General features: G+C 46.4%; 49 non-coding genes and 5 pseudogenes across 49 annotated transcripts; all 54 read right to left on the minus strand.

Annotated features, from left to right (window-relative positions):
* Positions 1 to 173, minus strand: LOC130334594 (U2 spliceosomal RNA; annotated as a pseudogene; the record flags this gene model as incomplete).
* A 5,038-nt stretch (positions 174 to 5,211) lies between these two features.
* LOC130334603 (U2 spliceosomal RNA) lies at positions 5,212 to 5,344 on the minus strand (annotated as a pseudogene).
* Positions 5,345 to 7,437: 2,093 nt separating this feature from the next.
* LOC130334547 (U2 spliceosomal RNA) lies at positions 7,438 to 7,628 on the minus strand. The gene has a single exon (XR_008876335.1). It is a non-coding gene; the product is annotated as a U2 spliceosomal RNA (small nuclear RNA).
* A 2,089-nt stretch (positions 7,629 to 9,717) lies between these two features.
* On the minus strand, positions 9,718 to 9,908 carry LOC130334560 (U2 spliceosomal RNA). Its single transcript, XR_008876346.1, has one exon. It is a non-coding gene; the product is annotated as a U2 spliceosomal RNA (small nuclear RNA).
* Positions 9,909 to 11,995: 2,087 nt separating this feature from the next.
* On the minus strand, positions 11,996 to 12,186 carry LOC130334572 (U2 spliceosomal RNA). The gene has a single exon (XR_008876357.1). It is a non-coding gene; the product is annotated as a U2 spliceosomal RNA (small nuclear RNA).
* Positions 12,187 to 14,275: 2,089 nt separating this feature from the next.
* LOC130334584 (U2 spliceosomal RNA) lies at positions 14,276 to 14,466 on the minus strand. Its single transcript, XR_008876368.1, has one exon. It is a non-coding gene; the product is annotated as a U2 spliceosomal RNA (small nuclear RNA).
* A 2,090-nt stretch (positions 14,467 to 16,556) lies between these two features.
* Positions 16,557 to 16,747, minus strand: LOC130334596 (U2 spliceosomal RNA). Its single transcript, XR_008876376.1, has one exon. It is a non-coding gene; the product is annotated as a U2 spliceosomal RNA (small nuclear RNA).
* A 2,089-nt stretch (positions 16,748 to 18,836) lies between these two features.
* LOC130334604 (U2 spliceosomal RNA) lies at positions 18,837 to 19,027 on the minus strand. The gene has a single exon (XR_008876377.1). It is a non-coding gene; the product is annotated as a U2 spliceosomal RNA (small nuclear RNA).
* A 2,089-nt stretch (positions 19,028 to 21,116) lies between these two features.
* On the minus strand, positions 21,117 to 21,299 carry LOC130334593 (U2 spliceosomal RNA). Its single transcript, XR_008876375.1, has one exon. It is a non-coding gene; the product is annotated as a U2 spliceosomal RNA (small nuclear RNA).
* Positions 21,300 to 21,993: 694 nt separating this feature from the next.
* Positions 21,994 to 22,153, minus strand: LOC130334595 (U2 spliceosomal RNA; annotated as a pseudogene).
* A 2,085-nt stretch (positions 22,154 to 24,238) lies between these two features.
* LOC130334605 (U2 spliceosomal RNA) lies at positions 24,239 to 24,429 on the minus strand. Its single transcript, XR_008876378.1, has one exon. It is a non-coding gene; the product is annotated as a U2 spliceosomal RNA (small nuclear RNA).
* A 2,098-nt stretch (positions 24,430 to 26,527) lies between these two features.
* On the minus strand, positions 26,528 to 26,718 carry LOC130334606 (U2 spliceosomal RNA). Its single transcript, XR_008876379.1, has one exon. It is a non-coding gene; the product is annotated as a U2 spliceosomal RNA (small nuclear RNA).
* A 2,084-nt stretch (positions 26,719 to 28,802) lies between these two features.
* On the minus strand, positions 28,803 to 28,993 carry LOC130334607 (U2 spliceosomal RNA). Its single transcript, XR_008876380.1, has one exon. It is a non-coding gene; the product is annotated as a U2 spliceosomal RNA (small nuclear RNA).
* A 2,087-nt stretch (positions 28,994 to 31,080) lies between these two features.
* On the minus strand, positions 31,081 to 31,271 carry LOC130334608 (U2 spliceosomal RNA). Its single transcript, XR_008876381.1, has one exon. It is a non-coding gene; the product is annotated as a U2 spliceosomal RNA (small nuclear RNA).
* A 2,091-nt stretch (positions 31,272 to 33,362) lies between these two features.
* On the minus strand, positions 33,363 to 33,553 carry LOC130334610 (U2 spliceosomal RNA). Its single transcript, XR_008876383.1, has one exon. It is a non-coding gene; the product is annotated as a U2 spliceosomal RNA (small nuclear RNA).
* A 2,089-nt stretch (positions 33,554 to 35,642) lies between these two features.
* On the minus strand, positions 35,643 to 35,833 carry LOC130334581 (U2 spliceosomal RNA). Its single transcript, XR_008876365.1, has one exon. It is a non-coding gene; the product is annotated as a U2 spliceosomal RNA (small nuclear RNA).
* A 2,096-nt stretch (positions 35,834 to 37,929) lies between these two features.
* On the minus strand, positions 37,930 to 38,120 carry LOC130334579 (U2 spliceosomal RNA). Its single transcript, XR_008876363.1, has one exon. It is a non-coding gene; the product is annotated as a U2 spliceosomal RNA (small nuclear RNA).
* Positions 38,121 to 40,218: 2,098 nt separating this feature from the next.
* LOC130334612 (U2 spliceosomal RNA) lies at positions 40,219 to 40,409 on the minus strand. The gene has a single exon (XR_008876384.1). It is a non-coding gene; the product is annotated as a U2 spliceosomal RNA (small nuclear RNA).
* Positions 40,410 to 42,505: 2,096 nt separating this feature from the next.
* Positions 42,506 to 42,696, minus strand: LOC130334613 (U2 spliceosomal RNA). Its single transcript, XR_008876385.1, has one exon. It is a non-coding gene; the product is annotated as a U2 spliceosomal RNA (small nuclear RNA).
* A 2,088-nt stretch (positions 42,697 to 44,784) lies between these two features.
* On the minus strand, positions 44,785 to 44,975 carry LOC130334575 (U2 spliceosomal RNA). Its single transcript, XR_008876360.1, has one exon. It is a non-coding gene; the product is annotated as a U2 spliceosomal RNA (small nuclear RNA).
* A 2,082-nt stretch (positions 44,976 to 47,057) lies between these two features.
* Positions 47,058 to 47,248, minus strand: LOC130334614 (U2 spliceosomal RNA). Its single transcript, XR_008876386.1, has one exon. It is a non-coding gene; the product is annotated as a U2 spliceosomal RNA (small nuclear RNA).
* A 2,093-nt stretch (positions 47,249 to 49,341) lies between these two features.
* LOC130334586 (U2 spliceosomal RNA) lies at positions 49,342 to 49,527 on the minus strand. Its single transcript, XR_008876370.1, has one exon. It is a non-coding gene; the product is annotated as a U2 spliceosomal RNA (small nuclear RNA).
* A 5,389-nt stretch (positions 49,528 to 54,916) lies between these two features.
* Positions 54,917 to 55,134, minus strand: LOC130334599 (U2 spliceosomal RNA; annotated as a pseudogene).
* A 2,087-nt stretch (positions 55,135 to 57,221) lies between these two features.
* On the minus strand, positions 57,222 to 57,412 carry LOC130334646 (U2 spliceosomal RNA). Its single transcript, XR_008876415.1, has one exon. It is a non-coding gene; the product is annotated as a U2 spliceosomal RNA (small nuclear RNA).
* A 2,086-nt stretch (positions 57,413 to 59,498) lies between these two features.
* LOC130334615 (U2 spliceosomal RNA) lies at positions 59,499 to 59,689 on the minus strand. The gene has a single exon (XR_008876387.1). It is a non-coding gene; the product is annotated as a U2 spliceosomal RNA (small nuclear RNA).
* A 2,084-nt stretch (positions 59,690 to 61,773) lies between these two features.
* On the minus strand, positions 61,774 to 61,964 carry LOC130334616 (U2 spliceosomal RNA). Its single transcript, XR_008876388.1, has one exon. It is a non-coding gene; the product is annotated as a U2 spliceosomal RNA (small nuclear RNA).
* A 2,082-nt stretch (positions 61,965 to 64,046) lies between these two features.
* Positions 64,047 to 64,237, minus strand: LOC130334609 (U2 spliceosomal RNA). The gene has a single exon (XR_008876382.1). It is a non-coding gene; the product is annotated as a U2 spliceosomal RNA (small nuclear RNA).
* Positions 64,238 to 66,327: 2,090 nt separating this feature from the next.
* On the minus strand, positions 66,328 to 66,518 carry LOC130334617 (U2 spliceosomal RNA). The gene has a single exon (XR_008876389.1). It is a non-coding gene; the product is annotated as a U2 spliceosomal RNA (small nuclear RNA).
* A 2,087-nt stretch (positions 66,519 to 68,605) lies between these two features.
* Positions 68,606 to 68,796, minus strand: LOC130334580 (U2 spliceosomal RNA). Its single transcript, XR_008876364.1, has one exon. It is a non-coding gene; the product is annotated as a U2 spliceosomal RNA (small nuclear RNA).
* A 2,082-nt stretch (positions 68,797 to 70,878) lies between these two features.
* On the minus strand, positions 70,879 to 71,069 carry LOC130334618 (U2 spliceosomal RNA). The gene has a single exon (XR_008876390.1). It is a non-coding gene; the product is annotated as a U2 spliceosomal RNA (small nuclear RNA).
* A 2,077-nt stretch (positions 71,070 to 73,146) lies between these two features.
* Positions 73,147 to 73,337, minus strand: LOC130334619 (U2 spliceosomal RNA). The gene has a single exon (XR_008876391.1). It is a non-coding gene; the product is annotated as a U2 spliceosomal RNA (small nuclear RNA).
* Positions 73,338 to 75,425: 2,088 nt separating this feature from the next.
* On the minus strand, positions 75,426 to 75,616 carry LOC130334620 (U2 spliceosomal RNA). The gene has a single exon (XR_008876392.1). It is a non-coding gene; the product is annotated as a U2 spliceosomal RNA (small nuclear RNA).
* A 2,080-nt stretch (positions 75,617 to 77,696) lies between these two features.
* LOC130334623 (U2 spliceosomal RNA) lies at positions 77,697 to 77,887 on the minus strand. Its single transcript, XR_008876394.1, has one exon. It is a non-coding gene; the product is annotated as a U2 spliceosomal RNA (small nuclear RNA).
* Positions 77,888 to 79,988: 2,101 nt separating this feature from the next.
* LOC130334624 (U2 spliceosomal RNA) lies at positions 79,989 to 80,179 on the minus strand. The gene has a single exon (XR_008876395.1). It is a non-coding gene; the product is annotated as a U2 spliceosomal RNA (small nuclear RNA).
* A 4,939-nt stretch (positions 80,180 to 85,118) lies between these two features.
* Positions 85,119 to 85,309, minus strand: LOC130334625 (U2 spliceosomal RNA). The gene has a single exon (XR_008876396.1). It is a non-coding gene; the product is annotated as a U2 spliceosomal RNA (small nuclear RNA).
* A 2,065-nt stretch (positions 85,310 to 87,374) lies between these two features.
* LOC130334626 (U2 spliceosomal RNA) lies at positions 87,375 to 87,565 on the minus strand. Its single transcript, XR_008876397.1, has one exon. It is a non-coding gene; the product is annotated as a U2 spliceosomal RNA (small nuclear RNA).
* A 2,095-nt stretch (positions 87,566 to 89,660) lies between these two features.
* Positions 89,661 to 89,851, minus strand: LOC130334627 (U2 spliceosomal RNA). The gene has a single exon (XR_008876398.1). It is a non-coding gene; the product is annotated as a U2 spliceosomal RNA (small nuclear RNA).
* Positions 89,852 to 91,940: 2,089 nt separating this feature from the next.
* On the minus strand, positions 91,941 to 92,131 carry LOC130334628 (U2 spliceosomal RNA). Its single transcript, XR_008876399.1, has one exon. It is a non-coding gene; the product is annotated as a U2 spliceosomal RNA (small nuclear RNA).
* A 2,095-nt stretch (positions 92,132 to 94,226) lies between these two features.
* LOC130334590 (U2 spliceosomal RNA) lies at positions 94,227 to 94,411 on the minus strand. The gene has a single exon (XR_008876372.1). It is a non-coding gene; the product is annotated as a U2 spliceosomal RNA (small nuclear RNA).
* Positions 94,412 to 95,858: 1,447 nt separating this feature from the next.
* On the minus strand, positions 95,859 to 95,969 carry LOC130334601 (U2 spliceosomal RNA; annotated as a pseudogene).
* A 7,686-nt stretch (positions 95,970 to 103,655) lies between these two features.
* Positions 103,656 to 103,846, minus strand: LOC130334629 (U2 spliceosomal RNA). The gene has a single exon (XR_008876400.1). It is a non-coding gene; the product is annotated as a U2 spliceosomal RNA (small nuclear RNA).
* Positions 103,847 to 105,923: 2,077 nt separating this feature from the next.
* On the minus strand, positions 105,924 to 106,114 carry LOC130334630 (U2 spliceosomal RNA). The gene has a single exon (XR_008876401.1). It is a non-coding gene; the product is annotated as a U2 spliceosomal RNA (small nuclear RNA).
* A 2,079-nt stretch (positions 106,115 to 108,193) lies between these two features.
* LOC130334631 (U2 spliceosomal RNA) lies at positions 108,194 to 108,384 on the minus strand. Its single transcript, XR_008876402.1, has one exon. It is a non-coding gene; the product is annotated as a U2 spliceosomal RNA (small nuclear RNA).
* Positions 108,385 to 110,465: 2,081 nt separating this feature from the next.
* LOC130334632 (U2 spliceosomal RNA) lies at positions 110,466 to 110,656 on the minus strand. The gene has a single exon (XR_008876403.1). It is a non-coding gene; the product is annotated as a U2 spliceosomal RNA (small nuclear RNA).
* Positions 110,657 to 112,745: 2,089 nt separating this feature from the next.
* LOC130334585 (U2 spliceosomal RNA) lies at positions 112,746 to 112,936 on the minus strand. The gene has a single exon (XR_008876369.1). It is a non-coding gene; the product is annotated as a U2 spliceosomal RNA (small nuclear RNA).
* Positions 112,937 to 115,018: 2,082 nt separating this feature from the next.
* Positions 115,019 to 115,209, minus strand: LOC130334635 (U2 spliceosomal RNA). Its single transcript, XR_008876405.1, has one exon. It is a non-coding gene; the product is annotated as a U2 spliceosomal RNA (small nuclear RNA).
* Positions 115,210 to 117,298: 2,089 nt separating this feature from the next.
* LOC130334636 (U2 spliceosomal RNA) lies at positions 117,299 to 117,489 on the minus strand. Its single transcript, XR_008876406.1, has one exon. It is a non-coding gene; the product is annotated as a U2 spliceosomal RNA (small nuclear RNA).
* A 2,089-nt stretch (positions 117,490 to 119,578) lies between these two features.
* Positions 119,579 to 119,769, minus strand: LOC130334637 (U2 spliceosomal RNA). The gene has a single exon (XR_008876407.1). It is a non-coding gene; the product is annotated as a U2 spliceosomal RNA (small nuclear RNA).
* Positions 119,770 to 127,500: 7,731 nt separating this feature from the next.
* Positions 127,501 to 127,691, minus strand: LOC130334638 (U2 spliceosomal RNA). The gene has a single exon (XR_008876408.1). It is a non-coding gene; the product is annotated as a U2 spliceosomal RNA (small nuclear RNA).
* A 2,090-nt stretch (positions 127,692 to 129,781) lies between these two features.
* Positions 129,782 to 129,972, minus strand: LOC130334639 (U2 spliceosomal RNA). Its single transcript, XR_008876409.1, has one exon. It is a non-coding gene; the product is annotated as a U2 spliceosomal RNA (small nuclear RNA).
* Positions 129,973 to 132,058: 2,086 nt separating this feature from the next.
* LOC130334640 (U2 spliceosomal RNA) lies at positions 132,059 to 132,249 on the minus strand. Its single transcript, XR_008876410.1, has one exon. It is a non-coding gene; the product is annotated as a U2 spliceosomal RNA (small nuclear RNA).
* Positions 132,250 to 134,319: 2,070 nt separating this feature from the next.
* LOC130334641 (U2 spliceosomal RNA) lies at positions 134,320 to 134,510 on the minus strand. The gene has a single exon (XR_008876411.1). It is a non-coding gene; the product is annotated as a U2 spliceosomal RNA (small nuclear RNA).
* Positions 134,511 to 136,615: 2,105 nt separating this feature from the next.
* LOC130334642 (U2 spliceosomal RNA) lies at positions 136,616 to 136,806 on the minus strand. The gene has a single exon (XR_008876412.1). It is a non-coding gene; the product is annotated as a U2 spliceosomal RNA (small nuclear RNA).
* A 2,104-nt stretch (positions 136,807 to 138,910) lies between these two features.
* On the minus strand, positions 138,911 to 139,101 carry LOC130334643 (U2 spliceosomal RNA). The gene has a single exon (XR_008876413.1). It is a non-coding gene; the product is annotated as a U2 spliceosomal RNA (small nuclear RNA).
* Positions 139,102 to 140,690: the final 1,589 nt, after the last annotated feature.

Here is a 140,690-nt window from a genome sequence, read left to right on the forward strand (position 1 = left end):
GAAGATACTGCCATATCGGGTCAATGCATAGGGCGACGGAAGCAAGCTTCGAAATCGGCCCCCGTTCTCAAAAATCCATTTAATATATGGTCCCCAGATAGGGGACGTATCAGATATTAAACTGATAAGAACAGATTTTTTTTTAACTTGACTACCCTTACGGGGCCAACTTTATTAAAAATTAAATAATGTTAACAAAGTTGTGCAAATATGCCAATAAATACAGTTACATATAAATAACATATTTACAACATATTAAAACATAAAATGGGCACTTGGTGGCTTTACAAGATAGAATTCCATTCTTTTAAAAACCATTTTCTAGATAAAAGTGGAAATCTCTTCTTGTCTAAAAGATAGTACTGGTACATTTCATAAAAACAGATAGATAAAATGTCCTTCACAGATAAAACCTCATGCTTGAACAATAAAATATTCCTGGCCTTCCACAGAGCTGCCTTCACACAGTTTATGATCTTCCATGCAATAGTCTCTTTAGTCCGTGTTGGGCATTCCAGGCAACCATAAAAAACCACTGCAATATTTAAGTCTTTTAGTCCAGTTATCCTTTTTGCCAGAGGGAGTATCTTTGTCCATATTTTCTGCGAGTAAAAACAAGTCCATATTAGATGGTGCACGGTCTCCTCTTGTCGGCATCCCTCCCTCGGGCAGGTTGCAGAGTTGGATAATCCTCTTCGGTGCTGGAATGCCCGGCATGGAAGACACTCGTGTGCGCAGCTCCAGGCCAGGTCCTTCTGTGAATTAAAAAGATAATTAATACTCAACATCTTCCAAATCTGTATACACTTCTGTTCGTTAAAATTTTTGATGGGAGTCACGGTACTGGTTTCTTTTATTTCCTTTAGTAGTTTTTTGCTATTGCACAGATCCTGAACACTTTTACCTTTAAAATTATATAAGTTTAAAATTTTTCCTAAAATCATGTATTGAGGGGGTAAATTCAAAGAATAAGGGCAACTTAAAACTGTAGAAAACCAGCCGTTCCTCCGCATAAAATAACCAGTATTAAAACGAACAAAATAAGACCAGTAGCTATCTTTAAAAACAGTAGTAAAACACATGCTAAAAAACTTTATTAAAAGGAAAGCTTTAAAATCTGGAAAATCCTTACCGCCCCTGGAGTTCGGTTTTATCACAATTTGTCTCTTTAATTTTTCGCTCTTAGAACTCCAAAAGAAAGTAAAACAAGCTTTTGTTATTTTCTTTAGAACCATTTCGGGGGGTGGGAAAACCAGACTTAAATACAATAAAATAGGTAAAAGCACCATTTTTGTAACTAAAACCTTCCCTTCCATTGTAAGTTCTCGCATGTTCCACATACATATTTTCTTATTTATTTTTTGAGCCACCAAGTCCCAGCTATTAAAACCATTATTAGACTCGTCAAAGGAGACACCTAAAATCTGCACCGACTCAGACACAGGGACGGGCACATCATACAAAGGCATTCCGCCTATGTTTAAAATGTTACTTTTGTTAAAATTGACTTTAAAACCGGAGGCACAATTAAAATATTGAATCTGTTTTAGCGTCTTCTGAAGCGATGGGGTGTCCCTGCAAAACACCGCAACATCGTCCATGTACCCCACTACCTTCGCCTCTAGTCCCCCTCCTCCTGGCAGGGGGACTCCATGGATCTGCTTATCCTTTCGTATTGTACATAAAAGAGGCTCTATTGCGCAAATGAAGAGTAGTGGGGACAAGGGACACCCCTGCTTCACTCCGGAATTTAAAATCACGCCCTGTGTCTTAAAACCATTTACTAAAATTTTACTAGTACAGTTATCATAAAAAGCTCTAAGAGACAATAAAAAGCCATCAGGTATACCCATTTTCTCTAAAACCTTAAAAAGATAAAAATGTGACACCCTGTCGAAAGCTTTTTCAAAATCTATGGATAAAACCGCCAGCTTTCCTTTTCTTAATTTGGTGTCGCTAATTACATCCTTTAAAAGGTTTAGGTTCTCCCATAAACTCCTCCCAGTCACCCCACAGACTTGGTTTGTATGAATTATTTTATGGATTACGTTCTTTAAGCGGTTAGCACACAGTTTCGCCATTATTTTATAGTCGCAGTTCAGAAGGGTGATTGGTCTCCAGTTTTTGAGTTCCGACCGGTCTCCCTTTTTGAATAGCAGGGAGACATCACCCTTCTTCCATGAGCCTGGGAGGATTTTAGACTTAAAGACTTCCGTAAAAAGGGAGAACAAATCTTCTTTTAAAATACCATAAAAAGTAACATAAAATTCAATGGGTATACCATCCGGCCCAGGCACTTTACCTGTTTTAAAACTCTTGACGGTCTCTAAAATCTCCTGCTCTGAAATATTCTGCAATAAAAAAGACTGTGAGACAGGATCTAAAAAATTGGTGATCTCCTTTAACGAGTCATTCATAAAACATTCATCAATGTGTTTTACATTAAAAAGATCCGCATAAAACTCTTGCACCTTTTTTAAAATACCCTGTACATCATTCACTCCTTCAATGTTTTCTATTAACCTTCTATTTTCATGTATTTTCTTAAAAAAATACCTGGAGCAGGTCTCGTTTTCCTCAAGATGCTGTATTCGAGACCTAAAGATAATTTCTTTTCCTTTCTGCTCCAGGCACTTAGTTATTTCTTTTTTAAGATCATGTACCTCCTTCTCCACCTCCATCCCATGTGCTCTGAATTTGTACAGGGTTTGCAGACGAGTATTTAGGATATTATAAAATTCACGTTTTTCTTTAGCTTTCCTAACCCCAACACGGATAAAAAATTCTTTTATTTTTAGTTTCATTTTTTCCCACCAGATACTGGTGGGAGTGTTGGGGTCTTTTACTCGTCTGCATTCCTTGTAAAAGGTGATAAAATCTGATAAAACCTGCGGATCTTCTAAAAGGGACACGTTTAACTTCCAGGCATTCCTACCAGTTCTCCTTTTAAAATCACTTTTAACTTTAAAATACAATAATTTATGGTCAGAAAAAACATTGGTAAAAAGATCACAGTTAAAAGGCAGTACTTGATAAGAACAAAAAATAAAATCTATCCTGGAGCTACAGCTTGCATTGCTCCAGGTAACACCGTCTTCCTCTGGTACGTTAAAATTACATTTTTTAAAAACATCAGTGAGATTAAAATCTAAAATCAAGTTTTTTAACATAAAAGACGTCTTATCATAGTTCCTACTCACTGCGTTCGAAAAACGGCGTTCTCCCCTTAAAATACAATTAAAATCACCTGATAAAACAAGAGGACTAGAATTGTTAATAAAAAGGGGTAAAATCTCCAACATTTTTATTCTTTCATTCTTATCAGGAGAACCATAAAAATTTAAAAACTGCCATTTAATACCATTAATAAAAGCGCTGACCAATAAAATTCTGCCTGGTAAAATTTCGTTAAAACTCTCAATTAAAACGTTCCCTTTAAAAAGTATGGCGACCCCTGCTGATCTGGACTCATTTGATCCAGACCAGACTGATGGACCGTGCACCCAATCATCTTCATATTCTTTATAATTTAATCTGTGCGGGATGCCACATTCCTGCAGGAAAAGGACGGAAGCAGCAAAAACCGACAAGTAATTAAATAGGGCAACCCTTCTTACTCTGGCGCTCACACTTCTCACGTTCAAGGACAGACCGGACAACTCAGCCATGGGAATGTACAAGAAAACGTCTTACACCTCTGATTCCCCCTCCGAAGCCTCATACCCCCCAAAATCTGACTCAACTGTACGCATAGAGGAAGCAGGAGAGGAGGCACCATCACTCAGCCGACCCCCCTCCTCCATCATGATTGAGGCATAGTTGTTCTCGGGCATCCTGGCAATCAGGGCTCCAGACTCATTGGGTTCTTCCACCTCTTGCCCCTCCATAGGGGTCGGGTGTTCACTTAGTTCCGTCTCTGGTACCTCAGAGACGGTCACCCCTGAAACCTCCTCCTGGCAGGGAGGAGGGGGGGTATCCCCTATGGGGACCTGTGGAGGAACGTCACTTGGGTTCCCTGCATCCGCAGGTACTTCCATCGGCTCCCCCTGGACCGCCTCCGAATAGAGTCTTCTGGAGCCCCTCCGCCTTTTAACCTTCACCTCTCCACCCGGATCATCGCTCTCAGGGGGACCCTGAGCCAGAGGTTGCTGAGGAGCGGATTCGGCCGCCGTCCGCTCCTCTCTTAACCCAGCATGCTCCTGGGGGCCAGTTTTTTCACCACTTGCACGTTTTTTGGCCATCCTCTGCTCTTTAGGGTCCCCTCCTTTTGCCTGAGGGGGGTCTTTCTCCTTCTCCATCTCACCGCTTACCTCTTGTGGGGGGGTAATCACTGGCTCTGCTTGCCTCGGCTGGTGTCCCGGTTGCTGTCCTTGCTGCCTCCAGGGTTGCCACTGCTGCTCCGTCCTATGTCTGTGGGGACAAGAGGAGAAAAGGTGACCGAATTGTTGACAGAAATTGCACCTCCCTCCTCTTGTGCATTTCTCTGTCTCGTGCTGTGTGCTACCACATTTTTTGCATGTACTTTCACAGTTTTCTTTTGTGTGTCCATATCTGTGACACTTCCTGCAGTAGCTTGGCATCCCCGCATAAAAGAGGTCGCCACACATATTATTTATTTTAAAACGAGCTGGTGGTAGTTGCATTCCCCCTGGCAATCTGTCATCTTTTTTGCATGTAACCTGAAATCTCCACTTAGATGTCCAGATGCCACAGCTGTTCATGATTTTTCCTCTGCACTCAACCTTACTAAAATAGACTTGTAAAAACAACTCAACATCGTGTAGGTTGGCGAAAGGGGAATACATCTTTACTACCACCAGCTTAATATCGTCTAGAACGTGCTCAATAATCCGGACACCCTGAAGCTTTTTGTCTTTACTCGCAGCAGCTCTGGTAACAAAATCTCTGTGGATGCCATTTTGTGTGAACGTCACATCAAAAATTTTACGCTTCGGGTAGTCCTGGATTGCCAATATCTCGCCCTTCTGTATTCCGAAAACTCCTCCGAGCACGTCCTCTACTACGAATTTCAAATCGTCCGCCCTTTTGGTATCATCCGTGAGAATGACTCTCACGGTGTTTTTGATCCTTGCGTATGCCGGCACAGAACCTGGATCCGGATCATCATCCATGGTTCTAACCTCTCTCCACCCGAAGGTCTTGAGAGGCGATCGCTACTCGTTACCCTGGGACTAGGCCCTCTCCCCAATAGCAACAAGTGGGTGAAGCCCAGGCAATAAACCTGGGCGATCCCACAAGGCCGAGGAGAGGGGTACCCGAGTACCTTCTGACCAGATCTCCTGTATTACTACACTTGATCTTAGCCAAAAGGCCGAGAAGCGATAACCGTGAAAGGGGCGGGCCCAACAAGGTGCCCTTCATGGGCACTATCACTGCTTGCTGTCAGGGAGGCTGCCAGACAATTTTCCATGCACACTCTGGGCTGGGGGGCAGTCAACCACCAGTACACACAGCAGAACCTAAACCCATACCATTATTGCTAAGCAGCAAGACAGGGGCCCATTGCACTCCCACGGGGCCTTTTTAAATGCAATCCATAACCCGGATTTGCCAGGAACCCTTCTTACTCCTCCTACTTGCATGTGACACTGGGCTTAGGATCTGCATAGGAAACACACACACAAGCACACACCTACCTTTGTTGCCTGCAGATGCCTCCTTGGCTGTCCCCAAACGGTATCAAACCAACACCCACGGGAAGCTGTAAGCATAGAGGACATGCCTGCACCCCATTGGACTTACCTGTGTGGGTTAAACCCGGGTTATTTGACAACCTATGGCGGTGATGGTTCTGCTCAGGCAGAGCAGTGCTGATGCTCCTCATAAAGCTGTCGCTGCTGTGAAGGTTCTAGGTGACATCACAAATCCCTATGGTTACATACACAACAAAGCTGGGTTGTTGTTGTTTACACTCTGCAAGGCCTGTGGAAGTGAGTGACATCATAGCACTGTAGTTCTGAGGGTTCTAGATGGATGCAACAATCTCCTGTTGCTTCTATGAAGGCCATAATAGACGACATCACCAAACAGCTCCATAGTCACATACACAGCAAAGGAGAGATGTTGTTTACACCTAGTGATGTCAGTGGTATTGAGTGACATCACAGCACAGTGCTAAGGCTCCTGGGCCTGGACACAGCAGCGGCTGCAATATCTCAACGGAGAATACGTTTATATATATGTGTGTGTGTGCGCGTATATATATATATATATATATATATATATATATATATATATATACATTTCTCCGCCGAAATCACTTTTAAACCCATTTCCACCTTTTTTTCCCTTCTCTTCCTCTTACTTTTTTTTCACGTTTTTTTACGTTTTTCTCCTTTTCGCCTCTTTTCTGGGCGTATTATTCTTCTTTTTCTTCTTTTTTTTCGTCTAATGCATACCCCATCAGTGCAGCAATGCTTATTCAATACCGCCAGCAGATGGAGACACTGGGGGATAATTTTCTAAGGATTTATACTGATTTTTCCTGTCTGAATTTGTCGCACAGAAAGTTGCAGGCCAAATATGTGTGACATTTCTGCGACTTTAGCTTCTAGAGCATTTTTACAACATTATACATAGGTGCTGAATACATAAAAAGCGACTGTTCAGCGACAGACAAGTCGCATCGGCTGAAAGTAGGCCAGAATGTCAGTCCATGTTGGAGCAGGTTTAGATACAGTCTAAAGTATAGATCTCAAAGTCTGTGCACAGAATTTAGCAAGGGCCTCGCACCTTCTGATGCATCAGGTAGGTGCACAATAGCATAGCCTAACCTTCTGTACTTTGGTCTATATTGATGCGGGACATAGACAGCCAGCTGATGACCAATCCATTAGTGCAATGGATGGCTGGAAGCATTTGTCTTTGCCTTTGCAATACCACAGAAGCAATGCATGGTCAATGTACAGCAATGACACACCTGTGTGAACAGCCAGGAGACCCCCCCCCCCCCCATGTTATGTTACATAGTTACATAGTTAGTACGGTCGAAAAAAGACATATGTCCATCAAGTTCAACCAGGGAATTAAGGGGTAGGGGTGTGGCGCGATATTGGGGAAGGGATGAGATTTTATATTTCTTCATAAGCATTAATCTTATTTTGTCAATTAGGAACATTCAGCACCCACCCGCTATCAAGGCAGCTGCCTATCATGTCATGCCCTACCTGCACAGGTGTGCTGGCTACTCAAATGATCCAATTAAGGAGGCCATTTAGTCAGCAGCAGCAGAAGTCCTGTGCCTGGACGCTCCAACAGCGGCCAGACACAAGCAGAAGCAGAAGCAGCAGAAGCAGCAGCAGCACCACCTTTTGTTTTTTGGCTGCAGCAGCAGCAAGGCCCACAGGGCTGGCTAGCTGGCTAGCCAGCAAGCAGGTAGCAATGAAAGTAGGAATCTTTCTTTTTAACCCTGTAAGGGGGTGGTGCACTGTACCCGAAGATACTGCCATATCGGGTCAATGCATAGGGCGACGGAAGCAAGCTTCGAAATCGGCCCCCGTTCTCAAAAATCCATTTAATATATGGTCCCCAGATAGGGGACGTATCAGATATTAAACTGATAAGAACAGATACTACACTTGATCTTAGCCAAAAGGCCGAGAAGCGATAACCGTGAAAGGGGCGGGCCCAACAAGGTGCCCTTCATGGGCACTATCACTGCTTGCTGTCAGGGAGGCTGCCAGACAATTTTCCATGCACACTCTGGGCTGGGGGGCAGTCAACCACCAGTACACACAGCAGAACCTAAACCCATACCATTATTGCTAAGCAGCAAGACAGGGGCCCATTGCACTCCCACGGGGCCTTTTTAAATGCAATCCATAACCCGGATTTGCCAGGAACCCTTCTTACTCCTCCTACTTGCATGTGACACTGGGCTTAGGATCTGCATAGGAAACACACACACAAGCACACACCTACCTTTGTTGCCTGCAGATGCCTCCTTGGCTGTCCCCAAACGGTATCAAACCAACACCCACGGGAAGCTGTAAGCATAGAGGACATGCCTGCACCCCATTGGACTTACCTGTGTGGGTTAAACCCGGGTTATTTGACAACCTATGGCGGTGATGGTTCTGCTCAGGCAGAGCAGTGCTGATGCTCCTCATAAAGCTGTCGCTGCTGTGAAGGTTCTAGGTGACATCACAAATCCCTATGGTTACATACACAACAAAGCTGGGTTGTTGTTGTTTACACTCTGCAAGGCCTGTGGAAGTGAGTGACATCATAGCACTGTAGTTCTGAGGGTTCTAGATGGATGCAACAATCTCCTGTTGCTTCTATGAAGGCCATAATAGACGACATCACCAAACAGCTCCATAGTCACATACACAGCAAAGGAGAGATGTTGTTTACACCTAGTGATGTCAGTGGTATTGAGTGACATCACAGCACAGTGCTAAGGCTCCTGGGCCTGGACACAGCAGCGGCTGCAATATCTCAACGGAGAATACGTTTATATATATGTGTGTGTGTGCGCGTATATATATATATATATATATATATATATATATATATATATTTCTCCGCCTAAATCACTTTTAAACCCATTTCCACCTTTTTTTCCCTTCTCTTCCTCTTACTTTTTTTTCACGTTTTTTTACGTTTTTCTCCTTTTCGCCTCTTTTCTGGGCGTATTATTCTTCTTTTTCTTCTTTTTTTTCGTCTAATGCATACCCCATCAGTGCAGCAATGCTTATTCAATACCGCCAGCAGATGGAGACACTGGGGGATAATTTTCTAAGGATTTATACTGATTTTTCCTGTCTGAATTTGTCGCACAGAAAGTTGCAGGCCAAATATGTGTGACATTTCTGCGACTTTAGCTTCTAGAGCATTTTTACAACATTATACATAGGTGCTGAATACATAAAAAGCGACTGTTCAGCGACAGACAAGTCGCATCGGCTGAAAGTAGGCCAGAATGTCAGTCCATGTTGGAGCAGGTTTAGATACAGTCTAAAGTATAGATCTCAAAGTCTGTGCACAGAATTTAGCAAGGGCCTCGCACCTTCTGATGCATCAGGTAGGTGCACAATAGCATAGCCTAACCCTCTGTACTTTGGTCTATATTGATGCGGGACATAGACAGCCAGCTGATGACCAATCCATTAGTGCAATGGATGGCTGGAAGCATTTGTCTTTGCCTTTGCAATACCACAGAAGCAATGCATGGTCAATGTACAGCAATGACACACCTGTGTGAACAGCCAGGAGACCCCCCCCCCCCCCCCATGTTATGTTACATAGTTACATAGTTAGTACGGTCGAAAAAAGACATATGTCCATCAAGTTCAACCAGGGAATTAAGGGGTAGGGGTGTGGCGCGATATTGGGGAAGGGATGAGATTTTATATTTCTTCATAAGCATTAATCTTATTTTGTCAATTAGGAACATTCAGCACCCACCCGCTATCAAGGCAGCTGCCTATCATGTCATGCCCTACCTGCACAGGTGTGCTGGCTACTCAAATGATCCAATTAAGGAGGCCATTTAGTCAGCAGCAGCAGAAGTCCTGTGCCTGGACGCTCCAACAGCGGCCAGACACAAGCAGAAGCAGAAGCAGCAGAAGCAGCAGCAGCACCACCTTTTGTTTTTTGGCTGCAGCAGCAGCAAGGCCCACAGGGCTGGCTAGCTGGCTAGCCAGCAAGCAGGTAGCAATGAAAGTAGGAATCTTTCTTTTTAACCCTGTAAGGGGGTGGTGCACTGTACCCGAAGATACTGCCATATCGGGTCAATGCATAGGGCGACGGAAGCAAGCTTCGAAATCGGCCCCCGTTCTCAAAAATCCATTTAATATATGGTCCCCAGATAGGGGACGTATCAGATATTAAACTGATAAGAACAGATACTACACTTGATCTTAGCCAAAAGGCCGAGAAGCGATAACCGTGAAAGGGGCGGGCCCAACAAGGTGCCCTTCATGGGCACTATCACTGCTTGCTGTCAGGGAGGCTGCCAGACAATTTTCCATGCACACTCTGGGCTGGGGGGCAGTCAACCACCAGTACACACAGCAGAACCTAAACCCATACCATTATTGCTAAGCAGCAAGACAGGGGCCCATTGCACTCCCACGGGGCCTTTTTAAATGCAATCCATAACCCGGATTTGCCAGGAACCCTTCTTACTCCTCCTACTTGCATGTGACACTGGGCTTAGGATCTGCATAGGAAACACACACACAAGCACACACCTACCTTTGTTGCCTGCAGATGCCTCCTTGGCTGTCCCCAAACGGTATCAAACCAACACCCACGGGAAGCTGTAAGCATAGAGGACATGCCTGCACCCCATTGGACTTACCTGTGTGGGTTAAACCCGGGTTATTTGACAACCTATGGCGGTGATGGTTCTGCTCAGGCAGAGCAGTGCTGATGCTCCTCATAAAGCTGTCGCTGCTGTGAAGGTTCTAGGTGACATCACAAATCCCTATGGTTACATACACAACAAAGCTGGGTTGTTGTTGTTTACACTCTGCAAGGCCTGTGGAAGTGAGTGACATCATAGCACTGTAGTTCTGAGGGTTCTAGATGGATGCAACAATCTCCTGTTGCTTCTATGAAGGCCATAATAGACGACATCACCAAACAGCTCCATAGTCACATACACAGCAAAGGAGAGATGTTGTTTACACCTAGTGATGTCAGTGGTATTGAGTGACATCACAGCACAGTGCTAAGGCTCCTGGGCCTGGACACAGCAGCGGCTGCAATATCTCAACGGAGAATACGTTTATATATATGTGTGTGTGTGCGCGTATATATATATATATATATATATATATATATATATATATATTCTCCGCCGAAATCACTTTTAAACCCATTTCCACCTTTTTTTCCCTTCTCTTCCTCTTACTTTTTTTTCACGTTTTTTTACGTTTTTCTCCTTTTCGCCTCTTTTCTGGGCGTATTATTCTTCTTTTTCTTCTTTTTTTTCGTCTAATGCATACCCCATCAGTGCAGCAATGCTTATTCAATACCGCCAGCAGATGGAGACACTGGGGGATAATTTTCTAAGGATTTATACTGATTTTTCCTGTCTGAATTTGTCGCACAGAAAGTTGCAGGCCAAATATGTGTGACATTTCTGCGACTTTAGCTTCTAGAGCATTTTTACAACATTATACATAGGTGCTGAATACATAAAAAGCGACTGTTCAGCGACAGACAAGTCGCATCGGCTGAAAGTAGGCCAGAATGTCAGTCCATGTTGGAGCAGGTTTAGATACAGTCTAAAGTATAGATCTCAAAGTCTGTGCACAGAATTTAGCAAGGGCCTCGCACCTTCTGATGCATCAGGTAGGTGCACAATAGCATAGCCTAACCCTCTGTACTTTGGTCTATATTGATGCGGGACATAGACAGCCAGCTGATGACCAATCCATTAGTGCAATGGATGGCTGGAAGCATTTGTCTTTGCCTTTGCAATACCACAGAAGCAATGCATGGTCAATTTACAGCAATGACACACCTGTGTGAACAGCCAGGAGACCCCCCCCCCCCCCCATGTTATGTTACATAGTTACATAGTTAGTACGGTCGAAAAAAGACATATGTCCATCAAGTTCAACCAGGGAATTAAGGGGTAGGGGTGTGGCGCGATATTGGGGAAGGGATGAGATTTTATATTTCTTCATAAGCATTAATCTTATTTTGTCAATTAGGAACATTCAGCACCCACCCGCTATCAAGGCAGCTGCCTATCATGTCATGCCCTACCTGCACAGGTGTGCTGGCTACTCAAATGATCCAATTAAGGAGGCCATTTAGTCAGCAGCAGCAGAAGTCCTGTGCCTGGACGCTCCAACAGCGGCCAGACACAAGCAGAAGCAGAAGCAGCAGAAGCAGCAGCAGCACCACCTTTTGTTTTTTGGCTGCAGCAGCAGCAAGGCCCACAGGGCTGGCTAGCTGGCTAGCCAGCAAGCAGGTAGCAATGAAAGTAGGAATCTTTCTTTTTAACCCTGTAAGGGGGTGGTGCACTGTACCCGAAGATACTGCCATATCGGGTCAATGCATAGGGCGACGGAAGCAAGCTTCGAAATCGGCCCCCGTTCTCAAAAATCCATTTAATATATGGTCCCCAGATAGGGGACGTATCAGATATTAAACTGATAAGAACAGATACTACACTTGATCTTAGCCAAAAGGCCGAGAAGCGATAACCGTGAAAGGGGCGGGCCCAACAAGGTGCCCTTCATGGGCACTATCACTGCTTGCTGTCAGGGAGGCTGCCAGACAATTTTCCATGCACACTCTGGGCTGGGGGGCAGTCAACCACCAGTACACACAGCAGAACCTAAACCCATACCATTATTGCTAAGCAGCAAGATAGGGGCCCATTGCACTCCCACGGGGCCTTTTTAAATGCAATCCATAACCCGGATTTGTCAGGAACCCTTCTTACTCCTCCTACTTGCATGTGACACTGGGCTTAGGATCTGCATAGGAAACACACACACAAGCACACACCTACCTTTGTTGCCTGCAGATGCCTCCTTGGCTGTCCCCAAACGGTATCAAACCAACACCCACGGGAAGCTGTAAGCATAGAGGACATGCCTGCACCCCATTGGACTTACCTGTGTGGGTTAAACCCGGGTTATTTGACAACCTATGGCGGTGATGGTTCTGCTCAGGCAGAGCAGTGCTGATGCTCCTCATAAAGCTGTCGCTGCTGTGAAGGTTCTAGGTGACATCACAAATCCCTATGCTTACATACACAACAAAGCTGGGTTGTTGTTGTTTACACTCTGCAAGGCCTGTGGAAGTGAGTGACATCATAGCACTGTAGTTCTGAGGGTTCTAGATGGATGCAACAATCTCCTGTTGCTTCTATGAAGGCCATAATAGACGACATCACCAAACAGCTCCATAGTCACATACACAGCAAAGGAGAGATGTTGTTTACACCTAGTGATGTCAGTGGTATTGAGTGACATCACAGCACAGTGCTAAGGCTCCTGGGCCTGGACACAGCAGCGGCTGCAATATCTCAACGGAGAATACGTTTATATATATGTGTGTGTGTGCGCGTATATATATATATATATATATATATATATATATATATATATATATTCTCCGCCGAAATCACTTTTAAACCCATTTCCACCTTTTTTTCCCTTCTCTTCCTCTTACTTTTTTTTCACGTTTTTTTACGTTTTTCTCCTTTTCGCCTCTTTTCTGGGCGTATTATTCTTCTTTTTCTTCTTTTTTTTCGTCTAATGCATACCCCATCAGTGCAGCAATGCTTATTCAATACCGCCAGCAGATGGAGACACTGGGGGATAATTTTCTAAGGATTTATACTGATTTTTCCTGTCTGAATTTGTCGCACAGAAAGTTGCAGGCCAAATATGTGTGACATTTCTGCGACTTTAGCTTCTAGAGCATTTTTACAACATTATACATAGGTGCTGAATACATAAAAAGCGACTGTTCAGCGACAGACAAGTCGCATCGGCTGAAAGTAGGCCAGAATGTCAGTCCATGTTGGAGCAGGTTTAGATACAGTCTAAAGTATAGATCTCAAAGTCTGTGCACAGAATTTAGCAAGGGCCTCGCACCTTCTGATGCATCAGGTAGGTGCACAATAGCATAGCCTAACCCTCTGTACTTTGGTCTATATTGATGCGGGACATAGACAGCCAGCTGATGACCAATCCATTAGTGCAATGGATGGCTGGAAGCATTTGTCTTTGCCTTTGCAATACCACAGAAGCAATGCATGGTCAATGTACAGCAATGACACACCTGTGTGAACAGCCAGGAGACCCCCCCCCCCCCATGTTATGTTACATAGTTACATAGTTAGTACGGTCGAAAAAAGACATATGTCCATCAAGTTCAACCAGGGAATTAAGGGGTAGGGGTGTGGCGCGATATTGGGGAAGGGATGAGATTTTATATTTCTTCATAAGCATTAATCTTATTTTGTCAATTAGGAACATTCAGCACCCACCCGCTATCAAGGCAGCTGCCTATCATGTCATGCCCTACCTGCACAGGTGTGCTGGCTACTCAAATGATCCAATTAAGGAGGCCATTTAGTCAGCAGCAGCAGAAGTCCTGTGCCTGGACGCTCCAACAGCGGCCAGACACAAGCAGAAGCAGAAGCAGCAGAAGCAGCAGCAGCACCACCTTTTGTTTTTTGGCTGCAGCAGCAGCAAGGCCCACAGGGCTGGCTAGCTGGCTAGCCAGCAAGCAGGTAGCAATGAAAGTAGGAATCTTTCTTTTTAACCCTGTAAGGGGGTGGTGCACTGTACCCGAAGATACTGCCATATCGGGTCAATGCATAGGGCGACGGAAGCAAGCTTCGAAATCGGCCCCCGTTCTCAAAAATCCATTTAATATATGGTCCCCAGATAGGGGACGTATCAGATATTAAACTGATAAGAACAGATACTACACTTGATCTTAGCCAAAAGGCCGAGAAGCGATAACCGTGAAAGGGGCGGGCCCAACAAGGTGCCCTTCATGGGCACTATCACTGCTTGCTGTCAGGGAGGCTGCCAGACAATTTTCCATGCACACTCTGGGCTGGGGGGCAGTCAACCACCAGTACACACAGCAGAACCTAAACCCATACCATTATTGCTAAGCAGCAAGACAGGGGCCCATTGCACTCCCACGGGGCCTTTTTAAATGCAATCCATAACCCGGATTTGCCAGGAACCCTTCTTACTCCTCCTACTTGCATGTGACACTGGGCTTAGGATCTGCATAGGAAACACACACACAAGCACACACCTACCTTTGTTGCCTGCAGATGCCTCCTTGGCTGTCCCCAAACGGTATCAAACCAACACCCACGGGAAGCTGTAAGCATAGAGGACATGCCTGCACCCCATTGGACTTACCTGTGTGGGTTAAACCCGGGTTATTTGACAACCTATGGCGGTGATGGTTCTGCTCAGGCAGAGCAGTGCTGATGCTCCTCATAAAGCTGTCGCTGCTGTGAAGGTTCTAGGTGACATCACAAATCCCTATGGTTACATACACAACAAAGCTGGGTTGTTGTTGTTTACACTCTGCAAGGCCTGTGGAAGTGAGTGACATCATAGCACTGTAGTTCTGAGGGTTCTAGATGGATGCAACAATCTCCTGTTGCTTCTATGAAGGCCATAATAGACGACATCACCAAACAGCTCCATAGTCACATACACAGCAAAGGAGAGATGTTGTTTACACCTAGTGATGTCAGTGGTATTGAGTGACATCACAGCACAGTGCTAAGGCTCCTGGGCCTGGACACAGCAGCGGCTGCAATATCTCAACGGAGAATACGTTTATATATATGTGTGTGTGTGCGCGTATATATATATATATATATATATATATATATATATATATATATTTCTCCGCCGAAATCACTTTTAAACCCATTTCCACCTTTTTTTCCCTTCTCTTCCTCTTACTTTTTTTTCACGTTTTTTTACGTTTTTCTCCTTTTCGCCTCTTTTCTGGGCGTATTATTCTTCTTTTTCTTCTTTTTTTTCGTCTAATGCATACCCCATCAGTGCAGCAATGCTTATTCAATACCGCCAGCAGATGGAGACACTGGGGGATAATTTTCTAAGGATTTATACTGATTTTTCCTGTCTGAATTTGTCGCACAGAAAGTTGCAGGCCAAATATGTGTGACATTTCTGCGACTTTAGCTTCTAGAGCATTTTTACAACATTATACATAGGTGCTGAATACATAAAAAGCGACTGTTCAGCGACAGACAAGTCGCATCGGCTGAAAGTAGGCCAGAATGTCAGTGCATGTTGGAGCAGGTTTAGATACAGTCTAAAGTATAGATCTCAAAGTCTGTGCACAGAATTTAGCAAGGGCCTCGCACCTTCTGATGCATCAGGTAGGTGCACAATAGCATAGCCTAACCCTCTGTACTTTGGTCTATATTGATGCGGGACATAGACAGCCAGCTGATGACCAATCCATTAGTGCAATGGATGGCTGGAAGCATTTGTCTTTGCCTTTGCAATACCACAGAAGCAATGCATGGTCAATGTACAGCAATGACACACCTGTGTGAACAGCCAGGAGACCCCCCCCCCCCCCCATGTTATGTTACATAGTTACATAGTTAGTACGGTCGAAAAAAGACATATGTCCATCAAGTTCAACCAGGGAATTAAGGGGTAGGGGTGTGGCGCGATATTGGGGAAGGGATGAGATTTTATATTTCTTCATAAGCATTAATCTTATTTTGTCAATTAGGAACATTCAGCACCCACCGCTATCAAGGCAGCTGCCTATCATGTCATGCCCTACCTGCACAGGTGTGCTGGATACTCAAATGATCCAATTAAGGAGGCCATTTAGTCAGCAGCAGCAGAAGTCCTGTGCCTGGACGCTCCAAACAGCGGCCAGACACAAGCAGAAGCAGAAGCAGCAGAAGCAGCAGCAGCACCACCTTTTGTTTTTTGGCTGCAGCAGCAGCAAGGCCCACAGGGCTGGCTAGCTGGCTAGCCAGCAAGCAGGTAGCAATGAAAGTAGGAATCTTTCTTTTTAACCCTGTAAGGGGGTGGTGCACTGTACCCGAAGATACTGCCATATCGGGTCAATGCATAGGGCGACGGAAGCAAGCTTCGAAATCGGCCCCCGTTCTCAAAAATCCATTTAATATATGGTCCCCAGATAGGGGACGTATCAGATATTAAACTGATAAGAACAGATACTACACTTGATCTTAGCCAAAAGGCCGAGAAGCGATAACCGTGAAAGGGGCGGGCCCAACAAGGTGCCCTTCATGGGCACTATCACTGCTTGCTGTCAGGGAGGCTGCCAGACAATTTTCCATGCACACTCTGGGCTGGGGGGCAGTCAACCACCAGTACACACAGCAGAACCTAAACCCATACCATTATTGCTAAGCAGCAAGACAGGGGCCCATTGCACTCCCACGGGGCCTTTTTAAATGCAATCCATAACCCGGATTTGCCAGGAACCCTTCTTACTCCTCCTACTTGCATGTGACACTGGGCTTAGGATCTGCATAGGAAACACACACACAAGCACACACCTACCTTTGTTGCCTGCAGATGCCTCCTTGGCTGTCCCCAAACGGTATCAAACCAACACCCACGGGAAGCTGTAAGCATAGAGGACATGCCTGCACCCCATTGGACTTACCTGTGTGGGTTAAACCCGGGTTATTTGACAACCTATGGCGGTGATGGTTCTGCTCAGGCAGAGCAGTGCTGATGCTCCTCATAAAGCTGTCGCTGCTGTGAAGGTTCTAGGTGACATCACAAATCCCTATGGTTACATACACAACAAAGCTGGGTTGTTGTTGTTTACACTCTGCAAGGCCTGTGGAAGTGAGTGACATCATAGCACTGTAGTTCTGAGGGTTCTAGATGGATGCAACAATCTCCTGTTGCTTCTATGAAGGCCATAATAGACGACATCACCAAACAGCTCCATAGTCACATACACAGCAAAGGAGAGATGTTGTTTACACCTAGTGATGTCAGTGGTATTGAGTGACATCACAGCACAGTGCTAAGGCTCCTGGGCCTGGACACAGCAGCGGCTGCAATATCTCAACGGAGAATACGTTTATATATATGTGTGTGTGTGCGCGTATATATATATATATATATATATATATATATATATATATACATTTCTCCGCCGAAATCACTTTTAAACCCATTTCCACCTTTTTTTCCCTTCTCTTCCTCTTACTTTTTTTTCACGTTTTTTTACGTTTTTCTCCTTTTCGCCTCTTTTCTGGGCGTATTATTCTTCTTTTTCTTCTTTTTTTTCGTCTAATGCATACCCCATCAGTGCAGCAATGCTTATTCAATACCGCCAGCAGATGGAGACACTGGGGGATAATTTTCTAAGGATTTATACTGATTTTTCCTGTCTGAATTTGTCGCACAGAAAGTTGCAGGCCAAATATGTGTGACATTTCTGCGACTTTAGCTTCTAGAGCATTTTTACAACATTATACATAGGTGCTGAATACATAAAAAGCGACTGTTCAGCGACAGACAAGTCGCATCGGCTGAAAGTAGGCCAGAATGTCAGTCCATGTTGGAGCAGGTTTAGATACAGTCTAAAGTATAGATCTCAAAGTCTGTGCACAGAATTTAGCAAGGGCCTCGCACCTTCTGATGCATCAGGTAGGTGCACAATAGCATAGCCTAACCTTCTGTACTTTGGTCTATATTGATGCGGGACATAGACAGCCAGCTGATGACCAATCCATTAGTGCAATGGATGGCTGGAAGCATTTGTCTTTGCCTTTGCAATACCACAGAAGCAATGCATGGTCAATGTACAGCAATGACACACCTGTGTGAACAGCCAGGAGACCCCCCCCCCCCCCATGTTATGTTACATAGTTACATAGTTAGTACGGTCGAAAAAAGACATATGTCCATCAAGTTCAACCAGGGAATTAAGGGGTAGGGGTGTGGCGCGATATTGGGGAAGGGATGAGATTTTATATTTCTTCATAAGCATTAATCTTATTTTGTCAATTAGGAACATTCAGCACCCACCCGCTATCAAGGCAGCTGCCTATCATGTCATGCCCTACCTGCACAGGTGTGCTGGCTACTCAAATGATCCAATTAAGGAGGCCATTTAGTCAGCAGCAGCAGAAGTCCTGTGCCTGGACGCTCCAACAGCGGCCAGACACAAGCAGAAGCAGAAGCAGCAGAAGCAGCAGCAGCACCACCTTTTGTTTTTTGGCTGCAGCAGCAGCAAGGCCCACAGGGCTGGCTAGCTGGCTAGCCAGCAAGCAGGTAGCAATGAAAGTAGGAATCTTTCTTTTTAACCCTGTAAGGGGGTGGTGCACTGTACCCGAAGATACTGCCATATCGGGTCAATGCATAGGGCGACGGAAGCAAGCTTCGAAATCGGCCCCCGTTCTCAAAAATCCATTTAATATATGGTCCCCAGATAGGGGACGTATCAGATATTAAACTGATAAGAACAGATACTACACTTGATCTTAGCCAAAAGGCCGAGAAGCGATAACCGTGAAAGGGGCGGGCCCAACAAGGTGCCCTTCATGGGCACTATCACTGCTTGCTGTCAGGGAGGCTGCCAGACAATTTTCCATGCACACTCTGGGCTGGGGGGCAGTCAACCACCAGTACACACAGCAGAACCTAAACCCATACCATTATTGCTAAGCAGCAAGACAGGGGCCCATTGCACTCCCACGGGGCCTTTTTAAATGCAATCCATAACCCGGATTTGCCAGGAACCCTTCTTACTCCTCCTACTTGCATGTGACACTGGGCTTAGGATCTGCATAGGAAACACACACACAAGCACACACCTACCTTTGTTGCCTGCAGATGCCTCCTTGGCTGTCCCCAAACGGTATCAAACCAACACCCACGGGAAGCTGTAAGCATAGAGGACATGCCTGCACCCCATTGGACTTACCTGTGTGGGTTAAACCCGGGTTATTTGACAACCTATGGCGGTGATGGTTCTGCTCAGGCAGAGCAGTGCTGATGCTCCTCATAAAGCTGTCGCTGCTGTGAAGGTTCTAGGTGACATCACAAATCCCTATGGTTACATACACAACAAAGCTGGGTTGTTGTTGTTTACACTCTGCAAGGCCTGTGGAAGTGAGTGACATCATAGCACTGTAGTTCTGAGGGTTCTAGATGGATGCAACAATCTCCTGTTGCTTCTATGAAGGCCATAATAGACGACATCACCAAACAGCTCCATAGTCACATACACAGCAAAGGAGAGATGTTGTTTACACCTAGTGATGTCAGTGGTATTGAGTGACATCACAGCACAGTGCTAAGGCTCCTGGGCCTGGACACAGCAGCGGCTGCAATATCTCAACGGAGAATACGTTTATATATATGTGTGTGTGTGCGCGTATATATATATATATATATATATATATATATATATATACATTTCTCCGCCGAAATCACTTTTAAACCCATTTCCACCTTTTTTTCCCTTCTCTTCCTCTTACTTTTTTTTCACGTTTTTTTACGTTTTTCTCCTTTTCGCCTCTTTTCTGGGCGTATTATTCTTCTTTTTCTTCTTTTTTTTCGTCTAATGCATACCCCATCAGTGCAGCAATGCTTATTCAATACCGCCAGCAGATGGAGACACTGGGGGATAATTTTCTAAGGATTTATACTGATTTTTCCTGTCTGAATTTGTCGCACAGAAAGTTGCAGGCCAAATATGTGTGACATTTCTGCGACTTTAGCTTCTAGAGCATTTTTACAACATTATACATAGGTGCTGAATACATAAAAAGCGACTGTTCAGCGACAGACAAGTCGCATCGGCTGAAAGTAGGCCAGAATGTCAGTCCATGTTGGAGCAGGTTTAGATACAGTCTAAAGTATAGATCTCAAAGTCTGTGCACAGAATTTAGCAAGGGCCTCGCACCTTCTGATGCATCAGGTAGGTGCACAATAGCATAGCCTAACCTTCTGTACTTTGGTCTATATTGATGCGGGACATAGACAGCCAGCTGATGACCAATCCATTAGTGCAATGGATGGCTGGAAGCATTTGTCTTTGCCTTTGCAATACCACAGAAGCAATGCATGGTCAATGTACAGCAATGACACACCTGTGTGAACAGCCAGGAGACCCCCCCCCCCCCCCCATGTTATGTTACATAGTTACATAGTTAGTACGGTCGAAAAAAGACATATGTCCATCAAGTTCAACCAGGGAATTAAGGGGTAGGGGTGTGGCGCGATATTGGGGAAGGGATGAGATTTTATATTTCTTCATAAGCATTAATCTTATTTTGTCAATTAGGAACATTCAGCACCCACCCGCTATCAAGGCAGCTGCCTATCATGTCATGCCCTACCTGCACAGGTGTGCTGGCTACTCAAATGATCCAATTAAGGAGGCCATTTAGTCAGCAGCAGCAGAAGTCCTGTGCCTGGACGCTCCAACAGCGGCCAGACACAAGCAGAAGCAGAAGCAGCAGAAGCAGCAGCAGCACCACCTTTTGTTTTTTGGCTGCAGCAGCAGCAAGGCCCACAGGGCTGGCTAGCTGGCTAGCCAGCAAGCAGGTAGCAATGAAAGTAGGAATCTTTCTTTTTAACCCTGTAAGGGGGTGGTGCACTGTACCCGAAGATACTGCCATATCGGGTCAATGCATAGGGCGACGGAAGCAAGCTTCGAAATCGGCCCCCGTTCTCAAAAATCCATTTAATATATGGTCCCCAGATAGGGGACGTATCAGATATTAAACTGATAAGAACAGATTTTTTTTTATTTTTTTTTTTAAATGCCGAGGAACGTGCTTTCGATTCACCCAAAGTGCAAGAAAAAGTGCAAACGTGTTACACTAAAAAACCGTGCACAAAGGATGCGGTCTATCGCAAGCCCTTCTCCGATAGGAGAGAGGCCCCCCAACAAACCTTACCCTTCGCCTCCGGACCAAAAGGTACCTGCGAGGTTCCAGGTTCGATGTCCCTTTTCGCCGAAGCTACTAGGGGACCACAAATGCTCCCGGCATCCCCCTTGGCGTTAGCCAAGGTATCTGCCCGCAGAGCCGATTACGGTAGGTACCCTGCCAAAGCAGGAGTACCCGGGGTGTTTGCAGGGAGGTGCGGAACCTAATGGCCACACACACCTCCCCTAGACCGCCAGGAGGGACACCCAGAAGGGCTACCGCATCCTGACAAATCCTGTGAACACACAACACGCAAAAAGTGACACAGTGAGACAAAAAAGAAATAAATAAGTGAATGTGTGCAGATATACTGCCCGGACATCCGGCCGGATCTATAAAAATTTCTCTGATCCTAGCCAGAAGGCCGGGAATCAAGAGGTGAGTGCCACAAGGTGAAGAGATTATGGTGCCCGTGCTTCAACCCAGTGAGCCTATTCTCCCAGTGGGTTTCGGCACCTCGGGGTCACCACTCCCCGAGGCACAAAAGTACCTCGGCTCTAGACCCTCTCAGCCTCATGGCGAGACCCGGAGGGAACAGGTCACATCGGGGCAGCCGTCGAGCTGATTCCTCAGAACCAGCCCCGGAAAGCCCTGGTACACCTGCATCCTCCATGCAGCACCCATCCCCACCAGCATGAAAACTGATAAGAACAGATACTACACTTGATCTTAGCCAAAAGGCCGAGAAGCGATAACCGTGAAAGGGGCGGGCCCAACAAGGTCCCCTTCATGGGCACTATCACTGCTTGCTGTCAGGGAGGCTGCCAGACAATTTTCCATGCACACTCTGGGCTGGGGGGCAGTCAACCACCAGTACACACAGCAGAACCTAAACCCATACCATTATTGCTAAGCAGCAAGACAGGGGCCCATTGCACTCCCACGGGGCCTTTTTAAATGCAATCCATAACCCGGATTTGCCAGGAACCCTTCTTACTCCTCCTACTTGCATGTGACACTGGGCTTAGGATCTGCATAGGAAACACACACACAAGCACACACCTACCTTTGTTGCCTGCAGATGCCTCCTTGGCTGTCCCCAAACGGTATCAAACCAACACCCACGGGAAGCTGTAAGCATAGAGGACATGCCTGCACCCCATTGGACTTACCTGTGTGGGTTAAACCCGGGTTATTTGACAACCTATGGCGGTGATGGTTCTGCTCAGGCAGAGCAGTGCTGATGCTCCTCATAAAGCTGTCGCTGCTGTGAAGGTTCTAGGTGACATCACAAATCCCTATGGTTACATACACAACAAAGCTGGGTTGTTGTTGTTTACACTCTGCAAGGCCTGTGGAAGTGAGTGACATCATAGCACTGTAGTTCTGAGGGTTCTAGATGGATGCAACAATCTCCTGTTGCTTCTATGAAGGCCATAATAGACGACATCACCAAACAGCTCCATAGTCACATACACAGCAAAGGAGAGATGTTGTTTACACCTAGTGATGTCAGTGGTATTGAGTGACATCACAGCACAGTGCTAAGGCTCCTGGGCCTGGACACAGCAGCGGCTGCAATATCTCAACGGAGAATACGTTTATATATATGTGTGTGTGTGCGCGTATATATATATATATATATATATATATATATATATATATTTCTCCGCCGAAATCACTTTTAAACCCATTTCCACCTTTTTTTCCCTTCTCTTCCTCTTACTTTTTTTTCACGTTTTTTTACGTTTTTCTCCTTTTCGCCTCTTTTCTGGGCGTATTATTCTTCTTTTTCTTCTTTTTTTTCGTCTAATGCATACCCCATCAGTGCAGCAATGCTTATTCAATACCGCCAGCAGATGGAGACACTGGGGGATAATTTTCTAAGGATTTATACTGATTTTTCCTGTCTGAATTTGTCGCACAGAAAGTTGCAGGCCAAATATGTGTGACATTTCTGCGACTTTAGCTTCTAGAGCATTTTTACAACATTATACATAGGTGCTGAATACATAAAAAGCGACTGTTCAGCGACAGACAAGTCGCATCGGCTGAAAGTAGGCCAGAATGTCAGTCCATGTTGGAGCAGGTTTAGATACAGTCTAAAGTATAGATCTCAAAGTCTGTGCACAGAATTTAGCAAGGGCCTCGCACCTTCTGATGCATCAGGTAGGTGCACAATAGCATAGCCTAACCCTCTGTACTTTGGTCTATATTGATGCGGGACATAGACAGCCAGCTGATGACCAATCCATTAGTGCAATGGATGGCTGGAAGCATTTGTCTTTGCCTTTGCAATACCACAGAAGCAATGCATGGTCAATGTACAGCAATGACACACCTGTGTGAACAGCCAGGAGACCCCCCCCCCCCCCATGTTATGTTACATAGTTACATAGTTAGTACGGTCGAAAAAAGACATATGTCCATCAAGTTCAACCAGGGAATTAAGGGGTAGGGGTGTGGCGCGATATTGGGGAAGGGATGAGATTTTATATTTCTTCATAAGCATTAATCTTATTTTGTCAATTAGGAACATTCAGCACCCACCCGCTATCAAGGCAGCTGCCTATCATGTCATGCCCTACCTGCACAGGTGTGCTGGCTACTCAAATGATCCAATTAAGGAGGCCATTTAGTCAGCAGCAGCAGAAGTCCTGTGCCTGGACGCTCCAACAGCGGCCAGACACAAGCAGAAGCAGAAGCAGCAGAAGCAGCAGCAGCACCACCTTTTGTTTTTTGGCTGCAGCAGCAGCAAGGCCCACAGGGCTGGCTAGCTGGCTAGCCAGCAAGCAGGTAGCAATGAAAGTAGGAATCTTTCTTTTTAACCCTGTAAGGGGGTGGTGCACTGTACCCGAAGATACTGCCATATCGGGTCAATGCATAGGGCGACGGAAGCAAGCTTCGAAATCGGCCCCCGTTCTCAAAAATCCATTTAATATATGGTCCCCAGATAGGGGACGTATCAGATATTAAACTGATAAGAACAGATACTACACTTGATCTTAGCCAAAAGGCCGAGAAGCGATAACCGTGAAAGGGGCGGGCCCAACAAGGTGCCCTTCATGGGCACTATCACTGCTTGCTGTCAGGGAGGCTGCCAGACAATTTTCCATGCACACTCTGGGCTGGGGGGCAGTCAACCACCAGTACACACAGCAGAACCTAAACCCATACCATTATTGCTAAGCAGCAAGACAGGGGCCCATTGCACTCCCACGGGGCCTTTTTAAATGCAATCCATAACCCGGATTTGCCAGGAACCCTTCTTACTCCTCCTACTTGCATGTGACACTGGGCTTAGGATCTGCATAGGAAACACACACACAAGCACACACCTACCTTTGTTGCCTGCAGATGCCTCCTTGGCTGTCCCCAAACGGTATCAAACCAACACCCACGGGAAGCTGTAAGCATAGAGGACATGCCTGCACCCCATTGGACTTACCTGTGTGGGTTAAACCCGGGTTATTTGACAACCTATGGCGGTGATGGTTCTGCTCAGGCAGAGCAGTGCTGATGCTCCTCATAAAGCTGTCGCTGCTGTGAAGGTTCTAGGTGACATCACAAATCCCTATGGTTACATACACAACAAAGCTGGGTTGTTGTTGTTTACACTCTGCAAGGCCTGTGGAAGTGAGTGACATCATAGCACTGTAGTTCTGAGGGTTCTAGATGGATGCAACAATCTCCTGTTGCTTCTATGAAGGCCATAATAGACGACATCACCAAACAGCTCCATAGTCACATACACAGCAAAGGAGAGATGTTGTTTACACCTAGTGATGTCAGTGGTATTGAGTGACATCACAGCACAGTGCTAAGGCTCCTGGGCCTGGACACAGCAGCGGCTGCAATATCTCAACGGAGAATACGTTTATATATATGTGTGTGTGTGCGCGTATATATATATATATATATATATATATATATATATATATATATATATATTTCTCCGCCGAAATCACTTTTAAACCCATTTCCACCTTTTTTTCCCTTCTCTTCCTCTTACTTTTTTTTCACGTTTTTTTACGTTTTTCTCCTTTTCGCCTCTTTTCTGGGCGTATTATTCTTCTTTTTCTTCTTTTTTTTCGTCTAATGCATACCCCATCAGTGCAGCAATGCTTATTCAATACCGCCAGCAGATGGAGACACTGGGGGATAATTTTCTAAGGATTTATACTGATTTTTCCTGTCTGAATTTGTCGCACAGAAAGTTGCAGGCCAAATATGTGTGACATTTCTGCGACTTTAGCTTCTAGAGCATTTTTACAACATTATACATAGGTGCTGAATACATAAAAAGCGACTGTTCAGCGACAGACAAGTCGCATCGGCTGAAAGTAGGCCAGAATGTCAGTCCATGTTGGAGCAGGTTTAGATACAGTCTAAAGTATAGATCTCAAAGTCTGTGCACAGAATTTAGCAAGGGCCTCGCACCTTCTGATGCATCAGGTAGGTGCACAATAGCATAGCCTAACCCTCTGTACTTTGGTCTATATTGATGCGGGACATAGACAGCCAGCTGATGACCAATCCATTAGTGCAATGGATGGCTGGAAGCATTTGTCTTTGCCTTTGCAATACCACAGAAGCAATGCATGGTCAATGTACAGCAATGACACACCTGTGTGAACAGCCAGGAGACCCCCCCCCCCCCCCCCATGTTATGTTACATAGTTACATAGTTAGTACGGTCGAAAAAAGACATATGTCCATCAAGTTCAACCAGGGAATTAAGGGGTAGGGGTGTGGCGCGATATTGGGGAAGGGATGAGATTTTATATTTCTTCATAAGCATTAATCTTATTTTGTCAATTAGGAACATTCAGCACCCACCCGCTATCAAGGCAGCTGCCTATCATGTCATGCCCTACCTGCACAGGTGTGCTGGCTACTCAAATGATCCAATTAAGGAGGCCATTTAGTCAGCAGCAGCAGAAGTCCTGTGCCTGGACGCTCCAACAGCGGCCAGACACAAGCAGAAGCAGAAGCAGCAGAAGCAGCAGCAGCACCACCTTTTGTTTTTTGGCTGCAGCAGCAGCAAGGCCCACAGGGCTGGCTAGCTGGCTAGCCAGCAAGCAGGTAGCAATGAAAGTAGGAATCTTTCTTTTTAACCCTGTAAGGGGGTGGTGCACTGTACCCGAAGATACTGCCATATCGGGTCAATGCATAGGGCGACGGAAGCAAGCTTCGAAATCGGCCCCCGTTCTCAAAAATCCATTTAATATATGGTCCCCAGATAGGGGACGTATCAGATATTAAACTGATAAGAACAGATACTACACTTGATCTTAGCCAAAAGGCCGAGAAGCGATAACCGTGAAAGGGGCGGGCCCAACAAGGTGCCCTTCATGGGCACTATCACTGCTTGCTGTCAGGGAGGCTGCCAGACAATTTTCCATGCACACTCTGGGCTGGGGGGCAGTCAACCACCAGTACACACAGCAGAACCTAAACCCATACCATTATTGCTAAGCAGCAAGACAGGGGCCCATTGCACTCCCACGGGGCCTTTTTAAATGCAATCCATAACCCGGATTTGCCAGGAACCCTTCTTACTCCTCCTACTTGCATGTGACACTGGGCTTAGGATCTGCATAGGAAACACACACACAAGCACACACCTACCTTTGTTGCCTGCAGATGCCTCCTTGGCTGTCCCCAAACGGTATCAAACCAACACCCACGGGAAGCTGTAAGCATAGAGGACATGCCTGCACCCCATTGGACTTACCTGTGTGGGTTAAACCCGGGTTATTTGACAACCTATGGCGGTGATGGTTCTGCTCAGGCAGAGCAGTGCTGATGCTCCTCATAAAGCTGTCGCTGCTGTGAAGGTTCTAGGTGACATCACAAATCCCTATGGTTACATACACAACAAAGCTGGGTTGTTGTTGTTTACACTCTGCAAGGCCTGTGGAAGTGAGTGACATCATAGCACTGTAGTTCTGAGGGTTCTAGATGGATGCAACAATCTCCTGTTGCTTCTATGAAGGCCATAATAGACGACATCACCAAACAGCTCCATAGTCACATACACAGCAAAGGAGAGATGTTGTTTACACCTAGTGATGTCAGTGGTATTGAGTGACATCACAGCACAGTGCTAAGGCTCCTGGGCCTGGACACAGCAGCGGCTGCAATATCTCAACGGAGAATACGTTTATATATATGTGTGTGTGTGCGCGTATATATATATATATATATATATATATATATATATATATATATATTTCTCCGCCGAAATCACTTTTAAACCCATTTCCACCTTTTTTTCCCTTCTCTTCCTCTTACTTTTTTTTCACGTTTTTTTACGTTTTTCTCCTTTTCGCCTCTTTTCTGGGCGTATTATTCTTCTTTTTCTTCTTTTTTTTCGTCTAATGCATACCCCATCAGTGCAGCAATGCTTATTCAATACCGCCAGCAGATGGAGACACTGGGGGATAATTTTCTAAGGATTTATACTGATTTTTCCTGTCTGAATTTGTCGCACAGAAAGTTGCAGGCCAAATATGTGTGACATTTCTGCGACTTTAGCTTCTAGAGCATTTTTACAACATTATACATAGGTGCTGAATACATAAAAAGCGACTGTTCAGCGACAGACAAGTCGCATCGGCTGAAAGTAGGCCAGAATGTCAGTCCATGTTGGAGCAGGTTTAGATACAGTCTAAAGTATAGATCTCAAAGTCTGTGCACAGAATTTAGCAAGGGCCTCGCACCTTCTGATGCATCAGGTAGGTGCACAATAGCATAGCCTAACCCTCTGTACTTTGGTCTATATTGATGCGGGACATAGACAGCCAGCTGATGACCAATCCATTAGTGCAATGGATGGCTGGAAGCATTTGTCTTTGCCTTTGCAATACCACAGAAGCAATGCATGGTCAATGTACAGCAATGACACACCTGTGTGAACAGCCAGGAGACCCCCCCCCCCCCCCCATGTTATGTTACATAGTTACATAGTTAGTACGGTCGAAAAAAGACATATGTCCATCAAGTTCAACCAGGGAATTAAGGGGTAGGGGTGTGGCGCGATATTGGGGAAGGGATGAGATTTTATATTTCTTCATAAGCATTAATCTTATTTTGTCAATTAGGAACATTCAGCACCCACCCGCTATCAAGGCAGCTGCCTATCATGTCATGCCCTACCTGCACAGGTGTGCTGGCTACTCAAATGATCCAATTAAGGAGGCCATTTAGTCAGCAGCAGCAGAAGTCCTGTGCCTGGACGCTCCAACAGCGGCCAGACACAAGCAGAAGCAGAAGCAGCAGCAGCACCACCTTTTGTTTTTTGGCTGCAGCAGCAGCAAGGCCCACAGGGCTGGCTAGCTGGCTAGCCAGCAAGCAGGTAGCAATGAAAGTAGGAATCTTTCTTTTTAACCCTGTAAGGGGGTGGTGCACTGTACCCGAAGATACTGCCATATCGGGTCAATGCATAGGGCGACGGAAGCAAGCTTCGAAATCGGCCCCCGTTCTCAAAAATCCATTTAATATATGGTCCCCAGATAGGGGACGTATCAGATATTAAACTGATAAGAACAGATACTACACTTGATCTTAGCCAAAAGGCCGAGAAGCGATAACCGTGAAAGGGGCGGGCCCAACAAGGTGCCCTTCATGGGCACTATCACTGCTTGCTGTCAGGGAGGCTGCCAGACAATTTTCCATGCACACTCTGGGCTGGGGGGCAGTCAACCACCAGTACACACAGCAGAACCTAAACCCATACCATTATTGCTAAGCAGCAAGACAGGGGCCCATTGCACTCCCACGGGGCCTTTTTAAATGCAATCCATAACCCGGATTTGCCAGGAACCCTTCTTACTCCTCCTACTTGCATGTGACACTGGGCTTAGGATCTGCATAGGAAACACACACACAAGCACACACCTACCTTTGTTGCCTGCAGATGCCTCCTTGGCTGTCCCCAAACGGTATCAAACCAACACCCACGGGAAGCTGTAAGCATAGAGGACATGCCTGCACCCCATTGGACTTACCTGTGTGGGTTAAACCCGGGTTATTTGACAACCTATGGCGGTGATGGTTCTGCTCAGGCAGAGCAGTGCTGATGCTCCTCATAAAGCTGTCGCTGCTGTGAAGGTTCTAGGTGACATCACAAATCCCTATGGTTACATACACAACAAAGCTGGGTTGTTGTTGTTTACACTCTGCAAGGCCTGTGGAAGTGAGTGACATCATAGCACTGTAGTTCTGAGGGTTCTAGATGGATGCAACAATCTCCTGTTGCCTCTATGAAGGCCATAATAGACGACATCACCAAACAGCTCCATAGTCACATACACAGCAAAGGAGAGATGTTGTTTACACCTAGTGATGTCAGTGGTATTGAGTGACATCACAGCACAGTGCTAAGGCTCCTGGGCCTGGACACAGCAGCGGCTGCAATATCTCAACGGAGAATACGTTTATATATATATGTGTGTGTGTGCGCGTATATATATATATATATATATATATATATATATATATATATTTCTCCGCCGAAATCACTTTTAAACCCATTTCCACCTTTTTTTCCCTTCTCTTCCTCTTACTTTTTTTTCACGTTTTTTTACGTTTTTCTCCTTTTCGCCTCTTTTCTGGGCGTATTATTCTTCTTTTTCTTCTTTTTTTTCGTCTAATGCATACCCCATCAGTGCAGCAATGCTTATTCAATACCGCCAGCAGATGGAGACACTGGGGGATAATTTTCTAAGGATTTATACTGATTTTTCCTGTCTGAATTTGTCGCACAGAAAGTTGCAGGCCAAATATGTGTGACATTTCTGCGACTTTAGCTTCTAGAGCATTTTTACAACATTATACATAGGTGCTGAATACATAAAAAGCGACTGTTCAGCGACAGACAAGTCGCATCGGCTGAAAGTAGGCCAGAATGTCAGTCCATGTTGGAGCAGGTTTAGATACAGTCTAAAGTATAGATCTCAAAGTCTGTGCACAGAATTTAGCAAGGGCCTCGCACCTTCTGATGCATCAGGTAGGTGCACAATAGCATAGCCTAACCCTCTGTACTTTGGTCTATATTGATGCGGGACATAGACAGCCAGCTGATGACCAATCCATTAGTGCAATGGATGGCTGGAAGCATTTGTCTTTGCCTTTGCAATACCACAGAAGCAATGCATGGTCAATTTACAGCAATGACACACCTGTGTGAACAGCCAGGAGACCCCCCCCCCCCATGTTATGTTACATAGTTACATAGTTAGTACGGTCGAAAAAAGACATATGTCCATCAAGTTCAACCAGGGAATTAAGGGGTAAGGGTGTGGCGCGATATTGGGGAAGGGATGAGATTTTATATTTCTTCATAAGCATTAATCTTATTTTGTCAATTAGGAACATTCAGCACCCACCCGCTATCAAGGCAGCTGCCTATCATGTCATGCCCTACCTGCACAGGTGTGCTGGCTACTCAAATGATCCAATTAAGGAGGCCATTTAGTCAGCAGCAGCAGAAGTCCTGTGCCTGGACGCTCCAACAGCGGCCAGACACAAGCAGAAGCAGAAGCAGCAGAAGCAGCAGCAGCACCACCTTTTGTTTTTTGGCTGCAGCAGCAGCAAGGCCCACAGGGCTGGCTAGCTGGCTAGCCAGCAAGCAGGTAGCAATGAAAGTAGGAATCTTTCTTTTTAACCCTGTAAGGGGGTGGTGCACTGTACCCGAAGATACTGCCATATCGGGTCAATGCATAGGGCGACGGAAGCAAGCTTCGAAATCGGCCCCCGTTCTCAAAAATCCATTTAATATATGGTCCCCAGATAGGGGACGTATCAGATATTAAACTGATAAGAACAGATACTACACTTGATCTTAGCCAAAAGGCCGAGAAGCGATAACCGTGAAAGGGGCGGGCCCAACAAGGTGCCCTTCATGGGCACTATCACTGCTTGCTGTCAGGGAGGCTGCCAGACAATTTTCCATGCACACTCTGGGCTGGGGGGCAGTCAACCACCAGTACACACAGCAGAACCTAAACCCATACCATTATTGCTAAGCAGCAAGATAGGGGCCCATTGCACTCCCACGGGGCCTTTTTAAATGCAATCCATAACCCGGATTTGTCAGGAACCCTTCTTACTCCTCCTACTTGCATGTGACACTGGGCTTAGGATCTGCATAGGAAACACACACACAAGCACACACCTACCTTTGTTGCCTGCAGATGCCTCCTTGGCTGTCCCCAAACGGTATCAAACCAACACCCACGGGAAGCTGTAAGCATAGAGGACATGCCTGCACCCCATTGGACTTACCTGTGTGGGTTAAACCCGGGTTATTTGACAACCTATGGCGGTGATGGTTCTGCTCAGGCAGAGCAGTGCTGATGCTCCTCATAAAGCTGTCGCTGCTGTGAAGGTTCTAGGTGACATCACAAATCCCTATGGTTACATACACAACAAAGCTGGGTTGTTGTTGTTTACACTCTGCAAGGCCTGTGGAAGTGAGTGACATCATAGCACTGTAGTTCTGAGGGTTCTAGATGGATGCAACAATCTCCTGTTGCTTCTATGAAGGCCATAATAGACGACATCACCAAACAGCTCCATAGTCACATACACAGCAAAGGAGAGATGTTGTTTACACCTAGTGATGTCAGTGGTATTGAGTGACATCACAGCACAGTGCTAAGGCTCCTGGGCCTGGACACAGCAGCGGCTGCAATATCTCAACGGAGAATACGTTTATATATATGTGTGTGTGTGCGCGTATATATATATATATATATATATATATATATATATATATATTTCTCCGCCGAAATCACTTTTAAACCCATTTCCACCTTTTTTTCCCTTCTCTTCCTCTTACTTTTTTTTCACATTTTTTTACGTTTTTCTCCTTTTCGCCTCTTTTCTGGGCGTATTATTCTTCTTTTTCTTCTTTTTTTTCGTCTAATGCATACCCCATCAGTGCAGCAATGCTTATTCAATACCGCCAGCAGATGGAGACACTGGGGGATAATTTTCTAAGGATTTATACTGATTTTTCCTGTCTGAATTTGTCGCACAGAAAGTTGCAGGCCAAATATGTGTGACATTTCTGCGACTTTAGCTTCTAGAGCATTTTTACAACATTATACATAGGTGCTGAATACATAAAAAGCGACTGTTCAGCGACAGACAAGTCGCATCGGCTGAAAGTAGGCCAGAATGTCAGTCCATGTTGGAGCAGGTTTAGATACAGTCTAAAGTATAGATCTCAAAGTCTGTGCACAGAATTTAGCAAGGGCCTCGCACCTTCTGATGCATCAGGTAGGTGCACAATAGCATAGCCTAACCCTCTGTACTTTGGTCTATATTGATGCGGGACATAGACAGCCAGCTGATGACCAATCCATTAGTGCAATGGATGGCTGGAAGCATTTGTCTTTGCCTTTGCAATACCACAGAAGCAATGCATGGTCAATGTACAGCAATGACACACCTGTGTGAACAGCCAGGAGACCCCCCCCCCCCCCCCCCATGTTATGTTACATAGTTACATAGTTAGTACGGTCGAAAAAAGACATATGTCCATCAAGTTCAACCAGGGAATTAAGGGGTAGGGGTGTGGCGCGATATTGGGGAAGGGATGAGATTTTATATTTCTTCATAAGCATTAATCTTATTTTGTCAATTAGGAACATTCAGCACCCACCCGCTATCAAGGCAGCTGCCTATCATGTCATGCCCTACCTGCACAGGTGTGCTGGCTACTCAAATGATCCAATTAAGGAGGCCATTTAGTCAGCAGCAGCAGAAGTCCTGTGCCTGGACGCTCCAACAGCGGCCAGACACAAGCAGAAGCAGAAGCAGCAGAAGCAGCAGCAGCACCACCTTTTGTTTTTTGGCTGCAGCAGCAGCAAGGCCCACAGGGCTGGCTAGCTGGCTAGCCAGCAAGCAGGTAGCAATGAAAGTAGGAATCTTTCTTTTTAACCCTGTAAGGGGGTGGTGCACTGTACCCGAAGATACTGCCATATCGGGTCAATGCATAGGGCGACGGAAGCAAGCTTCGAAATCGGCCCCCGTTCTCAAAAATCCATTTAATATATGGTCCCCAGATAGGGGACGTATCAGATATTAAACTGATAAGAACAGATACTACACTTGATCTTAGCCAAAAGGCCGAGAAGCGATAACCGTGAAAGGGGCGGGCCCAACAAGGTGCCCTTCATGGGCACTATCACTGCTTGCTGTCAGGGAGGCTGCCAGACAATTTTCCATGCACACTCTGGGCTGGGGGGCAGTCAACCACCAGTACACACAGCAGAACCTAAACCCATACCATTATTGCTAAGCAGCAAGACAGGGGCCCATTGCACTCCCACGGGGCCTTTTTAAATGCAATCCATAACCCGGATTTGCCAGGAACCCTTCTTACTCCTCCTACTTGCATGTGACACTGGGCTTAGGATCTGCATAGGAAACACACACACAAGCACACACCTACCTTTGTTGCCTGCAGATGCCTCCTTGGCTGTCCCCAAACGGTATCAAACCAACACCCACGGGAAGCTGTAAGCATAGAGGACATGCCTGCACCCCATTGGACTTACCTGTGTGGGTTAAACCCGGGTTATTTGACAACCTATGGCGGTGATGGTTCTGCTCAGGCAGAGCAGTGCTGATGCTCCTCATAAAGCTGTCGCTGCTGTGAAGGTTCTAGGTGACATCACAAATCCCTATGGTTACATACACAGCAAAGCTGGGTTGTTGTTGTTTACACTCTGCAAGGCCTGTGGAAGTGAGTGACATCATAGCACTGTAGTTCTGAGGGTTCTAGATGGATGCAACAATCTCCTGTTGCTTCTATGAAGGCCATAATAGACGACATCACCAAACAGCTCCATAGTCACATACACAGCAAAGGAGAGATGTTGTTTACACCTAGTGATGTCAGTGGTATTGAGTGACATCACAGCACAGTGCTAAGGCTCCTGGGCCTGGACACAGCAGCGGCTGCAATATCTCAACGGAGAATACGTTTATATATATGTGTGTGTGTGCGCGTATATATATATATATATATATATATATATATATATATATTTCTCCGCCGAAATCACTTTTAAACCCATTTCCACCTTTTTTTCCCTTCTCTTCCTCTTACTTTTTTTTCACGTTTTTTTACGTTTTTCTCCTTTTCGCCTCTTTTCTGGGCGTATTATTCTTCTTTTTCTTCTTTTTTTTCGTCTAATGCATACCCCATCAGTGCAGCAATGCTTATTCAATACCGCCAGCAGATGGAGACACTGGGGGATAATTTTCTAAGGATTTATACTGATTTTTCCTGTCTGAATTTGTCGCACAGAAAGTTGCAGGCCAAATATGTGTGACATTTCTGCGACTTTAGCTTCTAGAGCATTTTTACAACATTATACATAGGTGCTGAATACATAAAAAGCGACTGTTCAGCGACAGACAAGTCGCATCGGCTGAAAGTAGGCCAGAATGTCAGTCCATGTTGGAGCAGGTTTAGATACAGTCTAAAGTATAGATCTCAAAGTCTGTGCACAGAATTTAGCAAGGGCCTCGCACCTTCTGATGCATCAGGTAGGTGCACAATAGCATAGCCTAACCCTCTGTACTTTGGTCTATATTGATGCGGGACATAGACAGCCAGCTGATGACCAATCCATTAGTGCAATGGATGGCTGGAAGCATTTGTCTTTGCCTTTGCAATACCACAGAAGCAATGCATGGTCAATGTACAGCAATGACACACCTGTGTGAACAGCCAGGAGACCCCCCCCCCCCCCCCCCATGTTATGTTACATAGTTACATAGTTAGTACGGTCGAAAAAAGACATATGTCCATCAAGTTCAACCAGGGAATTAAGGGGTAGGGGTGTGGCGCGATATTGGGGAAGGGATGAGATTTTATATTTCTTCATAAGCATTAATCTTATTTTGTCAATTAGGAACATTCAGCACCCACCCGCTATCAAGGCAGCTGCCTATCATGTCATGCCCTACCTGCACAGGTGTGCTGGCTACTCAAATGATCCAATTAAGGAGGCCATTTAGTCAGCAGCAGCAGAAGTCCTGTGCCTGGACGCTCCAACAGCGGCCAGACACAAGCAGAAGCAGAAGCAGCAGAAGCAGCAGCAGCACCACCTTTTGTTTTTTGGCTGCAGCAGCAGCAAGGCCCACAGGGCTGGCTAGCTGGCTAGCCAGCAAGCAGGTAGCAATGAAAGTAGGAATCTTTCTTTTTAACCCTGTAAGGGGGTGGTGCACTGTACCCGAAGATACTGCCATATCGGGTCAATGCATAGGGCGACGGAAGCAAGCTTCGAAATCGGCCCCCGTTCTCAAAAATCCATTTAATATATGGTCCCCAGATAGGGGACGTATCAGATATTAAACTGATAAGAACAGATAATACACTTGATCTTAGCCAAAAGGCCGAGAAGCGATAACCGTGAAAGGGGCGGGCCCAACAAGGTGCCCTTCATGGGCACTATCACTGCTTGCTGTCAGGGAGGCTGCCAGACAATTTTCCATGCACACTCTGGGCTGGGGGGCAGTCAACCACCAGTACACACAGCAGAACCTAAACCCATACCATTATTGCTAAGCAGCAAGACAGGGGCCCATTGCACTCCCACGGGGCCTTTTTAAATGCAATCCATAACCCGGATTTGCCAGGAACCCTTCTTACTCCTCCTACTTGCATGTGACACTGGGCTTAGGATCTGCATAGGAAACACACACACAAGCACACACCTACCTTTGTTGCCTGCAGATGCCTCCTTGGCTGTCCCCAAACGGTATCAAACCAACACCCACGGGAAGCTGTAAGCATAGAGGACATGCCTGCACCCCATTGGACTTACCTGTGTGGGTTAAACCCGGGTTATTTGACAACCTATGGCGGTGATGGTTCTGCTCAGGCAGAGCAGTGCTGATGCTCCTCATAAAGCTGTCGCTGCTGTGAAGGTTCTAGGTGACATCACAAATCCCTATGGTTACATACACAACAAAGCTGGGTTGTTGTTGTTTACACTCTGCAAGGCCTGTGGAAGTGAGTGACATCATAGCACTGTAGTTCTGAGGGTTCTAGATGGATGCAACAATCTCCTGTTGCTTCTATGAAGGCCATAATAGACGACATCACCAAACAGCTCCATAGTCACATACACAGCAAAGGAGAGATGTTGTTTACACCTAGTGATGTCAGTGGTATTGAGTGACATCACAGCACAGTGCTAAGGCTCCTGGGCCTGGACACAGCAGCGGCTGCAATATCTCAACGGAGAATACGTTTATATATATGTGTGTGTGTGCGCGTATATATATATATATATATATATATATATATATATATATATATATATTTCTCCGCCGAAATCACTTTTAAACCCATTTCCACCTTTTTTTCCCTTCTCTTCCTCTTACTTTTTTTTCACGTTTTTTTACGTTTTTCTCCTTTTCGCCTCTTTTCTGGGCGTATTATTCTTCTTTTTCTTCTTTTTTTTCGTCTAATGCATACCCCATCAGTGCAGCAATGCTTATTCAATACCGCCAGCAGATGGAGACACTGGGGGATAATTTTCTAAGGATTTATACTGATTTTTCCTGTCTGAATTTGTCGCACAGAAAGTTGCAGGCCAAATATGTGTGACATTTCTGCGACTTTAGCTTCTAGAGCATTTTTACAACATTATACATAGGTGCTGAATACATAAAAAGCGACTGTTCAGCGACAGACAAGTCGCATCGGCTGAAAGTAGGCCAGAATGTCAGTCCATGTTGGAGCAGGTTTAGATACAGTCTAAAGTATAGATCTCAAAGTCTGTGCACAGAATTTAGCAAGGGCCTCGCACCTTCTGATGCATCAGGTAGGTGCACAATAGCATAGCCTAACCCTCTGTACTTTGGTCTATATTGATGCGGGACATAGACAGCCAGCTGATGACCAATCCATTAGTGCAATGGATGGTTGGAAGCATTTGTCTTTGCCTTTGCAATACCACAGAAGCAATGCATGGTCAATGTACAGCAATGACACACCTGTGTGAACAGCCAGGAGACCCCCCCCCCCCCCCCCATGTTATGTTACATAGTTACATAGTTAGTACGGTCGAAAAAAGACATATGTCCATCAAGTTCAACCAGGGAATTAAGGGGTAGGGGTGTGGCGCGATATTGGGGAAGGGATGAGATTTTATATTTCTTCATAAGCATTAATCTTATTTTGTCAATTAGGAACATTCAGCACCCACCCGCTATCAAGGCAGCTGCCTATCATGTCATGCCCTACCTGCACAGGTGTGCTGGCTACTCAAATGATCCAATTAAGGAGGCCATTTAGTCAGCAGCAGCAGAAGTCCTGTGCCTGGACGCTCCAACAGCGGCCAGACACAAGCAGAAGCAGAAGCAGCAGAAGCAGGAGCAGCACCACCTTTTGTTTTTTGGCTGCAGCAGCAGCAAGGCCCACAGGGCTGGCTAGCTGGCTAGCCAGCAAGCAGGTAGCAATGAAAGTAGGAATCTTTCTTTTTAACCCTGTAAGGGGGTGGTGCACTGTACCCGAAGATACTGCCATATCGAGTCAATGCATAGGGCGACGGAAGCAAGCTTCGAAATCGGCCCCCGTTCTCAAAAATCCATTTAATATATGGTCCCCAGATAGGGGACGTATCAGATATTAAACTGATAAGAACAGATACTACACTTGATCTTAGCCAAAAGGCCGAGAAGCGATAACCGTGAAAGGGGCGGGCCCAACAAGGTGCCCTTCATGGGCACTATCACTGCTTGCTGTCAGGGAGGCTGCCAGACAATTTTCCATGCACACTCTGGGCTGGGGGGCAGTCAACCACCAGTACACACAGCAGAACCTAAACCCATACCATTATTGCTAAGCAGCAAGACAGGGGCCCATTGCACTCCCACGGGGCCTTTTTAAATGCAATCCATAACCCGGATTTGCCAGGAACCCTTCTTACTCCTCCTACTTGCATGTGACACTGGGCTTAGGATCTGCATAGGAAACACACACACAAGCACACACCTACCTTTGTTGCCTGCAGATGCCTCCTTGGCTGTCCCCAAACGGTATCAAACCAACACCCACGGGAAGCTGTAAGCATAGAGGACATGCCTGCACCCCATTGGACTTACCTGTGTGGGTTAAACCCGGGTTATTTGACAACCTATGGCGGTGATGGTTCTGCTCAGGCAGAGCAGTGCTGATGCTCCTCATAAAGCTGTCGCTGCTGTGAAGGTTCTAGGTGACATCACAAATCCCTATGGTTACATACACAACAAAGCTGGGTTGTTGTTGTTTACACTCTGCAAGGCCTGTGGAAGTGAGTGACATCATAGCACTGTAGTTCTGAGGGTTCTAGATGGATGCAACAATCTCCTGTTGCTTCTATGAAGGCCATAATAGACGACATCACCAAACAGCTCCATAGTCACATACACAGCAAAGGAGAGATGTTGTTTACACCTAGTGATGTCAGTGGTATTGAGTGACATCACAGCACAGTGCTAAGGCTCCTGGGCCTGGACACAGCAGCGGCTGCAATATCTCAACGGAGAATACGTTTATATATATGTGTGTGTGTGCGCGTATATATATATATATATATATATATATATATATATATATATATATATATTTCTCCGCCGAAATCACTTTTAAACCCATTTCCACCTTTTTTTCCCTTCTCTTCCTCTTACTTTTTTTTCACGTTTTTTTACGTTTTTCTCCTTTTCGCCTCTTTTCTGGGCGTATTATTCTTCTTTTTCTTCTTTTTTTTCGTCTAATGCATACCCCATCAGTGCAGCAATGCTTATTCAATACCGCCAGCAGATGGAGACACTGGGGGATAATTTTCTAAGGATTTATACTGATTTTTCCTGTCTGAATTTGTCGCACAGAAAGTTGCAGGCCAAATATGTGTGACATTTCTGCGACTTTAGCTTCTAGAGCATTTTTACAACATTATACATAGGTGCTGAATACATAAAAAGCGACTGTTCAGCGACAGACAAGTCGCATCGGCTGAAAGTAGGCCAGAATGTCAGTCCATGTTGGAGCAGGTTTAGATACAGTCTAAAGTATAGATCTCAAAGTCTGTGCACAGAATTTAGCAAGGGCCTCGCACCTTCTGATGCATCAGGTAGGTGCACAATAGCATAGCCTAACCCTCTGTACTTTGGTCTATATTGATGCGGGACATAGACAGCCAGCTGATGACCAATCCATTAGTGCAATGGATGGCTGGAAGCATTTGTCTTTGCCTTTGCAATACCACAGAAGCAATGCATGGTCAATGTACAGCAATGACACACCTGTGTGAACAGCCAGGAGACCCCCCCCCCCCCCCCCATGTTATGTTACATAGTTACATAGTTAGTACGGTCGAAAAAAGACATATGTCCATCAAGTTCAACCAGGGAATTAAGGGGTAGGGGTGTGGCGCGATATTGGGGAAGGGATGAGATTTTATATTTCTTCATAAGCATTAATCTTATTTTGTCAATTAGGAACATTCAGCACCCACCCGCTATCAAGGCAGCTGCCTATCATGTCATGCCCTACCTGCACAGGTGTGCTGGCTACTCAAATGATCCAATTAAGGAGGCCATTTAGTCAGCAGCAGCAGAAGTCCTGTGCCTGGACGCTCCAACAGCGGCCAGACACAAGCAGAAGCAGAAGCAGCAGAAGCAGCAGCAGCACCACCTTTTGTTTTTTGGCTGCAGCAGCAGCAAGGCCCACAGGGCTGGCTAGCTGGCTAGCCAGCAAGCAGGTAGCAATGAAAGTAGGAATCTTTCTTTTTAACCCTGTAAGGGGGTGGTGCACTGTACCCGAAGATACTGCCATATCGGGTCAATGCATAGGGCGACGGAAGCAAGCTTCGAAATCGGCCCCCGTTCTCAAAAATCCATTTAATATATGGTCCCCAGATAGGGGACGTATCAGATATTAAACTGATAAGAACAGATACTACACTTGATCTTAGCCAAAAGGCCGAGAAGCGATAACCGTGAAAGGGGCGGGCCCAACAAGGTGCCCTTCATGGGCACTATCACTGCTTGCTGTCAGGGAGGCTGCCAGACAATTTTCCATGCACACTCTGGGCTGGGGGGCAGTCAACCACCAGTACACACAGCAGAACCTAAACCCATACCATTATTGCTAAGCAGCAAGACAGGGGCCCATTGCACTCCCACGGGGCCTTTTTAAATGCAATCCATAACCCGGATTTGCCAGGAACCCTTCTTACTCCTCCTACTTGCATGTGACACTGGGCTTAGGATCTGCATAGGAAACACACACACAAGCACACACCTACCTTTGTTGCCTGCAGATGCCTCCTTGGCTGTCCCCAAACGGTATCAAACCAACACCCACGGGAAGCTGTAAGCATAGAGGACATGCCTGCACCCCATTGGACTTACCTGTGTGGGTTAAACCCGGGTTATTTGACAACCTATGGCGGTGATGGTTCTGCTCAGGCAGAGCAGTGCTGATGCTCCTCATAAAGCTGTCGCTGCTGTGAAGGTTCTAGGTGACATCACAAATCCCTATGGTTACATACACAACAAAGCTGGGTTGTTGTTGTTTACACTCTGCAAGGCCTGTGGAAGTGAGTGACATCATAGCACTGTAGTTCTGAGGGTTCTAGATGGATGCAACAATCTCCTGTTGCTTCTATGAAGGCCATAATAGACGACATCACCAAACAGCTCCATAGTCACATACACAGCAAAGGAGAGATGTTGTTTACACCTAGTGATGTCAGTGGTATTGAGTGACATCACAGCACAGTGCTAAGGCTCCTGGGCCTGGACACAGCAGCGGCTGCAATATCTCAACGGAGAATACGTTTATATATATGTGTGTGTGTGCGCGTATATATATATATATATATATATATATATATATATATATATATATTTCTCCGCCGAAATCACTTTTAAACCCATTTCCACCTTTTTTTCCCTTCTCTTCCTCTTACTTTTTTTTCACGTTTTTTTTTACATTTTTCTCCTTTTCGCCTCTTTTCTGGGCGTATTATTCTTCTTTTTCTTCTTTTTTTTCGTCTAATGCATACCCCATCAGTGCAGCAATGCTTATTCAATACCGCCAGCAGATGGAGACACTGGGGGATAATTTTCTAAGGATTTATACTGATTTTTCCTGTCTGAATTTGTCGCACAGAAAGTTGCAGGCCAAATATGTGTGACATTTCTGCGACTTTAGCTTCTAGAGCATTTTTACAACATTATACATAGGTGCTGAATACATAAAAAGCGACTGTTCAGCGACAGACAAGTCGCATCGGCTGAAAGTAGGCCAGAATGTCAGTCCATGTTGGAGCAGGTTTAGATACAGTCTAAAGTATAGATCTCAAAGTCTGTGCACAGAATTTAGCAAGGGCCTCGCACCTTCTGATGCATCAGGTAGGTGCACAATAGCATAGCCTAACCCTCTGTACTTTGGTCTATATTGATGCGGGACATAGACAGCCAGCTGATGACCAATCCATTAGTGCAATGGATGGCTGGAAGCATTTGTCTTTGCCTTTGCAATACCACAGAAGCAATGCATGGTCAATGTACAGCAATGACACACCTGTGTGAACAGCCAGGAGACCCCCCCCCCCCCCCCCATGTTATGTTACATAGTTACATAGTTAGTACGGTCGAAAAAAGACATATGTCCATCAAGTTCAACCAGGGAATTAAGGGGTAGGGGTGTGGCGCGATATTGGGGAAGGGATGAGATTTTATATTTCTTCATAAGCATTAATCTTATTTTGTCAATTAGGAACATTCAGCACCCACCCGCTATCAAGGCAGCTGCCTATCATGTCATGCCCTACCTGCACAGGTGTGCTGGCTACTCAAATGATCCAATTAAGGAGGCCATTTAGTCAGCAGCAGCAGAAGTCCTGTGCCTGGACGCTCCAACAGCGGCCAGACACAAGCAGAAGCAGAAGCAGCAGAAGCAGCAGCAGCACCACCTTTTGTTTTTTGGCTGCAGCAGCAGCAAGGCCCACAGGGCTGGCTAGCTGGCTAGCCAGCAAGCAGGTAGCAATGAAAGTAGGAATCTTTCTTTTTAACCCTGTAAGGGGGTGGTGCACTGTACCCGAAGATACTGCCATATCGGGTCAATGCATAGGGCGACGGAAGCAAGCTTCGAAATCGGCCCCCGTTCTCAAAAATCCATTTAATATATGGTCCCCAGATAGGGGACGTATCAGATATTAAACTGATAAGAACAGATACTACACTTGATCTTAGCCAAAAGGCCGAGAAGCGATAACCGTGAAAGGGGCGGGCCCAACAAGGTGCCCTTCATGGGCACTATCACTGCTTGCTGTCAGGGAGGCTGCCAGACAATTTTCCATGCACACTCTGGGCTGGGGGGCAGTCAACCACCAGTACACACAGCAGAACCTAAACCCATACCATTATTGCTAAGCAGCAAGACAGGGGCCCATTGCACTCCCACGGGGCCTTTTTAAATGCAATCCATAACCCGGATTTGCCAGGAACCCTTCTTACTCCTCCTACTTGCATGTGACACTGGGCTTAGGATCTGCATAGGAAACACACACACAAGCACACACCTACCTTTGTTGCCTGCAGATGCCTCCTTGGCTGTCCCCAAACGGTATCAAACCAACACCCACGGGAAGCTGTAAGCATAGAGGACATGCCTGCACCCCATTGGACTTACCTGTGTGGGTTAAACCCGGGTTATTTGACAACCTATGGCGGTGATGGTTCTGCTCAGGCAGAGCAGTGCTGATGCTCCTCATAAAGCTGTCGCTGCTGTGAAGGTTCTAGGTGACATCACAAATCCCTATGGTTACATACACAACAAAGCTGGGTTGTTGTTGTTTACACTCTGCAAGGCCTGTGGAAGTGAGTGACATCATAGCACTGTAGTTCTGAGGGTTCTAGATGGATGCAACAATCTCCTGTTGCTTCTATGAAGGCCATAATAGACGACATCACCAAACAGCTCCATAGTCACATACACAGCAAAGGAGAGATGTTGTTTACACCTAGTGATGTCAGTGGTATTGAGTGACATCACAGCACAGTGCTAAGGCTCCTGGGCCTGGACACAGCAGCGGCTGCAATATCTCAACGGAGAATACGTTTATATATATGTGTGTGTGTGCGCGTATATATATATATATATATATATATATATATATATATATATATTTCTCCGCCGAAATCACTTTTAAACCCATTTCCACCTTTTTTTCCCTTCTCTTCCTCTTACTTTTTTTTCACGTTTTTTTACGTTTTTCTCCTTTTCGCCTCTTTTCTGGGCGTATTATTCTTCTTTTTCTTCTTTTTTTTCGTCTAATGCATACCCCATCAGTGCAGCAATGCTTATTCAATACCGCCAGCAGATGGAGACACTGGGGGATAATTTTCTAAGGATTTATACTGATTTTTCCTGTCTGAATTTGTCGCACAGAAAGTTGCAGGCCAAATATGTGTGACATTTCTGCGACTTTAGCTTCTAGAGCATTTTTACAACATTATACATAGGTGCTGAATACATAAAAAGCGACTGTTCAGCGACAGACAAGTCGCATCGGCTGAAAGTAGGCCAGAATGTCAGTCCATGTTGGAGCAGGTTTAGATACAGTCTAAAGTATAGATCTCAAAGTCTGTGCACAGAATTTAGCAAGGGCCTCGCACCTTCTGATGCATCAGGTAGGTGCACAATAGCATAGCCTAACCCTCTGTACTTTGGTCTATATTGATGCGGGACATAGACAGCCAGCTGATGACCAATCCATTAGTGCAATGGATGGCTGGAAGCATTTGTCTTTGCCTTTGCAATACCACAGAAGCAATGCATGGTCAATGTACAGCAATGACACACCTGTGTGAACAGCCAGGAGACCCCCCCCCCCCCATGTTATGTTACATAGTTACATAGTTAGTACGGTCGAAAAAAGACATATGTCCATCAAGTTCAACCAGGGAATTAAGGGGTAGGGGTGTGGCGCGATATTGGGGAAGGGATGAGATTTTATATTTCTTCATAAGCATTAATCTTATTTTGTCAATTAGGAACATTCAGCACCCACCCGCTATCAAGGCAGCTGCCTATCATGTCATGCCCTACCTGCACAGGTGTGCTGGCTACTCAAATGATCCAATTAAGGAGGCCATTTAGTCAGCAGCAGCAGAAGTCCTGTGCCTGGACGCTCCAACAGCGGCCAGACACAAGCAGAAGCAGAAGCAGCAGAAGCAGCAGCAGCACCACCTTTTGTTTTTTGGCTGCAGCAGCAGCAAGGCCCACAGGGCTGGCTAGCTGGCTAGCCAGCAAGCAGGTAGCAATGAAAGTAGGAATCTTTCTTTTTAACCCTGTAAGGGGGTGGTGCACTGTACCCGAAGATACTGCCATATCGGGTCAATACATAGGGCGACGGAAGCAAGCTTCGAAATCGGCCCCCGTTCTCAAAAATCCATTTAATATATGGTCCCCAGATAGGGGACGTATCAGATATTAAACTGATAAGAACAGATACTACACTTGATCTTAGCCAAAAGGCCGAGAAGCGATAACCGTGAAAGGGGCGGGCCCAACAAGGTGCCCTTCATGGGCACTATCACTGCTTGCTGTCAGGGAGGCTGCCAGACAATTTTCCATGCACACTCTGGGCTGGGGGGCAGTCAACCACCAGTACACACAGCAGAACCTAAACCCATACCATTATTGCTAAGCAGCAAGACAGGGGCCCATTGCACTCCCACGGGGCCTTTTTAAATGCAATCCATAACCCGGATTTGCCAGAAACTCTTCTTACTCCTCCTACTTGCATGTGACACTGGGCTTAGGATCTGCATAGGAAACACACACACAAGCACACACCTACCTTTGTTGCCTGCAGATGCCTCCTTGGCTGTCCCCAAACGGTATCAAACCAACACCCACGGGAAGCTGTAAGCATAGAGGACATGCCTGCACCCCATTGGACTTACCTGTGTGGGTTAAACCCGGGTTATTTGACAACCTATGGCGGTGATGGTTCTGCTCAGGCAGAGCAGTGCTGATGCTCCTCATAAAGCTGTCGCTGCTGTGAAGGTTCTAGGTGACATCACAAATCCCTATGGTTACATACACAACAAAGCTGGGTTGTTGTTGTTTACACTCTGCAAGGCCTGTGGAAGTGAGTGACATCATAGCACTGTAGTTCTGAGGGTTCTAGATGGATGCAACAATCTCCTGTTGCTTCTATGAAGGCCATAATAGACGACATCACCAAACAGCTCCATAGTCACATACACAGCAAAGGAGAGATGTTGTTTACACCTAGTGATGTCAGTGGTATTGAGTGACATCACAGCACAGTGCTAAGGCTCCTGGGCCTGGACACAGCAGCGGCTGCAATATCTCAACGGAGAATACGTTTATATATATGTGTGTGTGTGCGCGTATATATATATATATATATATATATATATATATTTCTCCGCCGAAATCACTTTTAAACCCATTTCCACCTTTTTTTCCCTTCTCTTCCTCTTACTTTTTTTTCACGTTTTTTTACGTTTTTCTCCTTTTCGCCTCTTTTCTGGGCGTATTATTCTTCTTTTTCTTCTTTTTTTTCGTCTAATGCATACCCCATCAGTGCAGCAATGCTTATTCAATACCGCCAGCAGATGGAGACACTGGGGGATAATTTTCTAAGGATTTATACTGATTTTTCCTGTCTGAATTTGTCGCACAGAAAGTTGCAGGCCAAATATGTGTGACATTTCTGCGACTTTAGCTTCTAGAGCATTTTTACAACATTATACATAGGTGCTGAATACATAAAAAGCGACTGTTCAGCGACAGACAAGTCGCATCGGCTGAAAGTAGGCCAGAATGTCAGTCCATGTTGGAGCAGGTTTAGATACAGTCTAAAGTATAGATCTCAAAGTCTGTGCACAGAATTTAGCAAGGGCCTCGCACCTTCTGATGCATCAGGTAGGTGCACAATAGCATAGCCTAACCCTCTGTACTTTGGTCTATATTGATGCGGGACATAGACAGCCAGCTGATGACCAATCCATTAGTGCAATGGATGGCTGGAAGCATTTGTCTTTGCCTTTGCAATACCACAGAAGCAATGCATGGTCAATGTACAGCAATGACACACCTGTGTGAACAGCCAGGAGACCCCCCCCCCCCCCCCCATGTTATGTTACATAGTTACATAGTTAGTACGGTCGAAAAAAGACATATGTCCATCAAGTTCAACCAGGGAATTAAGGGGTAGGGGTGTGGCGCGATATTGGGGAAGGGATGAGATTTTATATTTCTTCATAAGCATTAATCTTATTTTGTCAATTAGGAACATTCAGCACCCACCCGCTATCAAGGCAGCTGCCTATCATGTCATGCCCTACCTGCACAGGTGTGCTGGCTACTCAAATGATCCAATTAAGGAGGCCATTTAGTCAGCAGCAGCAGAAGTCCTGTGCCTGGACGCTCCAACAGCGGCCAGACACAAGCAGAAGCAGAAGCAGCAGAAGCAGCAGCAGCACCACCTTTTGTTTTTTGGCTGCAGCAGCAGCAAGGCCCACAGGGCTGGCTAGCTGGCTAGCCAGCAAGCAGGTAGCAATGAAAGTAGGAATCTTTCTTTTTAACCCTGTAAGGGGGTGGTGCACTGTACCCGAAGATACTGCCATATCGGGTCAATGCATAGGGCGACGGAAGCAAGCTTCGAAATCGGCCCCCGTTCTCAAAAATCCATTTAATATATGGTCCCCAGATAGGGGACGTATCAGATATTAAACTGATAAGAACAGATACTACACTTGATCTTAGCCAAAAGGCCGAGAAGCGATAACCGTGAAAGGGGCGGGCCCAACAAGGTGCCCTTCATGGGCACTATCACTGCTTGCTGTCAGGGAGGCTGCCAGACAATTTTCCATGCACACTCTGGGCTGGGGGGCAGTCAACCACCAGTACACACAGCAGAACCTAAACCCATACCATTATTGCTAAGCAGCAAGACAGGGGCCCATTGCACTCCCACGGGGCCTTTTTAAATGCAATCCATAACCCGGATTTGCCAGGAACCCTTCTTACTCCTCCTACTTGCATGTGACACTGGGCTTAGGATCTGCATAGGAAACACACACACAAGCACACACCTACCTTTGTTGCCTGCAGATGCCTCCTTGGCTGTCCCCAAACGGTATCAAACCAACACCCACGGGAAGCTGTAAGCATAGAGGACATGCCTGCACCCCATTGGACTTACCTGTGTGGGTTAAACCCGGGTTATTTGACAACCTATGGCGGTGATGGTTCTGCTCAGGCAGAGCAGTGCTGATGCTCCTCATAAAGCTGTCGCTGCTGTGAAGGTTCTAGGTGACATCACAAATCCCTATGGTTACATACACAACAAAGCTGGGTTGTTGTTGTTTACACTCTGCAAGGCCTGTGGAAGTGAGTGACATCATAGCACTGTAGTTCTGAGGGTTCTAGATGGATGCAACAATCTCCTGTTGCTTCTATGAAGGCCATAATAGACGACATCACCAAACAGCTCCATAGTCACATACACAGCAAAGGAGAGATGTTGTTTACACCTAGTGATGTCAGTGGTATTGAGTGACATCACAGCACAGTGCTAAGGCTCCTGGGCCTGGACACAGCAGCGGCTGCAATATCTCAACGGAGAATACGTTTATATATATGTGTGTGTGTGCGCGTATATATATATATATATATATATATATATATATATATATATATATATATTTCTCCGCCGAAATCACTTTTAAACCCATTTCCACCTTTTTTTCCCTTCTCTTCCTCTTACTTTTTTTTCACGTTTTTTTACGTTTTTCTCCTTTTCGCCTCTTTTCTGGGCGTATTATTCTTCTTTTTCTTCTTTTTTTTCGTCTAATGCATACCCCATCAGTGCAGCAATGCTTATTCAATACCGCCAGCAGATGGAGACACTGGGGGATAATTTTCTAAGGATTTATACTGATTTTTCCTGTCTGAATTTGTCGCACAGAAAGTTGCAGGCCAAATATGTGTGACATTTCTGCGACTTTAGCTTCTAGAGCATTTTTACAACATTATACATAGGTGCTGAATACATAAAAAGCGACTGTTCAGCGACAGACAAGTCGCATCGGCTGAAAGTAGGCCAGAATGTCAGTCCATGTTGGAGCAGGTTTAGATACAGTCTAAAGTATAGATCTCAAAGTCTGTGCACAGAATTTAGCAAGGGCCTCGCACCTTCTGATGCATCAGGTAGGTGCACAATAGCATAGCCTAACCCTCTGTACTTTGGTCTATATTGATGCGGGACATAGACAGCCAGCTGATGACCAATCCATTAGTGCAATGGATGGCTGGAAGCATTTGTCTTTGCCTTTGCAATACCACAGAAGCAATGCATGGTCAATGTACAGCAATGACACACCTGTGTGAACAGCCAGGAGACCCCCCCCCCCCATGTTATGTTACATAGTTACATAGTTAGTACGGTCGAAAAAAGACATATGTCCATCAAGTTCAACCAGGGAATTAAGGGGTAGGGGTGTGGCGCGATATTGGGGAAGGGATGAGATTTTATATTTCTTCATAAGCATTAATCTTATTTTGTCAATTAGGAACATTCAGCACCCACCCGCTATCAAGGCAGCTGCCTATCATGTCATGCCCTACCTGCACAGGTGTGCTGGCTACTCAAATGATCCAATTAAGGAGGCCATTTAGTCAGCAGCAGCAGAAGTCCTGTGCCTGGACGCTCCAACAGCGGCCAGACACAAGCAGAAGCAGAAGCAGCAGAAGCAGCAGCAGCACCACCTTTTGTTTTTTGGCTGCAGCAGCAGCAAGGCCCACAGGGCTGGCTAGCTGGCTAGCCAGCAAGCAGGTAGCAATGAAAGTAGGAATCTTTCTTTTTAACCCTGTAAGGGGGTGGTGCACTGTACCCGAAGATACTGCCATATCGGGTCAATGCATAGGGCGACGGAAGCAAGCTTCGAAATCGGCCCCCGTTCTCAAAAATCCATTTAATATATGGTCCCCAGATAGGGGACGTATCAGATATTAAACTGATAAGAACAGATAAGGTTTCAACAAAATTTTATTGAATAAATAAGAAACCATACAAAATTTAAAATGCAAAATAATAAAAGGTTCACAAAAGTTTTAAAATACAAATAATAAAACCAGTAATAAAAGGAGAAAAAATAAAAATGGCAGGATAAAACATTATACAAATGTCATAAAAACTGATTATATTGTTATTTCGTTCCATAGAGGCAGACACCACATGGATGCTGCCTCGCTGGCCCCCAACTGTTTCTTGTCTCTTAGGTAATAGATGTACATCTCACTCAGGGCCAGCTTTATACAGTTTTTAACATCAATAAAATCATGTTTAAAAAGTAAGATGTTCCTAACTTTCCAGATGGCATTTTTAAAACAATTAATAATCATCCAGCAGATCATCTGCTGTTTAAAATTGGGGCAGTTAAAAAGACCGTAAAAGACACATTCGTGATTAAAATCTTTTAGGCCGCAGGCCCACTTCAAAAGTGGGCCTACCTTCCTCCAAAGCTCCCGTGCAAAAGGGCAGTTCCAAAATATGTGCAGCACCGTTTCGTCCACTCCGCAGCCATCTCTCGGGCACTTGGCTCTCGCCACCAGTCCTCGCCTGTGCTGGAACTCACGAGTAGGGAGGCACTGGTGGACGATTGCCCAGGCAAGATCCCTGTGTACATTCGCCAGAAACTTCCCGTACACGTTCCGCCATACCTTTTTGGATCTTGCCTGTGTGAAATTGGAAACTGCCAGGGTAACCTCACTCCGCCTGAGGACCTTTGATACCTTTCTCTGGTCCCCCAGTATGTCAGGCTCCAAATCTTGGAGACCTAGGAGCCTGACTGTCTTTTCCAACACCACATAATGTTTTGGGGGACACAGAAGCACCGGAGCGTTCAGAGGGATGCGCAACCATCTTTTAAAAACCATGCCCGCAGCGTACCTTAAAAAGCAGCTAAAAATGCCATCGGATTTAATAATTTTAAAACAGAAACAGAAATACTTTATGTAAAAGAAAGTAAAAAGGTTAGGAACATCTTTCCCGCCATTATCTTTACTTTTGTACATAAAATCACGCTTTAATTTCTCCATTTTTGAACCCCATAAAAAAGTAAAAACAATTCTAGTTACTTTTTTAATGTATAAAATAGATGGAGGAAATACCATGGCAATGTATAGCATAATAGGGAGTAAAACCATCTTTATTATTAAAATCTTCCCCTCCATGGTAAGGTTTCTAAGATTCCACATTAAAATCTTCTTCTCCATCTTAGCTATAGCTGAATCCCAGTTAGGGCTCCCATCATTGACCTGGTTAAAAACAATACCTAAAACTTTAATTTGATCCTGTTGCATTGTAACTCCTGGGGTGATGGATGAATCCCAGGAGCCAATATAAAAACAGTCACATTTATCTGTGTTTAGCTTAAAACCAGAGACCTCGCAGAAATAGCTGGTGTTCCTCAATGCCCCCCTCATGGATGGAGAGTCCGGGCACAGTATGGTGACATCATCCATGTACCCCAACACCTTTAGATGGGTCCCTCCTCCACCAGGTATCGGTACGCCTCTTACTACCCGGTCTTTTCTGAGGAGGGCCATCAGTGGTTCGATTGTGCAAATAAAAAGGAGTGGGGACAGGGGGCAGCCCTGTTTGACACCTGATAAAAGAGGAACACCGCTGGTTAAAAAGCCATTAACAGAGACTTGACTAAAACAGGATCGGTATAAAAGCATGATTCGGCTTAAAATCGTTTCAGGCACTGCCATCTTTTTAAGAACTAAAAACAGGTATTCATGGGAGACCCTATCAAAGGCTTTTTCAAAGTCTAAGGATAAAATTGCTACAGTTTGATTTCTATCCTTAAAATACCATAAAACATCTCTTAAAATATTTAGGGATTCAGCTATAGACCTTCCAGGTACCCCACAAACCTGATTTGGGTGAATTAATTTATGAATAAAAGGTTTAAAACGGACAGCTAATAACTTGGCTAAAACTTTATAATCGACATTTAAAAGTGTGATGGGGCGCCAATTTTTTAGCATATCCTTTTCACCCTTTTTAAAAAGTAATGATACAATCCCCCTCCTCCAGGAAGGGGGAAGTTCATTAACAATAAAAGTTTCTTTATACAATAAAACCATATCATCCTTTAAAATATCCCAAAAAGCTAAATAAAATTCGATGGGTAAACCATCTTCCCCAGGGGCCTTCCCACTAGAAAAACTTTTAAAAACAAATAAAAGTTCATCTAAGTTAAGATCACGGGATAAAACCTCCTGGTCTAAAACATCTAGCTTAAAATCAAGGGAATTAAGAACATGTTCTAAAAAGGATGGATTAAGATCTTTCTTATTAAAAAGAAGCTGGTAGAAGTTAAAAACTGCATCTAACATGCCTTTTGGAGTGGATTCACCCTCAAGGTTTTGGATGATATCCCTCCTATTCATCACTTTTTTAAAAAAGAAACGGGAACATTTCTCGCCCTCCTCCAGGTGCTGCACATGTGAGTTAAAAATGATTTGTTTCCCTTTCTTTTCTATGGCATGTTTTATTTCAGTTTTAAGGTTTAAAATATCATTTTCTACATCCATACCAGCTTCTTTCAATTTAAAAAGTACATTTAAACGCATGTTAAGAACATAAAACCACTGTTTTTCCATTTTTGCCTTCTTCTTACCTGCTTTGATAAAAAAAAATCTGATTTTAGATTTGGTGCCCTCCCACCAGTGCAGCATAGGCTCGTGGGGTTTTCTTTGTGATTGCCAGCATTGGTAGGTCCGCACAAACTCCTCTTTTATCTCAGGGTCCTCTAGGAGTGTGGTGTTTAATCTCCAGAGGCCCCTTTTTGCTTTTTGCTCCCCCTCTAGCTCCAGGCCCACCAAGAGGAGCTTATGATCAGAGAAGATATTCTGCTCGAGCGTGCATTTCAGGGGTTTAAAAGCTCTAGAGGAAAAAATAAAATCGATTCTGGAGCTCACTCTTCCATTGGACCATGTGGCGCCCGGGTCCTCCGGCAAGAGATCCTTCCAGCAATCTTTCAAATTAAAATCATCAATAAAATTTTTAAGCAGGTAAGAAGTGCGGTCTTTACGATTAATATCCCCACCCTGCCGGTGTTCCCCATCACGTATGCAGTTAAAATCACCTCCCACCAGCAGGGGGGAAGACCCAACACAAAACAGTGGTAAAATTTCAAATAGTTCTGCCCGCTCCTGTTTATCAGGAGGGGCATACACATTTAAAACACGAATTAAAAGTCCATTAAAATATAGATGAATTAAAAGAGCTCTGCCAGGCACAATCTCAGTTACTGTATGAATAGAAAAGGACTGGCCTCGGCAGAGCAGCCCAACACCCACAGAACGACAGTCATTTGCACCGGACCATATGGATGGGCCCAGCTTCCAGTCTTCTTTTAAGTCTTTATAGTCCATTTTACTAGGGATTCCACATTCTTGTAGCAGGCAAAGGTCAAAGTCACATGTCTCTAGATAAGAAAATAAAGCAGCCCTGCGATCAGGGCTCTTTAAGGACCTCACATTGAGTGAGGCAATTTTTACAGGGATAGGCATAGTTTATGGAGAGTCCGTGCTTGGAGAATCAAAGTCAATAATAAGCTGCGTACCGTCATCCCCCGCCTGCGGGGTCATCAGCTCCTTGATGTTCTGAGGGTCGGAGCTTGAGATCGATGATGCCCCGACCCTGAGCTCGCTCTCGTCCGAACTACGGCACGCCGCTTTCCTTTGAATGTCTTCCTCTTCTTCTTCTCTTTGTCTTTTAAATGTCACACTGCTGTCCATATCCTCTGTGTTGCTCTCACTCGATGTAATCTCTGGCCCCCGGCTGATGGATCTGCGTCTTCTTTCATCTTTTGACGACTGGAACTGCTGCACAGGGGCCTGTGAGGCCTCTTTTCCGGAACCTTTGCCGCTACCTTGGGAAGTTTTCATCGCTTGTTCCCCAGCAAGCGTTGCTGAGGACTGTTGCTCCAACTTCCCCATCGATCGACGATGGCCAGTTTTACCCACCGGGTCCACTGCTGGCGGGGCAGCAAACCCTGGTTTGGCGCCACTTGTCTTCTTGGCCCTGTCCTGTATAGGCGGAGTAACAGGACCGGGCTCAGACCTGGCCACCTGGCTCCCCTTCCGGCGGGCTTTCACCGGGGCCTCTTCGTCCGGAGCAGGGCGACCCTGGGCCAAGCCAGTACCTGGCTTATGCTGCAATTTTGGGTCCACCTCTGCCCCCACCGAGGCCCGTCGGCTGCCACCCGCCACAGGTGAGCCCCCTTCAGAAGTTTTGGCGGGCTCTTGAGCCAGGTAGGAAGTCGATCGACGTCTTTCAATTTCCCGGGCAGTAAACTCGATCACCCGCCCGGGCTTCGTGGAATCCCCATGGCCTCCCCCTAGCACTACCACCGGTGGGCCCCCCGATGGAGCTCCAGAGGTCTTGGGCCTGGACCCATCAGTACCTGCCATCTGGGGTTTGGGCATCTTAAAAAAGGACGTCTTTTGTCCTGTCCCCTCTTTGGGTGGGCCCAGCCTTGACCCACCCATCGTAGTTTTTGCTTTATGGGGACAGGAATTAAAATCGTGATTTTCCTCTCCGCAGAGGTTGCACCTTATCGTATGGCTACATCTTGAGGCTATGTGACCTTCTTGGCCACACCTATTGCAGCGAATCACACGCTCCGCGCCGCAGGTCTCCTGGGTGTGGCCAAACCTCAAGCAATTTCGGCAATACATAGGCATTTGAGGATAGAACAGGAAGCCCCGAACTCTCCCGATGGCAAAATTTGGGGGCGGATGGCAAAGACCCCCAATACCACCGGGATCCTTACGGAGCTTGACCCAGAACTTCCTCTTGCCGTTCCAGAACCGCACGGAGTTCAAGATTTTGTTTGCGAATCGCACCTCTTCGCAGTATCGTCGAAGAAAAGTGGCTATATCCTCCGTGGTCACATGAGGGCTGTGCATAGCCACCACCAACGGTATATGTTCCTCACCATAGAGGAACTGGAACGAAAGACCGTCGAGTCGATCGTCCCTCTGGTCCGCACCAGACAAGGTTGCATAGATGTTATCGCAACACGCCGTGGCCGTGAAGGTGACGGTATACAGGCCACGGCTTTCCTGGTCATTTAGACACAGGATGTCCTCCCTATTGAGGCGGAAGTAGTCAAGAAGAATCACCTCCGCAATGAAGCGGAGGTTCTTCAACTGACGATGGCTCTCCGACACCTCTATGCGGATGGTATTTCGCATCGACATTTCCCCAGAGGGGAAAGCCCAGGAGAACGGCATCTTCCACACCCAGGGACTAAGCCCCTTCCCCAATAGCAGCAGGGGCTCGGAATCCCGCTATAAAAGCGGAACCCTTACCCAAGGCAGAGGTCGGGGGTACCCTAGGTGCTTCCGAAGCTACAGGTAACGCTCAACGTACCGAAAATGCCTTCTGAGACACAAGGTCCCAGAGACAGGGGGATCGCAACCCGTTGTCTGTGGACTAAGCCCGCTCCCCAATAGCAGCAAGGGGGTGAAGTCCCTCCGTAAGGAGAGACAATCCCCCAAGGCCGAGAAGCGGGGTACCACAGACACCTTCCGACCAGACCAAATGCAGATACTACACTTGATCTTAGCCAAAAGGCCGAGAAGCGATAACCGTGAAAGGGGCGGGCCCAACAAGGTGCCCTTCATGGGCACTATCACTGCTTGCTGTCAGGGAGGCTGCCAGACAATTTTCCATGCACACTCTGGGCTGGGGGGCAGTCAACCACCAGTACACACAGCAGAACCTAAACCCATACCATTATTGCTAAGCAGCAAGACAGGGGCCCATTGCACTCCCACGGGGCCTTTTTAAATGCAATCCATAACCCGGATTTGCCAGGAACCCTTCTTACTCCTCCTACTTGCATGTGACACTGGGCTTAGGATCTGCATAGGAAACACACACACAAGCACACACCTACCTTTGTTGCCTGCAGATGCCTCCTTGGCTGTCCCCAAACGGTATCAAACCAACACCCACGGGAAGCTGTAAGCATAGAGGACATGCCTGCACCCCATTGGACTTACCTGTGTGGGTTAAACCCGGGTTATTTGACAACCTATGGCGGTGATGGTTCTGCTCAGGCAGAGCAGTGCTGATGCTCCTCATAAAGCTGTCGCTGCTGTGAAGGTTCTAGGTGACATCACAAATCCCTATGGTTACATACACAACAAAGCTGGGTTGTTGTTGTTTACACTCTGCAAGGCCTGTGGAAGTGAGTGACATCATAGCACTGTAGTTCTGAGGGTTCTAGATGGATGCAACAATCTCCTGTTGCTTCTATGAAGGCCATAATAGACGACATCACCAAACAGCTCCATAGTCACATACACAGCAAAGGAGAGATGTTGTTTACACCTAGTGATGTCAGTGGTATTGAGTGACATCACAGCACAGTGCTAAGGCTCCTGGGCCTGGACACAGCAGCGGCTGCAATATCTCAACGGAGAATACGTTTATATATATGTGTGTGTGTGCGCGTATATATATATATATATATATATATATATATATATATATTTCTCCGCCGAAATCACTTTTAAACCCATTTCCACCTTTTTTTCCCTTCTCTTCCTCTTACTTTTTTTTCACGTTTTTTTACGTTTTTCTCCTTTTCGCCTCTTTTCTGGGCGTATTATTCTTCTTTTTCTTCTTTTTTTTCGTCTAATGCATACCCCATCAGTGCAGCAATGCTTATTCAATACCGCCAGCAGATGGAGACACTGGGGGATAATTTTCTAAGGATTTATACTGATTTTTCCTGTCTGAATTTGTCGCACAGAAAGTTGCAGGCCAAATATGTGTGACATTTCTGCGACTTTAGCTTCTAGAGCATTTTTACAACATTATACATAGGTGCTGAATACATAAAAAGCGACTGTTCAGCGACAGACAAGTCGCATCGGCTGAAAGTAGGCCAGAATGTCAGTCCATGTTGGAGCAGGTTTAGATACAGTCTAAAGTATAGATCTCAAAGTCTGTGCACAGAATTTAGCAAGGGCCTCCCACCTTCTGATGCATCAGGTAGGTGCACAATAGCATAGCCTAACCCTCTGTACTTTGGTCTATATTGATGCGGGACATAGACAGCCAGCTGATGACCAATCCATTAGTGCAATGGATGGCTGGAAGCATTTGTCTTTGCCTTTGCAATACCACAGAAGCAATGCATGGTCAATGTACAGCAATGACACACCTGTGTGAACAGCCAGGAGACCCCCCCCCCCCCATGTTATGTTACATAGTTACATAGTTAGTACGGTCGAAAAAAGACATATGTCCATCAAGTTCAACCAGGGAATTAAGGGGTAGGGGTGTGGCGCGATATTGGGGAAGGGATGAGATTTTATATTTCTTCATAAGCATTAATCTTATTTTGTCAATTAGGAACATTCAGCACCCACCCGCTATCAAGGCAGCTGCCTATCATGTCATGCCCTACCTGCACAGGTGTGCTGGCTACTCAAATGATCCAATTAAGGAGGCCATTTAGTCAGCAGCAGCAGAAGTCCTGTGCCTGGACGCTCCAACAGCGGCCAGACACAAGCAGAAGCAGAAGCAGCAGAAGCAGCAGCAGCAGCACCACCTTTTGTTTTTTGGCTGCAGCAGCAGCAAGGCCCACAGGGCTGGCTAGCTGGCTAGCCAGCAAGCAGGTAGCAATGAAAGTAGGAATCTTTCTTTTTAACCCTGTAAGGGGGTGGTGCACTGTACCCGAAGATACTGCCATATCGGGTCAATGCATAGGGCGACGGAAGCAAGCTTCGAAATCGGCCCCCGTTCTCAAAAATCCATTTAATATATGGTCCCCAGATAGGGGACATATCAGATATTAAACTGATAAGAACAGATACTACACTTGATCTTAGCCAAAAGGCCGAGAAGCGATAATCGTGAAAGGGGCGGGCCCAACAAGGTGCCCTTCATGGGCACTATCACTGCTTGCTGTCAGGGAGGCTGCCAGACAATTTTCCATGCACACTCTGGGCTGGGGGGCAGTCAACCACCAGTACACACAGCAGAACCTAAACCCATACCATTATTGCTAAGCAGCAAGACAGGGGCCCATTGCACTCCCACGGGGCCTTTTTAAATGCAATCCATAACCCGGATTTGCCAGGAACCCTTCTTACTCCTCCTACTTGCATGTGACACTGGGCTTAGGATCTGCATAGGAAACACACACACAAGCACACACCTACCTTTGTTGCCTGCAGATGCCTCCTTGGCTGTCCCCAAACGGTATCAAACCAACACCCACGGGAAGCTGTAAGCATAGAGGACATGCCTGCACCCCATTGGACTTACCTGTGTGGGTTAAACCCGGGTTATTTGACAACCTATGGCGGTGATGGTTCTGCTCAGGCAGAGCAGTGCTGATGCTCCTCATAAAGCTGTCGCTGCTGTGAAGGTTCTAGGTGACATCACAAATCCCTATGGTTACATACACAACAAAGCTGGGTTGTTGTTGTTTACACTCTGCAAGGCCTGTGGAAGTGAGTGACATCATAGCACTGTAGTTCTGAGGGTTCTAGATGGATGCAACAATCTCCTGTTGCTTCTATGAAGGCCATAATAGACGACATCACCAAACAGCTCCATAGTCACATACACAGCAAAGGAGAGATGTTGTTTACACCTAGTGATGTCAGTGGTATTGAGTGACATCACAGCACAGTGCTAAGGCTCCTGGGCCTGGACACAGCAGCGGCTGCAATATCTCAACGGAGAATACGTTTATATATATGTGTGTGTGTGCGCGTATATATATATATATATATATATATATATATATATATATATATATATTTCTCCGCTGAAATCACTTTTAAACCCATTTCCACCTTTTTTTCCCTTCTCTTCCTCTTACTTTTTTTTCACGTTTTTTTACGTTTTTCTCCTTTTCGCCTCTTTTCTGGGCGTATTATTCTTCTTTTTCTTCTTTTTTTTCGTCTAATGCATACCCCATCAGTGCAGCAATGCTTATTCAATACCGCCAGCAGATGGAGACACTGGGGGATAATTTTCTAAGGATTTATACTGATTTTTCCTGTCTGAATTTGTCGCACAGAAAGTTGCAGGCCAAATATGTGTGACATTTCTGCGACTTTAGCTTCTAGAGCATTTTTACAACATTATACATAGGTGCTGAATACATAAAAAGCGACTGTTCAGCGACAGACAAGTCGCATCGGCTGAAAGTAGGCCAGAATGTCAGTCCATGTTGGAGCAGGTTTAGATACAGTCTAAAGTATAGATCTCAAAGTCTGTGCACAGAATTTAGCAAGGGCCTCGCACCTTCTGATGCATCAGGTAGGTGCACAATAGCATAGCCTAACCCTCTGTACTTTGGTCTATATTGATGCGGGACATAGACAGCCAGCTGATGACCAATCCATTAGTGCAATGGATGGCTGGAAGCATTTGTCTTTGCCTTTGCAATACCACAGAAGCAATGCATGGTCAATGTACAGCAATGACACACCTGTGTGAACAGCCAGGAGACCCCCCCCCCCCCATGTTATGTTACATAGTTACATAGTTAGTACGGTCGAAAAAAGACATATGTCCATCAAGTTCAACCAGGGAATTAAGGGGTAGGGGTGTGGCGCGATATTGGGGAAGGGATGAGATTTTATATTTCTTCATAAGCATTAATCTTATTTTGTCAATTAGGAACATTCAGCACCCACCCGCTATCAAGGCAGCTGCCTATCATGTCATGCCCTACCTGCACAGGTGTGCTGGCTACTCAAATGATCCAATTAAGGAGGCCATTTAGTCAGCAGCAGCAGAAGTCCTGTGCCTGGACGCTCCAACAGCGGCCAGACACAAGCAGAAGCAGCAGAAGCAGCAGCAGCACCACCTTTTGTTTTTTGGCTGCAGCAGCAGCAAGGCCCACAGGGCTGGCTAGCTGGCTAGCCAGCAAGCAGGTAGCAATGAAAGTAGGAATCTTTCTTTTTAACCCTGTAAGGGGGTGGTGCACTGTACCCGAAGATACTGCCATATCGGGTCAATGCATAGGGCGACGGAAGCAAGCTTCGAAATCGGCCCCCGTTCTCAAAAATCCATTTAATATATGGTCCCCAGATAGGGGACGTATCAGATATTAAACTGATAAGAACAGATACTACACTTGATCTTAGCCAAAAGGCCGAGAAGCGATAACCGTGAAAGGGGCGGGCCCAACAAGGTGCCCTTCATGGGCACTATCACTGCTTGCTGTCAGGGAGGCTGCCAGACAATTTTCCATGCACACTCTGGGCTGGGGGGCAGTCAACCACCAGTACACACAGCAGAACCTAAACCCATACCATTATTGCTAAGCAGCAAGACAGGGGCCCATTGCACTCCCACGGGGCCTTTTTAAATGCAATCCATAACCCGGATTTGCCAGGAACCCTTCTTACTCCTCCTACTTGCATGTGACACTGGGCTTAGGATCTGCATAGGAAACACACACACAAGCACACACCTACCTTTGTTGCCTGCAGATGCCTCCTTGGCTGTCCCCAAACGGTATCAAACCAACACCCACGGGAAGCTGTAAGCATAGAGGACATGCCTGCACCCCATTGGACTTACCTGTGTGGGTTAAACCCGGGTTATTTGACAACCTATGGCGGTGATGGTTCTGCTCAGGCAGAGCAGTGCTGATGCTCCTCATAAAGCTGTCGCTGCTGTGAAGGTTCTAGGTGACATCACAAATCCCTATGGTTACATACACAACAAAGCTGGGTTGTTGTTGTTTACACTCTGCAAGGCCTGTGGAAGTGAGTGACATCATAGCACTGTAGTTCTGAGGGTTCTAGATGGATGCAACAATCTCCTGTTGCTTCTATGAAGGCCATAATAGACGACATCACCAAACAGCTCCATAGTCACATACACAGCAAAGGAGAGATGTTGTTTACACCTAGTGATGTCAGTGGTATTGAGTGACATCACAGCACAGTGCTAAGGCTCCTGGGCCTGGACACAGCAGCGGCTGCAATATCTCAACGGAGAATACGTTTATATATATGTGTGTGTGTGCGCGTATATATATATATATATATATATATATATATATATTTCTCCGCCGAAATCACTTTTAAACCCATTTCCACCTTTTTTTCCCTTCTCTTCCTCTTACTTTTTTTTCACGTTTTTTTACGTTTTTCTCCTTTTCGCCTCTTTTCTGGGCGTATTATTCTTCTTTTTCTTCTTTTTTTTCGTCTAATGCATACCCCATCAGTGCAGCAATGCTTATTCAATACCGCCAGCAGATGGAGACACTGGGGGATAATTTTCTAAGGATTTATACTGATTTTTCCTGTCTGAATTTGTCGCACAGAAAGTTGCAGGCCAAATATGTGTGACATTTCTGCGACTTTAGCTTCTAGAGCATTTTTACAACATTATACATAGGTGCTGAATACATAAAAAGCGACTGTTCAGCGACAGACAAGTCGCATCGGCTGAAAGTAGGCCAGAATGTCAGTCCATGTTGGAGCAGGTTTAGATACAGTCTAAAGTATAGATCTCAAAGTCTGTGCACAGAATTTAGCAAGGGCCTCCCACCTTCTGATGCATCAGGTAGGTGCACAATAGCATAGCCTAACCCTCTGTACTTTGGTCTATATTGATGCGGGACATAGACAGCCAGCTGATGACCAATCCATTAGTGCAATGGATGGCTGGAAGCATTTGTCTTTGCCTTTGCAATACCACAGAAGCAATGCATGGTCAATGTACAGCAATGACACACCTGTGTGAACAGCCAGGAGACCCCCCCCCCCCCCATGTTATGTTACATAGTTACATAGTTAGTACGGTCGAAAAAAGACATATGTCCATCAAGTTCAACCAGGGAATTAAGGGGTAGGGGTGTGGCGCGATATTGGGGAAGGGATGAGATTTTATATTTCTTCATAAGCATTAATCTTATTTTGTCAATTAGGAACATTCAGCACCCACCCGCTATCAAGGCAGCTGCCTATCATGTCATGCCCTACCTGCACAGGTGTGCTGGCTACTCAAATGATCCAATTAAGGAGGCCATTTAGTCAGCAGCAGCAGAAGTCCTGTGCCTGGACGCTCCAACAGCGGCCAGACACAAGCAGAAGCAGAAGCAGCAGAAGCAGCAGCAGCAGCACCACCTTTTGTTTTTTGGCTGCAGCAGCAGCAAGGCCCACAGGGCTGGCTAGCTGGCTAGCCAGCAAGCAGGTAGCAATGAAAGTAGGAATCTTTCTTTTTAACCCTGTAAGGGGGTGGTGCACTGTACCCGAAGATACTGCCATATCGGGTCAATGCATAGGGCGACGGAAGCAAGCTTCGAAATCGGCCCCCGTTCTCAAAAATCCATTTAATATATGGTCCCCAGATAGGGGACGTATCAGATATTAAACTGATAAGAACAGATACTACACTTGATCTTAGCCAAAAGGCCGAGAAGCGATAATCGTGAAAGGGGCGGGCCCAACAAGGTGCCCTTCATGGGCACTATCACTGCTTGCTGTCAGGGAGGCTGCCAGACAATTTTCCATGCACACTCTGGGCTGGGGGGCAGTCAACCACCAGTACACACAGCAGAACCTAAACCCATACCATTATTGCTAAGCAGCAAGACAGGGGCCCATTGCACTCCCACGGGGCCTTTTTAAATGCAATCCATAACCCGGATTTGCCAGGAACCCTTCTTACTCCTCCTACTTGCATGTGACACTGGGCTTAGGATCTGCATAGGAAACACACACACAAGCACACACCTACCTTTGTTGCCTGCAGATGCCTCCTTGGCTGTCCCCAAACGGTATCAAACCAACACCCACGGGAAGCTGTAAGCATAGAGGACATGCCTGCACCCCATTGGACTTACCTGTGTGGGTTAAACCCGGGTTATTTGACAACCTATGGCGGTGATGGTTCTGCTCAGGCAGAGCAGTGCTGATGCTCCTCATAAAGCTGTCGCTGCTGTGAAGGTTCTAGGTGACATCACAAATCCCTATGGTTACATACACAACAAAGCTGGGTTGTTGTTGTTTACACTCTGCAAGGCCTGTGGAAGTGAGTGACATCATAGCACTGTAGTTCTGAGGGTTCTAGATGGATGCAACAATCTCCTGTTGCTTCTATGAAGGCCATAATAGACGACATCACCAAACAGCTCCATAGTCACATACACAGCAAAGGAGAGATGTTGTTTACACCTAGTGATGTCAGTGGTATTGAGTGACATCACAGCACAGTGCTAAGGCTCCTGGGCCTGGACACAGCAGCGGCTGCAATATCTCAACGGAGAATACGTTTATATATATGTGTGTGTGTGCGCGTATATATATATATATATATATATATATATATATTTCTCCGCCGAAATCACGTTTAAACCCATTTCCACCTTTTTTTCCCTTCTCTTCCTCTTACTTTTTTTTCACGTTTTTTTACGTTTTTCTCCTTTTCGCCTCTTTTCTGGGCGTATTATTCTTCTTTTTCTTCTTTTTTTTCGTCTAATGCATACCCCATCAGTGCAGCAATGCTTATTCAATACCGCCAGCAGATGGAGACACTGGGGGATAATTTTCTAAGGATTTATACTGATTTTTCCTGTCTGAATTTGTCGCACAGAAAGTTGCAGGCCAAATATGTGTGACATTTCTGCGACTTTAGCTTCTAGAGCATTTTTACAACATTATACATAGGTGCTGAATACATAAAAAGCGACTGTTCAGCGACAGACAAGTCGCATCGGCTGAAAGTAGGCCAGAATGTCAGTCCATGTTGGAGCAGGTTTAGATACAGTCTAAAGTATAGATCTCAAAGTCTGTGCACAGAATTTAGCAAGGGCCTCGCACCTTCTGATGCATCAGGTAGGTGCACAATAGCATAGCCTAACCCTCTGTACTTTGGTCTATATTGATGCGGGACATAGACAGCCAGCTGATGACCAATCCATTAGTGCAATGGATGGCTGGAAGCATTTGTCTTTGCCTTTGCAATACCACAGAAGCAATGCATGGTCAATGTACAGCAATGACACACCTGTGTGAACAGCCAGGAGACCCCCCCCCCCCCCCCCATGTTATGTTACATAGTTACATAGTTAGTACGGTCGAAAAAAGACATATGTCCATCAAGTTCAACCAGGGAATTAAGGGGTAGGGGTGTGGCGCGATATTGGGGAAGGGATGAGATTTTATATTTCTTCATAAGCATTAATCTTATTTTGTCAATTAGGAACATTCAGCACCCACCCGCTATCAAGGCAGCTGCCTATCATGTCATGCCCTACCTGCACAGGTGTGCTGGCTACTCAAATGATCCAATTAAGGAGGCCATTTAGTCAGCAGCAGCAGAAGTCCTGTGCCTGGACGCTCCAACAGCGGCCAGACACAAGCAGAAGCAGAAGCAGCAGAAGCAGCAGCAGCACCACCTTTTGTTTTTTGGCTGCAGCAGCAGCAAGGCCCACAGGGCTGGCTAGCTGGCTAGCCAGCAAGCAGGTAGCAATGAAAGTAGGAATCTTTCTTTTTAACCCTGTAAGGAGGTGGTGCACTGTACCCGAAGATACTGCCATATCGGGTCAATGCATAGGGCGACGGAAGCAAGCTTCGAAATCGGCCCCCGTTCTCAAAAATCCATTTAATATATGGTCCCCAGATAGGGGACGTATCAGATATTAAACTGATAAGAACAGATACTACACTTGATCTTAGCCAAAAGGCCGAGAAGCGATAACCGTGAAAGGGGCGGGCCCAACAAGGTGCCCTTCATGGGCACTATCACTGCTTGCTGTCAGGGAGGCTGCCAGACAATTTTCCATGCACACTCTGGGCTGGGGGGCAGTCAACCACCAGTACACACAGCAGAACCTAAACCCATACCATTATTGCTAAGCAGCAAGACAGGGGCCCATTGCACTCCCACGGGGCCTTTTTAAATGCAATCCATAACCCGGATTTGCCAGGAACCCTTCTTACTCCTCCTACTTGCATGTGACACTGGGCTTAGGATCTGCATAGGAAACACACACACAAGCACACACCTACCTTTGTTGCCTGCAGATGCCTCCTTGGCTGTCCCCAAACGGTATCAAACCAACACCCACGGGAAGCTGTAAGCATAGAGGACATGCCTGCACCCCATTGGACTTACCTGTGTGGGTTAAACCCGGGTTATTTGACAACCTATGGCGGTGATGGTTCTGCTCAGGCAGAGCAGTGCTGATGCTCCTCATAAAGCTGTCGCTGCTGTGAAGGTTCTAGGTGACATCACAAATCCCTATGGTTACATACACAACAAAGCTGGGTTGTTGTTGTTTACACTCTGCAAGGCCTGTGGAAGTGAGTGACATCATAGCACTGTAGTTCTGAGGGTTCTAGATGGATGCAACAATCTCCTGTTGCTTCTATGAAGGCCATAATAGACGACATCACCAAACAGCTCCATAGTCACATACACAGCAAAGGAGAGATGTTGTTTACACCTAGTGATGTCAGTGGTATTGAGTGACATCACAGCACAGTGCTAAGGCTCCTGGGCCTGGACACAGCAGCGGCTGCAATATCTCAACGGAGAATACGTTTATATATATGTGTGTGTGTGCGCGTATATATATATATATATATATATATATATATATATATATATATATATTTCTCCGCCGAAATCACTTTTAAACCCATTTCCACCTTTTTTTCCCTTCTCTTCCTCTTACTTTTTTTTCACGTTTTTTTACGTTTTTCTCCTTTTCGCCTCTTTTCTGGGCGTATTATTCTTCTTTTTCTTCTTTTTTTTCGTCTAATGCATACCCCATCAGTGCAGCAATGCTTATTCAATACCGCCAGCAGATGGAGACACTGGGGGATAATTTTCTAAGGATTTATACTGATTTTTCCTGTCTGAATTTGTCGCACAGAAAGTTGCAGGCCAAATATGTGTGACATTTCTGCGACTTTAGCTTCTAGAGCATTTTTACAACATTATACATAGGTGCTGAATACATAAAAAGCGACTGTTCAGCGACAGACAAGTCGCATCGGCTGAAAGTAGGCCAGAATGTCAGTCCATGTTGGAGCAGGTTTAGATACAGTCTAAAGTATAGATCTCAAAGTCTGTGCACAGAATTTAGCAAGGGCCTCGCACCTTCTGATGCATCAGGTAGGTGCACAATAGCATAGCCTAACCCTCTGTACTTTGGTCTATATTGATGCGGGACATAGACAGCCAGCTGATGACCAATCCATTAGTGCAATGGATGGCTGGAAGCATTTGTCTTTGCCTTTGCAATACCACAGAAGCAATGCATGGTCAATGTACAGCAATGACACACCTGTGTGAACAGCCAGGAGACCCCCCCCCCCATGTTATGTTACATAGTTACATAGTTAGTACGGTCGAAAAAAGACATATGTCCATCAAGTTCAACCAGGGAATTAAGGGGTAGGGGTGTGGCGCGATATTGGGGAAGGGATGAGATTTTATATTTCTTCATAAGCATTAATCTTATTTTGTCAATTAGGAACATTCAGCACCCACCCGCTATCAAGGCAGCTGCCTATCATGTCATGCCCTACCTGCACAGGTGTGCTGGCTACTCAAATGATCCAATTAAGGAGGCCATTTAGTCAGCAGCAGCAGAAGTCCTGTGCCTGGACGCTCCAACAGCGGCCAGACACAAGCAGAAGCAGAAGCAGCAGAAGCAGCAGCAGCACCACCTTTTGTTTTTTGGCTGCAGCAGCAGCAAGGCCCACAGGGCTGGCTAGCTGGCTAGCCAGCAAGCAGGTAGCAATGAAAGTAGGAATCTTTCTTTTTAACCCTGTAAGGGGGTGGTGCACTGTACCCGAAGATACTGCCATATCGGGTCAATGCATAGGGCGACGGAAGCAAGCTTCGAAATCGGCCCCCGTTCTCAAAAATCCATTTAATATATGGTCCCCAGATAGGGGACGTATCAGATATTAAACTGATAAGAACAGATACTACACTTGATCTTAGCCAAAAGGCCGAGAAGCGATAACCGTGAAAGGGGCGGGCCCAACAAGGTGCCCTTCATGGGCACTATCACTGCTTGCTGTCAGGGAGGCTGCCAGACAATTTTCCATGCACACTCTGGGCTGGGGGGCAGTCAACCACCAGTACACACAGCAGAACCTAAACCCATACCATTATTGCTAAGCAGCAAGACAGGGGCCCATTGCACTCCCACGGGGCCTTTTTAAATGCAATCCATAACCCGGATTTGCCAGGAACCCTTCTTACTCCTCCTACTTGCATGTGACACTGGGCTTAGGATCTGCATAGGAAACACACACACAAGCACACACCTACCTTTGTTGCCTGCAGATGCCTCCTTGGCTGTCCCCAAACGGTATCAAACCAACACCCACGGGAAGCTGTAAGCATAGAGGACATGCCTGCACCCCATTGGACTTACCTGTGTGGGTTAAACCCGGGTTATTTGACAACCTATGGCGGTGATGGTTCTGCTCAGGCAGAGCAGTGCTGATGCTCCTCATAAAGCTGTCGCTGCTGTGAAGGTTCTAGGTGACATCACAAATCCCTATGGTTACATACACAACAAAGCTGGGTTGTTGTTGTTTACACTCTGCAAGGCCTGTGGAAGTGAGTGACATCATAGCACTGTAGTTCTGAGGGTTCTAGATGGATGCAACAATCTCCTGTTGCTTCTATGAAGGCCATAATAGACGACATCACCAAACAGCTCCATAGTCACATACACAGCAAAGGAGAGATGTTGTTTACACCTAGTGATGTCAGTGGTATTGAGTGACATCACAGCACAGTGCTAAGGCTCCTGGGCCTGGACACAGCAGCGGCTGCAATATCTCAACGGAGAATACGTTTATATATATGTGTGTGTGTGCGCGTATATATATATATATATATATATATATATATATATATATATATTTCTCCGCCGAAATCACTTTTAAACCCATTTCCACCTTTTTTTCCCTTCTCTTCCTCTTACTTTTTTTTCACGTTTTTTTACGTTTTTCTCCTTTTCGCCTCTTTTCTGGGCGTATTATTCTTCTTTTTCTTCTTTTTTTTCGTCTAATGCATACCCCATCAGTGCAGCAATGCTTATTCAATACCGCCAGCAGATGGAGACACTGGGGGATAATTTTCTAAGGATTTATACTGATTTTTCCTGTCTGAATTTGTCGCACAGAAAGTTGCAGGCCAAATATGTGTGACATTTCTGCGACTTTAGCTTCTAGAGCATTTTTACAACATTATACATAGGTGCTGAATACATAAAAAGCGACTGTTCAGCGACAGACAAATCGCATCGGCTGAAAGTAGGCCAGAATGTCAGTCCATGTTGGAGCAGGTTTAGATACAGTCTAAAGTATAGATCTCAAAGTCTGTGCACAGAATTTAGCAAGGGCCTCGCACCTTCTGATGCATCAGGTAGGTGCACAATAGCATAGCCTAACCCTCTGTACTTTGGTCTATATTGATGCGGGACATAGACAGCCAGCTGATGACCAATCCATTAGTGCAATGGATGGCTGGAAGCATTTGTCTTTGCCTTTGCAATACCACAGAAGCAATGCATGGTCAATGTACAGCAATGACACACCTGTGTGAACAGCCAGGAGACCCCCCCCCCCCATGTTATGTTACATAGTTACATAGTTAGTACGGTCGAAAAAAGACATATGTCCATCAAGTTCAACCAGGGAATTAAGGGGTAGGGGTGTGGCGCGATATTGGGGAAGGGATGAGATTTTATATTTCTTCATGAGCATTAATCTTATTTTGTCAATTAGGAACATTCAGCACCCACCCGCTATCAAGGCAGCTGCCTATCATGTCATGCCCTACCTGCACAGGTGTGCTGGCTACTCAAATGATCCAATTAAGGAGGCCATTTAGTCAGCAGCAGCAGAAGTCCTGTGCCTGGACGCTCCAACAGCGGCCAGACACAAGCAGAAGCAGAAGCAGCAGAAGCAGCAGCAGCACCACCTTTTGTTTTTTGGCTGCAGCAGCAGCAAGGCCCACAGGGCTGGCTAGCTGGCTAGCCAGCAAGCAGGTAGCAAGGAAAGTAGGAATCTTTCTTTTTAACCCTGTAAGGGGGTGGTGCACTGTACCCGAAGATACTGCCATATCGGGTCAATGCATAGGGCGACGGAAGCAAGCTTCGAAATCGGCCCCCGTTCTCAAAAATCCATTCAATATATGGTCCCCAGATAGGGGACGTATCAGATATTAAACTGATAAGAACAGATACTACACTTGATCTTAGCCAAAAGGCCGAGAAGCGATAACCGTGAAAGGGGCGGGCCCAACAAGGTGCCCTTCATGGGCACTATCACTGCTTGCTGTCAGGGAGGCTGCCAGACAATTTTCCATGCACACTCTGGGCTGGGGGGCAGTCAACCACCAGTACACACAGCAGAACCTAAACCCATACCATTATTGCTAAGCAGCAAGACAGGGGCCCATTGCACTCCCACGGGGCCTTTTTAAATGCAATCCATAACCCGGATTTGCCAGGAACCCTTCTTACTCCTCCTACTTGCATGTGACACTGGGCTTAGGATCTGCATAGGAAACACACACACAAGCACACACCTACCTTTGTTGCCTGCAGATGCCTCCTTGGCTGTCCCCAAACGGTATCAAACCAACACCCACGGGAAGCTGTAAGCATAGAGGACATGCCTGCACCCCATTGGACTTACCTGTGTGGGTTAAACCCGGGTTATTTGACAACCTATGGCGGTGATGGTTCTGCTCAGGCAGAGCAGTGCTGATGCTCCTCATAAAGCTGTCGCTGCTGTGAAGGTTCTAGGTGACATCACAAATCCCTATGGTTACATACACAACAAAGCTGGGTTGTTGTTGTTTACACTCTGCAAGGCCTGTGGAAGTGAGTGACATCATAGCACTGTAGTTCTGAGGGTTCTAGATGGATGCAACAATCTCCTGTTGCTTCTATGAAGGCCATAATAGACGACATCACCAAACAGCTCCATAGTCACATACACAGCAAAGGAGAGATGTTGTTTACACCTAGTGATGTCAGTGGTATTGAGTGACATCACAGCACAGTGCTAAGGCTCCTGGGCCTGGACACAGCAGCGGCTGCAATATCTCAACGGAGAATACGTTTATATATATGTGTGTGTGTGCGCGTATATATATATATATATATATATATATATATATATATATTTCTCCGCCGAAATCACTTTTAAACCCATTTCCACCTTTTTTTCCCTTCTCTTCCTCTTACTTTTTTTTCACGTTTTTTTACGTTTTTCTCCTTTTCGCCTCTTTTCTGGGCGTATTATTCTTCTTTTTCTTCTTTTTTTTCGTCTAATGCATACCCCATCAGTGCAGCAATGCTTATTCAATACCGCCAGCAGATGGAGACACTGGGGGATAATTTTCTAAGGATTTATACTGATTTTTCCTGTCTGAATTTGTCGCACAGAAAGTTGCAGGCCAAATATGTGTGACATTTCTGCGACTTTAGCTTCTAGAGCATTTTTACAACATTATACATAGGTGCTGAATACATAAAAAGCGACTGTTCAGCGACAGACAAGTCGCATCGGCTGAAAGTAGGCCAGAATGTCAGTCCATGTTGGAGCAGGTTTAGATACAGTCTAAAGTATAGATCTCAAAGTCTGTGCACAGAATTTAGCAAGGGCCTCGCACCTTCTGATGCATCAGGTAGGTGCACAATAGCATAGCCTAACCCTCTGTACTTTGGTCTATATTGATGCGGGACATAGACAGCCAGCTGATGACCAATCCATTAGTGCAATGGATGGCTGGAAGCATTTGTCTTTGCCTTTGCAATACCACAGAAGCAATGCATGGTCAATGTACAGCAATGACACACCTGTGTGAACAGCCAGGAGACCCCCCCCCCCATGTTATGTTACATAGTTACATAGTTAGTACGGTCGAAAAAAGACATATGTCCATCAAGTTCAACCAGGGAATTAAGGGGTAGGGGTGTGGCGCGATATTGGGGAAGGGATGAGATTTTATATTTCTTCATAAGCATTAATCTTATTTTGTCAATTAGGAACATTCAGCACCCACCCGCTATCAAGGCAGCTGCCTATCATGTCATGCCCTACCTGCACAGGTGTGCTGGCTACTCAAATGATCCAATTAAGGAGGCCATTTAGTCAGCAGCAGCAGAAGTCCTGTGCCTGGACGCTCCAACAGCGGCCAGACACAAGCAGAAGCAGAAGCAGCAGAAGCAGCAGCAGCACCACCTTTTGTTTTTTGGCTGCAGCAGCAGCAAGGCCCACAGGGCTGGCTAGCTGGCTAGCCAGCAAGCAGGTAGCAATGAAAGTAGGAATCTTTCTTTTTAACCCTGTAAGGGGGTGGTGCACTGTACCCGAAGATACTGCCATATCGGGTCAATGCATAGGGCGACGGAAGCAAGCTTCGAAATCGGCCCCCGTTCTCAAAAATCCATTTAATATATGGTCCCCAGATAGGGGACGTATCAGATATTAAACTGATAAGAACAGATACTACACTTGATCTTAGCCAAAAGGCCGAGAAGCGATAACCGTGAAAGGGGCGGGCCCAACAAGGTGCCCTTCATGGGCACTATCACTGCTTGCTGTCAGGGAGGCTGCCAGACAATTTTCCATGCACACTCTGGGCTGGGGGGCAGTCAACCACCAGTACACACAGCAGAACCTAAACCCATACCATTATTGCTAAGCAGCAAGACAGGGGCCCATTGCACTCCCACGGGGCCTTTTTAAATGCAATCCATAACCCGGATTTGCCAGGAACCCTTCTTACTCCTCCTACTTGCATGTGACACTGGGCTTAGGATCTGCATAGGAAACACACACACAAGCACACACCTACCTTTGTTGCCTGCAGATGCCTCCTTGGCTGTCCCCAAACGGTATCAAACCAACACCCACGGGAAGCTGTAAGCATAGAGGACATGCCTGCACCCCATTGGACTTACCTGTGTGGGTTAAACCCGGGTTATTTGACAACCTATGGCGATGATGGTTCTGCTCAGGCAGAGCAGTGCTGATGCTCCTCATAAAGCTGTCGCTGCTGTGAAGGTTCTAGGTGACATCACAAATCCCTATGGTTACATACACAACAAAGCTGGGTTGTTGTTGTTTACACTCTGCAAGGCCTGTGGAAGTGAGTGACATCATAGCACTGTAGTTCTGAGGGTTCTAGATGGATGCAACAATCTCCTGTTGCTTCTATGAAGGCCATAATAGACGACATCACCAAACAGCTCCATAGTCACATACACAGCAAAGGAGAGATGTTGTTTACACCTAGTGATGTCAGTGGTATTGAGTGACATCACAGCACAGTGCTAAGGCTCCTGGGCCTGGACACAGCAGCGGCTGCAATATCTCAACGGAGAATACGTTTATATATATGTGTGTGTGTGCGCGTATATATATATATATATATATATATATATATATATTTCTCCGCCGAAATCACTTTTAAACCCATTTCCACCTTTTTTTCCCTTCTCTTCCTCTTACTTTTTTTTCACGTTTTTTTACGTTTTTCTCCTTTTCGCCTCTTTTCTGGGCGTATTATTCTTCTTTTTCTTCTTTTTTTTCGTCTAATGCATACCCCATCAGTGCAGCAATGCTTATTCAATACCGCCAGCAGATGGAGACACTGGGGGATAATTTTCTAAGGATTTATACTGATTTTTCCTGTCTGAATTTGTCGCACAGAAAGTTGCAGGCCAAATATGTGTGACATTTCTGCGACTTTAGCTTCTAGAGCATTTTTACAACATTATACATAGGTGCTGAATACATAAAAAGCGACTGTTCAGCGACAGACAAGTCGCATCGGCTGAAAGTAGGCCAGAATGTCAGTCCATGTTGGAGCAGGTTTAGATACAGTCTAAAGTATAGATCTCAAAGTCTGTGCACAGAATTTAGCAAGGGCCTCGCACCTTCTGATGCATCAGGTAGGTGCACAATAGCATAGCCTAACCCTCTGTACTTTGGTCTATATTGATGCGGGACATAGACAGCCAGCTGATGACCAATCCATTAGTGCAATGGATGGCTGGAAGCATTTGTCTTTGCCTTTGCAATACCACAGAAGCAATGCATGGTCAATGTACAGCAATGACACACCTGTGTGAACAGCCAGGAGACCCCCCCCCCATGTTATGTTACATAGTTACATAGTTAGTACGGTCGAAAAAAGACATATGTCCATCAAGTTCAACCAGGGAATTAAGGGGTAGGGGTGTGGCGCGATATTGGGGAAGGGATGAGATTTTATATTTCTTCATAAGCATTAATCTTATTTTGTCAATTAGGAACATTCAGCACCCACCCGCTATCAAGGCAGCTGCCTATCATGTCATGCCCTACCTGCACAGGTGTGCTGGCTACTCAAATGATCCAATTAAGGAGGCCATTTAGTCAGCAGCAGCAGAAGTCCTGTGCCTGGACGCTCCAACAGCGGCCAGACACAAGCAGAAGCAGAAGCAGCAGAAGCAGCAGCAGCACCACCTTTTGTTTTTTGGCTGCAGCAGCAGCAAGGCCCACAGGGCTGGCTAGCTGGCTAGCCAGCAAGCAGGTAGCAATGAAAGTAGGAATCTTTCTTTTTAACCCTGTAAGGGGGTGGTGCACTGTACCCGAAGATACTGCCATATCGGGTCAATGCATAGGGCGACGGAAGCAAGCTTCGAAATCGGCCCCCGTTCTCAAAAATCCATTTAATATATGGTCCCCAGATAGGGGACGTATCAGATATTAAACTGATAAGAACAGATACTACACTTGATCTTAGCCAAAAGGCCGAGAAGCGATAACCGTGAAAGGGGCGGGCCCAACAAGGTGCCCTTCATGGGCACTATCACTGCTTGCTGTCAGGGAGGCTGCCAGACAATTTTCCATGCACACTCTGGGCTGGGGGGCAGTCAACCACCAGTACACACAGCAGAACCTAAACCCATACCATTATTGCTAAGCAGCAAGACAGGGGCCCATTGCACTCCCACGGGGCCTTTTTAAATGCAATCCATAACCCGGATTTGCCAGGAACCCTTCTTACTCCTCCTACTTGCATGTGACACTGGGCTTAGGATCTGCATAGGAAACACACACACAAGCACACACCTACCTTTGTTGCCTGCAGATGCCTCCTTGGCTGTCCCCAAACGGTATCAAACCAACACCCACGGGAAGCTGTAAGCATAGAGGACATGCCTGCACCCCATTGGACTTACCTGTGTGGGTTAAACCCGGGTTATTTGACAACCTATGGCGATGATGGTTCTGCTCAGGCAGAGCAGTGCTGATGCTCCTCATAAAGCTGTCGCTGCTGTGAAGGTTCTAGGTGACATCACAAATCCCTATGGTTACATACACAACAAAGCTGGGTTGTTGTTGTTTACACTCTGCAAGGCCTGTGGAAGTGAGTGACATCATAGCACTGTAGTTCTGAGGGTTCTAGATGGATGCAACAATCTCCTGTTGCTTCTATGAAGGCCATAATAGACGACATCACCAAACAGCTCCATAGTCACATACACAGCAAAGGAGAGATGTTGTTTACACCTAGTGATGTCAGTGGTATTGAGTGACATCACAGCACAGTGCTAAGGCTCCTGGGCCTGGACACAGCAGCGGCTGCAATATCTCAACGGAGAATACGTTTATATATATGTGTGTGTGTTCGCGTATATATATATATATATATATATATATATATATATATATATATATTTCTCCGCCGAAATCACTTTTAAACCCATTTCCACCTTTTTTTCCCTTCTCTTCCTCTTACTTTTTTTTCACATTTTTTTACGTTTTTCTCCTTTTCGCCTCTTTTCTGGGCGTATTATTCTTCTTTTTCTTCTTTTTTTTCGTCTAATGCATACCCCATCAGTGCAGCAATGCTTATTCAATACCGCCAGCAGATGGAGACACTGGGGGATAATTTTCTAAGGATTTATACTGATTTTTCCTGTCTGAATTTGTCGCACAGAAAGTTGCAGGCCAAATATGTGTGACATTTCTGCGACTTTAGCTTCTAGAGCATTTTTACAACATTATACATAGGTGCTGAATACATAAAAAGCGACTGTTCAGCGACAGACAAGTCGCATCGGCTGAAAGTAGGCCAGAATGTCAGTCCATGTTGGAGCAGGTTTAGATACAGTCTAAAGTATAGATCTCAAAGTCTGTGCACAGAATTTAGCAAGGGCCTCGCACCTTCTGATGCATCAGGTAGGTGCACAATAGCATAGCCTAACCCTCTGTACTTTGGTCTATATTGATGCGGGACATAGACAGCCAGCTGATGACCAATCCATTAGTGCAATGGATGGCTGGAAGCATTTGTCTTTGCCTTTGCAATACCACAGAAGCAATGCATGGTCAATGTACAGCAATGACACACCTGTGTGAACAGCCAGGAGACCCCCCCCCCCCCCCCCATGTTATGTTACATAGTTACATAGTTAGTACGGTCGAAAAAAGACATATGTCCATCAAGTTCAACCAGGGAATTAAGGGGTAGGGGTGTGGCGCGATATTGGGGAAGGGATGAGATTTTATATTTCTTCATAAGCATTAATCTTATTTTGTCAATTAGGAACATTCAGCACCCACCCGCTATCAAGGCAGCTGCCTATCATGTAATGCCCTACCTGCACAGGTGTGCTGGCTACTCAAATGATCCAATTAAGGAGGCCATTTAGTCAGCAGCAGCAGAAGTCCTGTGCCTGGACGCTCCAACAGCGGCCAGACACAAGCAGAAGCAGAAGCAGCAGCAGCAGCACCACCTTTTGTTTTTTGGCTGCAGCAGCAGCAAGGCCCACAGGGCTGGCTAGCTGGCTAGCCAGCAAGCAGGTAGCAATGAAAGTAGGAATCTTTCTTTTTAACCCTGTAAGGGGGTGGTGCACTGTACCCGAAGATACTGCCATATCGGGTCAATGCATAGGGCGACGGAAGCAAGCTTCGAAATCGGCCCCCGTTCTCAAAAATCCATTTAATATATGGTCCCCAGATAGGGGACGTATCAGATATTAAACTGATAAGAACAGATACTACACTTGATCTTAGCCAAAAGGCCGAGAAGCGATAACCGTGAAAGGGGCGGGCCCAACAAGGTGCCCTTCATGGGCACTATCACTGCTTGCTGTCAGGGAGGCTGCCAGACAATTTTCCATGCACACTCTGGGCTGGGGGGCAGTCAACCACCAGTACACACAGCAGAACCTAAACCCATACCATTATTGCTAAGCAGCAAGACAGGGGCCCATTGCACTCCCACGGGGCCTTTTTAAATGCAATCCATAACCCGGATTTGCCAGGAACCCTTCTTACTCCTCCTACTTGCATGTGACACTGGGCTTAGGATCTGCATAGGAAACACACACACAAGCACACACCTACCTTTGTTGCCTGCAGATGCCTCCTTGGCTGTCCCCAAACGGTATCAAACCAACACCCACGGGAAGCTGTAAGCATAGAGGACATGCCTGCACCCCATTGGACTTACCTGTGTGGGTTAAACCCGGGTTATTTGACAACCTATGGCGGTGATGGTTCTGCTCAGGCAGAGCAGTGCTGATGCTCCTCATAAAGCTGTCGCTGCTGTGAAGGTTCTAGGTGACATCACAAATCCCTATGGTTACATACACAACAAAGCTGGGTTGTTGTTGTTTACACTCTGCAAGGCCTGTGGAAGTGAGTGACATCATAGCACTGTAGTTCTGAGGGTTCTAGATGGATGCAACAATCTCCTGTTGCTTCTATGAAGGCCATAATAGACGACATCACCAAACAGCTCCATAGTCACATACACAGCAAAGGAGAGATGTTGTTTACACCTAGTGATGTCAGTGGTATTGAGTGACATCACAGCACAGTGCTAAGGCTCCTGGGCCTGGACACAGCAGCGGCTGCAATATCTCAACGGGGAATACGTTTATATATATGTGTGTGTGTGTGCGCGTATATATATATATATATATATATATATATATATATATATATATATATTTCTCCGCCGAAATCACTTTTAAACCCATTTCCACCTTTTTTTCCCTTCTCTTCCTCTTACTTTTTTTTCACGTTTTTTTACGTTTTTCTCCTTTTCGCCTCTTTTCTGGGCGTATTATTCTTCTTTTTCTTCTTTTTTTTCGTCTAATGCATACCTCATCAGTGCAGCAATGCTTATTCAATACCGCCAGCAGATGGAGACACTGGGGGATAATTTTCTAAGGATTTATACTGATTTTTCCTGTCTGAATTTGTCGCACAGAAAGTTGCAGGCCAAATATGTGTGACATTTCTGCGACTTTAGCTTCTAGAGCATTTTTACAACATTATACATAGGTGCTGAATACATAAAAAGCGACTGTTCAGCGACAGACAAGTCGCATCGGCTGAAAGTAGGCCAGAATGTCAGTCCATGTTGGAGCAGGTTTAGATACAGTCTAAAGTATAGATCTCAAAGTCTGTGCACAGAATTTAGCAAGGGCCTCGCGCCTTCTGATGCATCAGGTAGGTGCACAATAGCATAGCCTAACCCTCTGTACTTTGGTCTATATTGATGCGGGACATAGACAGCCAGCTGATGACCAATCCATTAGTGCAATGGATGGCTGGAAGCATTTGTCTTTGCCTTTGCAATACCACAGAAGCAATGCATGGTCAATGTACAGCAATGACACACCTGTGTGAACAGCCAGGAGACCCCCCCCCCCCCCATGTTATGTTACATAGTTACATAGTTAGTACGGTCGAAAAAAGACATATGTCCATCAAGTTCAACCAGGGAATTAAGGGGTAGGGGTGTGGCGCGATATTGGGGAAGGGATGAGATTTTATATTTCTTCATAAGCATTAATCTTATTTTGTCAATTAGGAACATTCAGCACCCACCCGCTATCAAGGCAGCTGCCTATCATGTCATGCCCTACCTGCACAGGTGTGCTGGCTACTCAAATGATCCAATTAAGGAGGCCATTTAGTCAGCAGCAGCAGAAGTCCTGTGCCTGGACGCTCCAACAGCGGCCAGACACAAGCAGAAGCAGCAGAAGCACCACCTTTTGTTTTTTGGCTGCAGCAGCAGCAAGGCCCACAGGGCTGGCTAGCTGGCTAGCCAGCAAGCAGGTAGCAATGAAAGTAGGAATCTTTCTTTTTAACCCTGTAAGGGGGTGGTGCACTGTACCCGAAGATACTGCCATATCGGGTCAATGCATAGGGCGACGGAAGCAAGCTTCGAAATCGGCCCCCGTTCTCAAAAATCCATTTAATATATGGTCCCCAGATAGGGGACGTATCAGATATTAAACTGATAAGAACAGATACTACACTTGATCTTAGCCAAAAGGCCGAGAAGCGATAACCGTGAAAGGGGCGGGCCCAACAAGGTGCCCTTCATGGGCACTATCACTGCTTGCTGTCAGGGAGGCTGCCAGACAATTTTCCATGCACACTCTGGGCTGGGGGGCAGTCAACCACCAGTACACACAGCAGAACCTAAACCCATACCATTATTGCTAAGCAGCAAGACAGGGGCCCATTGCACTCCCACGGGGCCTTTTTAAATGCAATCCATAACCCGGATTTGCCAGGAACCCTTCTTACTCCTCCTACTTGCATGTGACACTGGGCTTAGGATCTGCATAGGAAACACACACACAAGCACACACCTACCTTTGTTGCCTGCAGATGCCTCCTTGGCTGTCCCCAAACGGTATCAAACCAACACCCACGGGAAGCTGTAAGCATAGAGGACATGCCTGCACCCCATTGGACTTACCTGTGTGGGTTAAACCCGGGTTATTTGACAACCTATGGCGGTGATGGTTCTGCTCAGGCAGAGCAGTGCTGATGCTCCTCATAAAGCTGTCGCTGCTGTGAAGGTTCTAGGTGACATCACAAATCCCTATGGTTACATACACAACAAAGCTGGGTTGTTGTTGTTTACACTCTGCAAGGCCTGTGGAAGTGAGTGACATCATAGCACTGTAGTTCTGAGGGTTCTAGATGGATGCAACAATCTCCTGTTGCTTCTATGAAGGCCATAATAGACGACATCACCAAACAGCTCCATAGTCACATACACAGCAAAGGAGAGATGTTGTTTACACCTAGTGATGTCAGTGGTATTGAGTGACATCACAGCACAGTGCTAAGGCTCCTGGGCCTGGACACAGCAGCGGCTGCAATATCTCAACGGAGAATACGTTTATATATATGTGTGTGTGTGCGCGTATATATATATATATATATATATATATATATATATATATATATATATATATATTTCTCCGCCGAAATCACTTTTAAACCCATTTCCAACTTTTTTCCCTTCTCTTCCTCTTACTTTTTTTTCACATTTTTTTACGTTTTTCTCCTTTTCGCCTCTTTTCTGGGCGTATTATTCTTCTTTTTCTTCTTTTTTTTCGTCTAATGCATACCCCATCAGTGCAGCAATGCTTATTCAATACCACCAGCAGATGGAGACACTGGGGGATAATTTTCTAAGGATTTATACTGATTTTTCCTGTCTGAATTTGTCGCACAGAAAGTTGCAGGCCAAATATGTGTGACATTTCTGCGACTTTAGCTTCTAGAGCATTTTTACAACATTATACATAGGTGCTGAATACATAAAAAGCGACTGTTCAGCGACAGACAAGTCGCATCGGCTGAAAGTAGGCCAGAATGTCAGTCCATGTTGGAGCAGGTTTAGATACAGTCTAAAGTATAGATCTCAAAGTCTGTGCACAGAATTTAGCAAGGGCCTCGCACCTTCTGATGCATCAGGTAGGTGCACAATAGCATAGCCTAACCCTCTGTACTTTGGTCTATATTGATGCGGGACATAGACAGCCAGCTGATGACCAATCCATTAGTGCAATGGATGGCTGGAAGCATTTGTCTTTGCCTTTGCAATACCACAGAAGCAATGCATGGTCAATGTACAGCAATGACACACCTGTGTGAACAGCCAGGAGACCCCCCCCCCCCCCCCCATGTTATGTTACATAGTTACATAGTTAGTACGGTCGAAAAAAGACATATGTCCATCAAGTTCAACCAGGGAATTAAGGGGTAGGGGTGTGGCGCGATATTGGGGAAGGGATGAGATTTTATATTTCTTCATAAGCATTAATCTTATTTTGTCAATTAGGAACATTCAGCACCCACCCGCTATCAAGGCAGCTGCCTATCATGTCATGCCCTACCTGCACAGGTGTGCTGGCTACTCAAATGATCCAATTAAGGAGGCCATTTAGTCAGCAGCAGCAGAAGTCCTGTGCCTGGACGCTCCAACAGCGGCCAGACACAAGCAGAAGCAGAAGCAGCAGAAGCAGCAGCAGCACCACCTTTTGTTTTTTGGCTGCAGCAGCAGCAAGGCCCACAGGGCTGGCTAGCTGGCTAGCCAGCAAGCAGGTAGCAATAAAAGTAGGAATCTTTCTTTTTAACCCTGTAAGGGGGTGGTGCACTGTACCCGAAGATACTGCCATATCGGGTCAATGCATAGGGCGACGGAAGCAAGCTTCGAAATCGGCCCCCGTTCTCAAAAATCCATTTAATATATGGTCCCCAGATAGGGGACGTATCAGATATTAAACTGATAAGAACAGATACTACACTTGATCTTAGCCAAAAGGCCGAGAAGCGATAACCGTGAAAGGGGCGGGCCCAACAAGGTGCCCTTCATGGGCACTATCACTGCTTGCTGTCAGGGAGGCTGCCAGACAATTTTCCATGCACACTCTGGGCTGGGGGGCAGTCAACCACCAGTACACACAGCAGAACCTAAACCCATACCATTATTGCTAAGCAGCAAGACAGGGGCCCATTGCACTCCCACGGGGCCTTTTTAAATGCAATCCATAACCCGGATTTGCCAGGAACCCTTCTTACTCCTCCTACTTGCATGTGACACTGGGCTTAGGATCTGCATAGGAAACACACACACAAGCACACACCTACCTTTGTTGCCTGCAGATGCCTCCTTGGCTGTCCCCAAACAGTATCAAACCAACACCCACGGGAAGCTGTAAGCATAGAGGACATGCCTGCACCCCATTGGACTTACCTGTGTGGGTTAAACCCGGGTTATTTGACAACCTATGGCGGTGATGGTTCTGCTCAGGCAGAGCAGTGCTGATGCTCCTCATAAAGCTGTCGCTGCTGTGAAGGTTCTAGGTGACATCACAAATCCCTATGGTTACATACACAACAAAGCTGGGTTGTTGTTGTTTACACTCTGCAAGGCCTGTGGAAGTGAGTGACATCATAGCACTGTAGTTCTGAGGGTTCTAGATGGATGCAACAATCTCCTGTTGCTTCTATGAAGGCCATAATAGACGACATCACCAAACAGCTCCATAGTCACATACACAGCAAAGGAGAGATGTTGTTTACACCTAGTGATGTCAGTGGTATTGAGTGACATCACAGTACAGTGCTAAGGCTCCTGGGCCTGGACACAGCAGCGGCTGCAATATCTCAACGGAGAATACGTTTATATATATGTGTGTGTGTGCGCGTATATATATATATATATATATATATATATATATATATATATATTTCTCCGCCGAAATCACTTTTAAACCCATTTCCACCTTTTTTCCCCTTCTCTTCCTCTTACTTTTTTTTCACGTTTTTTTACGTTTTTCTCCTTTTCGCCTCTTTTCTGGGCGTATTATTCTTCTTTTTCTTCTTTTTTTTCGTCTAATGCATACCCCATCAGTGCAGCAATGCTTATTCAATACCGCCAGCAGATGGAGACACTGGGGGATAATTTTCTAAGGATTTATACTGATTTTTCCTGTCTGAATTTGTCGCACAGAAAGTTGCAGGCCAAATATGTGTGACATTTCTGCGACTTTAGCTTCTAGAGCATTTTTACAACATTATACATAGGTGCTGAATACATAAAAAGCGACTGTTCAGCGACAGACAAGTCGCATCGGCTGAAAGTAGGCCAGAATGTCAGTCCATGTTGGAGCAGGTTTAGATACAGTCTAAAGTATAGATCTCAAAGTCTGTGCACAGAATTTAGCAAGGGCCTCGCACCTTCTGATGCATCAGGTAGGTGCACAATAGCATAGCCTAACCCTCTGTACTTTGGTCTATATTGATGCGGGACATAGACAGCCAGCTGATGACCAATCCATTAGTGCAATGGATGGCTGGAAGCATTTGTCTTTGCCTTTGCAATACCACAGAAGCAATGCATGGTCAATGTACAGCAATGACACACCTGTGTGAACAGCCAGGAGACCCCCCCCCCCCCCATGTTATGTTACATAGTTACATAGTTGAAGAGTATAGGATTACTCAGCTCACCCTTTCAGCCAGACGCCTGTCGCACGGCACCGTGTGAACCAACACCAGGATAGCAATGAAGAAATAGATGGTCCAGCGCAGGATAACGTGCAATAAAAGCCAAAATTTATTGTAGATTCAAGCCATAGGACAGCAGGACACAAGGTAACGCGTTTCAGCCGGAAAAACCAGCCTTATTCATACAAAGATACAAAAGAAATGGCCATTCTTTTATGGGAAGTGGTGGAGGGGAACACCCAGGTGAACACCTGGTGTAATCACGCCCACCAGATCCCGTAGTAGAAATACAAAGACATGTGTATACATATAGAAATAAACACAGTTTAAAATACTGACAACAAACATTTTTTGAGATATAGCTATATAAAAATTAATATAATAATAGATATATAGAAATGGCCCAAACTGGTTACAGGTATGTAAATTTCTCTAATATACAAATATAACAGAAGGTATAAATTTCCAAATATATTGTATGGGCATATGTAGTATATACAAAAGTATACAGATGTGAATTACAATAACCATAAAACCATTAGAAAGGAGAGGCATTGAGAGACATGGGGTCGTAATCGTGGACATGGATGTCATAAATAGTTTCAATTGCATATTCATAATGAAAAATTTATTTAAATATTAGTAATGTAAAATCACATCCTGTCTACGGTTAAGGCCCTTGGGAAATCTACAGTCTAATTCCATAATCCAATAGACCTCGCGGTCTAACAATTTTTGTCTGAAATCACCCCCTCTTTTAGGTGGAATAACTTTTTCAATTCCGCATAAGATCATGGAAGAATAATCTCCCTGGTGTACTCGAGCACAGTGCTGGGATACCATTGATGTGTGTCGGGAGTTAAAATGGGCAATGTCTGAGATGTGCTTCCTGGTCCTAGTTTTGAGGGAATTGGAGGTGCATCCAACATATTGGAGTTTGCAGATAGTACAGGAGAACATGTAAATGACATGCATAGTATTGCAATTTATATATTGTTGTATTTTATATTTTTTTCCAGTGGAATAAGAACTAAATTCTACAACACTGTGCATGAATTTACAACAAATGCATATTTTATGTCCACATTTGTATGAGCCCTTGGTGGTAAGCCATGTTTGTGCAGTGGGCCTGGTGCTTGTGAAAAGACTCGGGGATAATTTTTGTCCCAAGGTGGGAGCTTTTCTAGAGACACATCTGTAGCCTGAGTCCATAATGGAACTGTATAATGGATCACCTGTAATAATAGGTATATATTTGTGGACTAGGCGACAGATGGTATTATAATCACTGCTGTATTGGGTGACAAACATGACTGGCTTTTTGCTTTTTTGTAATTGCTGTGGTGAATTTTCCGGTATAACTGTGCTACTAGACTCTGGATTGTTATGTACTATAGGGGCAGAGGAAATTAATTGGGAACGATTTTTGTTTAGTGCAATTTGCCTCGCTCTCTCTATGCTCCATTTTGGATAACCTCTGCATCTAAGACGTGCCTCAATAATGTCCGCCTCCCTGTGAAAGAGCTCCAATGAAGAGCAATTTCTTCTAGCTCTTATCATCTCCCCCACGGGAAGATTGCGGATCACGTGGGGGGGATGGCAAGATGAGGAATGCAAAATCGTGTTAGATGCTGATTCTTTACGAAATGTGGTGGTAACAATGGATTTAGAGACATGATCGCCCTTCAGGTAAAGATCCAAAAAGGAAATGGTGCTTGTACTAAAGGAGACTGTAAATTTAAGTCCTATCTGATTGTCATTCAAGAATTGAGTGAAGGTGTCATCTGCCGCCACATCGGACCCCCAGATAAACAGGAGGTCATCAATGTAGCGGCCATACCACCGAATGCAATTAAAAAAAGGATTGTTGGGGGCGAAAAGAATCCCCTTCTCCCACCAACACATATATATGTTGGCGAGAGAAGGGGAGAATTTCGCCCCCATAGCAGCTCCGGTGACCTGCAGGTAGTATACATCGTCAAACATGAAATAATTATGAGAAAGTAAAAATTCGACACATATGACAATGTATTCCTGGAGGTGACTGGGGTGTTGTGAGTATGTAGACAGAAACCATGTTAATGCAGTGACTGCTTTGTCATGGGGAATAACTGAATATAATGCAGAGACATCTGCCGTGACCCATGAAAAATTAGATCCCCATTCAATTTGACTAAAAGCGGCCAGTACATGTTTAGTGTCCCTCAAAAAACCAGGCATGGTGACAACAAGGGGTTGAAGTAAGGTGTCAATCCATGAACACAATCTTTCATTCAAAGAAGAGATGCCAGACACTGGGGGATAATTTTCTAAGGATTTATACTGATTTTTCCTGTCTGAATTTGTCGCACAGAAAGTTGCAGGCCAAATATGTGTGACATTTCTGCGACTTTAGCTTCTAGAGCATTTTTACAACATTATACATAGGTGCTGAATACATAAAAAGCGACTGTTCAGCGACAGACAAGTCGCATCGGCTGAAAGTAGGCCAGAATGTCAGTCCATGTTGGAGCAGGTTTAGATACAGTCTAAAGTATAGATCTCAAAGTCTGTGCACAGAATTTAGCAAGGGCCTCGCACCTTCTGATGCATCAGGTAGGTGCACAATAGCATAGCCTAACCCTCTGTACTTTGGTCTATATTGATGCGGGACATAGACAGCCAGCTGATGACCAATCCATTAGTGCAATGGATGGCTGGAAGCATTTGTCTTTGCCTTTGCAATACCACAGACGCAATGCATGGTCAATGTACAGCAATGACACACCTGTGTGAACAGCCAGGAGACCCCCCCCCCCCCCATGTTATGTTACATAGTTACATAGTTAGTACGGTCGAAAAAAGACATATGTCCATCAAGTTCAACCAGGGAATTAAGGGGTAGGGGTGTGGCGCGATATTGGGGAAGGGATGAGATTTTATATTTCTTCATAAGCATTAATCTTATTTTGTCAATTAGGAACATTCAGCACCCACCCGCTATCAAGGCAGCTGCCTATCATGTCATGCCCTACCTGCACAGGTGTGCTGGCTACTCAAATGATCCAATTAAGGAGGCCATTTAGTCAGCAGCAGCAGAAGTCCTGTGCCTGGACGCTCCAACAGCGGCCAGACACAAGCAGAAGCAGAAGCAGCAGAAGCAGCAGCAGCACCACCTTTTGTTTTTTGGCTGCAGCAGCAGCAAGGCCCACAGGGCTGGCTAGCTGGCTAGCCAGCAAGCAGGTAGCAATGAAAGTAGGAATCTTTCTTTTTAACCCTGTAAGGGGGTGGTGCACTGTACCCGAAGATACTGCCATATCGGGTCAATGCATAGGGCGACGGAAGCAAGCTTCGAAATCGGCCCCCGTTCTCAAAAATCCATTTAATATATGGTCCCCAGATAGGGGACGTATCAGATATTAAACTGATAAGAACAGATACTACACTTGATCTTAGCCAAAAGGCCGAGAAGCGATAACCGTGAAAGGGGCGGGCCCAACAAGGTGCCCTTCATGGGCACTATCACTGCTTGCTGTCAGGGAGGCTGCCAGACAATTTTCCATGCACACTCTGGGCTGGGGGGCAGTCAACCACCAGTACACACAGCAGAACCTAAACCCATACCATTATTGCTAAGCAGCAAGACAGGGGCCCATTGCACTCCCACGGGGCCTTTTTAAATGCAATCCATAACCCGGATTTGCCAGGAACCCTTCTTACTCCTCCTACTTGCATGTGACACTGGGCTTAGGATCTGCATAGGAAACACACACACAAGCACACACCTACCTTTGTTGCCTGCAGATGCCTCCTTGGCTGTCCCCAAACGGTATCAAACCAACACCCACGGGAAGCTGTAAGCATAGAGGACATGCCTGCACCCCATTGGACTTACCTGTGTGGGTTAAACCCGGGTTATTTGACAACCTATGGCGGTGATGGTTCTGCTCAGGCAGAGCAGTGCTGATGCTCCTCATAAAGCTGTCGCTGCTGTGAAGGTTCTAGGTGACATCACAAATCCCTATGGTTACATACACAACAAAGCTGGGTTGTTGTTGTTTACACTCTGCAAGGCCTGTGGAAGTGAGTGACATCATAGCACTGTAGTTCTGAGGGTTCTAGATGGATGCAACAATCTCCTGTTGCTTCTATGAAGGCCATAATAGACGACATCACCAAACAGCTCCATAGTCACATACACAGCAAAGGAGAGATGTTGTTTACACCTAGTGATGTCAGTGGTATTGAGTGACATCACAGCACAGTGCTAAGGCTCCTGGGCCTGGACACAGCAGCGGCTGCAATATCTCAACGGAGAATACGTTTATATATATATGTGTGTGTGTGCGCGTATATATATATATATATATATATTTCTCCGCCGAAATCACTTTTAAACCCATTTCCACCTTTTTTTCCCTTCTCTTCCTCTTACTTTTTTTTCACGTTTTTTTACGTTTTTCTCCTTTTCGCCTCTTTTCTGGGCGTATTATTCTTCTTTTTCTTCTTTTTTTTCGTCTAATGCATACCCCATCAGTGCAGCAATGCTTATTCAATACCGCCAGCAGATGGAGACACTGGGGGATAATTTTCTAAGGATTTATACTGATTTTTCCTGTCTGAATTTGTCGCACAGAAAGTTGCAGGCCAAATATGTGTGACATTTCTGCGACTTTAGCTTCTAGAGCATTTTTACAACATTATACATAGGTGCTGAATACATAAAAAGCGACTGTTCAGCGACAGACAAGTCGCATCGGCTGAAAGTAGGCCAGAATGTCAGTCCATGTTGGAGCAGGTTTAGATACAGTCTAAAGTATAGATCTCAAAGTCTGTGCACAGAATTTAGCAAGGGCCTCGCACCTTCTGATGCATCAGGTAGGTGCACAATAGCATAGCCTAACCCTCTGTACTTTGGTCTATATTGATGCGGGACATAGACAGCCAGCTGATGACCAATCCATTAGTGCAATGGATGGCTGGAAGCATTTGTCTTTGCCTTTGCAATACCACAGAAGCAATGCATGGTCAATGTACAGCAATGACACACCTGTGTGAACAGCCAGGAGACCCCCCCCCCCCCCATGTTATGTTACATAGTTACATAGTTAGTACGGTCGAAAAAAGACATATGTCCATCAAGTTCAACCAGGGAATTAAGGGGTAGGGGTGTGGCGCGATATTGGGGAAGGGATGAGATTTTATATTTCTTCATAAGCATTAATCTTATTTTGTCAATTAGGAACATTCAGCACCCACCCGCTATCAAGGCAGCTGCCTATCATGTCATGCCCTACCTGCACAGGTGTGCTGGCTACTCAAATGATCCAATTAAGGAGGCCATTTAGTCAGCAGCAGCAGAAGTCCTGTGCCTGGACGCTCCAACAGCGGCCAGACACAAGCAGAAGCAGAAGCAGCAGAAGCACCACCTTTTGTTTTTTGGCTGCAGCAGCAGCAGCAAGGCCCACAGGGCTGGCTAGCTGGCTAGCCAGCAAGCAGGTAGCAATGAAAGTAGGAATCTTTCTTTTTAACCCTGTAAGGGGGTGGTGCACTGTACCCGAAGATACTGCCATATCGGGTCAATGCATAGGGCGACGGAAGCAAGCTTCGAAATCGGCCCCCGTTCTCAAAAATCCATTTAATATATGGTCCCCAGATAGGGGACGTATCAGATATTAAACTGATAAGAACAGATACTACACTTGATCTTAGCCAAAAGGCCGAGAAGCGATAACCGTGAAAGGGGCGGGCCCAACAAGGTGCCCTTCATGGGCACTATCACTGCTTGCTGTCAGGGAGGCTGCCAGACAATTTTCCATGCACACTCTGGGCTGGGGGGCAGTCAACCACCAGTACACACAGCAGAACCTAAACCCATACCATTATTGCTAAGCAGCAAGACAGGGGCCCATTGCACTCCCACGGGGCCTTTTTAAATGCAATCCATAACCCGGATTTGCCAGGAACCCTTCTTACTCCTCCTACTTGCATGTGACACTGGGCTTAGGATCTGCATAGGAAACACACACACAAGCACACACCTACCTTTGTTGCCTGCAGATGCCTCCTTGGCTGTCCCCAAACGGTATCAAACCAACACCCACGGGAAGCTGTAAGCATAGAGGACATGCCTGCACCCCATTGGACTTACCTGTGTGGGTTAAACCCGGGTTATTTGACAACCTATGGCGGTGATGGTTCTGCTCAGGCAGAGCAGTGCTGATGCTCCTCATAAAGCTGTCGCTGCTGTGAAGGTTCTATGTGACATTACAAATCCTTATGGTTACATACACAACAAAGCTGGGTTGTTGTTGTTTACACTCTGCAAGGCCTGTGGAAGTGAGTGACATCATAGCACTGTAGTTCTGAGGGTTCTAGATGGATGCAACAATCTCCTGTTGCTTCTATGAAGGCCATAATAGACGACATCACCAAACAGCTCCATAGTCACATACACAGCAAAGGAGAGATGTTGTTTACACCTAGTGATGTCAGTGGTATTGAGTGACATCACAGCACAGTGCTAAGGCTCCTGGGCCTGGACACAGCAGCGGCTGCAATATCTCAACGGAGAATACGTTTATATATATGTGTGTGTGTGCGCGTATATATATATATATATATATATATATATATATATATATATATTTCTCCGCCGAAATCACTTTTAAACCCATTTCCACCTTTTTTTCCCTTCTCTTCCTCTTACTTTTTTTTCACGTTTTTTTACGTTTTTCTCCTTTTCGCCTCTTTTCTGGGCGTATTATTCTTCTTTTTCTTCTTTTTTTTCGTCTAATGCATACCCCATCAGTGCAGCAATGCTTATTCAATACCGCCAGCAGATGGAGACACTGGGGGATAATTTTCTAAGGATTTATACTGATTTTTCCTGTCTGAATTTGTCGCACAGAAAGTTGCAGGCCAAATATGTGTGACATTTCTGCGACTTTAGCTTCTAGAGCATTTTTACAACATTATACATAGGTGCTGAATACATAAAAGCGACTGTTCAGCGACAGACAAGTCGCATCGGCTGAAAGTAGGCCAGAATGTCAGTCCATGTTGGAGCAGGTTTAGATACAGTCTAAAGTATAGATCTCAAAGTCTGTGCACAGAATTTAGCAAGGGCCTCGCACCTTCTGATGCATCAGGTAGGTGCACAATAGCATAGCCTAACCCTCTGTACTTTGGTCTATATTGATGCGGGACATAGACAGCCAGCTGATGACCAATCCATTAGTGCAATGGATGGCTGGAAGCATTTGTCTTTGCCTTTGCAATACCACAGAAGCAATGCATGGTCAATGTACAGCAATGACACACCTGTGTGAACAGCCAGGAGACCCCCCCCCCCCCATGTTATGTTACATAGTTACATAGTTAGTACGGTCGAAAAAAGACATATGTCCATCAAGTTCAACCAGGGAATTAAGGGGTAGGGGTGTGGCGCGATATTGGGGAAGGGATGAGATTTTATATTTCTTCATAAGCATTAATCTTATTTTGTCAATTAGGAACATTCAGCACCCACCCGCTATCAAGGCAGCTGCCTATCATGTCATGCCCTACCTGCACAGGTGTGCTGGCTACTCAAATGATCCAATTAAGGAGGCCATTTAGTCAGCAGCAGCAGAAGTCCTGTGCCTGGACGCTCCAACAGCGGCCAGACACAAGCAGAAGCAGAAGCAGCAGAAGCAGCAGCAGCACCACCTTTTGTTTTTTGGCTGCAGCAGCAGCAAGGCCCACAGGGCTGGCTAGCTGGCTAGCTGGCTAGCCAGCAAGCAGGTAGCAATGAAAGTAGGAATCTTTCTTTTTAACCCTGTAAGGGGGTGGTGCACTGTACCCGAAGATACTGCCATATCGGGTCAATGCATAGGGCGACGGAAGCAAGCTTCGAAATCGGCCCCCGTTCTCAAAAATCCATTTAATATATGGTCCCCAGATAGGGGACGTATCAGATATTAAACTGATAAGAACAGATACTACACTTGATCTTAGCCAAAAGGCCGAGAAGCGATAACCGTGAAAGGGGCGGGCCCAACAAGGTGCCCTTCATGGGCACTATCACTGCTTGCTGTCAGGGAGGCTGCCAGACAATTTTCCATGCACACTCTGGGCTGGGGGGCAGTCAACCACCAGTACACACAGCAGAACCTAAACCCATACCATTATTGCTAAGCAGCAAGACAGGGGCCCATTGCACTCCCACGGGGCCTTTTTAAATGCAATCCATAACCCGGATTTGCCAGGAACCCTTCTTACTCCTCCTACTTGCATGTGACACTGGGCTTAGGATCTGCATAGGAAACACACACACAAGCACACACCTACCTTTGTTGCCTGCAGATGCCTCCTTGGCTGTCCCCAAACGGTATCAAACCAACACCCACGGGAAGCTGTAAGCATAGAGGACATGCCTGCACCCCATTGGACTTACCTGTGTGGGTTAAACCCGGGTTATTTGACAACCTATGGCGGTGATGGTTCTGCTCAGGCAGAGCAGTGCTGATGCTCCTCATAAAGCTGTCGCTGCTGTGAAGGTTCTAGGTGACATCACAAATCCCTATGGTTACATACACAACAAAGCTGGGTTGTTGTTGTTTACACTCTGCAAGGCCTGTGGAAGTGAGTGACATCATAGCACTGTAGTTCTGAGGGTTCTAGATGGATGCAACAATCTCCTGTTGCTTCTATGAAGGCCATAATAGACGACATCACCAAACAGCTCCATAGTCACATACACAGCAAAGGAGAGATGTTGTTTACACCTAGTGATGTCAGTGGTATTGAGTGACATCACAGCACAGTGCTAAGGCTCCTGGGCCTGGACACAGCAGCGGCTGCAATATCTCAACGGAGAATACGTTTATATATATGTGTGTGTGTGCGCGTATATATATATATATATATATATATATATATATATATATATATATTTCTACGCCGAAATCACTTTTAAACCCATTTCCACCTTTTCTTCCCTTCTCTTCCTCTTACTTTTTTTTCACGTTTTTTTACGTTTTTCTCCTTTTCGCCTCTTTTCTGGGCGTATTATTCTTCTTTTTCTTCTTTTTTTTCGTCTAATGCATACCCCATCAGTGCAGCAATGCTTATTCAATACCGCCAGCAGATGGAGACACTGGGGGATAATTTTCTAAGGATTTATACTGATTTTTCCTGTCTGAATTTGTCGCACAGAAAGTTGCAGGCCAAATATGTGTGACATTTCTGCGACTTTAGCTTCTAGAGCATTTTTACAACATTATACATAGGTGCTGAATACATAAAAAGCGACTGTTCAGCGACAGACAAGTCGCATCGGCTGAAAGTAGGCCAGAATGTCAGTCCATGTTGGAGCAGGTTTAGATACAGTCTAAAGTATAGATCTCAAAGTCTGTGCACAGAATTTAGCAAGGGCCTCGCACCTTCTGATGCATCAGGTAGGTGCACAATAGCATAGCCTAACCCTCTGTACTTTGGTCTATATTGATGCGGGACATAGACAGCCAGCTGATGACCAATCCATTAGTGCAATGGATGGCTGGAAGCATTTGTCTTTGCCTTTGCAATACCACAGAAGCAATGCATGGTCAATGTACAGCAATGACACACCTGTGTGAACAGCCAGGAGACACCCCCCCCCCATGTTATGTTACATAGTTACATAGTTAGTACGGTCGAAAAAAGACATATGTCCATCAAGTTCAACCAGGGAATTAAGGGGTAGGGGTGTGGCGCGATATTGGGGAAGGGATGAGATTTTATATTTCTTCATAAGCATTAATCTTATTTTGTCAATTAGGAACATTCAGCACCCACCCGCTATCAAGGCAGCTGCCTATCATGTCATGCCCTACCTGCACAGGTGTGCTGGCTACTCAAATGATCCAATTAAGGAGGCCATTTAGTCAGCAGCAGCAGAAGTCCTGTGCCTGGACGCTCCAACAGCGGCCAGACACAAGCAGAAGCAGAAGCAGCAGAAGCAGCAGCAGCACCACCTTTTGTTTTTTGGCTGCAGCAGCAGCAAGGCCCACAGGGCTGGCTAGCTGGCTAGCCAGCAAGCAGGTAGCAATGAAAGTAGGAATCTTTCTTTTTAACCCTGTAAGGGGGTGGTGCACTGTACCCGAAGATACTGCCATATCGGGTCAATGCATAGGGCGACGGAAGCAAGCTTCGAAATCGGCCCCCGTTCTCAAAAATCCATTTAATATATGGTCCCCAGATAGGGGACGTATCAGATATTAAACTGATAAGAACAGATACTACACTTGATCTTAGCCAAAAGGCCGAGAAGCGATAACCGTGAAAGGGGCGGGCCCAACAAGGTGCCCTTCATGGGCACTATCACTGCTTGCTGTCAGGGAGGCTGCCAGACAATTTTCCATGCACACTCTGGGCTGGGGGGCAGTCAACCACCAGTACACACAGCAGAACCTAAACCCATACCATTATTGCTAAGCAGCAAGACAGGGGCCCATTGCACTCCCACGGGGCCTTTTTAAATGCAATCCATAACCCGGATTTGCCAGGAACCCTTCTTACTCCTCCGACTTGCATGTGACACTGGGCTTAGGATCTGCATAGGAAACACACACACAAGCACACACCTACCTTTGTTGCCTGCAGATGCCTCCTTGGCTGTCCCCAAACGGTATCAAACCAACACCCACGGGAAGCTGTAAGCATAGAGGACATGCCTGCACCCCATTGGACTTACCTGTGTGGGTTAAACCCGGGTTATTTGACAACCTATGGCGGTGATGGTTCTGCTCAGGCAGAGCAGTGCTGATGCTCCTCATAAAGCTGTCGCTGCTGTGAAGGTTCTAGGTGACATCACAAATCCCTATGGTTACATACACAACAAAGCTGGGTTGTTGTTGTTTACACTCTGCAAGGCCTGTGGAAGTGAGTGACATCATAGCACTGTAGTTCTGAGGGTTCTAGATGGATGCAACAATCTCCTGTTGCTTCTATGAAGGCCATAATAGACGACATCACCAAACAGCTCCATAGTCACATACACAGCAAAGGAGAGATGTTGTTTACACCTAGTGATGTCAGTGGTATTGAGTGACATCACAGCACAGTGCTAAGGCTCCTGGGCCTGGACACAGCAGCGGCTGCAATATCTCAACGGAGAATACGTTTATATATATGTGTGTGTGTGCGCGTATATATATATATATATATATATATATATATATATATATATATATATTTCTCCGCCGAAATCACTTTTAAACCCATTTCCACCTTTTTTTCCCTTCTCTTCCTCTTACTTTTTTTTCACGTTTTTTTACGTTTTTCTCCTTTTCGCCTCTTTTCTGGGCGTATTATTCTTCTTTTTCTTCTTTTTTTTCGTCTAATGCATACCCCATCAGTGCAGCAATGCTTATTCAATACCGCCAGCAGATGGAGACACTGGGGGATAATTTTCTAAGGATTTATACTGATTTTTCCTGTCTGAATTTGTCGCACAGAAAGTTGCAGGCCAAATATGTGTGACATTTCTGCGACTTTAGCTTCTAGAGCATTTTTACAACATTATACATAGGTGCTGAATACATAAAAAGCGACTGTTCAGCGACAGACAAGTCGCATCGGCTGAAAGTAGGCCAGAATGTCAGTCCATGTTGGAGCAGGTTTAGATACAGTCTAAAGTATAGATCTCAAAGTCTGTGCACAGAATTTAGCAAGGGCCTCGCACCTTCTGATGCATCAGGTAGGTGCACAATAGCATAGCCTAACCCTCTGTACTTTGGTCTATATTGATGCGGGACATAGACAGCCAGCTGATGACCAATCCATTAGTGCAATGGATGGCTGGAAGCATTTGTCTTTGCCTTTGCAATACCACAGAAGCAATGCATGGTCAATGTACAGCAATGACACACCTGTGTGAACAGCCAGGAGACCCCCCCCCCCCCCCCATGTTATGTTACATAGTTACATAGTTAGTACGGTCGAAAAAAGACATATGTCCATCAAGTTCAACCAGGGAATTAAGGGGTAGGGGTGTGGCGCGATATTGGGGAAGGGATGAGATTTTATATTTCTTCATAAGCATTAATCTTATTTTGTCAATTAGGAACATTCAGCACCCACCCGCTATCAAGGCAGCTGCCTATCATGTCATGCCCTACCTGCACAGGTGTGCTGGCTACTCAAATGATCCAATTAAGGAGGCCATTTAGTCAGCAGCAGCAGAAGTCCTGTGCCTGGACGCTCCAACAGCGGCCAGACACAAGCAGAAGCAGAAGCAGCAGAAGCAGCAGCAGCACCACCTTTTGTTTTTTGGCTGCAGCAGCAGCAAGGCCCACAGGGCTGGCTAGCTGGCTAGCCAGCAAGCAGGTAGCAATGAAAGTAGGAATCTTTCTTTTTAACCCTGTAAGGGGGTGGTGCACTGTACCCGAAGATACTGCCATATCGGGTCAATGCATAGGGCGACGGAAGCAAGCTTCGAAATCGGCCCCCGTTCTCAAAAATCCATTTAATATATGGTCCCCAGATAGGGGACGTATCAGATATTAAACTGATAAGAACAGATTTTTTTTTTAAGTTAACCCTCAGAACTCCATCAGAGCTCTAAGTTCTTATTTGAGCTTGATTTTTTTTGTTCATCATCAGGAAAACCCGTTTTTCTTTATTTCTTTATCTTTTTTAACAATAAAATAAACCATATTTAAAACATAAAAAAAATATTTAACCAAAACTAACCATGCAATATTTCACCAAAGAGGATTACCAAAAGGTCATTCCTCTTCTCCATGCAAAAACCATCAAGAACTCTAGGAAACCACAAGTTATTGCACCTCTCTGCATCTCACTTTTAGCTGGAACCGCCAGCCATGCCGGAACTTTGTATGTTTCCACAAATCTATCCACATCTGCGTGAAACGAACGATAAACTTTATCCCTTGCTTCATTTATTTTGTATCCCAATCTTTCTTTTAGACTACCCAAATCCTTGTCAAAGGCCTTTTTCTCTTTATTTGTCACACTCTCGAAAACAACATCAAGAGAGCCTCCATACCTTACCGGTATAAATTCATCTTCTTCATTTTCTTTCCTTTTCTTCTCCTCCACCACTTTTCTAGTTGGAGCTTCTTCCCCTTCCGGTTCTTCACTCACTTCAATTGCCTCCTCTCTATTTCTTTTCATACCCTCCTTCTTCTTCTTCTTCCTCTTAGGACACGTGCCTACCAGATGCCCCTCATCACCACATAGGTGGCATTTTTTCTTTTCTTTACATGCTTCTGGTTCATGGCCTTCTCCTTGACATTTATAGCACCACAAGATGTCGCAGAAATCTTTCCTATGCCCGTACTTCTTACACTTTCGACAAAAGTCGTCCATGCCAGAAAAGAACAGGTCCCCATTTACTGTACCAATCTTAAAACGACCAGGCGGATACATTAGCCTTCCATCAGGTGCTTTCTGAAACTTCACTTGAAATTTCCACTTCGTCGTCCAAAGACCGAATTGATTATATATCTTGCCTTTTGGCTTCACCTCCTCACAGAATCTGGAAAGGAACAAAACAATCTCCTCTTCTGGAATATACGGACTGTACATCCTTACAGTTAGAAGTCTTTCCTGCGTCGGAAAATGGGGAGTAATCTCTACCCCTCCCAATACAGGGTGCGACTTCCACAGCAATGCTTTATTGCAGAACATACCACAGTCCTCCTCCGAAACCAGAACCACGTCATAGATACCACTTCTTGGAAATTCCAGCATGGATAATATATGTTCCTTCTTCAGCTCAAAGAGCTTGAACAAAATCTCTTCCACTACGAAAAATAAGCCTCTCTCCTTCTTCTCAGGGTCCAAAAGAGTAACACGAACTCCATTTCGTAGTCTGGCGTAGCTAGGTACACCTATAGCAGGATCTTCTGTCTTGCCAGCCTCCTCCATCGCAGAACAAAACACCTCCCCTACTGCAAGCAGGTAGGTGGTGATCGCTTCTCGTTGCCCGGGGACTAAGCCGCTACCCTGATGTCAGCAAGGGGGTTTAGTCCCACCAAAAGGTGGAACGATCCCCCAGGGAAAAGGAGCGGGTACCCCGGGCACCTTCCAGCCAGATCAAGCAAGCAAATACTACACTTGATCTTAGCCAAAAGGCCGAGAAGCGATAACCGTGAAAGGGGCGGGCCCAACAAGGTGCCCTTCATGGGCACTATCACTGCTTGCTGTCAGGGAGGCTGCCAGACAATTTTCCATGCACACTCTGGGCTGGGGGGCAGTCAACCACCAGTACACATGTTACGCCGAGCGCTCCGGGTCCCCGCTCCTCCCCGGAGCGCTCGCTTCACTCTCCCCGCGGCAGCGCTCCGGTCACGTCCTCTGACCCGGGGCGCTGCGATTCCGCTGCCAGCCGGGATGCGATTCGCGATGCGGGTAGCGCCCGCTCGCGATGTGCACCCCGGCTCCCCTACCTGACTCGCTCTCCGTCTGTTCTGTCCCGGCGCGCGCGGCCCCGCTCCCTAGGGCGCGCGCGCGCCGGGTCCCTGCGATTTAAAGGGCCACTGCGCCGCTGATTGGCGCAGTGGTTCCAATTAGTTTGTTCACCTGTGCACTTCCCTATATCACCTCACTTCCCCTGCACTCCCTTGCCGGATCTTGTTGCCTTAGTGCCAGTGAAAGCGTTCCTTGTGTGTTCCTTGCCTGTGTTTCCAGACCTTCTGCCGTTGCCCCTGACTACGATCCTTGCTGCCTGCCCCGACCTTCTGCTACGTCTGACCTTGCTTCTGCCTACTCCCTTGTACCGCGCCTATCTTCAGCAGCCAGAGAGGTGAGCCGTTGCTAGTGGATACGACCTGGTCACTACCGCCGCAGCAAGACCATCCCGCTTTGCGGCGGGCTCTGGTGAAAACCAGTAGTGGCTTAGAACCGGTCCACTAGCACGGTCCACGCCAATCCCTCTCTGGCACAGAGGATCCACTACCTGCCAGCCGGCATCGTGACAGTAGATCCGGCCATGGATCCCGCTGAAGTTCCTCTGCCAGTTGTCGCTGACCTCACCACGGTGGTCGCCCAGCAGTCACAACAGATAGCGCAACAAGGCCAACAGCTGTCTCAACTGACCGTTATGCTACAACAGTTACTACCACAGCTTCAGCAGTCATCTCCTCCGCCAGCTCCTGCACCTCCTCCGCAGCGAGTGGCCGCTCCTGGGATACGCTTATCCTTGCCGGATAAATTTGATGGGGACTCTAAGTTTTGCCGTGGCTTTCTTTCCCAATGTTCCCTGCATCTGGAGATGATGTCGGACCTGTTTCCTACTGAAAGGTCTAAGGTGGCTTTCGTAGTCAGCCTTCTGTCCGGAAAAGCCCTGTCATGGGCCACACCGCTCTGGGACCGCAATGACCCCGTCACTGCCTCTGTACACTCCTTCTTCTCGGAAATCCGAAGTGTCTTTGAGGAACCTGCCCGAGCCTCTTCTGCTGAGACTGCCCTGTTGAACCTGGTCCAGGGTAATTCTTCCGTTGGCGAGTATGCCGTACAATTCCGTACTCTTGCTTCAGAATTGTCCTGGAATAATGAGGCCCTCTGCGCGACCTTCAAAAAAGGCCTATCCAGCAACATTAAAGATGTTCTGGCCGCACGAGAAATTCCTGCTAATCTACATGAACTTATTCACCTAGCCACTCGCATTGACATGCGTTTTTCCGAAAGGCGTCAGGAACTCCGCCAAGATATGGACTCTGTTCGCACGAGGCGTTTCTTCTCCTCGGCTCCTCTCTCCTCTGGTCCCCTGCAATCTGTTCCTGTGCCTCCCGCCGTGGAGGCTATGCAGGTCGACCGGTCTCGCCTGACACCTCAAGAGAGGACACGACGCCGTATGGAGAACCTCTGCCTGTACTGTGCTAGTACCGAACACTTCCTGAGAGATTGTCCTATCCGTCCTCCCCGCCTGGAAAGACGTACGCTGACTCCGCACAAAGGTGAAACAGTCCTTGATGTCTACTCTGCTTCTCCACGTCTTACTGTGCCTGTGCGGATGTCTGCCTCTGCCTTCTCCTTCTCTACAGTGGCCTTCTTGGACTCTGGATCTGCAGGAAATTTTATTTTGGCCTCTCTCGTCAACAGGTTCAACATCCCGGTGACCAGTCTCGCCAGACCCCTCTACATCAATTGTGTAAATAATGAAAGATTGGACTGTACCATACGTTTCCGCACGGAGCCCCTTCTTATGAGCATCGGATCTCATCATGAGAGGATTGAACTTTTGGTCCTCCCCAATTGCACCTCGGAAATTCTCCTTGGACTTCCCTGGCTTCAACTTCATTCCCCTACCCTGGATTGGTCCACTGGGGAGATCAAGAGTTGGGGGTCCTCTTGTTCCAAGAACTGTCTAAAACCGGTTCCCAGTAACCCTTGCCGTAACTCTGTGGTTCCTCCAGTAACCGGTCTCCCTAAGGCCTATATGGACTTCGCGGATGTTTTCTGCAAAAAACAAGCTGAGACTCTACCTCCTCACAGGCCTTATGATTGCCCTATCGACCTCCTCCCGGGCACTACTCCACCCCGGGGCAGAATTTATCCTCTCTCTGCCCCAGAGACTCTTGCCATGTCCGAATACGTCAGGGAGAATCTAAAAAAGGGCTTTATCCGTAAATCCTCCTCTCCTGCCGGAGCCGGATTTTTCTTTGTGTCCAAAAAAGATGGCTCCCTATGTCCTTGCATTGACTACCGCGGTCTTAATAAAATCACGGTTAAGAACCGCTACCCCTTACCCCTCATCTCTGAACTCTTTGATCGCCTCCAAGGTGCCCACATCTTCACTAAATTGGACTTAAGAGGCGCCTATAACCTCATCCGCATCAGAGAGGGGGACGAGTGGAAAACGGCATTTAACACCAGAGATGGACACTTTGAGTATCTGGTCATGCCCTTTGGACTGTGCAACGCCCCTGCCGTCTTCCAAGACTTTGTCAATGAAATTTTTCGTGATCTGTTATACTCCTGTGTTGTTGTATATCTGGACGATATCCTAATTTTTTCTGCCAATCTAGAAGAACACCGCCAGCATGTCCGTATGGTTCTTCAGAGACTTCGTGACAACCAACTCTATGCCAAAATTGAGAAATGTCTGTTTGAATGCCAATCTCTTCCTTTTCTAGGATATTTGGTCTCGGGCCAGGGACTACAGATGGATCCAGACAAACTCTCTGCCGTCTTAGATTGGCCACGCCCCTCCGGACTCCGTGCTATCCAACGCTTTTTGGGGTTCGCCAATTACTACAGGCAATTTATTCCACATTTTTCTACCATTGTGGCTCCTATCGTGGCTTTAACCAAAAAAAATGCTGATCCCAAGTCCTGGCCTCCTCAAGCAGAAGACGCCTTTAAACGACTCAAGTCTGCCTTTTCTTCGGCTCCCGTCCTCTCCAGACCTGACCCTTCCAAACCCTTCCTATTGGAGGTTGATGCCTCCTCAGTGGGAGCTGGAGCTGTTCTTCTACAAAAAAATTCTTCCGGGCATGCTGTCACTTGTGGTTTTTTCTCTAGGACCTTCTCTCCAGCGGAGAGGAACTACTCCATCGGGGATCGAGAGCTTCTAGCCATTAAATTAGCACTTGAGGAATGGAGGCATCTGCTGGAGGGATCAAGTTCTCCTGTTATTATCTACACCGACCACAAGAACCTCTCCTACCTCCAGTCTGCCCAACGGCTGAATCCTCGCCAGGCCCGGTGGTCTCTGTTCTTTGCCCGATTTAATTTTGAGATTCACTTTCGTCCTGCCGATAAGAACATTAGGGCCGATGCTCTCTCTCGTTCCTCGGATGCCTCAGAAGTTGAACTCTCTCCGCAACACATCATTCCACCTGACTGCCTGATCTCCACTTCTCCTGCCTCCATCAGGCAGACTCCTCCAGGAAAGACCTTTGTTTCTCCTCGCCAACGCCTCGGAATCCTCAAATGGGGTCACTCCTCCCATCTCGCAGGTCATGCGGGTATCAAGAAATCTGTGCAACTCATCTCCCGCTTCTATTGGTGGCCGACTCTGGAGACGGATGTTGTGGACTTTGTGCGAGCCTGCACTATCTGTGCCCGGGATAAGACTCCTCGCCAGAAGCCCGCTGGTTTTCTTCATCCTCTGCCTGTCCCCGAACAGCCTTGGTCTCTGATTGGTATGGATTTTATTACTGATTTACCCCCTTCCCGTGGCAACACTGTTATTTGGGTGGTCGTTGATCGATTTTCCAAGATGGCACATTTTATTCCCCTTCCTGGTCTTCCTTCAGCGCCTCAGTTGGCAAAGCAATTTTTTGTACACATTTTTCGTCTTCACGGGTTGCCTACGCAGATTGTCTCGGATAGAGGCGTCCAATTCGTGTCTAAATTCTGGAGGGCTCTCTGTAAACAACTCAAGATTAAATTAAATTTTTCTTCTGCATATCATCCCCAGTCCAATGGACAAGTAGAAAGGATTAACCAGATCTTGGGTGATTATTTGCGACATTTTGTTTCCTCCCGCCAGGATGACTGGGCAGATCTCCTCCCATGGGCCGAATTCTCGTATAACTTCAGGGTCTCTGAGTCTTCCTCCAAATCCCCATTTTTCGTGGTGTACGGCCGTCACCCTCTTCCCCCCCTCCCTACTCCCTTGCCCTCTGGTCTGCCCGCTGTGGATGAAATTTCTCGTGACCTTTCCATCATATGGAGAGAGACCCAAAATTCTCTCTTACAGGCTTCATCACGCATGAAGAAGTTCGCGGATAAGAACAGAAGAGCTCCCCCCGTTTTTTCCCCTGGAGACAAGGTATGGCTCTCCGCTAAATATGTCCGCTTCCGTGTCCCTAGCTACTGGAAGGTCAGACGTAGCAGAAGGTCGGGGCAGGCAGCAAGGATCGTAGTCAGGGGCAACGGCAGAAGGTCTGGAAACACAGGCAAGGAACACACAAGGAACGCTTTCACTGGCACTAAGGCAACAAGATCCGGCAAGGGAGTGCAGGGGAAGTGAGGTGATATAGGGAAGTGCACAGGTGAACAAACTAATTGGAACCACTGCGCCAATCAGCGGCGCAGTGGCCCTTTAAATCGCAGGGACCCGGCGCGCGCGCGCCCTAGGGAGCGGGGCCGCGCGCGCCGGGACAGAACAGACGGAGAGCGAGTCAGGTAGGGGAGCCGGGGTGCACATCGCGAGCGGGCGCTACCCGCATCGCGAATCGCATCCCGGCTGGCAGCGGAATCGCAGCGCCCCGGGTCAGAGGATTTGATGGGGTATGCATTAGACGAAAAAAAAGAAGAAAAAGAAGAATAATACGTAGTCATGCCCCGGCTCGCGATGTGCACCCCGGCTCCCCTACCTGACTCGCTCTCCGTCTGTTCTGTCCCGGCGCGCGCGGCCCCGCTCCCTAGGGCGCGCGCGCGCCGGGTCCCTGCGATTTAAAGGGCCACTGCGCCGCTGATTGGCGCAGTGGTTCCAATTAGTTTGTTCACCTGTGCACTTCCCTATATCACCTCACTTCCCCTGCACTCCCTTGCCGGATCTTGTTGCCTTAGTGCCAGTGAAAGCGTTCCTTGTGTGTTCCTTGCCTGTGTTTCCAGACCTTCTGCCGTTGCCCCTGACTACGATCCTTGCTGCCTGCCCCGACCTTCTGCTACGTCTGACCTTGCTTCTGCCTACTCCCTTGTACCGCGCCTATCTTCAGCAGCCAGAGAGGTGAGCCGTTGCTAGTGGATACGACATGGTCACTACCGCCGCAGCAAGACCATCCCGCTTTGCGGCGGGCTCTGGTGAAAACCAGTAGTGGCTTAGAACCGGTCCACTAGCACGGTCCACGCCAATCCCTCTCTGGCACAGAGGATCCACTACCTGCCAGCCGGCATTGTGACAACACACAGCAGAACCTAAACCCATACCATTATTGCTAAGCAGCAAGACAGGGGCCCATTGCACTCCCACGGGGCCTTTTTAAATGCAATCCATAACCCGGATTTGCCAGGAACCCTTCTTACTCCTCCTACTTGCATGTGACACTGGGCTTAGGATCTGCATAGGAAACACACACACAAGCACACACCTACCTTTGTTGCCTGCAGATGCCTCCTTGGCTGTCCCCAAACGGTATCAAACCAACACCCACGGGAAGCTGTAAGCATAGAGGACATGCCTGCACCCCATTGGACTTACCTGTGTGGGTTAAACCCGGGTTATTTGACAACCTATGGCGGTGATGGTTCTGCTCAGGCAGAGCAGTGCTGATGCTCCTCATAAAGCTGTCGCTGCTGTGAAGGTTCTAGGTGACATCACAAATCCCTATGGTTACATACACAACAAAGCTGGGTTGTTGTTGTTTACACTCTGCAAGGCCTGTGGAAGTGAGTGACATCATAGCACTGTAGTTCTGAGGGTTCTAGATGGATGCAACAATCTCCTGTTGCTTCTATGAAGGCCATAATAGACGACATCACCAAACAGCTCCATAGTCACATACACAGCAAAGGAGAGATGTTGTTTACACCTAGTGATGTCAGTGGTATTGAGTGACATCACAGCACAGTGCTAAGGCTCCTGGGCCTGGACACAGCAGCGGCTGCAATATCTCAACGGAGAATACGTTTATATATATGTGTGTGTGTGCGCGTATATATATATATATATATATATATATATATATATATATATATATATATTTCTCTGCCGAAATCACTTTTAAACCCATTTCCACCTTTTTTTCCCTTCTCTTCCTCTTACTTTTTTTTCACGTTTTTTTACGTTTTTCTCCTTTTCGCCTCTTTTCTGGGCGTATTATTCTTCTTTTTCTTCTTTTTTTTCGTCTAATGCATACCCCATCAGTGCAGCAATGCTTATTCAATACCGCCAGCAGATGGAGACACTGGGGGATAATTTTCTAAGGATTTATACTGATTTTTCCTGTCTGAATTTGTCGCACAGAAAGTTGCAGGCCAAATATGTGTGACATTTCTGCGACTTTAGCTTCTAGAGCATTTTTACAACATTATACATAGGTGCTGAATACATAAAAAGCGACTGTTCAGCGACAGACAAGTCGCATCGGCTGAAAGTAGGCCAGAATGTCAGTCCATGTTGGAGCAGGTTTAGATACAGTCTAAAGTATAGATCTCAAAGTCTGTGCACAGAATTTAGCAAGGGCCTCGCACCTTCTTATGCATCAGGTAGGTGCACAATAGCATAGCCTAACCCTCTGTACTTTGGTCTATATTGATGCGGGACATAGACAGCCAGCTGATGACCAATCCATTAGTGCAATGGATGGCTGGAAGCATTTGTCTTTGCCTTTGCAATACCACAGAAGCAATGCATGGTCAATGTACAGCAATGACACACCTGTGTGAACAGCCAGGAGACCCCCCCCCCCCCCCCCATGTTATGTTACATAGTTACATAGTTAGTACGGTCGAAAAAAGACATATGTCCATCAAGTTCAACCAGGGAATTAAGGGGTAGGGGTGTGGCGCGATATTGGGGAAGGGATGAGATTTTATATTTCTTCATAAGCATTAATCTTATTTTGTCAATTAGGAACATTCAGCACCCACCCGCTATCAAGGCAGCTGCCTATCATGTCATGCCCTACCTGCACAGGTGTGCTGGCTACTCAAATGATCCAATTAAGGAGGCCATTTAGTCAGCAGCAGCAGAAGTCCTGTGCCTGGACGCTCCAACAGCGGCCAGACACAAGCAGAAGCAGAAGCAGCAGAAGCAGCAGCAGCACCACCTTTTGTTTTTTGGCTGCAGCAGCAGCAAGGCCCACAGGGCTGGCTAGCTGGCTAGCCAGCAAGCAGGTAGCAATGAAAGTAGGAATCTTTCTTTTTAACCCTGTAAGGGGGTGGTGCACTGTACCCGAAGATACTGCCATATCGGGTCAATGCATAGGGCGACGGAAGCAAGCTTCGAAATCGGCCCCCGTTCTCAAAAATCCATTTAATATATGGTCCCCAGATAGGGGACGTATCAGATATTAAACTGATAAGAACAGATACTACACTTGATCTTAGCCAAAAGGCCGAGAAGCGATAACCGTGAAAGGGGCGGGCCCAACAAGGTGCCCTTCATGGGCACTATCACTGCTTGCTGTCAGGGAGGCTGCCAGACAATTTTCCATGCACACTCTGGGCTGGGGGGCAGTCAACCACCAGTACACACAGCAGAACCTAAACCCATACCATTATTGCTAAGCAGCAAGACAGGGGCCCATTGCACTCCCACGGGGCCTTTTTAAATGCAATCCATAACCCGGATTTGCCAGGAACCCTTCTTACTCCTCCTACTTGCATGTGACACTGGGCTTAGGATCTGCATAGGAAACACACACACAAGCACACACCTACCTTTGTTGCCTGCAGATGCCTCCTTGGCTGTCCCCAAACGGTATCAAACCAACACCCACGGGAAGCTGTAAGCATAGAGGACATGCCTGCACCCCATTGGACTTACCTGTGTGGGTTAAACCCGGGTTATTTGACAACCTATGGCGGTGATGGTTCTGCTCAGGCAGAGCAGTGCTGATGCTCCTCATAAAGCTGTCGCTGCTGTGAAGGTTCTAGGTGACATCACAAATCCCTATGGTTACATACACAACAAAGCTGGGTTGTTGTTGTTTACACTCTGCAAGGCCTGTGGAAGTGAGTGACATCATAGCACTGTAGTTCTGAGGGTTCTAGATGGATGCAACAATCTCCTGTTGCTTCTATGAAGGCCATAATAGACGACATCACCAAACAGCTCCATAGTCACATACACAGCAAAGGAGAGATGTTGTTTACACCTAGTGATGTCAGTGGTATTGAGTGACATCACAGCACAGTGCTAAGGCTCCTGGGCCTGGACACAGCAGCGGCTGCAATATCTCAACGGAGAATACGTTTATATATATGTGTGTGTGTGCGCGTATATATATATATATATATATATATATATATATATATATTTCTCCGCCGAAATCACTTTTAAACCCATTTCCACCTTTTTTTCCCTTCTCTTCCTCTTACTTTTTTTTCACGTTTTTTTACGTTTTTCTCCTTTTCGCCTCTTTTCTGGGCGTATTATTCTTCTTTTTCTTCTTTTTTTTCGTCTAATGCATACCCCATCAGTGCAGCAATGCTTATTCAATACCGCCAGCAGATGGAGACACTGGGGGATAATTTTCTAAGGATTTATACTGATTTTTCCTGTCTGAATTTGTCGCACAGAAAGTTGCAGGCCAAATATGTGTGACATTTCTGCGACTTTAGCTTCTAGAGCATTTTTACAACATTATACATAGGTGCTGAATACATAAAAAGCGACTGTTCAGCGACAGACAAGTCGCATCGGCTGAAAGTAGGCCAGAATGTCAGTCCATGTTGGAGCAGGTTTAGATACAGTCTAAAGTATAGATCTCAAAGTCTGTGCACAGAATTTAGCAAGGGCCTCGCACCTTCTGATGCATCAGGTAGGTGCACAATAGCATAGCCTAACCCTCTGTACTTTGGTCTATATTGATGCGGGACATAGACAGCCAGCTGATGACCAATCCATTAGTGCAATGGATGGCTGGAAGCATTTGTCTTTGCCTTTGCAATACCACAGAAGCAATGCATGGTCAATGTACAGCAATGACACACCTGTGTGAACAGCCAGGAGACCCCCCCCCCCCATGTTATGTTACATAGTTACATAGTTAGTACGGTCGAAAAAAGACATATGTCCATCAAGTTCAACCAGGGAATTAAGGGGTAGGGGTGTGGCGCGATATTGGGGAAGGGATGAGATTTTATATTTCTTCATAAGCATTAATCTTATTTTGTCAATTAGGAACATTCAGCACCCACCCGCTATCAAGGCAGCTGCCTATCATGTCATGCCCTACCTGCACAGGTGTGCTGGCTACTCAAATGATCCAATTAAGGAGGCCATTTAGTCAGCAGCAGCAGAAGTCCTGTGCCTGGACGCTCCAACAGCGGCCAGACACAAGCAGAAGCAGAAGCAGCAGAAGCAGCACCACCTTTTGTTTTTTGGCTGCAGCAGCAGCAAGGCCCACAGGGCTGGCTAGCTGGCTAGCCAGCAAGCAGGTAGCAATGAAAGTAGGAATCTTTCTTTTTAACCCTGTAAGGGGGTGGTGCACTGTACCCGAAGATACTGCCATATCGGGTCAATGCATAGGGCGACGGAAGCAAGCTTCGAAATCGGCCCCCGTTCTCAAAAATCCATTTAATATATGGTCCCCAGATAGGGGACGTATCAGATATTAAACTGATAAGAACAGATACTACACTTGATCTTAGCCAAAAGGCCGAGAAGCGATAACCGTGAAAGGGGCGGGCCCAACAAGGTGCCCTTCATGGGCACTATCACTGCTTGCTGTCAGGGAGGCTGCCAGACAATTTTCCATGCACACTCTGGGCTGGGGGGCAGTCAACCACCAGTACACACAGCAGAACCTAAACCCATACCATTATTGCTAAGCAGCAAGACAGGGGCCCATTGCACTCCCACGGGGCCTTTTTAAATGCAATCCATAACCCGGATTTGCCAGGAACCCTTCTTACTCCTCCTACTTGCATGTGACACTGGGCTTAGGATCTGCATAGGAAACACACACACAAGCACACACCTACCTTTGTTGCCTGCAGATGCCTCCTTGGCTGTCCCCAAACGGTATCAAACCAACACCCACGGGAAGCTGTAAGCATAGAGGACATGCCTGCACCCCATTGGACTTACCTGTGTGGGTTAAACCCGGGTTATTTGACAACCTATGGCGGTGATGGTTCTGCTCAGGCAGAGCAGTGCTGATGCTCCTCATAAAGCTGTCGCTGCTGTGAAGGTTCTAGGTGACATCACAAATCCCTATGGTTACATACACAACAAAGCTGGGTTGTTGTTGTTTACACTCTGCAAGGCCTGTGGAAGTGAGTGACATCATAGCACTGTAGTTCTGAGGGTTCTAGATGGATGCAACAATCTCCTGTTGCTTCTATGAAGGCCATAATAGACGACATCACCAAACAGCTCCATAGTCACATACACAGCAAAGGAGAGATGTTGTTTACACCTAGTGATGTCAGTGGTATTGAGTGACATCACAGCACAGTGCTAAGGCTCCTGGGCCTGGACACAGCAGCGGCTGCAATATCTCAACGGAGAATACGTTTATATATATGTGTGTGTGTGCGCGTATATATATATATATATATATATATATATATATATATATATTTCTCCGCCGAAATCACTTTTAAACCCATTTCCACCTTTTTTTCCCTTCTCTTCCTCTTACTTTTTTTTCACGTTTTTTTACGTTTTTCTCCTTTTCGCCTCTTTTCTGGGCGTATTATTCTTCTTTTTCTTCTTTTTTTTCGTCTAATGCATACCCCATCAGTGCAGCAATGCTTATTCAATACCGCCAGCAGATGGAGACACTGGGGGATAATTTTCTAAGGATTTATACTGATTTTTCCTGTCTGAATTTGTCGCACAGAAAGTTGCAGGCCAAATATGTGTGACATTTCTGCGACTTTAGCTTCTAGAGCATTTTTACAACATTATACATAGGTGCTGAATACATAAAAAGCGACTGTTCAGCGACAGACAAGTCGCATCGGCTGAAAGTAGGCCAGAATGTCAGTCCATGTTGGAGCAGGTTTAGATACAGTCTAAAGTATAGATCTCAAAGTCTGTGCACAGAATTTAGCAAGGGCCTCGCACCTTCTGATGCATCAGGTAGGTGCACAATAGCATAGCCTAACCCTCTGTACTTTGGTCTATATTGATGCGGGACATAGACAGCCAGCTGATGACCAATCCATTAGTGCAATGGATGGCTGGAAGCATTTGTCTTTGCCTTTGCAATACCACAGAAGCAATGCATGGTCAATGTACAGCAATGACACACCTGTGTGAACAGCCAGGAGACCCCCCCCCCCCCCCATGTTATGTTACATAGTTACATAGTTAGTACGGTCGAAAAAAGACATATGTCCATCAAGTTCAACCAGGGAATTAAGGGGTAGGGGTGTGGCGCGATATTGGGGAAGGGATGAGATTTTATATTTCTTCATAAGCATTAATCTTATTTTGTCAATTAGGAACATTCAGCACCCACCCGCTATCAAGGCAGCTGCCTATCATGTCATGCCCTACCTGCACAGGTGTGCTGGCTACTCAAATGATCCAATTAAGGAGGCCATTTAGTCAGCAGCAGCAGAAGTCCTGTGCCTGGACGCTCCAACAGCGGCCAGACACAAGCAGAAGCAGAAGCAGCAGAAGCACCACCTTTTGTTTTTTGGCTGCAGCAGCAGCAAGGCCCACAGGGCTGGCTAGCTGGCTAGCCAGCAAGCAGGTAGCAATGAAAGTAGGAATCTTTCTTTTTAACCCTGTAAGGGGGTGGTGCACTGTACCCGAAGATACTGCCATATCGGGTCAATGCATAGGGCGACGGAAGCAAGCTTCGAAATCGGCCCCCGTTCTCAAAAATCCATTTAATATATGGTCCCCAGATAGGGGACGTATCAGATATTAAACTGATAAGAACAGATACTACACTTGATCTTAGCCAAAAGGCCGAGAAGCGATAACCGTGAAAGGGGCGGGCCCAACAAGGTGCCCTTCATGGGCACTATCACTGCTTGCTGTCAGGGAGGCTGCCAGACAATTTTCCATGCACACTCTGGGTTGGGGGGCAGTCAACCACCAGTACACACAGCAGAACCTAAACCCATACCATTATTGCTAAGCAGCAAGACAGGGGCCCATTGCACTCCCACGGGGCCTTTTTAAATGCAATCCATAACCCGGATTTGCCAGGAACCCTTCTTACTCCTCCTACTTGCATGTGACACTGGGCTTAGGATCTGCATAGGAAACACACACACAAGCACACACCTACCTTTGTTGCCTGCAGATGCCTCCTTGGCTGTCCCCAAACGGTATCAAACCAACACCCACGGGAAGCTGTAAGCATAGAGGACATGCCTGCACCCCATTGGACTTACCTGTGTGGGTTAAACCCGGGTTATTTGACAACCTATGGCGGTGATGGTTCTGCTCAGGCAGAGCAGTGCTGATGCTCCTCATAAAGCTGTCGCTGCTGTGAAGGTTCTAGGTGACATCACAAATCCCTATGGTTACATACACAACAAAGCTGGGTTGTTGTTGTTTACACTCTGCAAGGCCTGTGGAAGTGAGTGACATCATAGCACTGTAGTTCTCAGGGTTCTAGATGGATGCAACAATCTCCTGTTGCTTCTATGAAGGCCATAATAGACGACATCACCAAACAGCTCCATAGTCACATACACAGCAAAGGAGAGATGTTGTTTACACCTAGTGATGTCAGTGGTATTGAGTGACATCACAGCACAGTGCTAAGGCTCCTGGGCCTGGACACAGCAGCGGCTGCAATATCTCAACGGAGAATACGTTTATATATATGTGTGTGTGTGCGCGTATATATATATATATATATATATATATATATATATATATATATATTTCTCCGCCGAAATCACTTTTAAACCCATTTCCACCTTTTTTTCCCTTCTCTTCCTCTTACTTTTTTTTCACGTTTTTTTACGTTTTTCTCCTTTTCGCCTCTTTTCTGGGCGTATTATTCTTCTTTTTCTTCTTTTTTTTCGTCTAATGCATACCCCATCAGTGCAGCAATGCTTATTCAATACCGCCAGCAGATGGAGACACTGGGGGATAATTTTCTAAGGATTTATACTGATTTTTCCTGTCTGAATTTGTCGCACAGAAAGTTGCAGGCCAAATATGTGTGACATTTCTGCGACTTTAGCTTCTAGAGCATTTTTACAACATTATACATAGGTGCTGAATACATAAAAAGCGACTGTTCAGCGACAGACAAGTCGCATCGGCTGAAAGTAGGCCAGAATGTCAGTCCATGTTGGAGCAGGTTTAGATACAGTCTAAAGTATAGATCTCAAAGTCTGTGCACAGAATTTAGCAAGGGCCTCGCACCTTCTGATGCATCAGGTAGGTGCACAATAGCATAGCCTAACCCTCTGTACTTTGGTCTATATTGATGCGGGACATAGACAGCCAGCTGATGACCAATCCATTAGTGCAATGGATGGCTGGAAGCATTTGTCTTTGCCTTTGCAATACCACAGAAGCAATGCATGGTCAATGTACAGCAATGACACACCTGTGTGAACAGCCAGGAGACCCCCCCCCCCCCATGTTATGTTACATAGTTACATAGTTAGTACGGTCGAAAAAAGACATATGTCCATCAAGTTCAACCAGGGAATTAAGGGGTAGGGGTGTGGCGCGATATTGGGGAAGGGATGAGATTTTATATTTCTTCATAAGCATTAATCTTATTTTGTCAATTAGGAACATTCAGCACCCACCCGCTATCAAGGCAGCTGCCTATCATGTCATGCCCTACCTGCACAGGTGTGCTGGCTACTCAAATGATCCAATTAAGGAGGCCATTTAGTCAGCAGCAGCAGAAGTCCTGTGCCTGGACGCTCCAACAGCGGCCAGACACAAGCAGAAGCAGAAGCAGCAGAAGCACCACCTTTTGTTTTTTGGCTGCAGCAGCAGCAAGGCCCACAGGGCTGGCTAGCTGGCTAGCCAGCAAGCAGGTAGCAATGAAAGTAGGAATCTTTCTTTTTAACCCTGTAAGGGGGTGGTGCACTGTACCCGAAGATACTGCCATATCGGGTCAATGCATAGGGCGACGGAAGCAAGCTTCGAAATCGGCCCCCGTTCTCAAAAATCCATTTAATATATGGTCCCCAGATAGGGGACGTATCAGATATTAAACTGATAAGAACAGATACTACACTTGATCTTAGCCAAAAGGCCGAGAAGCGATAACCGTGAAAGGGGCGGGCCCAACAAGGTGCCCTTCATGGGCACTATCACTGCTTGCTGTCAGGGAGGCTGCCAGACAATTTTCCATGCACACTCTGGGTTGGGGGGCAGTCAACCACCAGTACACACAGCAGAACCTAAACCCATACCATTATTGCTAAGCAGCAAGACAGGGGCCCATTGCACTCCCACGGGGCCTTTTTAAATGCAATCCATAACCCGGATTTGCCAGGAACCCTTCTTACTCCTCCTACTTGCATGTGACACTGGGCTTAGGATCTGCATAGGAAACACACACACAAGCACACACCTACCTTTGTTGCCTGCAGATGCCTCCTTGGCTGTCCCCAAACGGTATCAAACCAACACCCACGGGAAGCTGTAAGCATAGAGGACATGCCTGCACCCCATTGGACTTACCTGTGTGGGTTAAACCCGGGTTATTTGACAACCTATGGCGGTGATGGTTCTGCTCAGGCAGAGCAGTGCTGATGCTCCTCATAAAGCTGTCGCTGCTGTGAAGGTTCTAGGTGACATCACAAATCCCTATGGTTACATACACAACAAAGCTGGGTTGTTGTTGTTTACACTCTGCAAGGCCTGTGGAAGTGAGTGACATCATAGCACTGTAGTTCTCAGGGTTCTAGATGGATGCAACAATCTCCTGTTGCTTCTATGAAGGCCATAATAGACGACATCACCAAACAGCTCCATAGTCACATACACAGCAAAGGAGAGATGTTGTTTACACCTAGTGATGTCAGTGGTATTGAGTGACATCACAGCACAGTGCTAAGGCTCCTGGGCCTGGACACAGCAGCGGCTGCAATATCTCAACGGAGAATACGTTTATATATATGTGTGTGTGTGCGCGTATATATATATATATATATATATATATATATATATATATATTTCTCCGCCGAAATCACTTTTAAACCCATTTCCACCTTTTTTTCCCTTCTCTTCCTCTTACTTTTTTTTCACGTTTTTTTACGTTTTTCTCCTTTTCGCCTCTTTTCTGGGCGTATTATTCTTCTTTTTCTTCTTTTTTTTCGTCTAATGCATACCCCATCAGTGCAGCAATGCTTATTCAATACCGCCAGCAGATGGAGACACTGGGGGATAATTTTCTAAGGATTTATACTGATTTTTCCTGTCTGAATTTGTCGCACAGAAAGTTGCAGGCCAAATATGTGTGACATTTCTGCGACTTTAGCTTCTAGAGCATTTTTACAACATTATACATAGGTGCTGAATACATAAAAAGCGACTGTTCAGCGACAGACAAGTCGCATCGGCTGAAAGTAGGCCAGAATGTCAGTCCATGTTGGAGCAGGTTTAGATACAGTCTAAAGTATAGATCTCAAAGTCTGTGCACAGAATTTAGCAAGGGCCTCGCACCTTCTGATGCATCAGGTAGGTGCACAATAGCATAGCCTAACCCTCTGTACTTTGGTCTATATTGATGCGGGACATAGACAGCCAGCTGATGACCAATCCATTAGTGCAATGGATGGCTGGAAGCATTTGTCTTTGCCTTTGCAATACCACAGAAGCAATGCATGGTCAATGTACAGCAATGACACACCTGTGTGAACAGCCAGGAGACCCCCCCCCCCACCCCATGTTATGTTACATAGTTACATAGTTAGTACGGTCGAAAAAAGACATATGTCCATCAAGTTCAACCAGGGAATTAAGGGGTAGGGGTGTGGCGCGATATTGGGGAAGGGATGAGATTTTATATTTCTTCATAAGCATTAATCTTATTTTGTCAATTAGGAACATTCAGCACCCACCCGCTATCAAGGCAGCTGCCTATCATGTCATGCCCTACCTGCACAGGTGTGCTGGCTACTCAAATGATCCAATTAAGGAGGCCATTTAGTCAGCAGCAGCAGAAGTCCTGTGCCTGGACGCTCCAACAGCGGCCAGACACAAGCAGAAGCAGAAGCAGCAGAAGCAGCAGCAGCACCACCTTTTGTTTTTTGGCTGCAGCAGCAGCAAGGCCCACAGGGCTGGCTAGCTGGCTAGCCAGCAAGCAGGTAGCAATGAAAGTAGGAATCTTTCTTTTTAACCCTGTAAGGGGGTGGTGCACTGTACCCGAAGATACTGCCATATCGGGTCAATGCATAGGGCGACGGAAGCAAGCTTCGAAATCGGCCCCCGTTCTCAAAAATCCATTTAATATATGGTCCCCAGATAGGGGACGTATCAGATATTAAACTGATAAGAACATATACTACACTTGATCTTAGCCAAAAGGCCGAGAAGCGATAACCGTGAAAGGGGCGGGCCCAACAAGGTGCCCTTCATGGGCACTATCACTGCTTGCTGTCAGGGAGGCTGCCAGACAATTTTCCATGCACACTCTGGGCTGGGGGGCAGTCAACCACCAGTACACACAGCAGAACCTAAACCCATACCATTATTGCTAAGCAGCAAGACAGGGGCCCATTGCACTCCCACGGGGCCTTTTTAAATGCAATCCATAACCCGGATTTGCCAGGAACCCTTCTTACTCCTCCTACTTGCATGTGACACTGGGCTTAGGATCTGCATAGGAAACACACACACAAGCACACACCTACCTTTGTTGCCTGCAGATGCCTCCTTGGCTGTCCCCAAACGGTATCAAACCAACACCCACGGGAAGCTGTAAGCATAGAGGACATGCCTGCACCCCATTGGACTTACCTGTGTGGGTTAAACCCGGGTTATTTGACAACCTATGGCGGTGATGGTTCTGCTCAGGCAGAGCAGTGCTGATGCTCCTCATAAAGCTGTCGCTGCTGTGAAGGTTCTAGGTGACATCACAAATCCCTATGGTTACATACACAACAAAGCTGGGTTGTTGTTGTTTACACTCTGCAAGGCCTGTGGAAGTGAGTGACATCATAGCACTGTAGTTCTGAGGGTTCTAGATGGATGCAACAATCTCCTGTTGCTTCTATGAAGGCCATAATAGACGACATCACCAAACAGCTCCATAGTCACATACACAGCAAAGGAGAGATGTTGTTTACACCTAGTGATGTCAGTGGTATTGAGTGACATCACAGCACAGTGCTAAGGCTCCTGGGCCTGGACACAGCAGCGGCTGCAATATCTCAACGGAGAATACGTTTATATATATGTGTGTGTGTGCGCGTATATATATATATATATATATATATATATATATATATATATTTCTCCGCCGAAATCACTTTTAAACCCATTTCCACCTTTTTTTCCCTTCTCTTCCTCTTACTTTTTTTTCACGTTTTTTTACGTTTTTCTCCTTTTCGCCTCTTTTCTGGGCGTATTATTCTTCTTTTTCTTCTTTTTTTTCGTCTAATGCATACCCCATCAGTGCAGCAATGCTTATTCAATACCGCCAGCAGATGGAGACACTGGGGGATAATTTTCTAAGGATTTATACTGATTTTTCCTGTCTGAATTTGTCGCACAGAAAGTTGCAGGCCAAATATGTGTGACATTTCTGCGACTTTAGCTTCTAGAGCATTTTTACAACATTATACATAGGTGCTGAATACATAAAAAGCGACTGTTCAGCGACAGACAAGTCGCATCGGCTGAAAGTAGGCCAGAATGTCAGTCCATGTTGGAGCAGGTTTAGATACAGTCTAAAGTATAGATCTCAAAGTCTGTGCACAGAATTTAGCAAGGGCCTCGCACCTTCTGATGCATCAGGTAGGTGCACAATAGCATAGCCTAACCCTCTGTACTTTGGTCTATATTGATGCGGGACATAGACAGCCAGCTGATGACCAATCCATTAGTGCAATGGATGGCTGGAAGCATTTGTCTTTGCCTTTGCAATACCACAGAAGCAATGCATGGTCAATGTACAGCAATGACACACCTGTGTGAACAGCCAGGAGACCCCCCCCCCCCCCCATGTTATGTTACATAGTTACATAGTTAGTACGGTCGAAAAAAGACATATGTCCATCAAGTTCAACCAGGGAATTAAGGGGTAGGGGTGTGGCGCGATATTGGGGAAGGGATGAGATTTTATATTTCTTCATAAGCATTAATCTTATTTTGTCAATTAGGAACATTCAGCACCCACCCGCTATCAAGGCAGCTGCCTATCATGTCATGCCCTACCTGCACAGGTGTGCTGGCTACTCAAATGATCCAATTAAGGAGGCCATTTAGTCAGCAGCAGCAGAAGTCCTGTGCCTGGACGCTCCAACAGCGGCCAGACACAAGCAGAAGCAGAAGCAGCAGAAGCAGCACCACCTTTTGTTTTTTGGCTGCAGCAGCAGCAAGGCCCACAGGGCTGGCTAGCTGGCTAGCCAGCAAGCAGGTAGCAATGAAAGTAGGAATCTTTCTTTTTAACCCTGTAAGGGGGTGGTGCACTGTACCCGAAGATACTGCCATATCGGGTCAATGCATAGGGCGACGGAAGCAAGCTTCGAAATCGGCCCCCGTTCTCAAAAATCCATTTAATATATGGTCCCCAGATAGGGGACGTATCAGATATTAAACTGATAAGAACAGATACTACACTTGATCTTAGCCAAAAGGCCGAGAAGCGATAACCGTGAAAGGGGCGGGCCCAACAAGGTGCCCTTCATGGGCACTATCACTGCTTGCTGTCAGGGAGGCTGCCAGACAATTTTCCATGCACACTCTGGGCTGGGGGGCAGTCAACCACCAGTACACACAGCAGAACCTAAACCCATACCATTATTGCTAAGCAGCAAGACAGGGGCCCATTGCACTCCCACGGGGCCTTTTTAAATGCAATCCATAACCCGGATTTGCCAGGAACCCTTCTTACTCCTCCTACTTGCATGTGACACTGGGCTTAGGATCTGCATAGGAAACACACACACAAGCACACACCTACCTTTGTTGCCTGCAGATGCCTCCTTGGCTGTCCCCAAACGGTATCAAACCAACACCCACGGGAAGCTGTAAGCATAGAGGACATGCCTGCACCCCATTGGACTTACCTGTGTGGGTTAAACCCGGGTTATTTGACAACCTATGGCGGTGATGGTTCTGCTCAGGCAGAGCAGTGCTGATGCTCCTCATAAAGCTGTCGCTGCTGTGAAGGTTCTAGGTGACATCACAAATCCCTATGGTTACATACACAACAAAGCTGGGTTGTTGTTGTTTACACTCTGCAAGGCCTGTGGAAGTGAGTGACATCATAGCACTGTAGTTCTGAGGGTTCTAGATGGATGCAACAATCTCCTGTTGCTTCTATGAAGGCCATAATAGACGACATCACCAAACAGCTCCATAGTCACATACACAGCAAAGGAGAGATGTTGTTTATACCTAGTGATGTCAGTGGTATTGAGTGACATCACAGCACAGTGCTAAGGCTCCTGGGCCTGGACACAGCAGCGGCTGCAATATCTCAACGGAGAATACGTTTATATATATGTGTGTGTGTGCGCGTATATATATATATATATATATATATATATATATATATATATATTTCTCCGCCGAAATCACTTTTAAACCCATTTCCACCTTTTTTTCCCTTCTCTTCCTCTTACTTTTTTTTCACGTTTTTTTACGTTTTTCTCCTTTTCGCCTCTTTTCTGGGCGTATTATTCTTCTTTTTCTTCTTTTTTTTCGTCTAATGCATACCCCATCAGTGCAGCAATGCTTATTCAATACCGCCAGCAGATGGAGACACTGGGGGATAATTTTCTAAGGATTTATACTGATTTTTCCTGTCTGAATTTGTCGCACAGAAAGTTGCAGGCCAAATATGTGTGACATTTCTACGACTTTAGCTTCTAGAGCATTTTTACAACATTATACATAGGTGCTGAATACATAAAAAGCGACTGTTCAGCGACAGACAAGTCGCATCGGCTGAAAGTAGGCCAGAATGTCAGTCCATGTTGGAGCAGGTTTAGATACAGTCTAAAGTATAGATCTCAAAGTCTGTGCACAGAATTTAGCAAGGGCCTCGCACCTTCTGATGCATCAGGTAGGTGCACAATAGCATAGCCTAACCCTCTGTACTTTGGTCTATATTGATGCGGGACATAGACAGCCAGCTGATGACCAATCCATTAGTGCAATGGATGGCTGGAAGCATTTGTCTTTGCCTTTGCAATACCACAGAAGCAATGCATGGTCAATGTACAGCAATGACACACCTGTGTGAACAGCCAGGAGACCCCCCCCCCCCCCATGTTATGTTACATAGTTACATAGTTAGTACGGTCGAAAAAAGACATATGTCCATCAAGTTCAACCAGGGAATTAAGGGGTAGGGGTGTGGCGCGATATTGGGGAAGGGATGAGATTTTATATTTCTTCATAAGCATTAATCTTATTTTGTCAATTAGGAACATTCAGCACCCACCCGCTATCAAGGCAGCTGCCTATCATGTCATGCCCTACCTGCACAGGTGTGCTGGCTACTCAAATGATCCAATTAAGGAGGCCATTTAGTCAGCAGCAGCAGAAGTCCTGTGCCTGGACGCTCCAACAGCGGCCAGACACAAGCAGAAGCAGAAGCAGCAGAAGCAGCAGCAGCACCACCTTTTGTTTTTTGGCTGCAGCAGCAGCAAGGCCCACAGGGCTGGCTAGCTGGCTAGCCAGCAAGCAGATAGCAATGAAAGTAGGAATCTTTCTTTTTAACCCTGTAAGGGGGTGGTGCACTGTACCCGAAGATACTGCCATATCGGGTCAATGCATAGGGCGACGGAAGCAAGCTTCGAAATCGGCCCCCGTTCTCAAAAATCCATTTAATATATGGTCCCCAGATAGGGGACGTATCAGATATTAAACTGATAAGAACAGATACTACACTTGATCTTAGCCAAAAGGCCGAGAAGCGATAACCGTGAAAGGGGCGGGCCCAACAAGGTGCCCTTCATGGGCACTATCACTGCTTGCTGTCAGGGAGGCTGCCAGACAATTTTCCATGCACACTCTGGGCTGGGGGGCAGTCAACCACCAGTACACACAGCAGAACCTAAACCCATACCATTATTGCTAAGCAGCAAGACAGGGGCCCATTGCACTCCCACGGGGCCTTTTTAAATGCAATCCATAACCCGGATTTGCCAGGAACCCTTCTTACTCCTCCTACTTGCATGTGACACTGGGCTTAGGATCTGCATAGGAAACACACACACAAGCACACACCTACCTTTGTTGCCTGCAGATGCCTCCTTGGCTGTCCCCAAACGGTATCAAACCAACACCCACGGGAAGCTGTAAGCATAGAGGACATGCCTGCACCCCATTGGACTTACCTGTGTGGGTTAAACCCGGGTTATTTGACAACCTATGGCGGTGATGGTTCTGCTCAGGCAGAGCAGTGCTGATGCTCCTCATAAAGCTGTCGCTGCTGTGAAGGTTCTAGGTGACATCACAAATCCCTATGGTTACATACACAACAAAGCTGGGTTGTTGTTGTTTACACTCTGCAAGGCCTGTGGAAGTGAGTGACATCATAGCACTGTAGTTCTCAGGGTTCTAGATGGATGCAACAATCTCCTGTTGCTTCTATGAAGGCCATAATAGACGACATCACCAAACAGCTCCATAGTCACATACACAGCAAAGGAGAGATGTTGTTTACACCTAGTGATGTCAGTGGTATTGAGTGACATCACAGCACAGTGCTAAGGCTCCTGGGCCTGGACACAGCAGCGGCTGCAATATCTCAACGGAGAATACGTTTATATATATGTGTGTGTGTGCGCGTATATATATATATATATATATATATATATATATATATATATATTTCTCCGCCGAAATCACTTTTAAACCCATTTCCACCTTTTTTTCCCTTCTCTTCCTCTTACTTTTTTTTCACGTTTTTTTACGTTTTTCTCCTTTTCGCCTCTTTTCTGGGCGTATTATTCTTCTTTTTCTTCTTTTTTTTCGTCTAATGCATACCCCATCAGTGCAGCAATGCTTATTCAATACCGCCAGCAGATGGAGACACTGGGGGATAATTTTCTAAGGATTTATACTGATTTTTCCTGTCTGAATTTGTCGCACAGAAAGTTGCAGGCCAAATATGTGTGACATTTCTGCGACTTTAGCTTCTAGAGCATTTTTACAACATTATACATAGGTGCTGAATACATAAAAAGCGACTGTTCAGCGACAGACAAGTCGCATCGGCTGAAAGTAGGCCAGAATGTCAGTCCATGTTGGAGCAGGTTTAGATACAGTCTAAAGTATAGATCTCAAAGTCTGTGCACAGAATTTAGCAAGGGCCTCGCACCTTCTGATGCATCAGGTAGGTGCACAATAGCATAGCCTAACCCTCTGTACTTTGGTCTATATTGATGCGGGACATAGACAGCCAGCTGATGACCAATCCATTAGTGCAATGGATGGCTGGAAGCATTTGTCTTTGCCTTTGCAATACCACAGAAGCAATGCATGGTCAATGTACAGCAATGACACACCTGTGTGAACAGCCAGGAGACCCCCCCCCCCCCCATGTTATGTTACATAGTTACATAGTTAGTACGGTCGAAAAAAGACATATGTCCATCAAGTTCAACCAGGGAATTAAGGGGTAGGGGTGTGGCGCGATATTGGGGAAGGGATGAGATTTTATATTTCTTCATAAGCATTAATCTTATTTTGTCAATTAGGAACATTCAGCACCCACCCGCTATCAAGGCAGCTGCCTATCATGTCATGCCCTACCTGCACAGGTGTGCTGGCTACTCAAATGATCCAATTAAGGAGGCCATTTAGTCAGCAGCAGCAGAAGTCCTGTGCCTGGACGCTCCAACAGCGGCCAGACACAAGCAGAAGCAGAAGCAGCAGAAGCAGCAGCAGCACCACCTTTTGTTTTTTGGCTGCAGCAGCAGCAAGGCCCACAGGGCTGGCTAGCTGGCTAGCCAGCAAGCAGATAGCAATGAAAGTAGGAATCTTTCTTTTTAACCCTGTAAGGGGGTGGTGCACTGTACCCGAAGATACTGCCATATCGGGTCAATGCATAGGGCGACGGAAGCAAGCTTCGAAATCGGCCCCCGTTCTCAAAAATCCATTTAATATATGGTCCCCAGATAGGGGACGTATCAGATATTAAACTGATAAGAACAGATACTACACTTGATCTTAGCCAAAAGGCCGAGAAGCGATAACCGTGAAAGGGGCGGGCCCAACAAGGTGCCCTTCATGGGCACTATCACTGCTTGCTGTCAGGGAGGCTGCCAGACAATTTTCCATGCACACTCTGGGCTGGGGGGCAGTCAACCACCAGTACACACAGCAGAACCTAAACCCATACCATTATTGCTAAGCAGCAAGACAGGGGCCCATTGCACTCCCACGGGGCCTTTTTAAATGCAATCCATAACCCGGATTTGCCAGGAACCCTTCTTACTCCTCCTACTTGCATGTGACACTGGGCTTAGGATCTGCATAGGAAACACACACACAAGCACACACCTACCTTTGTTGCCTGCAGATGCCTCCTTGGCTGTCCCCAAACGGTATCAAACCAACACCCACGGGAAGCTGTAAGCATAGAGGACATGCCTGCACCCCATTGGACTTACCTGTGTGGGTTAAACCCGGGTTATTTGACAACCTATGGCGGTGATGGTTCTGCTCAGGCAGAGCAGTGCTGATGCTCCTCATAAAGCTGTCGCTGCTGTGAAGGTTCTAGGTGACATCACAAATCCCTATGGTTACATACACAACAAAGCTGGGTTGTTGTTGTTTACACTCTGCAAGGCCTGTGGAAGTGAGTGACATCATAGCACTGTAGTTCTCAGGGTTCTAGATGGATGCAACAATCTCCTGTTGCTTCTATGAAGGCCATAATAGACGACATCACCAAACAGCTCCATAGTCACATACACAGCAAAGGAGAGATGTTGTTTACACCTAGTGATGTCAGTGGTATTGAGTGACATCACAGCACAGTGCTAAGGCTCCTGGGCCTGGACACAGCAGCGGCTGCAATATCTCAACGGAGAATACGTTTATATATATGTGTGTGTGTGCGCGTATATATATATATATATATATATATATATATATATATATATATATTTCTCCGCCGAAATCACTTTTAAACCCATTTCCACCTTTTTTTCCCTTCTCTTCCTCTTACTTTTTTTTCACGTTTTTTTACGTTTTTCTCCTTTTCGCCTCTTTTCTGGGCGTATTATTCTTCTTTTTCTTCTTTTTTTTCGTCTAATGCATACCCCATCAGTGCAGCAATGCTTATTCAATACCGCCAGCAGATGGAGACACTGGGGGATAATTTTCTAAGGATTTATACTGATTTTTCCTGTCTGAATTTGTCGCACAGAAAGTTGCAGGCCAAATATGTGTGACATTTCTGCGACTTTAGCTTCTAGAGCATTTTTACAACATTATACATAGGTGCTGAATACATAAAAAGCGACTGTTCAGCGACAGACAAGTCGCATCGGCTGAAAGTAGGCCAGAATGTCAGTCCATGTTGGAGCAGGTTTAGATACAGTCTAAAGTATAGATCTCAAAGTCTGTGCACAGAATTTAGCAAGGGCCTCGCACCTTCTGATGCATCAGGTAGGTGCACAATAGCATAGCCTAACCCTCTGTACTTTGGTCTATATTGATGCGGGACATAGACAGCTGTCACGATGCCGGCTGGCAGGTAGTGGATCCTCTGTGCCAGAGAGGGATTGGCGTGGACCGTGCTAGAGGATCGGTTCTAAGTCACTACTGGTTTTCACCAGAGCCCGCCGCAAAGCGGGATGGTCTTGCTGCGGCGGTAGTGACCAGGTCGTATCCCCTAGCAACGGCTCAACCTCTCTGGCTGCTGAAGATAGGCGCGGTACAAGGGAGTAGACAGAAGCAAGGTCGGACGTAGCAGAAGGTCGGGGCAGGCAGCAAGGATCGTAGTCAGGGGCAACGGCAGGAGGTCTGGAACACAGGCTAGGAACACACAAGGAAACGCTTTCACTGGCACTAAGGCAACAAGATCCGGCGAGGGAGTGAAGGGGAAGTGAGGTGATATAGGGAAGTGCACAGGTGTAAACACTAATTGGAACCACTGCGCCAATCAGCGGCGCAGTGGCCCTTTAAATCGCAAAGACCCGGCGCGCGCGCGCCCTAGGGAGCGGGGCCGCGCGCGCCGGGACAGAACTGACGGAGAGCGAGTCAGGTACGGGAGCCGGGGTGCGCATCGCGAGCGGGCGCTACCCGCATCGCGAATCGCATCCCGGCCAGAGGCGGTATCGCAGCGCCCCGGGTCCGTGGAACCGACCGGAGCGCTGCAGTGAGAGGAGTGTAGCGAGCGCTCCGGGGAGGAGCGGGGACCCGGAGCGCTCGGCGTAACAGTACCCCCCCCCTTGGGTCTCCCCCTCTTCTTGGAGCCTGAGAACCTGAGGACCAGACTTTTGTCCAGGATATTGTCCTCAGGTTCCCAGGACCTCTCTTCAGGACCACAACCCTCCCAATCCACTAAAAAGAAGGTTTTCCCTCTGACCTTTTTAGATGCTAAAATTTCTTTGACGGAGAAGATGTCCGAGGAGCCGGAGACAGGAGTGGGGGGAACAGATTTGGGAGAGAAACGGTTAATGATAAGTGGTTTAAGAAGAGAAACATGAAAGGCATTAGGAATACGAAGAGAAGGAGGAAGAAGAAGTTTGTAAGAGACAGGATTAATCTGGCGCAAAATCTTGAAAGGACCAAGATAGCGTGGTCCCAACTTATAGCTAGGGACACGGAAGCGGACATATTTGGCGGAGAGCCATACCTTGTCTCCAGGGGAAAAAATGGGAGGAGCTCTTCTTTTCTTATCCGCGAATCTCTTCATGCGTGAAGAAGCCTGTAAGAGAGAATTTTGGGTCTCTCTCCATATGATGGAAAGATCACGAGAAATTTCATCCACAGCGGGCAGACCAGAGGGCAAGGGGGTAGGGAGGGGGGGAAGAGGGTGACGGCCGTACACCACGAAAAACGGGGATTTGGAGGAAGATTCAGAGATTCTGAAATTATACGAGAATTCGGCCCAAGGTAGAAGATCTGCCCAGTCATCCTGGCGGGAGGAAACAAAATGTCGTAAATAGTCACCCAAGATCTGGTTAATTCTTTCTACTTGTCCATTGGATTGAGGATGGTATGCAGAAGAAAAATTTAATTTAATCTTGAGTTGTTTACAGAGAGCCCTCCAGAATTTAGACACAAATTGGACGCCTCTATCCGAGACGATCTGCGTAGGCAACCCGTGAAGACGAAAAATGTGTACAAAAAATTGTTTAGCCAACTGAGGCGCTGAAGGAAGACCAGGAAGAGGGATGAAATGTGCCATTTTGGAGAATCGATCAACGACCACCCAAATAACAGTGTTGCCATGGGATGGGGGTAAGTCAGTAATAAAATCCATACCAATCAGAGACCAAGGTTGTTCGGGAACAGGCAGAGGAAGAAGAAAACCAGCGGGCTTCTGGCGAGGAGTCTTATCCCGGGCACAGATAGTGCAGGCTCGCACAAAGTCCACCACATCAGTCTCTAGAGTCGGCCACCAATAGAAGCGAGAGATGAGTTGCACAGATTTCTTGATGCCCGCATGACCTGCGAGATGGGAGGAGTGACCCCATTTGAGGATTCCGAGGCGTTGACGTGGAGAAACAAAGGTCTTTCCTGGAGGAGTTTGCCTGATGGAGGCTGGAGAAGTGGAAATCAGGCAGTCAGGAGGAATGATGTGTTGAGGAGAGAGTTCAATTTCAGAAGCATCTGAGGAACGAGAGAGAGCATCGGCCCTAATGTTCTTATCAGCAGGCCGAAAGTGAATTTCAAAATTAAATCGGGCAAAGAACAGAGACCACCTGGCCTGACGAGGATTCAGCCGTTGGGCAGACTCGAGGTATGAGAGGTTCTTGTGATCGGTGTAAATAATAACTGGAAATCTTGATCCCTCCAGCAGATGCCTCCATTCCTCAAGTGCTAATTTAATGGCTAGAAGCTCTCGATCCCCGATGGAGTAGTTCCTCTCCGCCGGAGAGAAGGTCCTAGAAAAAAACCCACAAGTAACAGCATGCCCGGAAGAGTTTTTTTGTAGAAGGACAGCTCCAGCTCCCACTGAGGAGGCATCAACCTCCAATAGGAAGGGTTTAGATGGGTCAGGTCTGGAGAGCACGGGAGCCGAAGAGAAGGCAGACTTGAGTCGTTTAAAGGCGTCTTCCGCTTGAGGAGGCCAAGACTTGGGATCGGCATTTTTTTTGGTTAAAGCCACAATAGGAGCCACAATGGTAGAAAAATGTGGAATAAATTGCCTGTAATAATTGGCGAACCCCAAAAAACGTTGGATGGCACGGAGTCCGGAGGGGCGTGGCCAATCTAAGACGGCAGAGAGTTTATCTGGATCCATTTGTAGTCCCTGGCCAGAGACCAAGTATCCTAGAAAAGGAAGAGATTGGCATTCAAACAGACATTTCTCAATTTTAGCATAGAGTTGATTGTCACGAAGTCTCTGAAGAACCATACGGACATGCTGGCGGTGTTCTTCTAGATTGGCCGAAAAAATTAGGATATCATCAAGATATACAACAACACAGGAGTATAACAGATCACGAAAAATTTCATTAACAAAGTCTTGGAAGACAGCAGGGGCGTTGCACAGGCCAAAGGGCATGACCAGATACTCAAAGTGTCCATCTCTGGTGTTAAATGCTGTTTTCCACTCATCCCCCTCTCTGATGCGGATGAGGTTATAGGCACCTCTTAAGTCCAATTTAGTAAAGATGTGGGCACCTTGGAGGCGATCAAAGAGTTCAGAGATGAGGGGTAAGGGGTAGCGGTTCTTAACCGTGATTTTATTAAGTCCGCGGTAGTCAATGCAAGGACGTAGAGAGCCATCTTTTTTGGACACAAAGAAAAATCCGGCTCCGGCAGGAGAGGAGGATTTACGGATAAAGCCCTTTTTTAGATTCTCCTGGACGTATTCAGACATGGCAAGAGTCTCTGGGGCAGAGAGAGGATAAATTCTGCCCCGGGGTGGAGTAGTGCCCGGGAGGAGGTCGATAGGACAATCATAAGGCCTGTGAGGAGGTAGAGTCTCCGCTTGTTTTTTGCAGAAAACATCCGCGAAGTCCATATAGGCCTTAGGGAGACCGGTTACTGGAGGAAGCAGAGAGTTACGGCAAGGGTTACTGGGAACCGGTTTTAGACAGTCCTTGGAACAAGAGGGCCCCCAACTCTTGATCTCCCCAGTGGACCAATCCAGGGTTGGGGAATGAAGTTGAAGCCAGGGAAGTCCAAGGAGAATTTCCGAGGTGCAATTGGGGAGGACCAAAAGTTCAATCCTCTCGTGATGAGATCCGATGCTCATTAGAAGGGGCTCCGTGCGGAAACGTATGGAACAGTCCAATCTTTCATTGTTTATACAATTGATGTAAAGGGGTCTGGTGAGACTGGTCACTGGGATGTTGAACCTGTTGACGAGAGAGGCCAAAATAAAATTTCCTGCAGATCCAGAGTCCAAGAAGGCCACAGAAGAGAAGGAGGAGGCAGAGGCAGACATCCGCACAGGCACAGTAAGACGTGGAGAAGCAGAGTGGACATCAAGGATTGTCTCACCTTTGTGCGGGGTCAGGATACGTCTTTCCAGGCGGGGAGGGCGGATAGGACAATCCCTCAGGAAGTGTTCGGTACTAGCACAGTACAGGCAGAGGTTCTCCATGCGGCGTCGTGTCCTCTCTTGAGATGTCAGGCGAGACCGGTCGACCTGCATAGCCTCCACGGCGGGAGGCACAGGAACAGATTGCAGGGAACCAGAGGAGAGAGGAGCCGAGGAGAAGAAACGCCTCGTGCGAACAGAGTCCATATCTTGGCGGAGCTCCTGACGCCTTTCGGAAAAACGCATGTCAATGCGAGTGGCTAGGTGAATAAGTTCATGAAGATTAGCAGGCATTTCTCGTGCGGCCAGAACATCTTTAATGTTGCTGGATAGGCCTTTTTTAAAGGTCGCGCAGAGGGCCTCATTGTTCCAGGATAATTCAGAAGCAAGAGTACGGAATTGTACGGCATACTCGCCAACGGAAGAATTACCCTGGACCAGGTTCAACAGGGCAGTCTCAGCAGAAGAGGCTCGGGCAGGTTCCTCAAAGACACTTCGAATTTCCGAGAAGAAGGAGTGTACAGAGGCAGTGACGGGGTCATTGCGGTCCCAGAGCGGTGTGGCCCAAGCCAGGGCTTTTCCAGACAGCAGGCTGACTACGAAAGCCACCTTAGACCTTTCAGTGGGGAACTGGTCCGACATCATCTCCAAGTGTAATGAACATTGGGAAAGGAAGCCACGGCAAAACTTAGAGTCCCCATCAAATTTATCCGGCAAGGATAGTCGTAGTCCAGAAGCGGCCACTCGCTGCGGGGGAGGTACAGGAGCTGGCGGAGGAGATGGTTGCTGGAGCTGTGGTAGTAACTGTTGTAGCATAACAGTCAGTTGAGACAGCTGTTGGCCTTGTTGCGCAATCTGTTGTGACTGCTGGGCGACCACCGTGGTGAGGTCAGCGACAACTGGCAGAGGAACTTCAGCGGGATCCATGGCCGGATCTACTGTCACGATGCCGGCTGGCAGGTAGTGGATCCTCTGTGCCAGAGAGGGATTGGCGTGGACCGTGCTAGAGGATCGGTTCTAAGTCACTACTGGTTTTCACCAGAGCCCGCCGCAAAGCGGGATGGTCTTGCTGCGGCGGTAGTGACCAGGTCGTATCCCCTAGCAACGGCTCAACCTCTCTGGCTGCTGAAGATAGGCGCGGTACAAGGGAGTAGACAGAAGCAAGGTCGGACGTAGCAGAAGGTCGGGGCAGGCAGCAAGGATCGTAGTCAGGGGCAACGGCAGGAGGTCTGGAACACAGGCTAGGAACACACAAGGAAACGCTTTCACTGGCACTAAGGCAACAAGATCCGGCGAGGGAGTGAAGGGGAAGTGAGGTGATATAGGGAAGTGCACAGGTGTAAACACTAATTGGAACCACTGCGCCAATCAGCGGCGCAGTGGCCCTTTAAATCGCAAAGACCCGGCGCGCGCGCGCCCTAGGGAGCGGGGCCGCGCGCGCCGGGACAGAACTGACGGAGAGCGAGTCAGGTACGGGAGCCGGGGTGCGCATCGCGAGCGGGCGCTACCCGCATCGCGAATCGCATCCCGGCCAGAGGCGGTATCGCAGCGCCCCGGGTCCGTGGAACCGACCGGAGCGCTGCAGTGAGAGGAGTGTAGCGAGCGCTCCGGGGAGGAGCGGGGACCCGGAGCGCTCGGCGTAACAACAGCCAGCTGATGACCAATCCATTAGTGCAATGGATGGCTGGAAGCATTTGTCTTTGCCTTTGCAATACCACAGAAGCAATGCATGGTCAATGTACAGCAATGACACACCTGTGTGAACAGCCAGGAGACCCCCCCCCCCCCCCCCATGTTATGTTACATAGTTACATAGTTAGTACGGTCGAAAAAAGACATATGTCCATCAAGTTCAACCAGGGAATTAAGGGGTAGGGGTGTGGCGCGATATTGGGGAAGGGATGAGATTTTATATTTCTTCATAAGCATTAATCTTATTTTGTCAATTAGGAACATTCAGCACCCACCCGCTATCAAGGCAGCTGCCTATCATGTCATGCCCTACCTGCACAGGTGTGCTGGCTACTCAAATGATCCAATTAAGGAGGCCATTTAGTCAGCAGCAGCAGAAGTCCTGTGCCTGGACGCTCTAACAGCGGCCAGACACAAGCAGAAGCAGAAGCAGCAGAAGCAGCAGCAGCACCACCTTTTGTTTTTTGGCTGCAGCAGCAGCAAGGCCCATAGGGGTGGCTAGCTGGCTAGCCAGCAAGCAGGTAGCAATGAAAGTAGGAATCTTTCTTTTTAACCCTGTAAGGGGGTGGTGCACTGTACCCGAAGATACTGCCATATCGGGTCAATGCATAGGGCGACGGAAGCAAGCTTCGAAATCGGCCCCCGTTCTCAAAAATCCATTTAATATATGGTCCCCAGATAGGGGACGTATCAGATATTAAACTGATAAGAACAGATACTACACTTGATCTTAGCCAAAAGGCCGAGAAGCGATAACCGTGAAAGGGGCGGGCCCAACAAGGTGCCCTTCATGGGCACTATCACTGCTTGCTGTCAGGGAGGCTGCCAGACAATTTTCCATGCACACTCTGGGCTGGGGGGCAGTCAACCACCAGTACACACAGCAGAACCTAAACCCATACCATTATTGCTAAGCAGCAAGACAGGGGCCCATTGCACTCCCACGGGGCCTTTTTAAATGCAATCCATAACCCGGATTTGCCAGGAACCCTTCTTACTCCTCCTACTTGCATGTGACACTGGGCTTAGGATCTGCATAGGAAACACACACACAAGCACACACCTACCTTTGTTGCCTGCAGATGCCTCCTTGGCTGTCCCCAAACGGTATCAAACCAACACCCACGGGAAGCTGTAAGCATAGAGGACATGCCTGCACCCCATTGGACTTACCTGTGTGGGTTAAACCCGGGTTATTTGACAACCTATGGCGGTGATGGTTCTGCTCAGGCAGAGCAGTGCTGATGCTCCTCATAAAGCTGTCGCTGCTGTGAAGGTTCTAGGTGACATCACAAATCCCTATGGTTACATACACAACAAAGCTGGGTTGTTGTTGTTTACACTCTGCAAGGCCTGTGGAAGTGAGTGACATCATAGCACTGTAGTTCTGAGGGTTCTAGATGGATTCAACAATCTCCTGTTGCTTCTATGAAGGCCATAATAGACGACATCACCAAACAGCTCCATAGTCACATACACAGCAAAGGAGAGATGTTGTTTACACCTAGTGATGTCAGTGGTATTGAGTGACATCACAGCACAGTGCTAAGGCTCCTGGGCCTGGACACAGCAGCGGCTGCAATATCTCAACGGAGAATACGTTTATATATATGTGTGTGTGTGCGCGTATATATATATATATATATATATATATATATATATATATATATTTCTCCGCCGAAATCACTTTTAAACCCATTTCCACCTTTTTTTCCCTTCTCTTCCTCTTACTTTTTTTTCACGTTTTTTTACGTTTTTCTCCTTTTCGCCTCTTTTCTGGGCGTATTATTCTTCTTTTTCTTCTTTTTTTTCGTCTAATGCATACCCCATCAGTGCAGCAATGCTTATTCAATACCGCCAGCAGATGGAGACACTGGGGGATAATTTTCTAAGGATTTATACTGATTTTTCCTGTCTGAATTTGTCGCACAGAAAGTTGCAGGCCAAATATGTGTGACATTTCTGCGACTTTAGCTTCTAGAGCATTTTTACAACATTATACATAGGTGCTGAATACATAAAAAGCGACTGTTCAGCGACAGACAAGTCGCATCGGCTGAAAGTAGGCCAGAATGTCAGTCCATGTTGGAGCAGGTTTAGATACAGTCTAAAGTATAGATCTCAAAGTCTGTGCACAGAATTTAGCAAGGGCCTCGCACCTTCTGATGCATCAGGTAGGTGCACAATAGCATAGCCTAACCCTCTGTACTTTGGTCTATATTGATGCGGGACATAGACAGCCAGCTGATGACCAATCCATTAGTGCAATGGATGGCTGGAAGCATTTGTCTTTGCCTTTGCAATACCACAGAAGCAATGCATGGTCAATGTACAGCAATGACACACCTGTGTGAACAGCCAGGAGACCCCCCCCCCCCCCCATGTTATGTTACATAGTTACATAGTTAGTACGGTCGAAAAAAGACATATGTCCATCAAGTTCAACCAGGGAATTAAGGGGTAGGGGTGTGGCGCGATATTGGGGAAGGGATGAGATTTTATATTTCTTCATAAGCATTAATCTTATTTTGTCAATTAGGAACATTCAGCACCCACCCGCTATCAAGGCAGCTGCCTATCATGTCATGCCCTACCTGCACAGGTGTGCTGGCTACTCAAATGATCCAATTAAGGAGGCCATTTAGTCAGCAGCAGCAGAAGTCCTGTGCCTGGACGCTCCAACAGCGGCCAGACACAAGCAGAAGCAGAAGCAGCAGAAGCAGCAGCAGCACCACCTTTTGTTTTTTGGCTGCAGCAGCAGCAAGGCCCACAGGGCTGGCTAGCTGGCTAGCCAGCAAGCAGATAGCAATGAAAGTAGGAATCTTTCTTTTTAACCCTGTAAGGGGGTGGTGCACTGTACCCGAAGATACTGCCATATCGGGTCAATGCATAGGGCGACGGAAGCAAGCTTCGAAATCGGCCCCCGTTCTCAAAAATCCATTTAATATATGGTCCCCAGATAGGGGACGTATCAGATATTAAACTGATAAGAACAGATACTACACTTGATCTTAGCCAAAAGGCCGAGAAGCGATAACCGTGAAAGGGGCGGGCCCAACAAGGTGCCCTTCATGGGCACTATCACTGCTTGCTGTCAGGGAGGCTGCCAGACAATTTTCCATGCACACTCTGGGCTGGGGGGCAGTCAACCACCAGTACACACAGCAGAACCTAAACCCATACCATTATTGCTAAGCAGCAAGACAGGGGCCCATTGCACTCCCACGGGGCCTTTTTAAATGCAATCCATAACCCGGATTTGCCAGGAACCCTTCTTACTCCTCCTACTTGCATGTGACACTGGGCTTAGGATCTGCATAGGAAACACACACACAAGCACACACCTACCTTTGTTGCCTGCAGATGCCTCCTTGGCTGTCCCCAAACGGTATCAAACCAACACCCACGGGAAGCTGTAAGCATAGAGGACATGCCTGCACCCCATTGGACTTACCTGTGTGGGTTAAACCCGGGTTATTTGACAACCTATGGCGGTGATGGTTCTGCTCAGGCAGAGCAGTGCTGATGCTCCTCATAAAGCTGTCGCTGCTGTGAAGGTTCTAGGTGACATCACAAATCCCTATGGTTACATACACAACAAAGCTGGGTTGTTGTTGTTTACACTCTGCAAGGCCTGTGGAAGTGAGTGACATCATAGCACTGTAGTTCTCAGGGTTCTAGATGGATGCAACAATCTCCTGTTGCTTCTATGAAGGCCATAATAGACGACATCACCAAACAGCTCCATAGTCACATACACAGCAAAGGAGAGATGTTGTTTACACCTAGTGATGTCAGTGGTATTGAGTGACATCACAGCACAGTGCTAAGGCTCCTGGGCCTGGACACAGCAGCGGCTGCAATATCTCAACGGAGAATACGTTTATATATATGTGTGTGTGTGCGCGTATATATATATATATATATATATATATATATATATATATATTTCTCCGCCAAAATCACTTTTAAACCCATTTCCACCTTTTTTTCCCTTCTCTTCCTCTTACTTTTTTTTCACGTTTTTTTACGTTTTTCTCCTTTTCGCCTCTTTTCTGGGCGTATTATTCTTCTTTTTCTTCTTTTTTTTCGTCTAATGCATACCCCATCAGTGCAGCAATGCTTATTCAATACCGCCAGCAGATGGAGACACTGGGGGATAATTTTCTAAGGATTTATACTGATTTTTCCTGTCTGAATTTGTCGCACAGAAAGTTGCAGGCCAAATATGTGTGACATTTCTGCGACTTTAGCTTCTAGAGCATTTTTACAACATTATACATAGGTGCTGAATACATAAAAAGCGACTGTTCAGCGACAGACAAGTCGCATCGGCTGAAAGTAGGCCAGAATGTCAGTCCATGTTGGAGCAGGTTTAGATACAGTCTAAAGTATAGATCTCAAAGTCTGTGCACAGAATTTAGCAAGGGCCTCGCACCTTCTGATGCATCAGGTAGGTGCACAATAGCATAGCCTAACCCTCTGTACTTTGGTCTATATTGATGCGGGACATAGACAGCCAGCTGATGACCAATCCATTAGTGCAATGGATGGCTGGAAGCATTTGTCTTTGCCTTTGCAATACCACAGAAGCAATGCATGGTCAATGTACAGCAATGACACACCTGTGTGAACAGCCAGGAGACCCCCCCCCCCCCATGTTATGTTACATAGTTACATAGTTAGTACGGTCGAAAAAAGACATATGTCCATCAAGTTCAACCAGGGAATTAAGGGGTAGGGGTGTGGCGCGATATTGGGGAAGGGATGAGATTTTATATTTCTTCATAAGCATTAATCTTATTTTGTCAATTAGGAACATTCAGCACCCACCCGCTATCAAGGCAGCTGCCTATCATGTCATGCCCTACCTGCACAGGTGTGCTGGCTACTCAAATGATCCAATTAAGGAGGCCATTTAGTCAGCAGCAGCAGAAGTCCTGTGCCTGGACGCTCCAACAGCGGCCAGACACAAGCAGAAGCAGAAGCAGCAGAAGCAGCAGCAGCACCACCTTTTGTTTTTTGGCTGCAGCAGCAGCAAGGCCCACAGGGCTGGCTAGCTGGCTAGCCAGCAAGCAGATAGCAATGAAAGTAGGAATCTTTCTTTTTAACCCTGTAAGGGGGTGGTGCACTGTACCCGAAGATACTGCCATATCGGGTCAATGCATAGGGCGACGGAAGCAAGCTTCGAAATCGGCCCCCGTTCTCAAAAATCCATTTAATATATGGTCCCCAGATAGGGGACGTATCAGATATTAAACTGATAAGAACAGATACTACACTTGATCTTAGCCAAAAGGCCGAGAAGCGATAACCGTGAAAGGGGCGGGCCCAACAAGGTGCCCTTCATGGGCACTATCACTGCTTGCTGTCAGGAGGCTGCCAGACAATTTTCCATGCACACTCTGGGCTGGGGGCAGTCAACCACCAGTACACACAGCAGAACCTAAACCCATACCATTATTGCTAAGCAGCAAGACAGGGGCCCATTGCACTCCCACGGGGCCTTTTTAAATGCAATCCATAACCCGGATTTGCCAGGAACCCTTCTTACTCCTCCTACTTGCATGTGACACTGGGCTTAGGATCTGCATAGGAAACACACACACAAGCACACACCTACCTTTGTTGCCTGCAGATGCCTCCTTGGCTGTCCCCAAACGGTATCAAACCAACACCCACGGGAAGCTGTAAGCATAGAGGACATGCCTGCACCCCATTGGACTTACCTGTGTGGGTTAAACCCGGGTTATTTGACAACCTATGGCGGTGATGGTTCTGCTCAGGCAGAGCAGTGCTGATGCTCCTCATAAAGCTGTCGCTGCTGTGAAGGTTCTAGGTGACATCACAAATCCCTATGGTTACATACACAACAAAGCTGGGTTGTTGTTGTTTACACTCTGCAAGGCCTGTGGAAGTGAGTGACATCATAGCACTGTAGTTCTGAGGGTTCTAGATGGATTCAACAATCTCCTGTTGCTTCTATGAAGGCCATAATAGACGACATCACCAACAGCTCCATAGTCACATACACAGCAAAGGAGAGATGTTGTTTACACCTAGTGATGTCAGTGGTATTGAGTGACATCACAGCACAGTGCTAAGGCTCCTGGGCCTGGACACAGCAGCGGCTGCAATATCTCAACGGAGAATACGTTTATATATATGTGTGTGTGTGCGCGTATATATATATATATATATATATATATATTTCTCCGCCGAAATCACTTTTAAACCCATTTCCACCTTTTTTTCCCTTCTCTTCCTCTTACTTTTTTTCACGTTTTTTTACGTTTTTCTCCTTTTCGCCTCTTTTCTGGGCGTATTATTCTTCTTTTTCTTCTTTTTTTCGTCTAATGCATACCCCATCAGTGCAGCAATGCTTATTCAATACCGCCAGCAGATGGAGACACTGGGGGATAATTTTCTAAGGATTTATACTGATTTTTCCTGTCTGAATTTGTCGCACAGAAAGTTGCAGGCCAAATATGTGTGACATTTCTGCGACTTTAGCTTCTAGAGCATTTTTACAACATTATACATAGGTGCTGAATACATAAAAAGCGACTGTTCAGCGACAGACAAGTCGCATCGGCTGAAAGTAGGCCAGAATGTCAGTCCATGTTGGAGCAGGTTTAGATACAGTCTAAAGTATAGATCTCAAAGTCTGTGCACAGAATTTAGCAAGGGCCTCGCACCTTCTGATGCATCAGGTAGGTGCACAATAGCATAGCCTAACCCTCTGTACTTTGGTCTATATTGATGCGGGACATAGACAGCCAGCTGATGACCAATCCATTAGTGCAATGGATGGCTGGAAGCATTTGTCTTTGCCTTTGCAATACCACAGAAGCAATGCATGGTCAATGTACAGCAATGACACACCTGTGTGAACAGCCAGGAGACCCCCCCCCCCCCCATGTTATGTTACATAGTTACATAGTTAGTACGGTCGAAAAAAGACATATGTCCATCAAGTTCAACCAGGGAATTAAGGGGTAGGGGTGTGGCGCGATATTGGGGAAGGGATGAGATTTTATATTTCTTCATAAGCATTAATCTTATTTTGTCAATTAGGAACATTCAGCACCCACCCGCTATCAAGGCAGCTGCCTATCATGTCATGCCCTACCTGCACAGGTGTGCTGGCTACTCAAATGATCCAATTAAGGAGGCCATTTAGTCAGCAGCAGCAGAAGTCCTGTGCCTGGACGCTCTAACAGCGGCCAGACACAAGCAGAAGCAGAAGCAGCAGAAGCAGCAGCAGCACCACCTTTTGTTTTTTGGCTGCAGCAGCAGCAAGGCCCACAGGGCTGGCTAGCTGGCTAGCCAGCAAGCAGGTAGCAATGAAAGTAGGAATCTTTCTTTTTAACCCTGTAAGGGGGTGGTGCACTGTACCCGAAGATACTGCCATATCGGGTCAATGCATAGGGCGACGGAAGCAAGCTTCGAAATCGGCCCCCGTTCTCAAAAATCCATTTAATATATGGTCCCCAGATAGGGGACGTATCAGATATTAAACTGATAAGAACAGATACTACACTTGATCTTAGCCAAAAGGCCGAGAAGCGATAGGCCGAGAAGCGATAACCGTGAAAGGGGCGGGCCCAACAAGGTGCCCTTCATGGGCACTATCACTGCTTGCTGTCAGGGAGGCTGCCAGACAATTTTCCATGCACACTCTGGGCTGGGGGGCAGTCAACCACCAGTACACACAGCAGAACCTAAACCCATACCATTATTGCTAAGCAGCAAGACAGGGGCCCATTGCACTCCCACGGGGCCTTTTTAAATGCAATCCATAACCCGGATTTGCCAGGAACCCTTCTTACTCCTCCTACTTGCATGTGACACTGGGCTTAGGATCTGCATAGGAAACACACACACAAGCACACACCTACCTTTGTTGCCTGCAGATGCCTCCTTGGCTGTCCCCAAACGGTATCAAACCAACACCCACGGGAAGCTGTAAGCATAGAGGACATGCCTGCACCCCATTGGACTTACCTGTGTGGGTTAAACCCGGGTTATTTGACAACCTATGGCGGTGATGGTTCTGCTCAGGCAGAGCAGTGCTGATGCTCCTCATAAAGCTGTCGCTGCTGTGAAGGTTCTAGGTGACATCACAAATCCCTATGGTTACATACACAACAAAGCTGGGTTGTTGTTGTTTACACTCTGCAAGGCCTGTGGAAGTGAGTGACATCATAGCACTGTAGTTCTGAGGGTTCTAGATGGATTCAACAATCTCCTGTTGCTTCTATGAAGGCCATAATAGACGACATCACCAAACAGCTCCATAGTCACATACACAGCAAAGGAGAGATGTTGTTTACACCTAGTGATGTCAGTGGTATTGAGTGACATCACAGCACAGTGCTAAGGCTCCTGGGCCTGGACACAGCAGCGGCTGCAATATCTCAACGGAGAATACGTTTATATATATGTGTGTGTGTGCGCGTATATATATATATATATATATATATATATATATATATATATATTTCTCCGCCGAAATCACTTTTAAACCCATTTCCACCTTTTTTTCCCTTCTCTTCCTCTTACTTTTTTTTCACGTTTTTTTATGTTTTTCTCCTTTTCGCCTCTTTTCTGGGCGTATTATTCTTCTTTTTCTTCTTTTTTTTCGTCTAATGCATACCCCATCAGTGCAGCAATGCTTATTCAATACCGCCAGCAGATGGAGACACTGGGGGATAATTTTCTAAGGATTTATACTGATTTTTCCTGTCTGAATTTGTCGCACAGAAAGTTGCAGGCCAAATATGTGTGACATTTCTGCGACTTTAGCTTCTAGAGCATTTTTACAACATTATACATAGGTGCTGAATACATAAAAAGCGACTGTTCAGCGACAGACAAGTCGCATCGGCTGAAAGTAGGCCAGAATGTCAGTCCATGTTGGAGCAGGTTTAGATACAGTCTAAAGTATAGATCTCAAAGTCTGTGCACAGAATTTAGCAAGGGCCTCGCACCTTCTGATGCATCAGGTAGGTGCACAATAGCATAGCCTAACCCTCTGTACTTTGGTCTATATTGATGCGGGACATAGACAGCCAGCTGATGACCAATCCATTAGTGCAATGGATGGCTGGAAGCATTTGTCTTTGCCTTTGCAATACCACAGAAGCAATGCATGGTCAATGTACAGCAATGACACACCTGTGTGAACAGCCAGGAGACCCCCCCCCCCCCCTATGTTATGTTACATAGTTACATAGTTAGTACGGTCGAAAAAAGACATATGTCCATCAAGTTCAACCAGGGAATTAAGGGGTAGGGGTGTGGCGCGATATTGGGGAAGGGATGAGATTTTATATTTCTTCATAAGCATTAATCTTATTTTGTCAATTAGGAACATTCAGCACCCACCCGCTATCAAGGCAGCTGCCTATCATGTCATGCCCTACCTGCACAGGTGTGCTGGCTACTCAAATGATCCAATTAAGGAGGCCATTTAGTCAGCAGCAGCAGAAGTCCTGTGCCTGGACGCTCCAACAGCGGCCAGACACAAGCAGAAGCAGAAGCAGCAGAAGCAGCAGCAGCACCACCTTTTGTTTTTTGGCTGCAGCAGCAGCAAGGCCCACAGGGCTGGCTAGCTGGCTAGCCAGCAAGCAGGTAGCAATGAAAGTAGGAATCTTTCTTTTTAACCCTGTAAGGGGGTGGTGCACTGTACCCGAAGATACTGCCATATCGGGTCAATGCATAGGGCGACGGAAGCAAGCTTCGAAATCGGCCCCCGTTCTCAAAAATCCATTTAATATATGGTCCCCAGATAGGGGACGTATCAGATATTAAACTGATAAGAACAGATACTACACTTGATCTTAGCCAAAAGGCCGAGAAGCGATAACCGTGAAAGGGGCGGGCCCAACAAGGTGCCCTTCATGGGCACTATCACTGCTTGCTGTCAGGGAGGCTGCCAGACAATTTTCCATGCACACTCTGGGCTGGGGGGCAGTCAACCACCAGTACACACAGCAGAACCTAAACCCATACCATTATTGCTAAGCAGCAAGACAGGGGCCCATTGCACTCCCACGGGGCCTTTTTAAATGCAATCCATAACCCGGATTTGCCAGGAACCCTTCTTACTCCTCCTACTTGCATGTGACACTGGGCTTAGGATCTGCATAGGAAACACACACACAAGCACACACCTACCTTTGTTGCCTGCAGATGCCTCCTTGGCTGTCCCCAAACGGTATCAAACCAACACCCACGGGAAGCTGTAAGCATAGAGGACATGCCTGCACCCCATTGGACTTACCTGTGTGGGTTAAACCCGGGTTATTTGACAACCTATGGCGGTGATGGTTCTGCTCAGGCAGAGCAGTGCTGATGCTCCTCATGAAGCTGTCGCTGCTGTGAAGGTTCTAGGTGACATCACAAATCCCTATGGTTACATACACAACAAAGCTGGGTTGTTGTTGTTTACACTCTGCAAGGCCTGTGGAAGTGAGTGACATCATAGCACTGTAGTTCTCAGGGTTCTAGATGGATGCAACAATCTCCTGTTGCTTCTATGAAGGCCATAATAGACGACATCACCAAACAGCTCCATAGTCACATACACAGCAAAGGAGAGATGTTGTTTACACCTAGTGATGTCAGTGGTATTGAGTGACATCACAGCACAGTGCTAAGGCTCCTGGGCCTGGACACAGCAGCGGCTGCAATATCTCAACGGAGAATACGTTTATATATATGTGTGTGTGTGCGCGTATATATATATATATATATATATATATATATATATATATATATATATATATATTTCTCCGCCGAAATCACTTTTAAACCCATTTCCACCTTTTTTTCCCTTCTCTTCCTCTTACTTTTTTTTCACGTTTTTTTACGTTTTTCTCCTTTTCGCCTCTTTTCTGGGCGTATTATTCTTCTTTTTCTTCTTTTTTTTCGTCTAATGCATACCCCATCAGTGCAGCAATGCTTATTCAATACCGCCAGCAGATGGAGACACTGGGGGATAATTTTCTAAGGATTTATACTGATTTTTCCTGTCTGAATTTGTCGCACAGAAAGTTGCAGGCCAAATATGTGTGACATTTCTGCGACTTTAGCTTCTAGAGCATTTTTACAACATTATACATAGGTGCTGAATACATAAAAAGCGACTGTTCAGCGACAGACAAGTCGCATCGGCTGAAAGTAGGCCAGAATGTCAGTCCATGTTGGAGCAGGTTTAGATACAGTCTAAAGTATAGATCTCAAAGTCTGTGCACAGAATTTAGCAAGGGCCTCGCACCTTCTGATGCATCAGGTAGGTGCACAATAGCATAGCCTAACCCTCTGTACTTTGGTCTATATTGATGCGGGACATAGACAGCCAGCTGATGACCAATCCATTAGTGCAATGGATGGCTGGAAGCATTTGTCTTTGCCTTTGCAATACCACAGAAGCAATGCATGGTCAATGTACAGCAATGACACACCTGTGTGAACAGCCAGGAGACCCCCCCCCCCCCCCCCCCATGTTATGTTACATAGTTACATAGTTAGTACGGTCGAAAAAAGACATATGTCCATCAAGTTCAACCAGGGAATTAAGGGGTAGGGGTGTGGCGCGATATTGGGGAAGGGATGAGATTTTATATTTCTTCATAAGCATTAATCTTATTTTGTCAATTAGGAACATTCAGCACCCACCCGCTATCAAGGCAGCTGCCTATCATGTCATGCCCTACCTGCACAGGTGTGCTGGCTACTCAAATGATCCAATTAAGGAGGCCATTTAGTCAGCAGCAGCAGAAGTCCTGTGCCTGGACGCTCCAACAGCGGCCAGACACAAGCAGAAGCAGAAGCAGCAGAAGCAGCAGCAGCACCACCTTTTGTTTTTTGGCTGCAGCAGCAGCAAGGCCCACAGGGCTGGCTAGCTGGCTAGCCAGCAAGCAGGTAGCAATGAAAGTAGGAATCTTTCTTTTTAACCCTGTAAGGGGGTGGTGCACTGTACCCGAAGATACTGCCATATCGGGTCAATGCATAGGGCGACGGAAGCAAGCTTCGAAATCGGCCCCCGTTCTCAAAAATCCATTTAATATATGGTCCCCAGATAGGGGACGTATCAGATATTAAACTGATAAGAACAGATACTACACTTGATCTTAGCCAAAAGGCCGAGAAGCGATAACCGTGAAAGGGGCGGGCCCAACAAGGTGCCCTTCATGGGCACTATCACTGCTTGCTGTCAGGGAGGCTGCCAGACAATTTTCCATGCACACTCTGGGCTGGGGGGCAGTCAACCACCAGTACACACAGCAGAACCTAAACCCATACCATTATTGCTAAGCAGCAAGACAGGGGCCCATTGCACTCCCACGGGGCCTTTTTAAATGCAATCCATAACCCGGATTTGCCAGGAACCCTTCTTACTCCTCCTACTTGCATGTGACACTGGGCTTAGGATCTGCATAGGAAACACACACACAAGCACACACCTACCTTTGTTGCCTGCAGATGCCTCCTTGGCTGTCCCCAAACGGTATCAAACCAACACCCACGGGAAGCTGTAAGCATAGAGGACATGCCTGCACCCCATTGGACTTACCTGTGTGGGTTAAACCCGGGTTATTTGACAACCTATGGCGGTGATGGTTCTGCTCAGGCAGAGCAGTGCTGATGCTCCTCATAAAGCTGTCGCTGCTGTGAAGGTTCTAGGTGACATCACAAATCCCTATGGTTACATACACAACAAAGCTGGGTTGTTGTTGTTTACACTCTGCAAGGCCTGTGGAAGTGAGTGACATCATAGCACTGTAGTTCTGAGGGTTCTAGATGGATGCAACAATCTCCTGTTGCTTCTATGAAGGCCATAATAGACGACATCACCAAACAGCTCCATAGTCACATACACAGCAAAGGAGAGATGTTGTTTACACCTAGTGATGTCAGTGGTATTGAGTGACATCACAGCACAGTGCTAAGGCTCCTGGGCCTGGACACAGCAGCGGCTGCAATATCTCAACGGAGAATACGTTTATATATATGTGTGTGTGTGCGTATATATATATATATATATATATATATATATATATATATATATTTCTCCGCCGAAATCACTTTTAAACCCATTTCCACCTTTTTTTCCCTTCTCTTCCTCTTACTTTTTTTTCACGTTTTTTTACGTTTTTCTCCTTTTCGCCTCTTTTCTGGGCGTATTATTCTTCTTTTTCTTCTTTTTTTTCCGTCTAATGCATACCCCATCAGTGCAGCAATGCTTATTCAATACCGCCAGCAGATGGAGACACTGGGGGATAATTTTCTAAGGATTTATACTGATTTTTCCTGTCTGAATTTGTCGCACAGAAAGTTGCAGGCCAAATATGTGTGACATTTCTGCGACTTTAGCTTCTAGAGCATTTTTACAACATTATACATAGGTGCTGAATACATAAAAAGCGACTGTTCAGCGACAGACAAGTCGCATCGGCTGAAAGTAGGCCAGAATGTCAGTCCATGTTGGAGCAGGTTTAGATACAGTCTAAAGTATAGATCTCAAAGTCTGTGCACAGAATTTAGCAAGGGCCTCGCACCTTCTGATGCATCAGGTAGGTGCACAATAGCATAGCCTAACCCTCTGTACTTTGGTCTATATTGATGCGGGACATAGACAGCCAGCTGATGACCAATCCATTAGTGCAATGGATGGCTGGAAGCATTTGTCTTTGCCTTTGCAATACCACAGAAGCAATGCATGGTCAATGTACAGCAATGACAC

The sequence above is a fragment of the Hyla sarda genome, unplaced genomic scaffold (genome assembly GCF_029499605.1).
Source record: "Hyla sarda isolate aHylSar1 unplaced genomic scaffold, aHylSar1.hap1 scaffold_438, whole genome shotgun sequence".
NCBI lineage: Eukaryota > Metazoa > Chordata > Amphibia > Anura > Hylidae > Hyla > Hyla sarda.